Genomic DNA, 142,914 nt, shown 5'->3' on the forward strand with positions numbered 1-142,914 from the left:
TTAGGGTTGTTGATTTAAGGAGAAATATTTAAGGGGAAAACGCATGTCATGTGCCCGGCAAGTGGATGTCAGATGTTGTTATCAGGGGTCAAGTCTACAGGAACATGGAATTGCTCGGTGGTCACGTGCAGCACACCTGGGGTGCTTTGTCAGCAATAGCCACAGGGGGTCATATGACCCTTAGAGAGGATCAAAGGTTGTGCACTGGGACGATGCTGTCACAGCAGAAGGACCTGCTTCTTGCTGACTGGGCCATCCCTGAGTAGGGCCTAGGTACTCTCTACCCGGGAGCCCCATTCTCTTGAATGATGGAGACCTCAAAAACTGGCTGGAACAGGGTAGCCTCTAGACAGGGGCCCTCGTTGGGTGGGGGGAGAGGAGAGCACAGGCCAGGATCCCAAGTATGCAAGCTCCCATGTCTTCCTGGCTTCTGTAGTGCCTGGCACTGCACACAATCCTCTTAACGAGGCCAAATGATGCAAATGATTATTATCCCATTTTTACTGGGGCTCAGAGAGGTGAGGTCACTTCCCCAAGATCACGCAGCCAGCAAATGATGGAGCTTGGGTTTGAACCCAAGTCTGTCTGAACCCCCAACTCCATGCTCCAAGCCATTACCCGTCACAGTCTGGCTAATGAGGAATGTGACTGCCCTTGCTTCCAGTGGGTCAGTCCACAGGGAGCACATGGACCAAATGCCAATGGGAAGTGTCACCCAGAATTCTCCATGGAGCGGCTTTAGACAAGCACAGCGTGCTTAGAAGGCATTAATGCTAAAAAGTAACATTAACTGAGTGTTGTTTCAGGTGCTGTGCAAGGGTCTTATTTAATCTCCTGGCAGCCCTATGAGGTGGTAGGTCCTGTTCTTGGCCCCTTTATAGAGATGAATGAACTGAGGCACAGAATGGCACATCAGTTTGGCCAAAGATCCCCAGGGAATGAGGGTTGGAGTGGGGACAAAGGGCCAAATCTGTTGGCACTACCTTTCTGAGGGCGGCGAGAAATGTTATCATAATTGGGAAAATAGTTTGGAATTGGTGGAGTGTGCCCTCTGGTGGTGGCCACAAGGGGCAGCGTCCACAGTGCTGCGGAACTTAGTTCAAATCCCCGTTTTGACATTTCCTGGTTGTGTGACCTGGGCAAATCACTTCACCTGCTTGTACCTCAGTTTCCCCACCTGTAAAATGCAGGTAGTAATAGTGGAGACTTCTTGGGTAGCTGTGAGGATTCCGTAATAGAAAGTGTTCACAGGTTATGATTGACAATGACAGTTACTAATGCCAAGGGAGTGTCCCTTTCCAGAGATGGGAAGGGAACTAGCGTGACCACTCTTGTCCACCTCACCAAGGGTATGGGGAGTGGTGGCACCCTCAAAGCTTTAGAAAGTTACTTTGGCACCCTCAAAGCTTTAGAAAGTTACTTTGGGGAAAATCAAGGACATCCCATTATCTCAAGCAACTCTCTTCACTGGCCTCCTTCACTGGCCTCCTTTATGTTTTTCCAAGACCACAACCGCCAGGACGTGTCAGAGCAGCCCAGTCGGCCTCTCCCATCATGGCTGTGACCACTTACCACATCTTGGCCCATCTCCCCCAAACCCTGTCTTTCTCATGCCCTTCGCTCCCCAGCTCAGAAACCATCCATGGCTCTCCGAGGCTCCCAGAGCTCACCGTCCACCGTCTACCTTCAACCTACTCTTCCGAACTGCCTCCCACGCTCATCCTCCGTTCACAGCAAGTCCACGAGCACACGCTCTGCAGGTGCCGAGCTCTGAGCCAGGCTCGGGGCAGGGAGAAAGCTGAAGATGGGGCTTGTCATCGGATCCAGCCAAGCCGGTTTACTCCCTGCCCCAGAATCAGCCTTGTAGAGGCTATACCCACTGCTGGGAATGCCCTCCCTTCTCTTTGATTCTAACCCTAACTCTATCCAAAGTTAGAAACGACAGAAACCAGCTGTGGGAAACCAGAGTGTGATGGATCTAACCTACCATTGCTTAAAGATGTAGATGCAGACATTGACATATGAATAGACATAGGGATATAGACATATATAGAGAAACATATGGGTAGACAAATGGATATACTTACAGGCATATAAATAGGCATACACCTATTATGTACATGAGTTCCAATTTCTTCACATCCTCTCCAACTGTTATATTCTTTTTTCTTTTTAAAATTATAGCCATCCTAATTGACGTGAAGTGGTATTTCACTGTGGTTTTGATTTGCATTTCTCTAATGACTAATGATGCTGAGCATCTTTTCATGTACATATTGGCCATTTGTATATCTTCTTTAGAGAAATGTCTATTCAAGTCCCTTGCTCACCTTTTAACTGGGTTTTTGTATTTTTGTGGTTGAGTTGTAGGAGTTCTTTATATATTCTGGATTTTAAACCCTTATTAGATGTATTATTTGCAAATATTTTCTCCCATCATGTGGGTTGTCTTTTTACTCTCTTGATGCTGTCCTTTGAGGCACGAAAGTTTTTAATCTAATGAAGTCCAATTCATCTTTTTCTTTTGTTACCTGTGCTTCTGGGGTCATATTTAAGAAACCATTGAAGTCCCCAACAGGGACTTCCCTGGTGGCGCAGTGGTTAAGAATCCACCTGCCAATGCAGGGGACACGGATTCGAGCCCTGGTCCGGGAAGATTCCACATGCCTCGGAGCAACTAAGCCCGTGTGCCACAACTACTGAGCCTGCTCACCACAACTACTGAAGCCTGTGTGCCTAGAGCCTGTGCTCCACAAGAGAAGCCACTGCGATGAGAAGCATGCGCACCGCAACAAAGAGTAGCCCCACTCGCCGCAACTAGAGAAAGCCCCCACACAGCAACGGAGACCCAATGCAGCCAAATATAAATAAATTAATTAATTAAAAAAAAGAAACCATTGCCAAATCCAAGGTCATGCAAATTTTCCTCTAGGCTTTCTTCTAACAGTTTTATAGTTTTAGCTCTTAAAATTTAGGTCCTTGATCCACTTTAATTTTTGTGTATGGTATAAAGAAGGGGTCCAACTTCATTCTTTCATGTGGATATCTAGTTTTCTCAGCACCATTTGTTGAAGAGAACATTTTTCTTCATTGAACGATCTTGGCACCCTTGTCGAAAGTCAATTGACCGTAAATGTAAGGCTTTATTTCTGGGCTCTCAATTCTGTCCTATTGGTCTATATGTCTATTCTTCTGCAAATACTACTCTGTTTTGATTACAGTCACTTTGTACCAGTTTTGAAATCTAGGTCCCTTGAAACCCCTTATGAATTCCAGGATGAGTTTTCCCATTTCTGTAAAAAAAAAAAAAAAAAAAAAAATACTGTTGGGATTTTGATAGGGATTGCACTGAATCTTTAATCTGTATATCCCTTTGGGTAGTATTGTTATCTTAACAATGTTAAATCTCCCAATTCATGAACAAAACTCCATTTATTTTTTTAGGATCTCCTGATTACCATTTTAATAGGGGATTCTTAAAAGTGGGAATGCCTACAGAACTCAAAGACTTGAATCCCTAATGGTCAAATTTGAGGTCGATGGGAAAGACTTATTTCTCTAATAGACACAGCGAATGATTTCAGAAATACCACAGATTACTTCAGTAGAATCTATCCAGTGTCCCTAGGCTTGGGGGAAGCCGAATTAAAAGACAAAAGTTGTTTCAGAGCCTTTGGTCTGCTTTTCCTTCTCTATTAGTGAGCAGTTAATGAACAGTATGTGGAAATAATAGCTTGCTGAAAGATGCTTTATCGCATAGATCATGACTCAAAATGAACCTCCTGCGATTGCACCACAGTGGCTTTAAGCGCTAACCATTGTCTAGGACTTTCCTGCTTTCTGCACAGGCCAGTTTAATTCTCTCGAAGACCACAAGATGGGAGCAAGAACACGTCTACAAAGAGTTCAGGAGTGGAGGAAAGGATGGGTTGCGCATGGTGGACCTGGGACTGACGACGAGTGGGAAGCTGCCCGAGGCCCATGGGTGGACACGCTCAATGTAAGAATAGCTATGGAATTGTTAGAATACCAACATTTTTCTATATTATACACCTGTAACTTATATAAAATTGTACATCAACTATACCTCAATTAAAAAAAAGAAACAAAGGTTTACGTACAGACAGGTGTGTTGTGGCCATTTTTCAAAAGGCAAAATCTTTTTCGAAAATGTTCAACAAAAGAGAATGACTAAATTACATCCCCATGATGACTTATCCATATGATGGGATACAATGACATCCATATGACGGAATATTATGGTGTTTTCAAAGAACATGAGAAAGGACATGTCATTCTCGTGATGACATGAGAAAGTATCCATGATTCCGTACCAAGTGGCGAAAGCGAGACGCTCTATAATAGAAGCATGATGATTCCATCTTTGTAAATATACATGTATTTGTATGGGTGCATAGAAAAACAGATGGAAGGTTAACCGAGATCCTTCCTGGGTGGTAGGGATCAGGGGTGACCATTAGAAGTGGGTTTCATTTTTTTCAAAATTCTCTAATACACCTGAATTAAATGTATAATCTGAAAAAAATACACACACACACACACACACACACACACACACGAAAACCAGCATTTTCCTTTAATACTGCAGGTGGAGGAAATGAGGGGAAAATTAGGGATAGTAAAGATCTCTCTCCCCCATGTGAAGACACACCAAAAAGGCAGCCACCTGCAAGGCAGGAGGAGAGCCCTCGCCAGCTCTCCCCCAGTTATAGCCTTTTATAATAAGCTGGTAATCTAGTAAGTAAACTGCTCTTCTGGTTCTGGGAGCCATTCTAGATTACTGAGCCTGAGGAGGGGGTCATGGGAACCCCCGATTTATAACTAGTTGGTTAGAAGTACCGGAGGCCTGGACCCTGAAGTGGAGATGGCGGCCGTACTGTGGGACTGAGCCCCTCACCCGTGGCATCTGACATGGACTCCGGGTAGAGAGGGTCAGGATTGAATTGAGTTGTGGGACACACAGCTGGTGTCGGAGAATTGCTCAGTGTGAGAAAATCCCCGCACTCCCAATCTGGCGTCAGAAGTATTGGGAATTCTCGGGGGGGTCCAGCGGTCGGGACTCGGCACTTTTGCTGCCAAGAGCCCGGGTTCGATCCCTGGTCGGGGAACTGGGGTCCTACAAGCCATGCAGCATAGCCAAAATAAAAGAAAGAAGCACTGGGACTGGTTCAGAAATACTGAAGGCCGAAGAAAAAAAGAGTTTTCCCTCTTACGTGTGAGTCGCCTTCCCTGGACACAGGCTGGGCAGGCGTGGAGTGACTGGTCCCGGAGCAGGGGAGGCCGACTCCCCTCTGGGCCCAGGCCCCGAGCTGCTTTGTGCCACCTGCCTGTGAGGCACACATTTAGTGGCTCAAGACCACACAAGTTCATCAGCTCACAGTTCCGTGGTCAGAGGCCCAGCACGCCTGGCTGGTGTCTCTGCTCTGGGCGGCCCAAGGCTGAAATCAAGGCGCTGGCCGGGCTGCGTTCCTTACCTGGAGGCTCTAGGGAGGGTCCGCCTACAGGTCACTCCGCTCGTTGGCTGAGTCCAGGTCCACGTGACTGCAGGACAGAGGTTCCTGTTTCCTTGCAGCTGTCAGCTCCTAGAAGCCTAGAACATTCCCTGAGTCGGCCCTTCGAGCCGGCAACAACGGCTCAGATCCCTCACCTGCCTCTTCTTGAGCTGAATCTCTCTGACTTCAGGTGGGACTGCTTCTCTGCTTTTAAGGGCTCACGGCATTAGATTGGACCCACCTGGACCCACCTGAACCCACCTGAATAACTCAGGATCATCTCCCCATCTCCAGATCCTTAATCACATTTTCAAAGTCCCTTTGCCACGTAAGGTAACATATTCACAGGTTCCAGGGATTAGGATGCAGACATCTTTGGGGGGGTAACTGTTCCGCCTGCCACACCCCCTTCTTGCTTTCCCAGGTCTCTTGTGGTTTGTGGCAGTTTCCCGTCTCGCTGTCAGAGCTCATAGGGGTCACCCACTGGCTATCTTGTTCTCCCATTATTCTGGCATCACCATGGCCAAGTCCTGGGGAAGGATCCCTTTTCCTGACCAGCACCCCCAGCACAACAGCTGAGCCTTCTCCCTTCTCCGGGTGATGACTTCCTGCTCCGGAGGAAGTGTGTGAGAGCAAAAGATCATGGAATTATGGGAATAAAGGGGCAGGTGAAGGGCTTCACTTTGGGAAAAGATCCCTCTTCTAAGACTTGAAGGAAAGGGAAGGAGTTAGTAATTGGGAAAATACAGAATGGTTGACAAATGCCGTGCACATAAACCTGGACGAGAGCAAATGTTTTTAATAACGGAGGTCACACACGGAACGAGACTTCAGCAAGGCGAGGTGAGACTTTACGAAGGACGTGGAGGTCTTGATTTCAAGAGGAGTTGAAGAAGCGAGGGAAGGAGCAGTGGGGGCCGTCAAGGGAAGAATGGGCTACTCTTTCACACAGTGAACCGATTCTTTAAAAGCAACTGCCTGTCAGGGGTGGGGGAGGCCATGGACGTGCGTTAAATTGTTCAGATGAGATTACAGAGAAGGAAGAGGACCAGAGATTAGCTCCTCAGAACCGCCTCCTCAAGGGGCCTGAATGTGGCCAGTCATGGTATAAAGCACATGGTGGGATTTCCGCTCTCCTCTTCTGCCGAACAGAGCGGGCAGAGGGGGCGTCGTGCTTCAGGCAGTGTTTGCGAGGACAAATAAACTTTGTGGGCTGACCCATTGACGACGATAATAACTTTTCCTAGAAAACAGCCCCGTGCCTTAGTCATAAGCCAAATTTCTAATCATACCAGTCATCTGAAAAACATAGATTGTGGCCATCGGGTCAAGCTATTTTGAATAGATTAGATAACTTAATAGTATTATTAGAAAATCAAAGCCCTATCTAGCAGGCCTACAGCAGTGCTTATAAGTCATCTTTCTAAATAAAGCACAATATTTATTACGTACAATGATTTTTGCTATCAATCATGGCTAATACGTTATACCAATAATGATAATATGAAGTGGAGTAATACCGTTCATTCAGGCTTGGGTTTGTAAATTCTGTAGTTTATTAACCATAAAAAAAAAAAAAAAGCAATTGCCTAGTGGTCTCTAGAAGTTTCTTCCAGCATTATTATTCCAGGAATCTACACCTTCTGAATAAGTGCATCTCACTGACAATAGAATGTATCCCTGCTCCCCAACTTCCTGGTGACTGCACTGTCTAGAAAGAAAGAAATATATGTGCGAGAATAATACATATCCAAGCAGCTAGAACCATTGGTTAAAAGAGACAGAAAAAAAAAACCAAAAAGAAAGAAGGAAGTGTATCTGAGAAGGTGACTACTACCAGGGACAGTTTTGGGTACTTGTTGACAGAGAACCTGATGGGGGAACCAAGTATACCTGGTGGCAGGTATCTTGGTTGGCTGACCCAATTCTCACCCCCTTTTTTGGAGCCACTTTTCAGTTACAGGTAGCTGCAACTTGAAATGTAAGAGAGTTTGCTGGATGAGGCTTCTAATAAGATACCTGGGTGGGTATCCTCCCCCTTTCTGTTCCTCCAACCTCACCATGGACCCGCCACCTGGAGGTGCAATAGCCACTCTCAGTGCCACGAAGACTCAAATGAACGACTAAAGAGGGTGGAGCCAGGAAGAGCTGGGGATGAGTGTGCCCCAGGGGACCCTTGGTCTTGTCTGGAGGCATTTTTGGTTGTTGCACTCGGGGTTGGTGCTACTGCATCTGGTGGGTAGAGACTTAACACTACCCAAGACAGCCCCTACCACGAAGAACTATCCAGCCCCCAATAACAAGTGCCACGGTGGAGATGATCTGCTCCTGGGGAAAGTCCAGTGGAGCTGTTGTGCGAGTCCTAGGTTGCCTGCCTTAGGATTTCTTGTTATGGGAAGAAAAAACCCAATCGTTTAGGCTCCTGAGTTGGGCTATCTGTTATTTGTGGCTGAGTGAATCCCAAGTTGCTATAGCAGGGAAGCTCTTTGATTTCAGCCTGTCCCAGGGTAATCTCCAGATGACACTTCCTTTAGATGATTCTCACTGGCACTTTCCACGATTGTATGGGACAACCCGACCCGTCTCTGAAACAGAGAGACAGCAACCATTCAGTAGCTTCTTCTGCTAGAAGATGCCAACACCAACGGTCCCCTCCACCCACGTCGCCAGTAGGATCGGCTGGGTCCAAGATCACAGGCCTAAACGAGAGATTAGAAGCCATTAGAGGCATGCTTTTTAGAACCAGTGGCCTCAGAATTGGGGGCCCATTCTACTCTTTGTAATAAAACAATGTGTCTTTCTAGCTTAGATATCCGTAATTCAAATGTACCAATACAGTTCAAAGTGATTTCCTAGAATTAAATCATATTTGTCAGAAAAGTTTTGAAAGCTGTTCATTATTATACACATGAAGGCATTCTATAAACATCTCTCCACGCTAGGGCAACTGAAATATAATGTATCATTTAATCAACTCTACTGTCAAGTAGGTCACACCCACGGTAGGCAAGCCAGGGTATCTTGTTGTCCTTTTTTTTTTCTCCTCTATTCTTTCTCAATGTTTCTTTCTTTTCTCTCTTCTCTTTTCTTTTGCTTCCACTGTTTTGGTTCCCTGCTGCTGGTGCTGAGTGGATACACTAAGATTCCTTCCTATTCTTGAAGGATAAAGGTTTTGTGGGATGGAGGTTGGAAAGGGGAGATAAAACCTGATCTAATAAACAGCCTGCAGGACACACCAGCACCGAATGACAGCATTATTTCTCAGGAACACACTTCCAACTTCCACACCTTTTAGACCTGCTAATGAATCCATGCTTTTCCTTCTGACCTAGAAAGATGAAAGCAACTCAGGGGCCTGGTACCTTGGTCCTTCCTTCTTTGTTCCTCCTCGATGACATTTCTCCTGCCTCCCTGGGATTTTACCCCTGGAGACTGTGGGCGGTTCTGACGGTCAGCACATTCCCTTCTCAGTTTCACAGGAGGAATAATGGATCAGGACCCCACGGGAGGTGAATTCAGGTCACCAAAATAGCGTTGGAGGGAATCAGGTTAAGAAATGGAGGGGGCTGAGGTTTGGGGCACCCGGTTCTCTGGATCTGGGTCAGGAGGAAGCTCCTCACAATCTCATCATCAAAGTTGTAGTTGACCATCCACAAGACACAGAGATGCTGCTCGTTTGTGATCAACTCCAGGACCGTCCGGAAACCTTCAGCCGTGTCAAAATCCTGCGCCCCGCTCCCCTGCTCCCAGGCGTAGATGGTAAGCAGCTCCAAGGCATATTTGGGGGGCAGAGGCCCCTTTTGCTTCAGTTTGCTTCCACACTGAGGGAAGAGTGGGAACATCAGACAATACTGGCTAAAGCAGGAAGGCGAAATGAGCGTAGCAAGAGCCTTAGAGGGTGCACGTGAAGGACTGCTGGGGCCGGAGTAGGGCACCCAGGTCTCGAGACGCAGCGCTGGGACTGGTCTGGGAAGGGTCAATTTGCAGCTTAAAGGCAGCCCACGCAGGCTTCTTTGTTGTGCTTTGGCTGTATGTACCGTCCTAGAGTTATAACATAGTACCATTTACTAAAGACCCACTGTGTGCTAATTATGGGGCCAGACATTCCACCTACGTCATTCACTCCTGATCCCCCAGCATCCCTACACAGCGGGCAGAGGTCGCTATGCTGAAGTCATGGGGAAGTGAAGTGACTTGCTCAAGGTCACCCTGCAGCCCTGAGCACTCTGAGCACCCTGGGGCTGGGTGTAGATGTGGAAACCACAGGGTTCAGTCTCCTCGGGTTTCAGGAAGCTGGACACAGAAAGGAGACATCTCCTGAAAGAGCTGCTGTCGTGCTGGGTGTCTGCTGTCATGAGAATACTTAGAAACTACCCTGTGGCAAGATGGATGGAAGTGGAGGGAGGCGAACCAGTATAGAAAATGCAGCCCCTGCTGCTGCCTGTCACTTCAACCCGCCTTCCAAGAGGTAGCATCTGTGTCTATTAATTATGGACACCTAGCAGCAGATAAGCCATGCTGGTGACTTGCAGGCATGAAAATCCCAACTTCATCTGCCCTTTGGAGGCACGATAACTTGGATTCCTGCAGAATTCTTTGGGTGTCAGGGAAAAGGAAAATAAACCATGTGTGGCAGCTTTGTTGGGAGGAGATGCTTACATCTGACCCATCTCAGTGGGGTTAGTGATGGGAACTCCACAAAGATACTCAGGGTTAGGCATGGGAAGATTCTGTAATGTGGTCCAGCCCCCAGCATGGGAGACAGTGAGCACAAGTGCTGGTTTCATGGTCACAGGGTACTGATAAAAATAATAACCAGGTGGCCAGGACAAGAGCTGTCATACCCATTTGTACCAGTCAGGCGAATCAAATCCTTCAGTTTGGTGGGCCGGGAGCAAACGAAATTGCGCTGTAGCTCCGTGAAACAGGTAGAAAATTCTCCCCCCAGGGCGTCTGAGGATTTAGGCAAATAGATGAGGTCAGCATAGATCCTGGGGCTGGGTGTAGAGACAGACTTCAGTTCACCTAACATGGGGAAGAAATTTACATTATGCTTTAATCTGTATAGAAAGTAACAGATTTCAAAACACTGTTGACAACTATAATTTAATTCTGGGAAATTATTTTGAACTCTATTAGTGTATGTGAATTACTGATGTCTAAGATATCAGGGGCATCTCCAGAGTAATGAGATATTAAAAATTACATGGTTTATATGAGTATAGGTGGTATTTATTATTAAAGCGTTATCTAGACCTGCACTGTCCAACAGGGTAGCCATCAGCCAAGGTGGCTATTTGCATTCAAACTCATTAAAGGAAAATCAAATGAGAAATTTAGTTCCTTACTCGTACTGGCAACATTTCAAGCTCTCAGTAGATACAGAACACAGGTAGAGGACATTTTCGTTATCCCAGAAAGGCCTTCTAGACAGTGCTGATTTGAAGTTTGCCAACTGTGGCCCCCAGACTAAATCTGGCCGCCTGCTTGTTTCTGTAAATAAAGTTTCATTGGAACACAGTCACGCCCACTTATTAATGTATCGTCTATGGCTGTTTTCAAGCTACAAAGGCAGAGTTGAGCAGTTGTGACAGATACCTTATGGTCCTTAAAGCTGAAAATATTTGCTATCTTGCCTTTCATTTGAAAAGTTAGCTGACCCCCTATCTATATACTGTCATTTCCTCTCTAAAGACCCTAAGAACCATTCAGAGGCAAGGTACCAGAGTCTTCTTGATTTTGATTTGGAAAATGCGGTACGCGGGCCTCTCACTGTTGTGGCCTCTCCCGTTGCGGAGGACAGGCTCTGGACGTGCAGGCTCAGCAGCCATGGCTCACGGGCCCAGCCACTCCGGGGTATGTGGGATCCTCCCAGACCGGGGCACCGAACCCGTGTCCCCTGCATCGGCAGGTGGACTCCCAACCACTGCGCCACCAGGGAAGCCCTTCCTTGGTTTCTTTTAATACACCATTGTGTATCTGTCACTCACGAATTGAATTTCTAAAGGAGTTTTTGCCTAAGATGGAAGGCGAACACCCAGATTTCCTGTCTTTGCCTCAGAATTTCTCCCACAGTCTGTTTTTTCATTTCCTTCCCTACTACTTGAGGCATTTTATCTATAAATGTGTACTGACTTCCTGTGTACCCCATTCTTTGATAGATGTTGTGAATGACACCATGGGAGTGTAAGATGTGGGTTCTGGCCGTCGTAGGGATAAAATAAACGAGAATGAAAATGTATACAGGTGTAAGGTATTGCTGTCATTATGAATGTCACCTGTTGGGGCACTGGACCTGGTCCGATCAGTAAGTCACGTGACTTTCCCTCTTCCCCCCCCCCCCCCAACCTCCCCCCATCACACCAGAATCCCTCTTCCTCTTCCAGAAGCTCAAATCTTAGGAGTCTTACCTAGGGCATTAAATGCAGGCAGCACATCAAAGTCAACACTTTCGTTGAGGACTTTGGATTTCAGAGTTAAGCTCAGCACCCGGGGAGCCTTCCATTTTGAAATCTCAAACTTCACTTCAAAATCCTTCTCCTGCTGACAGGCTTCCAGTTGCTTATGGATTTCCTTGATGATGTTGCATCTCTCGTTTTTCTGGGAGGTGTAGCTTTTCAGCGGGTCCGCGAACACAACAAGGTCGGCATGGGAACTGCTCTTCAGAGCCGTGCCTTTGGCGGTTGACCAGCCCCCCCGCCCCCTAGGGAAGCAAAGGCAGCTGGAGATAAAGCATTTTCTAGAGCCTGAGCCCTCACCCCCATGGGCTGGCGCCCGTTGGGCTAATTAATGAGGTTGCCGGGAGCGGTGCCATGTTCGAGTCTCCAGTTAGGGCTGATTCCGAAGCAGAGTGTTTCATTTTCCAAAGAAATAGAATCATCTGGTTCCAAAGGTGGCTCATCTCATGCCATTTGATGTGTGAATTTGCCCACAAACAATGGATGGGCTAGTTATAAATGACCTGCTTCTCAAGTCAACTTCCTAAAGATTTCTGGTAAAGACTACGTAGCTTTACAGACTCACAGACATGGAGAACAAACTAGTGGTTACAGTGGGGAGAGGGAAGTGGGGAGGGGCACTACAGGGGTGGGGACGTAAGAGGTATAAACTATTAGCAGTAAAATAAACTACAAGGTTATATTGTACAACATGGGGTATATAGCCAATATTTTATAATAGCTATAAATGGAGTATAACCTTTAAAAATTGTGAATCACTATACCGTACACCTGTAACTTATATAATATTGTACAGCAACTATACTTCAATAAACATAAATAAATTTTAAAAAGAGACCATAGTGAGAAAAAAAATCCTCAATAGTGAAAATCTAAAATTTCCCCCCTAGATAAAACAAAATTCGAATGGATCAATACGCAATGAGCAAATTTTAAACACAAGGCACTGTATTAATATCAGCTGAATGTGCTCTGTTAGACACTATATAGATCCCTCTGCATACTTGATCTTATGAAATACAGTCCTCAAGATGTCCATTTACAGTATACTCTGGACAAACAGACAAAAAAGAGTATGTAGCTTTATTTGAATTTCTGTGACCTGAAATAAATCAAACTAAGGCAAGCCTGACGTCATCTCTTCCCTCCTGCAATCTGGGGACCATTGGATGAATATTCATCATTTAGATGCAGGGGTCGGCAAACTTTCCGTAAAGCATTAGCTGATACATATTTTAGGCTTTGTGGGCTACGTGTGTCTCTGCCACATAAGCTTCTACTTCCCGCTCCTCACTTTTCTCCCCCGCATCCTCCTCCTTTTCCCCTTCCTCTTCCTCCTCTCCCTTCTTCTCCTTCTTCTTCTTCAACTATGTAAAAATGTAAAACCGGGGCTTCCCTGGTGGCACAGTGGTTGAGAGTCCGCCTGCCGATGCAGGGGACACGGGTTCGTGCCCTGGTCCGGGAAGATCCCACATGCCGCGGAGCGGCTGGGCCCGTGAGCCATGGCCGCCGAGCCTGCGCGTCCGGAGCCTGTGCTCCGCAACGGGAGAGGCCACAACAGTGAGAGGCCCGCGTACCACAAAAAAAAAAAGTAAAACCACTCTTAGCTCGCTGGCCCTGGCTTGCCAAGCTCTGCACGAGGCAGCTTAGGCAGGCACACAGGTTCATTCTGTCTGTTTTGTGAAGTTCTCCCTGAAGGCACAGCTGCTTAGCTGATGGGCTTCTTTGAGTGTGAGTCGGGGAGAAGCCAGCTTCGCAGGGAGCTCTCTCAATGCCACAACTTGGTGGGATTTGCTCTGAGCATCAACCCTCATGCATGTTTTCCTGGTTTTCCCCAGAAAGCTCATTTGATTTCTGCAAAAGCAATGTTTATTTTACCCATGGGTAGCGAATGCCTGGCTACGTGGCCTAGGAGGCGAGGGGAGGGAGTGGAGCTTCCTGTACACAGATGCTCCATTAATCCCTGGCCCATGCCACTTCATTCATGCAGCTGGTCTCCCGGGCCACAGCCCCCTCCCTGCATCCTCCAGGTGGCACCTCTCCCATCACCTCAGCAGACAACTCTTGCAACCAACTTCAGGAAGATAGAAAGCAACTTCTTATCGGCCAAAGGCTCTCTTCCTATTTTCTTCTTTGATGTGTCATTAACGTTTCTTATTTATTTACTATCATGTTAATGAGAGGCTGGGGAAGGAGAGGACAAAATGAGTGCTTCAACAATGGTTCACTGACCATGAACACAGCCAGTCTTGTTTTCCCTCAAATTAACCTTGTGAGACATTTTACTCATGGCGCATGGGACGTCGGTACTGGTCCCCAGACCCGTCCCAGGGCAGCATGCACACAGATCTGTTTTTTTTGCATCACGGCAAATGTTTTTGCTCACAGGTCAGCACTTTTCTCCCTCCCTTCTTGTGACCCTGGACACACAGTTATCTGGTTGGTGGCCAACAGACGGAGGCAAGTGTGTCAGCGCGTGACCTTGGAGTCTTGGACAAGAATGGCCCCATCTGCTGAATCTCTAGCTCAGTTGATGGGATGAATTGAAACTAGGAAGACTGTCACTTTTTGGTTTAATACACATGGAGCTTAGAATCTGCTGTGGTTTGAATGGTGCCCCCCCCCCAAAAGAGATGTCTGCTGGCAACATGTGTGAATGTGATGTTATCTGGAAAAAGGGTCTTTATAGATGTAATTCAGTTAGGGATCTGCGGGCCCTAAACCCAATGACAAGTGTTCTTAGAAGGGAACAGAAGAAAGACCCAGAGGAGAAGGGGACGGGGAGAGGGAGGCAGAGACTGGAGTGATGCACCACAAGCCAAGCACCGGCGAGCGTTGCCGGCAGCTCTCGGAGGTTAACACAGAATCAGAAGTCTACTGTGATTAGAACTCGGCACTTTCACAGCCGTGGGCCGGGCTCAGTCCCTGGTCGGGGAACTAGGATGCCGCAGGCCACACAATGTGCACCCCCCCCCAAAATCTATTGCGAATGACGTAAGCAGTGCATCAGCACCCTCCACTGAAAACCAGGGTCCTAGTTGCCCATCTCCCCTGCTTCCCTCCCTCACCCTTTGTCCTCACATTTCCAGTGGTCACGAGCATTGCAGAGTTACAGGAACAGCTTAGTCCCCGCCAATAACAAAGAGAAAGGCCATTGCTCACCTTGACAATCTTCTGACACTTTGTAGTTGAATGTCGAAAGCAATTCTCTTTAAGAAACTTACAGACGATGTCAACAGCTTTCTTGATCTGATCTAGGAAAGTCCTGTTGGGCTGGAGAAAGTCCTTGATGAACTTGTCTAGAAGATGGCCTGGGGTCACGTAGAGCGGCGCAGGCTGTGGAAGGAGCCCGCTGTGAGACGCCCCCTGCCAGCCGCCTGTCCCCCAGCCCCCGCTTCCTCCCCTGCCTGCTCTGCTCCCCCAACTCTCCCTCCTGCTCTCAACTCTCCTGCTGGTACCTTTGTCATCCTGAGTTCTTGCATTGACATATCCCAAGAGCATACCTGAGAGTTTCGGGTGGTACCCAAGATCCCCCAGAAACAGGACCTCTCCTAGTTGCTCCTCTTACCCTCTAGAAGGGATCTGGATCCTTCTCCCAACAGGTCTGTGAAGACCTGGCTCCAAATTATTGTCTAGCTTCCACTTTCTGTTCTGGGATCGTCCACACATGGCCAGCACCTCTTGGCTTCTCGTACTGCTCTGTTCCTTCCTTATTTTCCCATTTATTACAGGTATTTTTGACTTCTGATGATCACATTATTCCTTTTTCAAGGTTCTATCAGCCTCTGTTAAACACCCTGTGCCCCGGTGGATTGGTTTCCCTGAACGGCCGTAACAAATCACGTTTCTAGACGTCTGCAGTCAAAGTGTAGGCAGGGCCGTGCTCCCTCCAAGGCTCTAGGGGAAATCCTTCCTGTGTCTTCCAGCTTCTGGCAGTCCACGGCCTTCCCTGGCTTGTGGCTGCATCACTCTGACCCCTGCCTCTCTTGTCACATGGCTTTCTCCCTTCTGTGTCTGTGTCCCTGTGTGTCTCCTTATAAGGGCGCCAGTCATTGGATTCAGGGTCCACGCTGATCCAGGATGACCTCTTAACTGGTAATACCTGCAAAGACCCTACTTCCAAAGAAGGTCACATTCTGAGGATCCGGGTGGACATGAATTTTGCGGGACACTATTCAACCCTCCACACCAGGGGATGCTGTTCCGTCTAAGTGTGTTGAAGAGAAGGGCTGTCCTGGAGTCAGAGGGGCTGTGTGTTCAGTCTGAAGGGACAGTTACCTGTTCTCTAATCCAATGGGACTGTGGTCACTCCTGCTCACTCCCTTGTATCTGTGGTCACTTTTGGAAGGAAACCATATTCTGATGTCTAAATGGGGTCTGACATCTGCATAAAAGTGAAGTTCTCTCCTCTTCAGTAGAAAACATCAGATGGGATGTGCTCCATGGACCACAGGTCATGACACCTCACCTGAGCATCTTTTCTTCCCTGTTCTGCATGCTCTGGTCAGGCCTCAGTCTGCAGAGGCAGCTTACTTCTTGCTAGTGGGAGGGAGAATAGTGATATCCACCCCCCACCCCCGCCCAAAGTCCACGTCCTGCTCTATGACTATGTTACCCTATATGGAAAATGGGACTTTGCAGATATAATCAAATTTGTGTTGATAGATGTGCTTCTCCTTTGGGGGATGGGAGGGGAAAAACCAATGCATCTGGCCCTTCATTAGTTCTCCCATTTGCAGCCTCACTTCTCGCTCTCGCCCCCAACGCCTGCTTCAGTAGAGCTCAGAGGTTGTCCCAGCATCCGCAGGGGTGACTGCCACCCACGTCTCTTGGGCTCTGCTCCATTTCATCTGTCACCACCTTCTCACCTGCTTTCTCTCTTGCAGAAACTAATTGAAATCTCTCATCTGCAGGTGCCCGCCTTTTCTCTTTGTTCAATTTTGCACATTACTATCATTTTAATGGAAGGGGAGGTCCCTAATGGTGTGTTATAGACTGAATTGTGTCCCCCTAAAAGATATGTTGAAGTCCCAACCTCTAGGCCCTATGAATGTGACCTTATATGGAAATAGGGTCTTTGCAAACAGGTAATCAAGTTAAGACGAGGTCATTACTGTGGTCCCTAATCCAGTACGGCTGGTGTCCTTATAAGAAGAGGAGAGAGACACAGAGACAGACATGCCTGGAGGGAGGACATTGTGAAGACACACAAGAGAAGGCCATGTGACAACAGAGGCAGAGATTGGAGTGTTGCTGCCACAAGCCACGGACTGCGAACGGCCACCAGAAGCTGGAAGAGGTGAGGAAGGACTTTTCCCTAGAGCCTTCAGAGGGAGCATGGCCCTGTCAACATCTTGATCTTGGATTCCTAGCCCCCAAAACTGTGAAAGAGTAAATTTCTGTTGCTTTAAGCCACCAGTGCATGGTGCTTTGTCATGGCATCTCTGGGAAACCAACTCACAGTGATCTTGGATAAGACTGCAGTCTGAGTATCGGGAGGACCCTGCCTGCAGCAGGACACGAGCTATATTGAAAGCCCTCTCACCAGAACATTCCAGGACAGTCCAGGTGACTCGTTCAGCCTGAGAGAAGATAACCAGGTTTGAGCTTCTTGTTTTAGCAGCTGCCAGCAGGTGTTATCTTTGCTCACATTACTGGTTGGGTCAGTTGGATCCAAGATTACTGGCCTATGAATTTGATTAAAAAAAATCAGTTGGGAGAAGAAATCATCTTGGGGGCAAAAGGCCTGGACTGGGCATCTGGAAACCTGGATTTTTACCTCCTGCAGTTCCTCCCAATTGCTGACGTGCTCTGTCTGAGATGTCTAGCCTCTCTGGTCCTGGCGTTCTCTGTGTCCAGTGTCCTCTGCTTTACAGGCGTGTTCCATTCATAACCTAGTAAAACGGTCTCCTCTTTCTGCTGACCCCTCCTCTCTTTGCCCCTTCCTTCTGTGAGGGGAAGTGTTTGCTTTGGGACAAAATGTGACAATGGTTTAGAATGTGAAAAGCATCGAAGTGTCCCTCTTTCAGACAGACCTCTCTTTGCCTCCCTACCCACTGCTGCTGGCATTCTTTTGGTGCATGCTTGGCTGGGAAAGACAGGGATGCACCCTCATTCTAAGGGGGTACAGCCTGGCATGTAGATAAAGAGGTGAGGAGAGAAGGCTGTGGGAAGCTTGGTACCTCGGGGATCGGAGGTGGCCCAGCAGGATGTTGCGGACGGTCTTATCTTCAAAGTTGTAGTTGACTGTCCAGTAGACACATAGCTGCTCCTGCTTCCTGATAAGCTCCAGAACAGTCCTGATGCCTCAGTTATGTCAAAGTCTTCTGCTCCACACCCCTGTTCCCAGGCATAGACCGTAAGCAGCTCCAGCGCATACAGGGGCAGCAGGGATGAATCCTTCAGCTTTTCCTGGCACTGTGGAAGGAGAAAAGTGTAGCAGATAATTTGGAACCCAGTTCCGCCCATGCCAGGGGTCTGAAATCAAGAAACTAGAAGTCGGGGCTTCCCTGGTGGTGCAGTGGTTGAGTGTCCGCCTGCCGATGCAGGGGACGCGGGTTCGTGCCCCGGTCCGGGAAGATCCCACATGCCGCGGAGCGGCTGGGCCCGTGAGCCATGGCCGCTGAGCCTGCGCGTCCGGAGCCTGTGCTCCGCAACGGGAGAGGCCACAGCAGTGAGAGGTCCGCGTACCGCAAAAAAAAAAAAAAAAAAGAAACTAGAAGTCTATAGGAAGTCAATGTCCCCTGTCAATGATTGAAATGATATCATGGCTAAAATTCGATGGACCGACAACAAGTGTTGATAAGAACGTGGAGCACCTGAAATTGTCATACACTGCTGACAGGAGTGTGATTTGGTACAACCATTTGGGAAAACTATTTGGGTGTATTTACTAAAGTTATATATATATATATATATATTCCACAAATTTATTCATATATGCATGTGTATATGTATACACATATACATATATATTCATATATGTATATATACACAGATAAGGTATATATAATGTATATATGTAATGTGTGTATATATATAAGGTGTGTGTGTGTGTATATATGTATATATCTATATATATACACACACACACATACATATATAAAGTATACCTTATAGCACAGCAGTCTCACTCCTGCATATTTACCCAAGAGGAATGACTGCTTAAATTCACAAAAAGACATGTAGGGGAATATCCACTGTAACCTAATTCATAATAGCCCCAATTCGGGAATGGCCCACGTGTCCCTCAGCAGTAGAATGCATCCATGTACAGTGTATTAATGCAATGGAATAGTACAAAACAATGAAGAGCCACTACTCCCTGCCACAACACAGACAAATCTCTCAGGCATAATATTGAGCAAAAGACGGCAAACACGAAGTACACGCAGCATGATTCCATTGACATCAAGTTTAAAAACAAGCTAAACTAATTTGTGGTACCAGATGTTAGTATAGTGGTTTGTTTGGGGGGAGCATGGACTGGGAGTGGGCATCCTGCTGGAGCGCAGGAAATGTGCCCTATTTTGATCTGGGTGTTTCCTGAAAGGCTATAAAAACACATTGAGCTGTATTCTTTTTTTTTTTTTCTTTGCCCACATGGCATGTGGGATCTTCGTTCTCCCACCAGGGTTGGAACCAGCACCCCCTGCACTGCGAGGGCAGCATCTTAACCATGGGACCACCAGGAAATCCCTGAGCTGTATTCTTAACATTGTTGTACTTTACCAAACGTGAGTTATCTCAGTAAAAGGGAAACGGATAATAGCAATAGACATGCAATTTGAAGTTTACCTTTTGACACCAGTACTTTACCAAGAGGATCAAATCCTTCAGCTTGCTGGGATGGTTGCTAAAAAACTTCTCCTGGAGTTCAGTGAAGCAGATTGAGAACTCACCGGGGCTGGCTTTCACCATATCCAAGGATCTTTTGAGCTCTCGATAGGTGCAGAGGCTGGGCTTCTCACTTAAGCCTGGTGTGAAACAGAAACAGAACTTTTGGTTTTCATGGAACCTGGCCTGGGTGAGCCCACAAAGAAGGCTGGATGTGGTTTGGTAGCACACGTTCACTGCTTCATCTGTAAGAGGACTGGTGCATTTGCATAAAAGGTGAGGGGTGGCTTGTCCTGCTAGATAATAAAATATAGTTAGGCTAATATTTAGTACAGAAAGTAATTTAAAAATTTCTCAGTAGTTTACTTTTCTCAGAAAGCGACCATTATCGTTTCCGTCTAGGAACGGTTATGTCTGGAATGTGTAGCTCTGCCGCTATCTGGTGGCAGCTTCTCGGTACTACATGTGAGGAAGAGCTGATTTCTCGTTCTCACATCATTCTTTGCGAGATGGAGTGCAGCCAGCAGAGGACGCTCTGGCCTAATCTCCAGCCACCGTGCTCTGAACCAGAGGACAGAACATAGGATTTCCTAGGAATTCTGAGTCACACTGAGTCTGTCTCTTCACCTTGAGTCCAGCCTTCCTTTGAGTCAGGCACGTATACTCAACCCTTATCATCCTAAAGGTCCTGCAAGTTAGCTGTTTCTAGCCTTGATCTTACAGTTGGCAGAAGTGGGTTAGTAGTAAGACCAGGATGAGAATTCAAGTCTGCCTACCTTGCAAACTGGTGCATTTTTCTCTGCACTAGGTCACCTTTCTGTGAATGTAAGTCGTCAGGGTGTGTGTGTGTGTGTGTGTGTGTGTGTGTGTGTGTGTGTCCACCTTGAAGGCACTGGGCCTGGGGCTTAAAAGACCTGGGCTTTTATTCTAGTTCTGTCAGTAACTGGCTGTGTGGCCCTGGACACATTCATTTCGTTCTGCTTCCTCACTTGTTTCTTTCTTTTTTTGTCTGTTTGTTTGTTTTTGCGGTACGTGGGCCTCTCACTGTTGTGACCTCTCCCGTTGCGGAGCACAGGCTCTGGACGTGCAGGCTCAGCGGCCATGGCTCACGGGCCCAGCCACTCCGTGGCATGTGGGAGCTTCCCGGACCGGGGCACGAACCCGCGTCCCCTGCATCGGCAGGCGGACTCTCAACCACTGTGCCACCAGGGAAGCCCCTCACTTGTTTAATGAGGGGTTGAATTTCAGCTCTAGTATTTAAGTTTGTGATAATATATGTACCTATGCTTGAGACTAAGCTGTGACTATGCTTAGTCTCACCCATTCAATCAACCATCCATCCATCCATCCAGTCAACCATCCATCCATCCATCCAAACAGTTGCCCATGGAAGATGTTTGCCTTGATGTTGACCTGATTAGAGGCACATTCCAAATACCTGCTCCAGCTGAACTTTTCCCAGATGTTTGCCCCATCCTCTACCTCTAACCAGCATTTATTCTAGTCTAAATCCTCCAGTGTAGTCCACAGAAGAGCAGCAATATCATGGCACTGGTTAGAAATATAGAATCCTGGACCCCAGTTTCCTGAATCAAAACCTGCATTTTAACAAGTTTCTCAGGTGCTTTGTGTGCGTGTCACAGTTTGAGATGCTCTACTCCAGAGTCTAGAACATTTCCTCCAAAGTCAACTAGGAGATAAGGGAGAAATTCTACAGAAGAGAGTAAGCTCAGGGTAGGAGGAATCTCCTCTTTTGAAAGTCAACGGTCTCTCGGGACTTTCCTGGTGGTCCAGTGGTTAAGACTCCGCACTTCCACTGCGGGGGGTGCAGGTTCCATCCCTGGTAGGGGAACTAAGATCCTGCATGCCACACAGTGAGAAAAGAAAGAAAGGAAAGAAAGAAAGAAAGGAAGGAAGAGAGAGAGAGAAAGAGAGAGAGGGAAAGAGAGGAAGGAGGGAAAGTCTACGGTCCCTCATTTTGGAAAGCACCAGTGGTATTTATTCAGATGCCAGGCTATCTACCACCCCTTTTTCTGGCTTTGCTCTCTTGACAAGCCCCTCCAGACCTGAACCTCCACACACACACACACCCACACACGGGGGGGCTCACCCAGAGCGTTGAAGGCGGGCAGCATCTCGAAAGTGATGCTCTGCTGTTCTGTGGACAGCTGGATGGTGAGCTTGCCACTGATGCTCTGGATCTCCACTTGGCTGCCAGCTTCATCGTGAGCTCACAGCGTTTCAACTGTGCCCAGAGGAGGTCATGTTGGCTTTTTCTCTGATCCTGGAATTGTTCAAGGCCACCGATGAAGATGACGAGGGTGCCATTGGAGTTGCCCCTCAAGACCATTCTCCGGCCATAGGAGCCACTCTGCCAGCAACAGAGAAGTGGATGTGAGACTCTGAACCCTTTGGGGTCACAGGGCACCCCGACAGGCAGAAATATTTCTCACCTCAAGCAAAAGCCTCAGATGTCAACAGAGTCTAAAAGCGGAGTGGCAGATGTTCATTTGTCCACCCAAAGAACTGAATCAGGATACCCATAGCAGCACTTTTTTAAAAAATAAATTTATTTATTGTATTACTTATTTATTATTTTTGGCTGTGTTGGGTCTTTGTTGCTGCGCACGGGGGCTTTCTCCAGTTGCGGCGAACGGGGGCTACTCTTCGTTGTGGTGCACCAGCTTCTCATTGCGGTAGCTTCTCTCATTGTGCAGCACATGCTCTAGGCACGTGGGCTTCAGTAGCTGTGGCACGTGGGCTCAGTAGTTGTGGCTCACGGGCTCTAGAGCGCAGGCTCCGTCGTTGTGGCACACGGGCTTAGTTGCTCCACGGCATGTGGGATCTTCCCGGACCAGGGCTCGAACCCGTGTCCCCTGCATTGGCAGGCGGATTCTCAACCACTGCACCACCAGGGAAGCCCCATAGCAGCACTTTTCCTACGAGCCCCAAACGGGAGGCAACTCGAATGGTCATCAGCAGTAGAATGGACAAATGTGGTGTATTCATACAGGGAACACATGACAGCAATGAAATGATAAACAACAGCTGCACACAACAACATAAATTTCGTCAACAGATGGCTCAAAAAAACCCACACACTAAAGCCACACAGTGCATGATTTCTTTTATACAGGGTGACCAACCTGTCTGGTTTACCCTGGACATGCTCAGTTTTAGCACCAAGAGGCCCATGTCCCAGAAAACCCTTCAGTCCCGGGCAAACTGGGATGGTTGGTCACTCTATACAAAGTTTAAAAATAGGCAAAACTAATCTATGCTATGCTGTCAGAAGTCAGGAGAGTGGTTGCCTGGGGTTGGGGGTAGCGACTGGATGGGGGGTTCAGGGGCTCTTGGGTCGGGGGTGGGAATATTTTATTTCTTGATCTGGGTGTAGGTTACACATGTATGTTGTTTGTGGCAATCCATCAGGCTGTACACTTAGATCAGTGCACTTTTTGTATGTATTATTAATATTTTAATTAGAAAAAAGTTAACAATATTGAGAGGTAGGATGGTATAGTGGTTAAGGGTGCATGCTCCCAAACAGATTATCTGAGCTTAAAATCCCAGGTCAGATGCCAACTATTAAATAACTTCTCCACGCTTCAGTTTCCTCATCTGGGCCAAGGTAGGAGACACCAAGTGTCCAGGTATCTTTGCTGCTAGGGCTAGTGGGTGTGTGTAAGGGCAGAGGCCAGAAAGCACTGTAACTACAGAGAAGTGGGATTCCGGTGCCGGAGAGCATGGGGTTTGTGGTGGGCATCCGTAAGCCCCTCCCCACCCTAGGGTCCTGGCCCCTTCCCAGCACCCTTTCTTCCCCAAAGGTCCAGAATCTTCAGGCTCAACCCTGGGGTTTGTGCCCATAGCACCAAATATTTCTAACTGATGACAGCTCCCCACCCCTTGCTGTTGAGAAGACACAGAGCATCCTTGGGTAGTTTTACTGAAGTCTTGTAGACTCAGTTTACTCCCCTGTAAAATGGGGAGAATAAAAACAATAAAAGTAAAAAAAAAAAAAAAACAATAAAAGTAACCACAGCTAATTTACTGCACTAACTTGGTACCATGCCCTGTGCAAGAACATTATGTGCTTAAGCCTCATAACACTTTGCAATGAGTATTATTTCTCTCCCATTTTACAAATTCAGATACTGAGGCACAGAGAGGTTAAACAACCTGCCCTGGGTCACATAGTAGTAAGGGGTAGAACCGGCTCCCCAACCTGTACTACTAAACTCTACACCATATCCCACCATCTCACACGAGTGTGGGGCTAGACAAGATGGTCTCTTGTGTGCCCAGGGCCCGGCACACGGTAGGTGCTCAGCACCAAGTCGCTCTGCCTTCTGGGTCCCAGAAGCCCTGACCCCAGCCTTCTACTCACTTTGGCCACGCCGGTCACCAGGGGGAACTACTCAGCTTCCTGCAGGACTGCACAGATGGTGTCCACGGTCTGGTCGATCTGTTTCTGACAGTCTTCAAAGGGCCTCAGGTTGTCCTGGGTAAACTCACCCAGTTTCTGGGCAGGCCGTTCGTAGAGATGGGACTCCCAGTTTCCCATTGCTCTGGCTGGCTGCTGAGATGACAGCTAATGGCAGAGCTGGAGGCAGAAGAGAATGAGGAACTCCTATGCCCGGAGACTGAAACCGAAACTCATGTCTGGGGAAAAGGAAACTCACAGAACCTTCCCAGCCGGCTGCCTCAATCCAGGGTTTTGCCCTCCCCCAAGCTGTGATGATCAGCCTTTCAGCTGCTCTCAAGGAATACTGGCGGTTAAAAATGCAGCCTCCAGGGCCTCCCTGGTGGCACAGTGGTTGAGAGTCCGCCTGCCGATGCAGGGGACACGGGTTCGTGTCCCGGTCCGGGAAGATCCCACGTGCCGCGGAGCGGCTGGGCCCATGAGCCATGGCCGTTGAGCCTGCGCGTCCGGAGCCTGTGCTCCACAACGGGAGAGGCCACAGCAGTGAGAGGCCCGCGTACTGCAAAAAAAAAAAAAAAAAAAAATGCAGCCTCTGGAGCCGGACTATGAGGGCTTGATACATGCGACATCTGTGTCCTTGAGCACATTGCCAGTCCTTTTTGTGCCTTGATTTCCCCATCTATAAAATGGGGATAATAATGGTACCTGTCTCACAGGCTTAATGCAAGGATTAAAGACTTGCAAAGTGCTTAGAACAGGACCTGGCACATGGCTGGAGCTGTAAAGTGTTTGTTAAGCAAATAACTTCATAGGGGGCCAACGGTCATCTTTTTTCTTTTTTTTTCCTTTCTTTTTTTGTTTTTCTTGTTTTTTTAATTGAAGTATAGCTGATTTACAATATTGTGTTAGCTTCAGGTATACAGCAAAGTGATTCAGTTATATCTATATATAGTTTTTTTAGATTATTTTCCCAGAGGTCATCTTTTGAGGCTCTTTCCCCTTCTCCCTGTTCCCAATGGCCTGGGAACTCAGAGTTAATGAGAACAGTGAGGAGAAAGAGACCCAGAGAGGGCGTTGACTTGTTCAGGGACACACAGCAAGGCAAGGGCTCAGCCACTCGGGTTTTAGTTCTGCCACCGAGCAAACACAGGTCCCAAGAGGTCTGTGTCTGTGTGCCCAGTTCCTCAGCACACACATGGACACCTGCCAGGTTTCATCGGGCACTTACCCCACCCAGCAAGGAAGGAAAACAGGCCCAGGAGCACACAGGCCAGAGGGGAGACAGACGTGCAACTCTTGTGTCCAGGACCATGAAAATGAAACTCCCAGGCAGCTCCCACTGGCTTCCTCTGTAACACAGAAGGCAAACATCTCCAAGGTGGGACAGAAGCAGACCCCCTTCTCTGTTGTGATGATTAATTTTGTGTCAACTTGGCTAGGACCATGGTACTCAGATATTTGGTCAAACAGTCTTCTAGATCTTTTTTTGAAGGTATTTTTGAGATGAGATCAACATTTAAATCAATAAACTTCAAGGAAAGCAGATTACTCTCTATAATGTGGGCGGGCCTCATCCAATCAGGTGAAGGCATGAATAGAAAAAAGCCTGGGGACTTCCTTGGTGGCACAGTGGTTAAGAATCTGCCTGCCAATGCAGGGGACACAGGTTCGAGCCCTGGTCTGGGAAGATCCCACATGCCGCAGAGCAGCTAAGCCCATGCGCCACAACTACTGAGCCTGCACTCTAGAGCCTGCGTGCTGCAACTACTGAGCCTGTGTGCCTAGAGCCTGTGTTCCGCAACAAGAGAAGCCACCACAATGAGAACCCCGTGCACCACAATGAAGAATAGCCCCTGCTCGCCGCAACTAGAGAAAGCCTGTGAGCAGCAACAAGGACCCAATGCAGCCAAAAATATCAATTAAAAAAAAAAAGAAAAAGGCCTGATCTCCCCCAAGGAAGAAGGAACTCTACCAGCAGGTGCTTCCCTGGGTTTCCAGCCGGCCAGCCTACCCTGCAGAAATTGGACTTGCTGGCCCCTGCAATGGCACAAGCCGATTCCTTAAAACAAATCTTTCTCTAAATCTAGATCTATAAAACCTATAGTTCTGTTAACCTCAAAAGTAAAACAGCCAGTTATTTTACCAGTAAAATGGCTTTATTCAGGAACAGCAAAGAATTTCAATTTGGGACAAGCAGGCTATAGCATAAGCCATAGGCAAGTCCAACAAACAAAGAAGAGGAACATTATTTTATAGAGAAAAAGGAGGAAGTTGGGAGGGGTTGTTTTGAATGAGAGTCCATTGGAGAAAAGCAAGAATTCAGGCTGATGACAGGTGATTGGCTTAGTTGCCGGGGTAGTCGGTTTCCTCCAAGACATGCAATGTACATCTTTCCTGTCCAGGCCTGTCATCGACAGTTTTTTCCTGTTGATGCTTCTTGTTGGGGTCTGTTGATTGACTGTCTTTCCTATGACTGAATTACGGTGGTACTTGAGGTGTGTGAGAGCGCCCCCTTCTGGTCTCCTGACTCCACTTAAAATGAGGTTTCCCTTTATGTGTTCATTTTCACTGTTCAGTTTCTCTGGAGAAAGTTGCTTATCACACCTGCGCATTAAGGGCCCTTCCCTGCCTTTATCTGACTTCTACTGTAACACCTAGAGGTAGGCGGGGTGGGCAGAGGTCATAAGCCTTCTTTTCTAGATAAGAACATAGAGGCTCAGAGAGCTGAAAAAATTTGCCCAAGGTCACACAGCTTGTAAGTTGTCTGACTAGGTTCTAACTACCCGTTTTCCAAAGTCTATGCTTTATTTTTATTTTTAAAATATTTTATTTTGAAATCTTTTGAAACACAAAGAACTCTCTCATATCCTTCATCCTGAAAATCACCACATTTGCTCCTCATTCTCTATGTATCAGTATCATTATTACTGAGCCATTTGAGTGCATGTTGCAGATAACTGGGCAGAAGCCAAGAGATTTCCTGTATACCGCCTCCTCCCCCTCCCCCAGCCACACAGCCTTGCCCACTACCAATATCCCCCAGCAGAGTGGGAGAGTGGGACACTGGTTACAAGTGATGAACCTTCATGGACACATCAGAATCACCCAGTCCCCTTTACTCTTAAATACTTCCATATGTATCCCCTAAGAATATGGGTATCTTGTTACATAAACACAGAATGACAACCCCATTCAGAATTGTACCTTTGATACAACGCTATCATCCCTTATAGCACATACAATGGATATATTCTTATATTCAATTTTTACCAGTTATTCCAATGTTGTTCTTTATAGCAACCCCCCCTCCCCCAAATCTAGGATCATGTTACATTTAGATGTCACGTGTCAGAAATGGGTCTCCTGGGAAGCCACTGGGAAAGGGACGGTGACTTTTTATTGGGGGAATCTCTCAGTGTTCTAATGGTCCATCCTTGAAGTAGTTTGATGGGGCAGATTGAGCGTCCCTCATTTGTGGCCCAGTTAGTTTGGTCCCAGGGACACCATATTTTATGACCAGCTCCTTAATTCTCTGTGGGTCAGGCCATCCTGACTGCCCCTCCACCCTACCACTCACGAAGAGAAGTGTGTCCACGTCACTGGTAAGTGTTGTCTCATGGCCGCTATGATTTCGGGGTTCTACCATCCCCAGTGCTGTTAGGAGGCCTGTGACAGCATCTTCTATGGAGGAGGCCACCCGAGCTTCTTAGTGATGCTGAGTCCTCTCACTGGCGTATTCTTTATGGCCTTGGTAACGTTGTATTCTCTGCTTTTCCACGGGAGATAATTTGGTGGCTTTTCTGGACTTATATAGCACATCCACCCAAGCATATCCACTTCCCTGACCTTTGAATCCCATCTTCCACCATCTCCCATGGGAATATCAGCATTTTGTTCTCACCCGGCAGAGGCTCTCACTTTTTCCATTCTAAGAGCCTGGCTAACAGCAACTCTGCACGGTCTCCTGGGGTCCTTGCCAGGGTGTGAAGTCCTGAATTCCAGGAGGGGACTTCCAAGTCAATAAACTCTTCCGCATCTGACCTGACACTGTAGCCTCTTGATCAAGTGCCCTCGGGGTCACTTCCACACACACCCACCTGACTTTTGCTACTACATGCTGACCGGGTCTTCTGGCTGTTTGGGATATAGGTCCATCCCTCCCTCAGCAGGCCCAGCGCGCCCCCGGCTGGGCTATTTTGGGACTCGACCCTACTCAGTCCTAGTGGGCAGGAGGGGAAGTGGGTGCCGGTCCTGCGGGGTCTTATGGAAGAGAGACCTCTGCAGAGTCTCCTTGCAAGGGGGGAGGTGCTAGCTTTTAACAGAAGGGGTAGATGGGACATTTCTGAACCCCAGGTTCAGAGGAGTCTGGGGATTCAAGATTTTCAGGGGCTTCCACTCTTATGTCCGCAGTCTATGTGTCAGGGTCCCATTCTTTCCCAGGTAGGGTCTTGACCTTGCTTAGCAGGCCCAATTATTTTGAGAGTATATAACTCTTTTACACCAACTAGGATGGTGATAATCAAAATGATCATGAATTACAAAGCGTTGGCAAAGATGTGGAGAGACTGAACCCCCCATTTATTGCTGAAGGGGATGTAAATGGTGCAGCTGCTATGGGCTGCAGCGAGGTGGTTCCTCAAATGGGGGTGCAGGGAGGGACTCCACCCTTATCTCCTTTGGCTAAACATTAGATCTGCCGGTTTTTGTTTTCCCAGAAGGAACTGCCCAGAATGGGGTTTTCTCTCCGGGGAATCAAAAATTTATGGCTCCGGTGCTCCAATTTTCATTCCAGCATTTCCGTCATCCCTTACACAGGTGCTCCTCTGTTTCCAAATCTCATGAATTTGGACTTGAACCAACAGCTCCCAATACTAGTGCCCCAGACTTTTCTATAACCTGGGCCGGCTGGCTTTGCACAAACTACCAGAGCTCAGCTGAGAGAAATACTTATTAAAATTTTTTGTGCAAGAAACATTGCTTTATTGTTTCTTGTGGTCATACAAACAGTACAAACTTATGGCCAAAAATTAATAAAATCTGAAAATTCATAAAAGTATAAAGATTAGCACATCTCGATTGGGTCCAGCTACATTTCAAGTGCTCAATAGTGACTACTGTATTACACAGGGCAGTTCTAAAACTTTTCCTGGATAAATAATCAGAGATGTGGACAAAGGGTGAACCAAAGATGTTTGTCTCGGGATTACCTGTAATTGAAACTTGGAAGGATCCTAGTCTATCCAACAGTAGAATATTCCACAAAATGTCAGCTCCATGAGGCAGGGGTTTTTGTCTGCTTTGCTCATTGCTATGTTCTAGTGCCCAGAACGATGCTTGGCACATAGCAGGTGCTCAATTAATATTTTAGGTTGAATCAATGAATACGCACATACACATACACACACACATATAATATGCAGATATACTTCTTGGCTCTGTGCCTTGCGGTTAATTAACACCCAACAAATGGTATTTGCTACTATTTTTGTTGTTACTGACAATAAATTGGACCACAGCCCTCCCACCAGGTACAGAGAAGAGTGTGAAGACTGGGATTCCTCTCTTTTGTCTGAGTCTCTCCTGCTGCCTCTCAGAGGATATTGTCGGAGAACAGGCTCTGGTGGGGAGGGAGCTGTGGGAAAATGCTATCTGTAAAAGAAGAGAGAGCACAGAATGGCGGGAAGGATGGGGGTCAGGAGACCTGGATTCTGGACCCAGGTCTGACACCAACTCATGGCCCTCTCGGGATTGAGGCCCCCCGCCCCGCCCCTAGAAATGAGAGGTCTGGCCCAGATGGCCCCGGAGACCTTGCCTTTAAGAGATTCTGGCGTTCAGAGGATGGCACATGTCCAGTTCTCTTCCACCTGGGGAGGGGCTCCTCCCTGGAGTGTGGGTCTCGGAGAGGTTCTATAGCTCTGTCTAAAACCATAGTCCTCGCACATCAGGTCACTATGGTCTTGGGGCTGAAAGGGTGAAGCACATGGTCACACTGGAGAGCTGGGCCTCCCACCTTGGCACTGGTTCTCAGTGAACATTTATGGTGGACAGGTGGACACTGTGATGTGCCACCTGGATCCCCTTCGAGGAAGGACACACCCCCTCCTGAGTTGTCCATTCAGTGGCTGATCCATGTTAGGGTATAAAAGACCTGCCACCTCAGCCTTCTGCAGGACAACTCTGAAGGCCGTTGAAGCTCCAGGGCTCCCCAGCTGCACCTCTCCCTGTGCTGGTACCCGCTTAATTCCCCTCCTTTACACAGGTGTTGGATCCAATGGTCCTCCCCTGAAACATCCTGCACATAAACTTCATCCCAGAGTCTGTTTCCTAGGAAACCCATCTATGACATCATCAACCCTCCCCACCCCGGCATGAGAAAGATCTCTACTCTTGGAGTGGGAAGATCAGACCCTCAGCACCTACTTAGCTGGGTGACATGCCCAAGTCCTCAGCTGCTCTGAGTCGCTCATTTGTCACATGATATTGAGGGGGGAGGGGATACAAGGCAGGATGCTTAGCTCAGTGGAATAAACACTGGCGTTGGAGTCTACCGAGTTAGGATCCCAGCTCTACCACTCCCTGGCTGAGTGGCCTTGAGCAGGTGACTTCACCTCTCTGAGCCTCCTTTTCTCATCTGCAAGATGGGAGTAGAAAACATATCTCATGGGGTGTTGTGAGGATTTAATGAAATAATGAAATTTAAGGGGCTTAGAACAGAACCTGAGCCCAAAGCAGGTATTTATTAAGTGGTGGTTGTTATTGTTTATTTTTCTTCTTAGTGGAATGAGCCAACTGGAGCTGTTAAAAAAGTTACTTCCAGACAAGGAGGCATTAATTAAAGAATGAACTCTGGGGGAGGGATGTGAGAAGTCCAGGAGCTCTCTGTATGGGGCCAAAATGATTGTAAAATAGAGAGCACAGCCTGACACTATATGAATGTGAGTGACCTCTAGCAAGAGGCAATTTCTTAGGAAAGAATGGTCTCTATCTACATGCCCCATGCTGTGTGGAGGGGGTGGGGGAAGGACGGCAGGGAAGAAGCAGAAGGTCTCACCGACACATCCCAGGAGCCTACTGGAGACCCGTCCCATTTCTTTAAGCATGGGTAACTCAGCCAGGCTCTAGCCTCTTGTGCCAGCCGCTGCCAGCTAAGTGGGTCTCCACCACCAACGTTTCCTGTAGGGTCAGCCGGGTCCAGAATCACAGGCCTGAAGAGCAATATTTAGAGAGAGAATAGGTGAGAAGCTGGGCTATGTCTGGGGGGTCTAGATGCTTCTGGAAGAGAAAAGTACCAGCCTGGCACAGGCTGGGACTCAGGGCAGCAGGAGGGGTCCAGCAGGGCACTGCTCCCTGGGGTGTGTCCTGGGTGCCCTGCCCTAAGGAGCACAGTGAACAGAGGGAGGAGCCTTGCATTTGGGTTTTCATAGACTTCTGTTTGAATCTTACCTCTGCCCTTTATTAGGGGTGTGACCTTGGGCAGGTCTTTTGACCTCTCTAATCCTCAGTATCCTCATATGTGAAATGGGAAGAATTGAACATCCCTACCTCAAAGGATGTTGTATGAGGATCTAGACAAGCATGTGAAATGCTCAGCACAGTAATTGGGACATAATAAGGGGTCAATACATGGCAGTTACAATAATCATAATTTTTACAATGCTATTAGAGTGTGTTAGTCTTATAGCAAGCTCTTAGTTCCTGGGAGCACTTATTATTGTTGCTGCAGCTGTTGTTATTTTAGTTGAAATTTCAGCTGTTTCACTCATTTTTTGTTAAGCTTTGGACAAGCTCTTTACCTTTCAGAATCTTGGTTTAGTCATCTGTAAAGCAGGTAGCATAGTGCCTGCCTCACAGGGTTGCTTGCACATTGTTTTTAAAATTAGATGGAAAGGCTTCCCTGGTGGCGCAGTGGTGAAGAATCCACCTGCCAATTCAGGGGACATGGGTTCAATCCCTGGTCCGGGAAGATCCCACATGCTGCGGAGCAACTAAGCCCGTGCGCCACAACTACTGAGCCTGCGCTCTAGAGCCTGTTCTCTGCAACAAGAGAAGCCTGTGCACTTCAACGAAGAGTAGCCCTTGCTCGATGCAGCTAGAGAAAGCCTGCATGCAGCAACGAAGACCCAAAGCAGCCAAAAATAAATATATATTTTTAATGCTTAAAAAAAATTAGAGGGTAGTAGTAAAGTGCCCAGCAGAATGATTAGTACCAGAAGATGATCAATAAATGTGGAACTCTCCCACTTCCTACATTTCCAATCTGCCACAGCTGTAATCAGGGGTTCATTTATGTGGGGAGCTAAGCCATTTGGGGATAGAGTACCTGGGTTTTTCAAGTTGCTTTCTCAGGTATTGTCCAATAATAGGGTTTTCAAAGTTGTAATAGTTTTTCCAGTAGATGCAAAGCTTCTGATGCTTCAGGACTAATTCTAAGACGGTCTGAAATCCCTGAGCTGTGTTGAATCTTGTTTCCATGCTTCCTTGCTCCCAAGCATAGACTGTCAGAAGCTCCAGGGCATACTGTGGGGGCAGCGGCTTCCCAAGCTTCTCCTTACACTGAGTAGAGGAAAAACAATCAGAAAAGTGGGTTTCTCTAGCTTTCGTGTAAAGCACATTTCTCATGGACCAAATTCAGCCTGCCACTTGTTTTTGTGTATAAAATTTTCTGAGAGCAAATCCGCACCTATTCATTTATGTGTAGTTTATGGTGGCATTCATGCTACAAAGGCATTGTTGAGTATTTGTGACAGAGACCGTGTGACTTATAAAGTCTAAAGTATTTGCTAACTTGCCCTTTACGCAAAAGTTTACTGACCCCTGGTTAAAGGCTTGCGCTCTGGATTCTGACTGATGTGGGTTTGAATCCTGGCTCCACCATTATCTGATTCTGAGCAGACAATGTAGACTCTTGGAGCCTTATTTTTTCTCATTTGCCAAGTGAATGGTAATAATTGCACCTTCCTCAGAAGGATACTATGAAAATTAACTGAGAGGGAGGACTTGTAGTGTTCCTAAGAGCTTAAAGAAGCAAACTTTTTTTTTTTCCCCTGGAGGAAGATATTTAATCCAAAGTCTCCAACTCTTTCACAGATAACTTTCATGTACAACGACCATCACATAAGTATCCAGGCACACAAAGAAACAAGACACCCAGAGTGATGACTAACAAAAACAAAAAAGAAAATAGTAATAAATCCACAAAACTTTAAATATTGAAGATTTAAACACAGGCTTTAAAATAACTAGGAACATTATGTTCAAACATATAAGCATTTGAAATAGTAGGTACCTAGAAGCCAGAAAAAGTAACATGGCAGACTTAAAAAAGAATGAAATAGAAATGCTAGAACAAAAATGACAAAAATGTAACTAATAGCTCAGTGGCATAGACATAGTTAAAGGAAAAATTAGTGATTGGAAGGTAAATTAGAAGAAACTATTCAGAATAAAGCATGGAGAGAGAAAAAGATGGAAAATGTAGAACAGGGGATAGAGGTTTGGAAGAGAGAACGAGGAGGTCTAACATACATTTTATGGGAGTTCTAAGAGGCAAGAAGAGAAAGGGAGAACGATAATATTTTAGGAGAATGGCTGAGAGTTTCCAAAACTGATGAAGGATATCCACAGATTCAGGAATCCCAGTGAAGGGCCCCATGAACCCCAAGCAGGACCAATAAAAAGGGATCATCATTAAGACACATCAGCTTGAAACCAAACAAAATCAAAGTAAAAGTGAAACATATAAATGCAGCCAGAGAAATAAGATAGATTACCTACAAAGGCACCACAGTGACACTGACAACTGATTTCTCACTAGCAACACTGGAAGATGGAATGATATATCCAATGTACTGAAATGCATATCAATCCAGCAAAAATACCTGACAGCAATGAAGGGAAAATCAAGACATTTGCAGACAAACAAAAACTGACATGTTTACTATCAGAAGACGGTCACCAAAAGAAATCTTAAAGGGCATATTTCAGGAAGAAGAAGAACAATCCCAGATGGAAGGTGAGAGAGGTAGCATAGAATCGATAGTGAAGAAAGCAGTAAACACGCGGGTAGATTCAATGATCATTGGCTCTGTAAAACAATACTAATGCTTTGGGGCACTTGACAATATTGAGAGACTTAAAATATACAACAAAAGTTGGATGTAAGTTAAAGGTGGTGATGATGGGGCTAGAGGAGTTAAAGTATTGTACGATTCCTCTATTATTCTAGAAGAGAGAAGAGAGAAAAAGAAAGAGGGGAAGGAAGGAAGGAAGCGAGGGAGGGAGGGAGGAATTAAAGGAGAAAAAAGGAAATAAAGAGACAATTCTTTGCTGAGTAGGACTGTCTTGCTCATTGTAAAACAACTAGTATTCCTGGCTTCTTTCCACTCATTATCAGCAGCATCTTTATCCCACATCACAAAAATGCCTTTATGAAGCTTCAGTATGTCTTGGGGGGCAGTGTTGCACTTGTCAAGAACCACTTTTGTAAGTTCTAAAACGCTCAAGTGCCATGATCAAAATTCTTGCAGAGCAAATTGAGATGTCTAGCAAATGTTTTTAAAGTAGGAAGTTTATCCTTAATTACTTTCTTTAACTCAATTTATTCATCTAAATATATATAGAATGCTTATTACATGTTAAGTAAACTCTTCAGTCTGAAGACCCAAATGCTGTTTTTGTTTTTGTTCTGCTGTTTATTAGCTGAAAGTGTCTTCTGACACTTAGTTTCTCTTTCTGTAAAAGGGGTTTAATAATAATACCCTTAACCAGGTCGCAGAATCACCATGATGCTTAAATAAGATATGGGACATTTGAAAGTAAACAGAAATGAATATCACATCCACAAAATTTTAAATATGATGAATCTGGCATAAGCTTAGTGCACAATCCATGTTAGCTTTTATGATGTGTTTTCCTGTGGCAGCTCAGAGAAAGGACATTTATTAGGACCGACTATATGCCAGATATCACGGTATGTGATTTACTATTGCTGTGCCATGTTACTCTTTGCAAATGAGAAAACAGGAACCACAGAGATGTTAATTCACTTGTCCAAAGCCAGACACCTAGCAAGTGAACAGAAGTGTGTGTGTGTGTGTGTGTGTGTGTGTGTGTGTGTGTGGTGATGCCGTGGGGACGTAGCACTCATTAATTCATCTAACAATTATTTTTTGAGCTCCTATTACGCACCAGGCACTGTTCTAGGTCCCTGGGATACAGCAGGGATTCAAACATATAAATCCTTCTGCTCCTGTACATTTTTAGTGGGGAAATAGACAATAAACAAACAAATAAGCACATGCAAAGGCCCCGAGGCTGGAGTAGAGTTTCCTTCCTGGAGGATTAATGAAGAGGAAAGCATAGCCTGGGGGTGGTGGTGAGGGGGCAGAGACTGGGGCTCAGAGAGGTCGAGGGCAGATCCTGTGAGCTTCTCAAGATGACCTGGACCAGGGTGAGAGTGACACAGGAGGTGACGATGGATGAATTATAAATATATTTTAATACAGGACCAACATCATTTGCTGACAGGTTGGATGGGGGTGTGTGTGGAGAAGTCAAGGATGACCCTTGGTTTTGTCCAGAGTAACAGGAAGGATGGAGTTGTGATTTCCCTTCCCTCCCGACTCCTCTCCCCTCCCCTCCCCTTCCTTCTTCCCCCTCCCGATGCCTCATCCTTGCTTCCTCCCCACACCTCCCCCTCCTCCTTCCCTCCCTCTATTCCACCCCTCCCTCCTCCTCTTGTCCTCACTCTCTTCCTTCTCTCCCTCCTCCTCCTCCTCCGCTCTCTGTCTGGATGGGACATGCCATACCATTTGGTACCAGTGCTTCACAAGGCGGATGAGGCTCTTCAGTTTGGTTGGACGGTCCCTCAGGAAGGCTCGCTGCAGCTCCGTGAAGCAGGGGGAGAACTCGCCCTCTCTCCCCAGGAACTCGCACTCTTGGATAAGCTGGACGTAGACTTGAGGGTCAGGTCTGTAGCCTTTGGTCAACTGACCTGTTGGGAATTAATCCATAATGTGAAGATGTCAGCTTTTCTCTGAGTTTCTTTCAATCCCTCTGAGGAGACAAGCTCACTGACCATGGGGTGCAGTGGAAAGGTCAGCAGGCCCAGAGCCAGGAGGCCTGAGGGCCATCCCCAGTCCTCGCCACTCCCATCTCCACTGCCGTCACCCCGTCCAAGCCAGCATCATCTCTCACCTGGACACAGCAGAGATGGCAGCAGCCTCCTTCCTGGATCCTCCACAGCCCATTCTCTACCCAGCACCCACAGAGGCCTTTTAAAACCTGATCCTTCCACTTCTTGCTTCCCAGGACATCTGAATAAAATCCAAAGTCCTCGCAGTGGCCCAGGGGGTTTGGTGTGACCTGTCTCCTGCCACCTCTGCCATCTCACCTCTTGCCTTGATCCCTTTGCTACTTACTCCCCTGGTTATTTCACTTCTTCAAATATGCCAAGCTCATTCCTGTCTCAGGGCCTTTGCACTTGCTGTTTCCTCTTCCTGGAGCCCCCAGATCTTCCCAGGTTTGGCTTCCTCTCATCCCTCGGGCCTCGGGTCAGTGGTCACCTCCCTTCTTGCCCTGTCTAAACACTCCCTCTAAGCCCCATCATTCTCTTTTGAATCACCATATTTAGTTTTTGTCTCAACAAGTTATCCTTTCATTTGTGGTATTTAAATTATTATTGTCAGGCTCCAGGAGAGAAGTTCCCTGTCTGTCTCATTTATGGCCATAGAACAGTGCCTTGCACATGGAAGGTACTCAGTGGAAACTGAGCCTCAGAGATGTACTGCTTCTTGTCCCAATGTTCCTGCAGATTGTCTACAGATTCCAACCCTCAGATAAATTTGATATTCCCTTATGCTTTGGATAAAAGATGAAATTAACATACTGTGTTTACACCAGATATACTCTGCCTCATTTTTAGAAAGAGAAGATTCACACACTTTGCCAAGAGTAAAACTAGTAAGCTTGGCAGGTGTTCTATAAAAATATACTGCTCCCAAATTGTACCAATTTGTTGTTAATGTCACTGCAGTGGCTCAGTATGACCCTAAACATTCTTGCCCCAGAAGAGATGCTAGGATCTCCTCCCCACTTGAAGGGATGCCCTGTTTAATAAGACTCTCAAAGTGAGAGAGATTTCTGCTCAGAAACATGAAAAGAGAGCAGAAGAAGCCCTGACATAGGACAAAGGCTGAAACACCTTGTGGCTGAGAGTGCTCACCCAGGGCATCAAAAGCGGGCAGGACATCAAACTCCACGCACTCATGGAGCTGACAGGATCTAAGCACGAAGCTGAGAGCACGGGGACTCTCCCATTGCTGTTTCTCAAACTCCACTTCAAATATTTCCTCCCTTTGACAGGCTTCCAGCTGTCTCCTAATTTCCTTGATGAATTCTCCTCGGCGCTGAAGTTGTTCCTGAAAACTTTTAAGATTGGTGAGGAAGATGACGAGGTCAGCATCTGATCGGCCCCTGAGGGTTGTGCCTTTGCCTGAGGAGCCACCCTGAAAAAGGTGATGACAACGAGAACTGATATTTATCATTGAGAAGAGCCTCCCTAAATAAAATGCTGAGAACAATTACTAACATTTTGAGTACTAGCCACTGTTCTGAAGGCATTACCAGTCTTAACTCTGTGATTTAGCTACTATTATTATCTGTTCCCATTTTCCAGGTGGGGAAACAGATGCTGAGAGAGATTATGTATCAGCCCAATCACACAGCTAGTAGGTGGCAGAGATGCAGTTCAGTCTGTGTTCTTTACTCCCTGTTCTTTACGACCTTATATAATTAATACTGTAAACTGGACCATGGCTTATTTTACTTGATCTGCAAGCCCTGCAAAGTACTGGGAATTATGGATGATGACATTGAGGCACAGAGAGGTTAAGTGACTCGCCCAAGATTTCACAGCAGCAGGTGCTATCTGCTTTCAAAACTTATGCTCTTAACCAGCTCATGAGTCTGCAGGCATGGTGTGTCCCCAGCCTGGTCGATGATTAGCGGATTGTTGATACAGCTGGGCTTCAGTTTGTCTATCTCTGTGGTGGACGCGACACAGGTGGTTTATAAACTGCACCTGGGCATTTGTTAAAAGCTTACAGGTGGAGGCCCTCACCCCAGAAGCTACTTTCACAAGCTGTGGTTATAGTTTTGGCATGGATAAATCAGAAACCACCAGCCCCAGAGACCTCAACCTTTTGCTCTCTCTCTGTCGCTGTGGAAACGCTTGCTCTTCCAGCCCCCTTCTCCCCAGCCAGGCAGTTCTGGACTCACCTTCACGACTTTGGACACTCGCACAGGGTGGGGGGCCCCCCGGAAACACCTCTCCTTCAGGAAGCTGCAGATGGTGTGGATGGCTTCGTTGACCTGCGTGTAGAAATCCTCGTCTGGCAGGAGGTGGTCTTCGATGAACTTGTCTAGATACTTGGCCGGGGTATCACTGAGCTCCATCATGACGCTGGGACAGGAGAGCCAGAGAGGGCAGAGCTGGAGGGGAAAACCTTTTAGCTTCTATCTCTTCTGCTGCCTGGGTCCAGGAGGCTGTTAGTTTCATTTCATTGGAAGGGAGGAGGTGTGCCCTGAGTCTGGGCTGCTGTTGGTTTCGTTTCCTTGTAAGGGAGGAGCTTTGCCCTGAGTCTTTCTCTCTCAGCAAATTAAACATTCCTTTGATTCTGAACCCTGTTCAGTCTCCCAGCTCTTTCCTCCAGTATTCCAGAATTACTCGCTGCCTTTAACAGGCAACCTAGAACATCTGGTCTTTCTTCAGACTGTACTCTGAAAAGGTAATTTTTAAGCCAGGTTAGTACTTCACCCAAGAGTAAAAACACACTTTTGGTTTCCTTTTCCTCTTTTTTCGTTGCTGACAAAATTGTTTTATTGTCTCCTGTGATTTTTGCAGCAGTACATGTATATTGCAAACAGCAATGGTCAGAGAAATCCAAAAGCATAAAGTCCATCCCTGATCCTAAACCTGAAAGACTACAACTACTTTGGTGCAGATCTTTTCAGATGTTTTTCTAGGTTAACACACACATACACACAAACATAATTTCTTTCTCTCTCTCTTTTTTAATGGCATGACTATAATGGTTTTACTTTTTGATTAGTAGACTATTTCTTAAGGCATTTTTAAGTCGATAGAAAAATTGCGAGCTGTCCCTAGCTGTGCAGCTTTGAACACGAGTGTAACTGGGCATGCCTCAATGTCCCAATCTGTAGAGAGGGCAAACTTTTCTCACTCACAGAACTGCTTCTGAGGATAATCTGAAAGAAGAGACACAAAAGGGGATTTGAAAGGTATCAAATGCTGAGCAAAAATAAAGGACAGGGACTTCCCTCGCGGTCCAGTGGTTAAGACTTTGCTTTCCAGTGCAGGGGGTGTGGGTTCGCACCTGGATAAAAAGTTTTGGAAAGATGGAATTATGAAGTTGCCTGAAAAATGGAAGAAGGTAGTGGAACAAAAGGGTGATTACGTTGTTCAATAAAGTTCTTGGTAAAAATGAAAAATGGGTCTTTTATTTTTACTTGAAAACCGAAGGTACTTTTTGGCCCACCCAATGTGATCTCCTCCCCATTTTTTAGGGACATCTTATTTTGGTAAGGCTCTCAAACTGTGCGGGCTCTCAAACTGCTCGGAAATATGAACAGAGAGAGAAAGGGGCCCTGATACAGGACAAAGGCTGAAACCCCATGTGGCTGGGAGGGTGGAAGGCAGGTAGTACATCAAACTGCACCCCACACAACACTATAAAGCAACTACACTCCAATAAAAGTTAATAATAATGAAAAAAATAACTGCACCCCCTGGTGGGGCTAGAGCACCTGACCACGATGCTGAGTGCCCAGGGCGGCTCAGAGAACTCCACCCTCACATCTGTTGCTTCAACCTTAGTCCTTCCCAGTTTCATTTCCTCAGCAGGAAGTTGCCCAGAATGGGGACTCAGCTCTGGGCAGTCAGGAATTTATGACTCGGGTGCTTCAAATTTCATGAGAGCATTTCCGTCACCCCTTACACACTTGCTCCTCTGCTTCTGAACCTCATGAGCCAGCAGCTCCAAACTGCAGCACCCTTGAGCCTTCTGTCACCTGGGTCTGCCAGCTTTGCCCAAACTATCAGAGCTCAGCTGACAAATACTTATCACAAAAGGTTTTGAAACAAAATGCTTTACTGTTTCTTGTGGTCATTCAAGCAGTACAAATTTACAGCAAAACAAAAATCACAGAATTCAGAAAAGTATAAAGCTCACTCGCTCACCATGCTTTAATCAAATATACCCACTGAAAACATTTAGGTCTTCATGAAACCAACCATCACAAAATGAAATGAAAGAAAACCTACTAAGTACAATAACATAAAAACAAGTATCTAGGAATAATATGACAAAACACACTTAAGACCAATGCAGGGAAAAACTATAAAACATAGTTACAGAGTAATTCAAGAAGAGGAAAATTAATGGAAAGAAGCTCCAAGTTTGTGGATTGGGATTCTCAATAGATGTCATCTTCCCTGAACTAATTTATGGAATTCTAATCAAATGCCTCCCCGTACTTTGGGTGAAATTTCACAAACAGAATATAATATTAACATAGAAATAGAGCCAAGAGAAGACATTGGTTTGGATAAAAACAGAGTTTCCTACAAGATATTAAGAATTAACACCAGGCTAGAGTAATTAGTCAAGGTAGTATTAACTCAAGGATGCCAAAGCTGACCAATGGAACTACACAGACTCACACACAGACGGGCTCTGGACATATGTTAGAGGTGGCTTTTACAGAACAGTGGGGAAAGGATGGTCCCTTCAACAAATGCTGCTGGAATGTTTGGTGACTCAAGCAAGTGCCCAAATCTCAGTGTATTATTATGAGAACAAGAATAAGACCCATCTCACAGGGATGCTGGAGGACTCAAAGGAGGAACAGTAATATGGAGAAGCCAAAGACTGTTTCCCAGCTACACACGTGACCAGCGACTCAGGTGGTAAGAACATGCTTGATCTTTTGTGCTTCCTTAAGGGAGTTTTTATTGACTGGACTTTTGTAAATGCAATGTTGCTTTTGGTACCAAGACAGGGTGACAATGTGAGTTGGTAAGCCTATTGTCTAATCCGGTGATTCATTCTGGGGCAGAACACATGTGTAATTTTACATTTTCTAGTAACCACAGTAAAAGAGTACAAAGACAGAGATGAAATTCAATTTGATTTAATGCAGTATTTCTAGAAGTTGTTACTTCAACCTGCCATTAATATCAGGTCACATGAGGGAATCAGGAGGTCACACCGGCACCTTCCAGGTGCTGACTGGAGACCCATCCCAATTCTTACAGCATGAGTATCCCAGCCAGACTCTAACCTCTTGTGCCAGCAGCTGCCAGCTATATGGGTCTTTACCAGCCACATTTCCAGTAGGGTCAGCTGGGTCCAGGATCACAGGTCTGAAAAGCAACAGTTAGAGAGGGGCAGGTGAGTATGTGGGCTGTGTTGCGGGGGTCTAGAGCTCCTGGCAGAGCAAAATACTAACTTGGGCAGACTGGGACTCGGGGCAGCAGGAGGGGCCCAGGAGGGCACTGCTCCCTGGGGTGTGTCCTGAGTGCCCTCCCCTACGGTGGGCATTGAACACAAGGAGAAGGAGGCTTGCATTCGGGCCTTGATAGACCTGGGTTTGAATCTTACCTCTGCTCTTTATTAGTGGTGTGACCTTGGGCAGGTCACCTGAATCTCTAATCCTCAGTATCCTCATCAGTGAAATGGGGAGATTTGAATAACCCTACCTCAAAGCATGCTGTATGAGGATCTAGACAAGCATGTGAAGTGCTCAGAACAGCAACTGGAACATAATAAGGGGTCCATGCGTGTCAGTTTTAATAACCAAAATTTTACTATTCTGTTCGAGTGTGTTGGTCTTACAGCAAGCTCTTACTTCCTGGGAGCAGTCATTATTGTTGCTGTAGCTATTGTTATTTTAGTCAAATTTCAGGTATTTCACTCATTTTCTGTTAAGGTTTGGACAAGCTCTTATTTCTCCAAACCTCAGTCATCTGTAGAATGGTTAGCATAGTGCCTGCCTCACTGGATTGGAGGTTATTATTTAAATTTATTATTTAAACCAGGTGGTAGGAGTAAAGTGCCCAGCACAGTGATTGACAATAGATGATGATCAATAAATATGGATCCCTCTCACTTCCTACATTTCCAAGGTGCCACAGCTGTATTCATGGGTTCATTTATGTGGGGAGCTAAGCCATGTGGGGGATAGAGTACCTGGGTTTTGCAAGTTGCCTTCTCAGGTATTGTCCAATAATAGGGTTTTCAAAGTCATAATACTTTTCCCAGTAGATGCAGAGGTGCTGGTGCTTCAGGACTAATTCCAAAACAGTCTGAAATCCCTGAGCTGTGCTGAATCCTGTTTCCATGCTTCCTTGCTCCCAAGCATAGACTGTCAGAAGCTCCAGGGCATATTGTGGGGGCAGTTTTTTCCCACGTCTCATCTTACACTGAGAAGAGGAAAAAAAATTAGGAAAATGAGTTTGTTCAGCTTTTATGTGAAGAAGAGTTAATGCCTATTCTTCTCAAACTATTCCAGAAAATTGAGGAGTAAGAGATGGTTCCAAACTCATTCTACACCAAAACCAGACAAAGATATTACCAAAAATTATAGGCCTGATGATCATAGATGCAAAAATCCTCCACAAAATATTAGCAAAGCAAATTCAACAATATATTAAAAGATCATACACCATGATCAAGTTGGATATATTCCATGGATTCAAGGATGCTTCTGTATCCACAAATCAATCAACGTGATACATTTGCATTAACATAACGAAGGATAAAAAGCATATGACCATTTCCACAGATACAGAAAAAACATTTGAGAAAATTCAACAGCCATCTGTGATACAAACTCTTAACAAGGTGGGTATGGAGAGAACATAACTCAATATAGGCCCTATATGACCAACCCACAGCTAAACCATACTCAATGGTGAAGGCTAAAAGCTTTTCCTTTAAGATCAGGAACAAGACATATATGCCCACTCTCCCCACATATATTCAACATAGTATTGGAAGTCTGTCCATGGCAATCAGGCATGAAAAAGAAACAAAATGCAGGGACTTCCCTGGTGGCGCAGTGGTTAAGAATCCGCCTGCCAATGCAGGGGACACGGGTTCGAGCCCTGCTCCGGGAAGATCCCACATGCCGCGGAGCGACTAAGCCCACCCCGTGTGCCACAACTACTGAGCCTGTGTGCTGCAACTACTGAAGCCCACGGGCCGAGAGCCTGTGCTCCGCAACAAGAGAAGCCACCGCAATAAGAAGCCCGCGCACTGCAACGAAGAGTAGCCCCCACTCGCTGCAACTAGGGAAAGCCCACGCACAGCAACAAAGACCCAACAGATCCAAAAATAAATAAATAAAATAAATAAACTTTAAAAAAAAATTAAAAAAAGAAACAAAATGCATCCAAATTAAAACAGAAGAAGTTACACTATTGCTATTTGCAGATGACATGATACTATACATAGAAAACCCTAAAGACGCCACCAAAAAACTTTTAGAACTAAAAACTGAATACAGGAATATTGCAGGATACAAAAATAATATACAGAAATCTGTTGCATTTCTATACATGAATAACAAACTATCAGAAAGAGAAATTTAAAAACAATTGCATCAAAAAGAAGAAGAAAACTAGGAATAAATTTAACCATAAATGTGAAAGACCTGTACCCTGATAAGACTTTGATAAGAGAAACTGAAGATGACAAAAATAAAAGGAAAGATATACCATGCTCATGGATTCAAGGAATTAATATTGTTACAATGTGCATACTACCCAAAGCAATCTACATGCACATCACTGTGGTATGTGATTTACTACTGCTGTGCCATGTTACTCCTTGCAAGTGAGAAAACAGGAGGGGCAAGATGTTAATTCATTTGCCCAAATTCGGACAGCTAGGAAGTGAACAGAAGAGTGTGTGTTGGGGGGTGGGGGCGTTAGCACTCATTAATTTGTTGAGTAATTACTTACTGAGAACCTATTATGTGCCAGGCACTGTTCTAGATTCTGGGGATACAGCAGTGAAGAAAATATACAAATCCCTTCTTTTATGTACATTTTTAGTGGGGAGACAGGCAATAAACAAATAAGCTCATGCAAAGGCCCTGAGGCTGGAGTAGAGTTTCCCTCTTGGAGGACTAATGAAGAGCAGAGCATGGCCTGGGGGAGTGGTGAGGGGGCAGAGATGGGGGTTCAGAGAGGTCGAGGGCAGATCCTGTGAGCCTCCCAAGTGACTTGGACCACGGTGGGAGTGACTGAGGTGGTGATGGTTGATGATAATGGGTATATTTTAGATACAGGACCAAGCCATTTACAGACTGGCTGGATGTGTGTGTGTGTGTGTGTGTGTGTGTGCGTGCGTGCGTGCGTGCGTGTGAAAAAGGTAAGAAAGAGCCACGGTTTTGTCCAGAGTAACTGGAAGGGTGGAGTTGTTATTTCCTGATACGGGAAGACCAGGAAGAATGAGACACCTGAGTCCACTGGCACCTGTCCCGGGCCCTACCCTTCTTCTCCCTTTCCTTTCCCCTCCTCCCCACAACCTCTACTCTTCCACCTTCTTCCTCTCACCCTCTCCCTCCTTGTTCCCTGCCTTCTCCCCTCCTTCATGCTCTTTCCCTCTTTTCATCTCTGTCCATCTCCCTCCTTCCTCCCCCATCCTTTCTGATTCCTCTCCTCCTCCCGCTCCTCTTTCTTCTCTTCCCCACTCCTCTCCCCTCCCCTCCCCTTCCTTCTTCCCCCTCCCATGCCTCATCCTTGCTTCCTCCCCACACCTCCCCCTCCTCCTTCCCTCCCTCTATTCCACCCCTCCCTCCTCCTCTTGTCCTCACTCTCTTCCTTCTCTCCCTCCTCCTCCTCCTCCGCTCTCTGTCTGGATGGGACATGCCATACCATTTGGTACCAGTGCTTCACAAGGCGGATGAGGCTCTTCAGTTTGGTTGGACGGTCCCTCAGGAAGGCTCGCTGCAGCTCCGTGAAGCAGGGGGAGAACTCGCCCTCTCTCCCCAGGAACTCGCACTCTTGGATAAGCTGGACGTAGACTTGAGGGTCAGGTCTGTAGCCTTTGGTCAACTGACCTGTTGGGAATTAATCCATAATGTGAAGATGTCAGCTTTTCTCTGAGTTTCTTTCAATCCCTCTGAGGAGACAAGCTCACTGACCATGGGGTGCAGTGGAAAGGTCAGCAGGCCCAGAGCCAGGAGGCCTGAGGGCCATCCCCAGTCCTCGCCACTCCCATCTCCACTGCCGTCACCCCGTCCAAGCCAGCATCATCTCTCACCTGGACACAGCAGAGATGGCAGCAGCCTCCTTCCTGGATCCTCCACAGCCCATTCTCTACCCAGCACCCACAGAGGCCTTTTAAAACCTGATCCTTCCACTTCTTGCTTCCCAGGACATCTGAATAAAATCCAAAGTCCTCGCAGTGGCCCAGGGGGTTTGGTGTGACCTGTCTCCTGCCACCTCTGCCATCTCACCTCTTGCCTTGATCCCTTTGCTACTTACTCCCCTGGTTATTTCACTTCTTCAAATATGCCAAGCTCATTCCTGTCTCAGGGCCTTTGCACTTGCTGTTTCCTCTTCCTGGAGCCCCCAGATCTTCCCAGGTTTGGCTTCCTCTCATCCCTCGGGCCTCGGGTCAGTGGTCGCCTCCCTTCTTGCCCTGTCTAAACACTCCCTCTAAGCCCCATCATTCTCTTTTGAATCACCATATTTAGTTTTTGTCTCAACAAGTTATCCTTTCATTTGTGGTATTTAAATTATTATTGTCAGGCTCCAGGAGAGAAGTTCCCTGTCTGTCTCATTTATGGCCATAGAACAGTGCCTTGCACATGGAAGGTACTCAGCGGAAATTGAGCCTCAGAGATGTACTGCTTCTTGTCCCAATGTTCCTGCAGATTGTCTACAGATTCCAACCCTCAGATAAATGTGATATTCCCTTATGCTTTGGATAAAAGATGAAATTAACATACTGTGTTTACACCAGATATATGCTGCCTCAGTGTTTTGGGATTTATCTATTTTTTTAAATTGAAGTATAGTTGATTTACAATATTGTGTTAGTTTCAGGTGTCCAGCAAAGTGATTCAGTTACAAATATATAAGATATATTATAAGATATTGAATATAGTTCCCTATGCTATTCAGTAAAACCTTGCTGGTGATCTACTTTATATGTAGTAGTGTGCATCTTTTGCTGCCTCATTTATAGAAAGGTAAGATTCACACAATTTGCCATAAGTAGAACTAGTAAGCCTGGCAGGTATTGTATAAGAAATGCCTTGGGCTTCCCTGGTGGCGCAGTGGTTGAGAGTCGGCCTGCCGATGCAAGGGACACGGGTTCGTGTCCCGTTCCGGGAAGATCCCACGTGCCGCGGAGCGGCTGGGCCCGTGAGCCATGGCCGCTGAGCCTGCGCGTCCGGAGCCTGTGCTCCGCAACGGGAGAGGCCACAACAGTGAGAGGCCCGCGTACCGCAAAAAAAAAAAAAAAGTCTTACCCCCAAATTGTACCAATTTGTTGTTTAATGTCACTGTGGTGGCTGAATACGACCCTAGTTATCTTGCTCTGAGAGAGATACTAAGATCTCCTCCTCATGTTGAAGGCATGTTTATGTTTTAATAGACTCTTGAACTGAGGAAGATTTCTGCTCAGAAACATGAAAAAAAAAAAAAAAGAGGAAGAAGCCCTAACATAGGACAAAGGCTGAAACACCTTGTGACTGGGAGTGCTCACACAGGGCATCAAAGGCGGGCAGGACATCGAACTTTACCCCCTGGAGGAGCCGAGGGGACCTGAGCACGAAGCTGAGAGCACGGGGCTTCTTCCTTCACCGTTTCTGGACCTCAGACTCGACTTCAAATGTTTCCTCTCTTTGACAGGCTTCCAGCTGTCTCCTAATTTCCTTGATGAATCCTCTTCGGTGCTGAAGCTGTTCCCGAAAACTTGTGAGACTGGCGACGAAGACGACAAGGTCAGCATCTGATAGGCCCTTGAGGGTCGTGCCTTTGCCTGAGGAGCCACCCTAAAAAAGGTGGTGAGAATGAGAACTGACATTTATCACTGAGAAGAGCCTTCCTAAATAAAATGCTGAGAACAATCACTAACATTCTGAGTGCTAGCCACTGTTCTGAAGGCATTACCAGTCAACTCCTAGAATGCTCACAAAAACTCTATGATTTAGTTACTATTATTATCTGTTCTCATTTTCCAGATGGAGAAACAGATACTGAGAGAGATTATGTATTGGCCCCATCACGCAGCTAGTAGGTGGCAGAGATGCAATTCACACCCTGGTTGCCTTTTTACAGGGTCTGTGTTCTTTACTCCCTGTTCTTTTTGACCTTATATAATTAATACTGTAAACTGGACCATGGCTTATTTTACTTGATCTGCAAGCCCTGCAAAGTACTGGGAATTATGGATGATGACATTGAGGCACAGAGAGGTTAAGTGACTCGCCCAAGATTTCACAGCAGCAGGTGCTATCTGCTTTCAAAACTTATGCTCTTAACCAGCTCATGAGTCTGCAGGCATGGTGTGTCCCCAGCCTGGTCGATGATTAGCGGATTGTTGATACAGCTGGGCTTCAGTTTGTCTATCTCTGTGGTGGACGCGACACAGGTGGTTTATAAACTGCACCTGGGCATTTGTTAAAAGCTTACAGGTGGAGGCCCTCACCCCAGAAGCTACTTTCACAAGCTGTGGTTATAGTTTTGGCATGGATAAATCAGAAACCACCAGCCCCAGAGACCTCAACCTTTTGCTCTCTGTCTCTGTGGGAACACTTGCTCATTCAGCCCCCTTCTCCCCAGCCAGGCAGTTCTGGACTCACCTGCACGACTTTGGACACCCGAAGTTGGGGGTGGGGGGCCCCCCGGAAACACCTCTCCTTCAGGAAGCTGCAGATGGTGTGGATGGCTTCACTGACCTGCGCGCGGAAATCCTCGTCTGGCAGGAGGCGGTCTTCGATGAACTTGTCCAGTTGGTTGGCTCGGGTCTTTCTAAGCTTCTTCATGATGCTCAGGCAGGGGCAGGAGAGCCAGAGGCAGCAGAGTTGGCTGCCAAAACCTGTTAAGCTTCTACCTCTCCTGCTGCCTGGGTCTAGGAGGCTGTTAGTTTCATTTTCTCGAAAGGGTAGAGCTGTGCCCTGAGTCTGGACTGTCACTGGTTTCCTTTCTTTGAAAGGGAGGAGCCATAACCTTGTTTTTTGCCTTTAAGAAATCAAAAACCCCTTGGACCCTGTGTCTCCCAGCTCTTTCCCCTGCTCTCTGAGACTTACTCTGCCTTTATCCAGCCCCCTAGAACATCAGGCCTTTCTTCAGACTGTTCTGAAAATGTTGCTTTTCAACCCAGCTTAGTACCTCACCCAAGAGAAGTCATAAGTAAAAACTTTTGGGGGGGTTTCCTTTGTCTTTTTTTGTTACCTACAAAATTGGTTTATGGTCTCCTATGATCTTTACAGCAGTACCTGCATATTATAAAAAGAAAAATGTCAGAAAAATCAGGGAGCATAAAGACCATCCAGGATCCTAAACTTCGAAGACCACATCTATAAACATTTTGGTGGAGATCTTTCCAGATATTTTTTTCTAGGTTAACGCACACACACATACACAAACTCTAACCATGTGTCTATTTTTTGTAAACGACATTGTCCTATACTTTTCCCCCTTTTGATTAATAGACTTTATTTCCTAAAGAAGTCTTGGGTTTAAAAAATAATTGAAAAAAAAAAAAAAAAAAAAGAAAAGAAAAAAAAAAGAAAAAAAAAAAAAAAAAAAAAATAATTGAAGTACAGAGCTCACTTATGTCCTCTCTCCTTCCACCCATAGTTTCCCGTTATCAAATTTGGTGTGGTACATTTGTTGCAAGATGAATTGATATTGACATGTTATTATTAAATAAAGTTCAAAGTTTACTTTAGGGTTCACACTACCTTGTACATTTTGTGGGTTTGCCAAATCATAATGTGTTGTCTCCACCAATTATGAAATCATTGCAGAATAGTCTCACCTGTTGCTCCACGATCTCTGAGTTTAGATGTTTCTTCTCTTCTAATATATGCATTCAGTGCTAAAAATTTTCCTCTAAGCACTGCTTTCACTGTGTCTCTAAATTTTATTTTATTTTTTCTTTTCCTTGAGTGTAAAATATTTTTTCAATGTCTCTTGAGACTTTTAGACCCATGTGTGTGTTAGAAGTGTGTTATTTAATCTCCAAAGACGTTGGAATTTTCCAGATCTTTCTTTTCTTGATTTCTTGTTTAATTCCATTGTGGTAAAGAGCATACCTTGTATGCTATCTATGCTTTTGAATCTGTTAAGGTGCGTTCTATGGCCCAGATGGTAGTCTATCTCGGTGAATATCCCATGTGAGCTTGAAAAGAATGTGTATTCTGCTGTTGTTGGGTGAAGTAGTCAGTGCCAATTAGCTATCTTTTTGAATCACCCTTGTCTTAACCAGCTCATCAATTAATTGACACTCCCCACTCCTTCTGTATAACATATTGACTTATGCCTAAGGCATGTGGAACCATGAAGGGGATGGGCATTCATCTATGTGACACTCTATACATACAGTTGGAATGTATGTTTATCAAAGATTCTGTTTGCTCCCAAATGCTTTTTGGGCAACTGTACTTGTTAATGAAATATATACTTTTGACAAAATATATGTAAACAAATCCAACATGAGTGCGAAAGCTATCTGTCCTTAGAAAACCAGCACTGAATTCTTTGTAAAGATGTAATAAAGCCTAGTACCATAAAACAGTGCAGAGAATTAGGTATGAGTGAGACAACTCTAGAAGAACTGAGGGCATAATTGGAAAAATCCAGAATTAGGCCCTCATGTCTTTGCAGGTGACTTTACGTTCTTGTTTTCTTTAAAGAAACAGGAACAGGAAATTACAGATGGCTCATTCTTGTGTGTTTTATGCAAAACACATAATGCAGGACTGCAGTCAGGGGATCTGCCCTCAACGAGGTCTAGGTCTTCTTTGAATGACTGGGAAATGAAGGCATTATTTGTGGGCCCGGGGGACCACAAACGATGTCCTGCCTATACAGTTGAAGACCCACAGGAGGAAGGGACTTGCTCAAGCTCACATATCGTCCCCATTTTCCAGATGAGGAAACCGAGACTCAGAGAGGTTAGGTTCCACAGCTAGTAAGTGACAGTCAGGATCGGAATGTTGCACTGAGTGGATTAAGAAGCTGGTGTGCTTTTCTGGTCAGGTGATTTCTACCACACCACGTTGCCTCTTACACTATGTTTGGTTTCAGTGGGGAAAAAAAGAAAATTAGTCAAGTTAGGTGTACTGATATTTATGAAAGCTTTCCTCATGTGTATTCATCTCAGCCTGTTAAGCATGTCCCACGCTGAGGGAAGGAGATCTACCATTTCAGAGGTGGAAATTAGGCTTCTTCTCAGCTGCCCATGACTGACTGGTGGTGGCTGCCAGGGGTAGGCTGCTGTGTTGAGAAGGATGCAGATGCTGCTGGTGGGTTCTGTGGGGAAAATGCCACATTGATTAGTGATCCACCATGAGCACAGGGAAAGAGCGCGGCAAGTAGGGTTTCCTGCCATCCCGAGAGGCCTGTGTGGCCCTGACTGGCACCCCTCTCCACTTAGTGGCAGCTGACTGAATCGTAGGTAAAATGATGGACTTTTAGGGCAGTGGTTTGCAAAGTCACGATGGAGGTGGGAAGCCCAAGCCCTCAACCAGGAAATATTTTCAAATATACCTCTGGTCCCCAGGGTGTAGCAGAATCTGCAGGAAGGGGCGATGGTGGCAGGGAGAGCATAGGTAGTTTGAAAAATATTATCTCCCCAGGTGATTCTAATATGCCAACTTCTGCCCCCAACAGTGAGAACCACCCTTTTGGGAGTGAGAAAAGGAAATTGCCTCAAACTTGGCATGGAAGAGAAATTTCCGTTGGATGGAATTGTCAGCTCCTTCTGAGAAGCAACCAATCTTCCTGATGAGTTGCTTAAGCTCTTTTGATGTAAGCTGAAAATCTCACTTGTAGTGAGTTTAAAAATCCTTCTGGAAAGTTAGTTACTTTCCAGTTAAAAGTTAGCTCACTTTCAGGACTGTTGAGAATCTCACATAAGGGGTCATTTCTGAAAAGGCTCATCGCAGGATGGAAAGTGCTTCAATATAAAAGAGGTGTTTGGTGATCTGCCTTCTTATAATCAGTGCGTTAAGAGCATTGCACAGGGGGTCCAACGATCTAGCTCCTTTCCTGGCACTGCAGCCATGAGATGTTGGATGTGCCCATTCCCTTCTCTGGGCTTTGGGTTATTCATCTGTCAGATAAGTGAGCTGACTGAACCAGGCTCTGGCTCAACTCTGTGGTCTCTTTCAGCCTTGAAATTATCTCATTCCATGACCACTAGGGAGTTTTCCCCAAGGTTCGGTTAGTCGGGAAAAGATGAGGATGCTGCCTTCTTATTGGGTGGACACCAGCAAAAAGCATTCTTCCAGGAGGACGTGAGGTCAGTCAAGTTGGCTGGAGCCCACCTTTCCAAGATGATATCCATCAGAAAGCAAACTTCACGGGGGCAGGGACCGCATCTGCCTTGTTTACTGCTGTATCCCCAGTGGCTGGAACATGGTAGATGCTCATTAACTACTGACTATCCAGGTAACATCATGTGTGTTGGTGGGGAGAAAGAGCTTCCAGAAACCAGAGAGGAAAAACCCAGGCCATCAGTTTTCCTGGATATTCCTACTTTATTTTTGGCTACATCATCACAAAGAAAGGCGATGGGTGGTTCTGCATGCACCAGAGGGCGTGTGTGTGTACGTGTGTAGTGTGTGTGCGTGTGTGTGTGTGTGTGTGTGTGTTCCAGCAGAAAGGTGCTTACATTTATCAGGGAGGGGGCGCGCCTGGACAGAGGCACTGTGAGCTAGCCGCATGCTGAGTCCAGCACCAATGCCAGCGTTAGGCCTGGGAGACACAGCCAGCATGCTTCCTCCTAAGGGCAAACCATGAACAGGAGGCGGGCTGAGAGTGGGCACTCCAAGGGGGCCACTGGAGAGAGAGGGTCAGGAGGGAAGATGGCAGCCAGGAAGCTGCTGGCCATCGTGGAGAAGGCGAAATACCTGGGGTCTAGAAAATGGTTGTTCAAGGCAAGAAATCAATGACTTCCAATAACTTGTCAAGGGAGCTAGGGGTGGAGGGCCCAGAAATGGAAGGTTAAAAGATGTGTGTTTGGAGAAAGTGAGAGTTTTAGTGTCCCTCTGGCTACTTCTATAGATAATGGTGGGGTACTGGAGAGGGGGGGCAATTTTCATGAAGGAAGACTTACTGGAAATTGGGAAAAATCAAACCTTTCTCACAGGGCACTGAAGATGACCTGACCGTGAACCTTATAATGTTTGTCCTCGTTGCCTTTTCCTCCTTTGAAAAAAAAATTTTTTTTCTTAATTTTTAGGAAGAAAGACTGAACAATTCATGATGGAACAAAAGCCTTTGGTGTCAGGATCTGTCACTCTCTAAAGTTTTATGTCCATGGTGGTGTTTTGTTCTCCTGACACAATGAAGAGGGTGCAAGAGATAGAGAGACAGAGAGACCAGAGGCGATTCTGAGTGAGAGACAGGATGCAAGAGAGTCTGAGAGAGAGAGAGAGAGAGAGAGAGAGAGAGAGAGAGAGAGAGAGAGAGAGAGGGAGGGAGAGAGAGAGAGAGTGGGGGGGGTCATTTGTTCATTTAGCTAAGAGCAAAGGAAGGAGAAAGGCTAGGGGCTTTGGAGAGGCCTCCTGGAACCCAGACCTCTGGTTTAAACACGTTCTGCGCCCACTTGGGGAGGCCAGGGGCTGAGAAAGCCCCTCTACGGGGTGTCTACACAGCTTGCAGGATGCTGCCATGCACCCAGGGCAGCGCCAGCAGCAGCCCAAGGCCCGAGGACACCCGGCTCTGCCAAGGGGAGAAGTGGGTGGTTGTAGAAGCTTAGACCTACATGGAAGTTCAGGGATTTGCCAGTTTCTCAGCATTTGCTGGTCAGGCTGGTGAGAGGCGGCGAGGAGGTGAGGCTGTGTTAAGATACACTTTTTTGCTTTTGCTATTTTACCCCCTCAGAGAGGGAGAAAGGAGAAGGGGCGAGAGGTGGGAGTAGAGAGAACAGGTGAGAGGGTGAGGAAGGGAGAGGTGAACGTGGCCTTGGGCTAAGGGAAGGGGAAAGAGGAGAAGGGGAGTGGGTGGGTGGTAGAGAATGGGAGCTCATTTCTGCTAGGAAGCAAATAGGGGACATCCTGAAAGAGGGGGGGCTACCCAGTTCCTTTGGGTATTCTGCGTGGTCATTTCTTGATGCACCTGGAGCCAGGAGGGTGTGTTCCTAGTCACCGGGGAGTTTAAACATGGGGGTCTGTTTTGTGGCAATTGGGGTGTATGATGTGAAGAGGTGGAGGGACTTGAGATGCTCTATTTCTGCCCAAATGCTTATCCTCACAGCCTTGTCTGGCTCTGCTGACAACTGAGGGTATAGGTGGATGTCGACATAGAAAACAAGTTGTGTGTGTGTGTGTGTGTGTGTTATGTGCGTGTGTCCAAGGCCAGGAGGGTCTAGAAACAGTCCTAAATGATGAAGAGCCTCTGTAATTTACCCAGGCTGAGAGGTTGTTAAATTAACAACCTCCTTGTGAAAATCTCCCCATCCCCATCCCTATGGCTCCATCCTGGAGGGATCAGAGAGGGGCTGCATTCAGAGCCCGCATTGCAGTGTTGAGGAGAGGGGAGGTTTTTGGTGGCAATGTCCAAGGTGCGGGGGAGACTTCAAAGGCAGGCTCCAGGAGTGATGGGGTTGGGGGAGGCGTAGAGAAGAGAGACCAGAGTGCAACGGGCAGCTGGGACAGGCTGTGGGGTGACGGGGCATGGGCTGGGGCATGGAGGTGGGGACCTGGGCGCCATCCTAATCGCTTGACACGTGGTTCTCATTCTGTAGCTGGTGCCAGCGTTCTATCTTCTTGTCCTTGTTTTTCAGACACTCGTACCAGTGTTTTAAGCGCTCTCCCTTGGCTGAGATCCCCAGCTGGCAGCCTCCTGGAGGACAAGATGGGAAGATAGGGGCAGGCGGTCAGAGTGGAGGGATGCACGGGAATCTCATTCTGGACCCAAATGTCTAGTTGGGGAAAAACTGCCACCAAGCAGTGACCCACCCCGGCTCCAGCCACTTGGGATCCATTCTCTCTGGAGGTTGTGGTTATGATGTTATTATTACTACTGGCTTTCTCTGCCTACAGACTACCTACTCAAGAACCTGCAATGGCTCCCTACTGTGGCATCAAGTCACAACTTCATTGTCTATTTTTAAAGACCTTCTTTAAGTCACCAATCCACTCACTGAAATTCTCTCTCACTACTTCTGGTACTCATCATCTATTTCCAGAGAGTCAGTTTCATCACCCTGCTCAATCCTGCCTGCACATCTTTGCTCTTGCTGTATCCGTTGTCTGGAATTCCCTCCCTACTCCACCTGTAATGACTGTTCTTCCTCATTATTTGGAGGGGGACTGGGAACAGGAGAACCTTCATTCTGGACTTGCAAATAGATTAAGCAGACTTCCTTTGCACCCTATTTTCTTTTTCTTTTTCTTGTGGTACGCGGGCCTCTCACTGTCGTGGCCTCTCCCCTTGCGGAGCACAGGCTCCGGATGCACAGGCTCAGCGGCCATGGCTCGTGGGCCTAGCCGCTCCACGGCATGTGGGATCTTCCCGGACCTGGGCACGAACCCGTGTCCCCTGCATCGGCAGGCGGACTCTCAACCACTGCGCCACCAGGGAAGCCCTGCACCCTATTTTCTGCAGAGGCCACACGCTCCACTCTTCTGTAATTTAATTATTCTGCTGGAGGTGATTTGTTCAGCAAATAACCAATTGTGATCCAATCTTCCCAGCTTTGTAAGCCAAACTGGACCCAAGTGAGGACCATGGGTCCCGACTTAGCGTTTGGACAATGTAATTACCAAAGTAAAGCAGTGCCCTCAACCCTGTGCATCCCTGGGTAAGGCTCCCCCCTCCTGGGAGGATAGAGGATAGGGTTTTCCCCGGGAGCTGGGAGCACTCACCGATGTAATCATTGGACTTGCCAATGTCGTAGTCCCAGACTGAGATGTCCAGTGACTTCTTCGCCAGGTCACTATGTTTGATGTCGTAGAAAAATTCCTAGATGCAGCAGAGGAAGACATGTGAGTGACAGGGTTCTCTGAGCCTTCGGCATCGGAAGCTAAGAGGCTGAGTCTTAGGGGTTCATGGACCAAGGGGGGGACCTTGTACTGGGTATCTGGAATCAAAGGGGCCTTTACCCCAGGCCTGAAGAACCCCTCTCAACTAACACTCCGTATAATAAAGCCCCCCAGACCCTATAATTCTCTTTTCAATGACACTGCTTGAAGTTGAGAAGACTGGTGGGGTGTTTCTAAGAGGGCTGGTCCTGGGCAAGTTTCCTTAAAGGCAGATAGCCATGAACTCAGTCCTTCCATTCTGATAGCTTCTGAAGTGGTTTTCCTCACTCTCCATTCTTCAGAGATTAAAGGTAGTTGAGGGTTAGGTGCTTATGTTTTCAGATAATCTGATTTTGTCAATAACTCTTCTGCCTAATCACAAAATTCATTCCTGTTCATCTTTAAAACGAACAAGGAAGCAAAAAAAAAACAAAAAAAAAACCCCACAAAAACCCATAACCAAAACTTGTTATCTATCTACCCAAGAATGACCACTGTCAACATTCCCCATGTGTGACCATACTGGTGTCTGTTTTGAAAAATTAATATGAATTTTATACCATATGAAATATTTGAATATTGTATTATAGAAATATAATATGAATATACTGTACTGTGGCTTCCTTTTTCCATTTTATAACATATGGTAAAAACCAACTTTGCATGTTAGCAGGTTTTTTTTCCTACATCACCATTTTATTTTTAATTTTTTTTCTGCATCACCACTTTTATGGCTTTGTCTAACAGCTGTGTGGCTGGACCTAACCTAGTGCTCAACATTTGAGTATTTAGATGCCTGACAAGTCAACAGTGTGAATACAGAGGAATAAGCACATTCAACGGGTATCTAGATAGTGGCTTTAGCAGGACTGGATGCACTGAGGATGGAGGGAGAGGGAGACGGAGACGGAGAGGGAGAGGGCAGTGCCAACTGGGTGGGTGGCAAAGGGGACAACTGCCCCTATTTATTTGCTCAAATATCAGTATTATATACTATTAGAGTTGGTAAAGACATTGGAGATGATTTAATTCATTCTCTCTCCAAATACAGTGTCTTCCCTATGACATTCCAAATCTATAGGCTTTTGTTTTAGGCTTGATTTCCTCCAATGATGAGGAACTCATTCCTTCTTTAGATAATTCAAGCTGATCTATGTAAGAAAGTTTTTTTTTGTGTGTGTGCTTTACAACTTTCTAGCAGGGAATTTGTTCCTCCCTCACATATAGGAACTATCCCAGAGCATGGCAAAAAATGGGGCAGCCTTACCTCATTAAATTCAGGATTCAACGTTTTCTTCTTAATTTGAGTCTTATGTTTGGCTTTCTTTCCCATATCTGGTTTCAGCCAGCTGAGAGGAGACATGAGAGGCTATTATGGATGAAGTTTAATGAATAAGAACAGCCTCTTAATGACCCCAAAGGTCCTCCCAGTGTCAGGAGAATAATGAACAGATCAGAAAGTGAATCAACATTAATAATGACCAATGTGCATCAGAGCATCTACTTGGTGCCAGGCATTACCTAAGCACCTTATGCATATTTAATCCTCGACAAACCCTAGATGGTACAACCACCCATTTACATATAAGGAAACTGAGCGTTCAGAGTGAAGTTGAGACATGTGCCTCTGGTCACACAGCTGGGGACTCAACCCAGCTGTTGCCTCTGGAGTCTGTGCTCTTAGCTAGGACTTTCTCCCAATGGATCATTGAGAACCTGGAAGATGGTGCCTGGGGCTTCACTACTGATTATTTCTTAAGCTGCCCCCAGGTCCTGGGGAGATGATGAGGGTATGGACAAAAGGGAGAAGATGCAAATCTGATTACGATCAGTCTCCTGTTCAAAACTATTCCATGGCTCTCCTTTGACCTCAGGGTGAAGTTCAAAATCCTTAATGTGGCCGTAAGGCTCTGCGTGGTTGGGTCCCTGCTCCTGTCCAGCCTGATCTTGTGCCACGTGCTTCACCCCACACCCCATTCACTCTCCTTTCCGTCCCAGGGCCTTTGCACATACTATTTCTTCTGCCTAGAAGGCTCTTCCCCCAGTGTAGACACAATGCATGACACGTAGTAGGTGCTCAATCAATATTTTCTGGGCGAATAAATAAAATGGGCTAAAAACTCTTATGAGTTAGGACAATTGGATTCTGATGCAAGCTGTCACTAGCTGTGCAACTCTCAACATGAGTGTAACTTCGGCATGCCTCAGCGTCCCAATCTGTAAAGAAGGCAAACTTTTCTTTCTCACTCACAGAACTGCTTTTGAGGATAATCTGAAAGAAGACATACACAAGGGGATTTGAAAGGTACCAGATGCTGAACAAAAATAAAGGGCAATTCTGACTTTAAAAAACTTTATTGGATCTTAAATTGGTTAATGATCTCCTGTTTTCTTTTTTACAATGCCCACCAGGGCAGCTGATTCACTGGTGACCACTGCAACTCTACTTCTTCTGGAGGGTTGGGTAGATGGGAGAAGGGGTGGTGGGGAGAGTTATTTAAGAAAAACAATTTGCATGTGTCTGGGATTCAGTGGAGTACAGGACAGGAGCCCAGGAGCTAATGTTCTCTATTGGACCATGTGGGAAAATTAGAAAATTACACGAAATTACTCCTAGAAATCAAACGCGTTCCAGACATGTGTGTTCTTTTGTTAACTAAAATCCTCTTTCAAAGAAAATCTGGAGCAAAGTCCACTGTGGCCTGATTTGTAGCCATGACCTTAAGGGAAGCATTGATTTCTATTGTCAGAGGCAGTGCGGATGGGGGAAGGAGTGTCTCCCAGGTTGGAGAGATCATTAATAAACACTCTTTGCCATAAGTAAGACAGTGATAGTAATTATTTATAACAATAATGGCAGGTATTTGTTGAGCACCGACTCCATGAAAATGTATCTCTCAGATCTCCAACTGCAGGGGGAGACTGACAAGCTGCTGGGCTCTGAATTCACCACTATGTTTTCATGTGGCCATGCTCCCCACAGGCTACTCTCAGCCAGTACCTGAGCCAGCAGCGACAGTAGGCAGCCCCATTTCTGGGAGATGCGGGGCTCCTCTAATGGGCGACTGCGCTCAAGGATTCCGCACCACAATGGTTGAAACTTAACAGAACTGCACTGCAGTCTAAGACTCTTCCTGCCCAACCATCCCCCCACTACCCCCCAGGAAGCAGACGTGCACCAGGCCTGTTGTCTCTATGGTCCTCCTCCAGCTCTCTCTCAATTTTCCTTCCCAGGCGCTTTCCCCAGCAAACCTCTTAGCATCTCATCTAGTCTTGGTGTCTGCTTCTTGGAGGACAGGACCAAATGACCAATACTACTCTTCCCATTTCATAGATGAGGACATAGAGGCCCAGAGATGTTAAGGCATGAGCCCAAGGTCACACAGCTGGAGAATATTGAAGACTATTGGATCTGGGATTCAAACCCGGGCAGTCTGGATCCAGAGCTCAGGCTCTCAACAACAAACACATAAACACATATTTTACTGCCACAAGCAAGGCAGAATTCTATTCAGAGTAGCTAAATGTTTCTGTACCAGGCGTAATTTTATTCCTTTTATATGGTATCTCATTTGAGCCTTATGGCCACTCTTGGAAATAAGTGGACTTGTTTTTTCCACTTTACCAATGAAGAATCTGAGGCTCAGAGACATCAAATAGCTTGCTGACAGTTACACAGCTGGTAGCTGGCAGAGATGGGAGGTGCATCCCATGTCTGATTCAATGGCGGCTTGGAGAATGTGCCTGAAGGACCTCCAACTACAGGGAACACAAATGACCAAGGCCCCAGCTGCCGTGCTTGGAAATCCATGCCATGTTTGTGCCAAGCCACACTCCCAGCTGACTACCGAACATGGCAGGGATACCTATGGCAGGCCTACTCCTAGGAGACATGGGCCTCATGTGATGGCCAATTTTGGCTTGAGGACTTCCTGATGGCTTTGCTGAACTTGCATCTGGGATGCTTCCACCCATCCCTCCCTCCCTCGTCCCCTCACTTAGGGTCAGACTCCAATGGCCGTCTAACTGCTGTCCCATTTCCCCTGCCTTTCCCCTACTTTCCCTCACATAGGCATTTCTCCTCTGTTTAATCCCCTCTTGGCATCTTCTCAGAGGACCCAGAACACAAAGTCTCTCTTATTCCCCATGACTGAGATAACTGGAATAACCCCAAAGCCTAAGGTCTTTTCTTCGAGCATTTCCAGACTGAATCCAGAAAAAGTCAGGTTGCTTCTTTGGTGGTGGGGCTCTGGACTCTGGAGGGATGTGTTGCTGATTCCCAGGCGCTACAAATGGGATTACTGTAACCTTGCCGACCACCCCTCTCCCACAGGAGGAGAGCCACAAAACTTCTCACATGGGTGGGTGACACACCAGGCTGACTGAGACTCCAGACTCACACTCACCGGTTCTGGGCATCCGTCTCACTGTGTGACCTTGGGCAGGTTCTTTGCCCTCTCTGGGCCTCAATGTACAATGATCTTGGGGAAGCTCTCTGGTTCTCTCTTTGCAAGGATCTAGGACCCCCCTCTGGGGCCCATTTATAGTCCCCAGACATTGACTCACAGCTTGACGAATGGATCTGAGTAGCCATTGGCGTCCATGGCCGCCAGGTGCACGCAGCGTATGATGCCCACAATGAGGCCTCCCTGCTGTGTGCTGTACATGAGGGACACCAGGATCTTGCCGCGTTCCTCTGTGTCACCAATACGCTCCACCTGCTGCAGTAGGAGAAGAGGGTGTGTGGGCCCAGGAGGGAAGGGGTCTGGGCAACGTGGATGGCGACCATTAAAGAGAGAGTCTGTGGAAAGTAGGAGGAGGTGGGCCAGTGCTAGTGCAATCAGCACTACAGACAGAAGACACCCCAGACTCCAGGGAGGAGCAAATGATGAAAGCCAAGGGGCCCAGTTCTAGGCACATGGGGGCCAATGGCTTTACTCTTAGACACGGACTGACCCTGACTCTGATCATAGGCTGAGCTTGACCCTGATTCCAACGTGACTCAGCTCAGACTCCCCCCACCCACCCAGTTTTCTCAAAAGTGCAGTCCTTGGGGCCAAGGGCATGGTTGTGAAGCCCAACTCCAGTCTCTGCCAGACACACAGCTCAGAGAACCTGCCCTACATCCCCATGGAGGGAGCGTGGCATTGCTCTAGTGCAGCAGAACTGCCAGCAGAGCTTCTGCCAACAAGGTCAAGGGTGTCTCTCGGGTATGAGAGGATGGGGCTTCCCCCACCTTGGGGGCTCCAGGTGTGAAAAGCATGCTCCTGGTCTCATGTTCTAATGCCTTGGGCAAGGGCACCTCTCATGGTGAACCAACAGGCAGGTGGTTTGGGGTAAAAGAGTGGGAAAGGGGCCAGGGAGGGAGAGAAAAGGGAGATGCCAGACCCCGACTGTGGCTTCAACACCCACTCAGCGCTCACCTCCTCCTCATAAAGGGCCATGCCTCGGGCTGACCCGGTGGTTCCAGCACGCTTCATCTTGAGGAAGGAGACAGAAAGGAAAAATAACATTGTCAATGGGGCTCATCTCCCTACACAAGAAAAACCAGAAATACCTTCTCCCCTCCACTGGCATCCAGAGCCATGAGGATGGGTTCTCCAAGCTTCTGTGGCCCTCCAGCTTTCCCCCACTCGGCTAAAATGTATATAACGTTAACCATTTGAGAGACCATGTTAATGCACAACAGCCTATTGATGTAGGTTGTATTACTATCCCCATTTTACAGATGATGACACGGAGGGCCACAGTGGCTAAACCACTTGCCACAACCAATAAGTGGCAAAGCAGCCCATACACAAAACAGACAAGATTTTGTCTGCTCTGGATGAAGTGGCACAGGGGCCACCAGGTGCTTCTTCCCCCATGGCTCCTAAGGCCCTTTTGCAGGATTCTAAGGCTCTGGGGAACACAATGTGAAAAGCACTGGTTAAATCCAACCTCTCCACTTTATAAATGAGGAAAACTGAAGTCCAGAGGAGAGGGGTCAGAGCTTATGAGGTCCCTGTCCTTAGTGGGGCATAAGAGGGGAGTTGGTGGTGGGAGGTTTAAGAGCAAAGGAGGTGATCAGCAGGGTTGTGGGGCCAGTGCGGGCCTGTCCTGCCACCTCTGTGCCTCTGAGGCTGGCTGCGTCCATCACAGCGAGATGGCAGACCCAGGAGCTGACCCACTGGACTCACTGAGTGACGGAAGGATGACAAAGCCTGAAGAGCCACCTGTTACCAGGCAAAGACCCAGCGGAAAGGCTTCATTCCTAGGCACATCTAATGATTTATTGGGAGCCTGGCATTCGGTGTAAATTCTTCCTTGCAATTTTCCTTGTTGTGTCTTCCTTTGTCTGTGCTATAAAATATGGTGCAGCACACAGATAGTCCATCCTCAGGCTGGCCATCTGGTGGGAGGATGCTGCAGGAGTCCCCCTCCCACCCTCCACGGCTTCCCAATGGGGCGCTGGCCCACTGCCCAGGGGGAGCAGGCACGCAGGTCATTGCAAGAAAGCTGGGCTCTGGCTGGTGCCTGAGAACACGGTCGCTGACTTGCGGTATGACCTTGGCAACTCGCTCCTCTTTTTGGGCCCCAGGTGGCTCAGATGTAAAAAGGGGTAGGTTGGATTATGTCTAAAAATACAGATTGCTAGGTCTCACCCTATCTTGCTAAGTCAGAATATCCAGGGAGATCCCCCACAGAATCTATTTTGTAAAGCTCTGGTTTTAAAATCTCTAGTTGATTCAGAGGTGTAGTCCAATTGGACAACCTCGATTTGGTTCTTGTTCTTTCTCAAAAGGTGAGTATCACATCTAACAATAACAGTTTTAATGCTTTACATGTACTTTTACATTAATCCTTAAAAGACCCTATGAGGTTGGTACTATATTATCCCATTTTACAGACAAGAAAACTGAGGCACAGATAGGTTAAGTCATTTGACTCAAGTTATACTATAAGTGGCAGAAACTGGGACTCAATCCCAGTCTGGCTCCAGAGCCCATGCTCTTAAGTGCTATGGTATCCTGCCTCCTGTGTATCTCTATGATTCTTTATGACTTCTTGACTGACAGGTGGGTAAGGCAGTATTATTTACTATAATAACAACAGTTAATTTATGAGTGCTTATTAGGTACTAGGTTCTGCCTCCTATGAGGCAGGTGCTGTCGTAACACCCATTTTAGAGACAAGAAAAACTGAGGCCCAGAATAGTTCAGACCCTTGGTGAAGGCCAGGGAGCAGGGAAACGGCAGAGCTGGCTTTGAACCCAGGCAGGCCACTCTGCCACACCACTCTGACCTTCAGAAGTGATGCTAACACAGGGTTGGTAGAAGGCATAGCCAGGATGCAACCCCCATGTTCTGACCTGAAATCTTCACCCTCCCTCCAACAGCTGCCAAAGCCCCTCTCCTGTCTGGCACCCTACAGATCTATCACATCCTTTACAGCCCCAAAAGAAGGCAGCACCCACCTCTCCAACTCTTCTTCCCCATTGAACCCTTGGGGCAAAGGCACTCACCGGGATCACCCGCTCCAGACAGATATTGAAGTTCTTCCTCTGGTTGGGCTTCAATTTTTTGAGCGAGAATCTGGTCTCACCGATAAACTCGTTATGGCCAAATTTGTCCTCATCACAGACAGAGATCCTGCGATTGACATAAAGGATGGAGAAAGAAAGAAGAGCATATATTGAGCTCCTACTATGTACCAAGAGCTCTGATTGATGCTGGCAAGGAACGTGTAATGTGCACAGGAATAATACAACTTCATATTTATTGAGCACTAGGCCAGGTACTTCTAATTTCTTCTTGATCACAGTATAACTTAACAAGCAATAACATACACAAATCTTAAATTTCTAGCTTGTTGGATTTTTGAATTTGCATACACCCATGTAACTACCACTCAGATAGATCAAGATATAGAACACTCCAGCTCCCAGAAGACCCTCATGATCCCTCCTAGTCACTACCTCCCTCAGAGAGAATCACTATCTTGTTCTCTTGGCAAGATGCAGTGTCTTGTTTTTGACTTACATTTAAATAAAATCAGATGTATACCCTTTTACATTTGGTTTCTTTTGTCCAACATTATGTCTGTGAGATTCATCCATGTCTATAGTTATTTGTCCCTTTTTTGGTTGTATAGTATTCTGTTGTGTAAATATGTTGTAATAATTTTGCTAATTATGGGCATTTGGTTTTGAGCCATTTCTGGCTGTTATGAATAAAGCTGCAATGGAACATTCATGTTCATGTCTTTTCTATATGCATAGATACATATTTCTGTTAGGTATCTTCCTAGGAGCAGAACTGCTGAGCCATGGACTACACACAAGTTTAACCTCAGTAGAAACTTCTAAACAGTTTTCCAAAGTGATTCCACCAGTTATGCTCCCACCAGCAGTTTATGCAGGCTCTGGTTGCTCTTCATTCTAACTTCGATTTTGTCGGTCTTTAATTTTAGCCATTCTGAGTGGGCCATAGTATCTCCTTGTAGTATTAATTTATTAGTATTCCATAAGATGTTGTGGAAAAAACCCAAATGAACTTTTTGGCCAACCCAATACATTTCCCTGATGATTAATGAAGTTCAGCCCCCTTTACATCTAGTTTATGGTCATTTCAGCGTCATCTGTTGCAAAGTTAGGCTAGGAACTTAGCTGACTCTTCTCATTTCATTCTTTCTCCCCCCAGACCTCTGAGTTCCCCACTTTGGAGAGGAGACTGGGGCCCAGATATGTTGAATAATTTTTCCCCAGTAAGGGGCAGAACCAGAATTTGAAGCTCCTGATTTCCAGAACACTATATTGTCTTTTGCTATCTACTTTGCACAGCATTGAGTAGACCAGAGGCACAAAAAGGGGCAGGTCATGAGAAAGGTCCCTCAGGAGGCCAAAAGGACCAATCGAGGCATGATAATTCATCCTGACATATACTAAGAGGAAGAAAGGACTTTTCCCCCCATGGGCGACAGACAGGAACTAACAGCACCTTGCTTCTTGGCCATTAACATTTGTTGAACAAGGTTCAAAGTTCTGAAGGGTCAGAACACCCTCCTGCTGAGCCCCACACTGTACACAACTGGAGAAAGAAATTGTCTCCATTCAGCCGGTGGGGGTGTAAACACCACCATCCTTTCTGCAGGACAGTATGTCTCCAAAGACTCACGAATAATCACCATTTTTGACCTAGTAACGCCACTTCTAGGAATTTACCTTGAAGACATAAGTGAAAAAATACGTAACTACAAAGATCTTTACCACAGTTTTGTTTATAGTTGTGAAAAAGCAGAAATAACATAAGTATTCTATAATGGGGGGACTTCTTAAGAAAATTATGAAGTAACCCTAAAAATGTAACAGTACGCATTGAAAATAATGTTGTAATTGCTCATCAGGGAAATGCAAAACCACAATGCGACACCATTACACACCCGCCAGAGTGGCCAAAATGGAAAAGTGTTGATGAGGATGTGAAGCAACTGGAACTCCCAGACATTGCCGGTAGCAGTGTAAATTGGTGCAATCACTATGGAAAACTGGCAGTTTCTAATAAAGCTAAACATATACATACACCATGGCTCAGCCATTACACTCCCAGGTGTATATACAACAGAAATGTATGCAAGAAATAGCTACTAGAATGTTCCCAGCAGCACTATTTGTAATAGCCCCAAACAGAACACCAACCAAATGCCAATTAACGGTAGAATGAATAAATAATATCGTGTTATAGTCACACAATGGAATACTAAATAGCAATGAGAAAGAACAACCTACAAGTACCCACAACAACTCGGATGAGCATCACAAATATACTATTAGCTGAAAGAAGACAGACATAAAGGAATTATGTGGTATGATTTCATTTGTATAAAGTACAGAACTAGACGAAATTAATTTTTCCTGTTAGCAGTTAGGGTAGTGAATCCCCTGGGGGAAAAGGTCCTCACTGGAAGCGGGCACCAGGGGAGGGCTTCTGTAGTCTGGGAATGTTCTGTTCTCTTAACCCAGTGTGTTCACTTGGTGAAAATTCATCAATCTGTACACTTTTTCTGTGTGCACTTTTCTAAATGGATGTTATTACATTGCAATAAAAACGTTTATGTTTCCTTAAAATAATATTGTAGCTGATAGGAATGTACTTGGAACAGCCCATTTGTAAACCAGTTTTTATGCCTTGCCAAATTAAAAAGACCCACACCCCATATTCTGTGATCCAGCAAATATCCCTCCTTAGTTTCTGTCCTAAGGAAATACTCATATGAACACAAGGAAGCATGAAGAATGCTCATCGCAAATTTGTTTGTAATAGAAAAAAGGTAGAAGCTATCTAAATGTCTGTCCACAGGGAACTGGATAAAGTGGTAAACAGTTACATAAAATTTTAAGACATGCCAACAATACCATATATTGTTTATAGATACATAATTAAGTAGCTGAAGCATAGGACACACTTGGAAATGATACCCATAGAATTCAGGATAGTGTTTCGCCCTGGGGAGGAAAGAAGAGAAAGGGGTGGGGGATGAAGTATACAAGAGGAGCTTCAATTTGCATCTGTAGTGCTTTATTCCTTACAAAAAAGAGCTGAAGCAAATACAACAAATATTAAGATTTTTGAAAGACTGAGTATTGGGTTCATGGGTATTTGTTTTTATTATATTCTATATTTTTCCGTATATTCGTAACACTTAATAATAAAACATTAAAAAAATCTGTGATAGACCCATGCTATGGAGTACTCTGAAGTAGTTAAAAATTAGGTAGATCTAAATGTCTTCTCATGGCCACAGCCCCAAGATATATTGTTAAGGAAAAAGACACGTTCCAGATATATTCAACATGATATTTCTTATATTGTAAACGACAGTGTGTGCGTGTATATATATATATATATATATATATATATATACACATATATATATAGTATATGTATGTATATAATGAATATACACACACTCACGGAAGGAGAAAGGCAACCCAGGCTTTCTCCTTCTGTGGGAGGGGACTAACATTTGAAAGCAGCTTTGTTTTCTCAATAATTCTTTACAAGAACAATGTACTCATTTATTACTTATATAATTTAAAATGCATTTTAATACACTGTAGAAGAATATGAAGTGGCGTCAGTATATTGTTAAGGGAAACTGGCTGATTACTTAATAGGATGGTCCATTTTTATAAACACTTTTTTAAAAACACTCAACTTTATTAAAAAAAAAAAACTTTCGCACACACACACACACACACACACACAAACACATACACACAAATATAGACACACGCTAAACCCAAATGTCCAGACACCAAGATGTTAACAGTTTCACTTATCTGTATTTTCAAAAGTGTCTATCAGGAATATATATTGCTTTTTAGAAGAAAAAAAGAAACAAAAAACTACTCTGAGATGTTTTAAAGCGCTGCCCCCAGGAACCACGCATGCCTTAGACTGCCCAGCCTCAGGCCCCTCTCTGCCCACCCTCCCGGCAAGCACCTGAGGGTCTTCCTCTGCATGTCTTCAGCCGTGATGCCATGATAGACCAGAGTCTCATTCCAGATGGGATTTCGGGTGTTCCGCAGGGTTTTGGTACGAAGCTTGTTGGACTAGAACCCAGACAGACATCTGTCTCAGTGGGGAGTCAGCCCTGCAGCTCCATCCCTTGGGCTCATTTGCGACGGGTGGGTGACTTAGGAGCCCACTTCCCTCAGGAGTGTCCAGGGGCTCTGTTGCTCCCAAATGCATGTTCTCAGGGAGTGGGGTCATCCTCTAGGGTGCATCACCAACACTGGCTACTGGGCCAGCCCTCCCTCCAGGCACTGGGCCCCCTCTTTGAACTCTTTATAAAGATTAGAAAGCAAAGATATTTTTCTTTGAGAAAAAGTATTGTTTCTAGGCCAGGGAAGCAGAAATGAGAGTCTCCCATTCCTAGGCAGTGAAGAAATAATTTCTGGGGATATTGGGATGGTCCGCTCTGTTTCCCCAGATAGCATCCTCCATGCCTGAAATTCCTTAGAGAGGACAAAATTTTTCATTTTACTCTAAGAGAGAAGGTTAGAAACGCACCTGGTAGCCTGGTGCGAAATCTAATTCATACTAACATGTAAGTGACTGATTGGATTCTTTGGCAAAGCAGGTTTGGATTTAGGAGTGGGCAAAGAAGTGGCTCAAGGAGAAGCAAACATCGCTGGGGAGTCAGAAGGAGTAGTGGCCAACAAGTTTGACCATGGCCAGGTGGGACTGTCTTTCCTTGATCCAAACAAAAAAAGAGTGAGATAAAGTGTATGTGCCCGTGCGTGTGCGTGTGTGTGTGTGTGTGTGTCCTTTTTTGTCTAATGGGGCATTTGATACTTGCAGAGATTTTTTTTTTTTTTTTTTTTTTTGCGGTATGCAGGCCTCTTACCACTATGGCCTCTCCCGCCGTGGAGCACAGGCTCCGGACGCGCAGGCCCAGCGGCCATGGCTCATGGGCCCAGCCGCTCCGTGGCATATGGGATCTTCCCAGACTGGGGCACGAACCCGTGTCCCCTGCATTGGCAGGCGGACTCCCAACCACTGCGCCACCAGGGAAGCCCTTGCAGAGATTTTTGAAAGGCATTTTTCTAAGATCATGTAACCAAGTATATAGGCAGCCTTGTTTTTAGGACATCCATGTCAAATTAACACAACAAAGCAAAAAATAAAGCCCAAGAAGGCACACGTCCATTTCCAGCCATGTGCTCTGAGTGGGTCAATCCAAAGAAAGGAGAATTAATTCCACTTTCCCTCCCAGAAAGGTGGAAGGGATGGGGGTAAATTTTCTCTTAATAATAGAACCTTTTCTCAAGTTATCTGGAAAGAGTTAGTCATTTCTGTTGAGAGATGTTTGGCTGGGGCAAAAAATGGGTGGGGGAGGTGGACCATGGTCAGCACTGGGGAGCCCTGAAGGTGTTTGAGCAGGTCAAGGGCATAATCAGGGTATCTGCTTCTCACCTGGATCCCAGGTTTCTGAGTTAGAGAAATGAGCAGAGCCCCTGCCTCTTGAAGGAGAATGGCTCTGGCCCATCCCTTACCCCTTGTAAGAACTTTGCCAATCAGGGAAGAGGGGGTTTGGGGAGGGCTATTTTAGGCTCTGAGCTGGGAACCTTGGGTGCTTTCCAGAGCCCATGTGCCCCCCTTGCCAAGAGGCCCAGGCCATATGGTACCTTGCTGGCTCCCGGCAGGAGGTGCAGCTTAACGTAGGGATCGGCCAAGCCATTGGAATCCATGGGCTTCAGTCCCTGTAAGAGAAGAAGGCAGTGGTGTGAGGGCCTGGGGAGGGCTGGGCGCTCAGCTATCACAGGCAATGGGCACAGCTATCACCCCATCCTGTGTGCTTCCTCTTGCAAAGAAAGAGAAGGGAAATGCAGTATCTTGAAATGAGCACTGGAATCCGGCAGACGGGGTTTAAAGCCTGGCCAAGTCACTTACTGGCTGTGTGACCTTAGGCAAGTTTCTTAACCTCTCTGAGCCTCATTTTCCTCACCTGTCAAATGGGATGCTTCATGGGCTGGTGAGATTTAAACGTGATCCCACCGGTAAAGTGCTTGGCACAGTACCTGGCACACAGGAAGTGCTCCAACAAGGCTGGATTGTTATTGCTGGGATGGGAGGACATGTCCCAGAATGGGTGGGAGAGGAGGAAAGGCCAGCGAAAGGAGGCCTGAGTTCTGGCCCTGGCCCTTGCACTCACTTCTGAGACCGCAGTTTCTCCATCCGTATGATGGGGATCACAATCTCTGCCTGGCCCCCCTCACAGAGCTGGCATGGCTAAAATGGCTAAAATGAGCCACTGTGGGGGAGAGCAGTTTGTCCGGGGTAGGAGTTAAGCTGGGCTTGTTAACATGAGCAGTTCCAAAATTCCTGGGGCTCAGATACGCTCTGCCCATCCCCCTAGGCCCTGGCTGAGGCAGGTGTCTTATCTCTGGGCTCCCACACTCTCCTCTCACAGCACTAATCCCCAATCCCATGTATCGTGCCCTGTGATCTCCGGGGACTTCAGTTTCCTCAGCTGTTCAGTGGGGCTGATCACAGACCCTGCTTCATGGGATTCTTGGAGGGTTAAATGAGATCTCACCTGTGAAGGCTGAACTCTGGCCCTGGCACAAGTTCAGTATGAACAACGTTTGCTACTACTAGGTGGGGAGAGGAGGCCACAAAGTGGGGTGCAAGGGGGAAATCTGGCCGGGTAGCCTAGAAGGTAAGAGCATAGGCTTTTGAGCTGGACAACACTGGTTCAGATCCCAGCTCCACCACTTCCTGGCTGTGTGATTTGGGCAAGTCCCTTAATCTCTCTGTGCCTCAATTTCCCCATCTATAAAATGAGAACGATGATGAAACCTTCCTCATAGGTTTGTTGTGAAGATTAAATGGGAAGAAATAATTTGTAGAAAGCCCCAGAGGATATACTATACTCAGGAGATGCTATAGTGGTGGTTTCTTGTCCATTTCTCCATGAGGGCACAGTCTATTCTCGCTCATTTTAATATTCCCCAACATTTAGGGTAGTTCCTGGTACAGAGTAGGTATTTAATAAACATGTCTGGAATGTCTGTTTGGATTGGGAGGTTACAAATTGGCAGACGCTGTGTTTTTCAAATTTGAACTTGAACATCTTTGTTTGGGTCCTGCTCACACCAGTTTAGTTTACCAAAGTTACTACCATTCCCTAATGTCTCACATGTTTTTCTCATCTCTTTACCAGCCCAGCCCCTGAGCCGTTGAGTTTTCTGTACCCCTGTCGCAAGGGGGCTGTAATGGTGTGGCTTTCCCCCATTTCTGGAGCTGGAGATGGTTACATCTGGATTCAAATCCAGCTCTATCCCTTACCAGCTGAGTGGCCTCAGGCTTTAACTTTCTAAGCCTCACAATGGGGCTAATAATAATCTCTTCCTCAGAGGTTCCTATGAAGATGAAATAAGATAATGTAGGGCCTTACCTCACTGTGCTATTGGAGGGCACGTGTAAATGCATCTAAGTGCCTGCTGAAGAAGTGACCTGGGTACGTTGATCTAGAAGTTGTGTTAAGCATTTCATACATTATTGATCATCCAAACTGGGACATTTTGTGAGTGGAAAGGAGAGTTCTTAATTATTTCATCAAGGCAACAGGCATAGCTGGGGACCATCTGTGCAAACTGGGACACCCCGCCACCTTCCACGTAACACTCACCAACATCCTCATGGGAGAGACTCTCTTATTATCCCTGAGGCACAGAGAGGTTAACTTCCCCCAAATCCCACAGCTAGGAGGGGTGGAGCTGGTATTTGAACCCAGGAAGTCTGGTTCCTGAACCTTGCTTGTTATTTTCTATAGACCAGGCTTGGGGCAGGGGGAGATCCTGGTCAACTACTTCCTGGGATTAGCATTGGCATCATCCAGCTTTCTTTGCAGGCTGCAGTAAAGTTGGCTCATTGCCCCTGGAGCCTGTAGCATGGAGATGCTCTTCCAATCTGGTTTGCCTCGCCCCCTCCCCCCGCCCCAGAAGCCCAGATTACTGTCCTTGTATCTGCAACAATAAGTCCTGACTCAGTCTGTAGCTCCAGCTTGACAGCCCCGTCTATAGAAGGAGCTGTTCAGTGGCATGTCAGCTGTCAAGTTAGGCTGTCACTGCTCCCAGGTGACACCTCTGAGATCCCCTCCAGAGGGTGTGGATGGGGCTGGGCAGATCTTGGCTCTGCCCTTGAAGCTTGGTTTCCTCCACTCCCGGGAGGCAGCTGCAGTTAAGTGAAACCCCTCTGGGACCTTCCCCAGAGGAAGTCCTCCCTGCAAAGGAATTGGCCGTGGCTAATTCCTGCTCTTTCCTCATCACTGTCACTGTCACAGATAGACAAGGCAATGACAGGAGACAGACATGGTCACCCATGCCCTCCCCAAGTCCCCTAGAAATGCCAGAACATCCTAAGTGGTCCCCAGCTTGGCCCCCTTACCCACCTTGGCCTTTATGATGGTGCAGTGCAGGGAGCTGTTGTCCTGGTCGTAGAGAAGGCTGAACTCCAGGGCACCCAGGGTGGCTGAAGAAGACAGAGGCAGGTACCAAGAGGACATTAATTCATTCAACAAACATTTCCTGAGCACTTACCGTGTGCCCAGTCTGGGCTAGCCATTGAGCCTACAGAGGAGAGGAAGACTCAGTCCCTCTGGACTCCCCATCCTGGTAGGCCCTCCTCTTCTTTGGAGCCCTCAGCACACCTGTGATCAGTTAATCATTTGTGCAATTGCCTAGTTAATGATTTCCATCTGCTAGGTTGAGAGTCCCATGAGGGCAAGGCTGTGACTGCCCTGTTCACTGCTATGTCCCCGCTGGGCACAATGCAGGGCACACAGTTTGTGCTCACTTACTTGCTGAAGGAATAAATGAGTCTCAGCATTTGCTGTTGCCTCTGTCTGGAATGCTCTCTCTCTAGATCCTCACATGGCTGGTGCCTTCTCATTATCCACATCACAGCTTAAATGTCACCTCCTCAGAGAAACCCTCCCTGATTGCTCCATCTAAAGCAGCCACCCTCATGGCCATTCGCCCTATTTTATTTCCTTCACGGTGCTCTGTCTTTATTTGAAATGAACTCATTGGTATGTTTCTCTCCACTAAAATATTAGTCCCATTAGATCAGCCATCTTGTCTGTTATTTTTTTTTTCTTTTTTTGCCATGGTAACCCTAGCACTTAGAATAGTTTGGGGGCACCTCGTAGGTGCTCAATAAATACTTGTCAAATATAGAGATGAGTGAGGGAGGGAGTTGAATACAGAGACAGGCTTGTTATAAATCACTAGGGACAGCTCCTAACAGGGACATACACCAGCTGGGAGGGACCTTCTAGGCTTGGCAGGTCAGCAAAGAGACACTTAAGGCAGATGGAAGGAGCAGTGGCCACTGCTCCAGGCAGAAGGACCAGGATGTGGAAAGCCAGGAAGGTGGGATAGACATGGTGCATTTCCAGGGCAGAAACAGCCCCCAGCCAGCGAGGTGGGAGTAGGCTCCTCAGACTCCTTTCCCCTGAGCCTGCAGACTCATGACCCCTGCGAGAGACAGGACAGCTGATATTCCCTCCAGGTCTGGCCTCTGGCCTGCTGCAGCAATGAGACTGTCAGTCCCTCCACTCACTGGCCATATGAACTTGGACAAGTCCCTGAACCTCTCCGAGGCTCTGTCTCCTTATTTGTGAAATTGGAATAGGAAAAGCAACTATTCCCAGGCTCACTGGGATCATTAAATTGAGCATGTGCTCGTAACACAATTAGAAAAGTGCCCGGCACAAAATAAGGGCTCAACAACTGTTGACTATTATTACTTCAGATGTGCATGTCATATAATAATAATTCCTCACGTGTGTTTCGCACTATATAATAATGATTTCTGGTTTATGAAGCCCTTTCTCAGCAGGTACCTCAGTTTACGACCCCTCAGCCCTGCATGGGAGGTGGTATTTGCTTTCCCTTTTACAACGAGGGGAGGTGACGCGATGGGCCAAAGCCATCCCGCCGATTACAGCCCTTGGTCCATTTCTTCTGAGTGGGTCCAGTCTCCCCATCTGACCAGGAGCTCTTAGAACGTTCCCCCAACCCCACAGCATGCATCAGGTCCAGACACAACCCATCCATGCTTCCCTGCAGCTCACAAAGGCCACCCCAGCTCTCCCCTGCTGCTCCCAGCCACACCCAGGAGAAGTGCCACTGGTGTGTGTGTGTGTGGCACAGAGCAGGCACTTTATAAATCATTGAATGGATGGATGCAAGAGGAAGTGTCACAAATTTTAAAGTCATGGTTAAAAAATGACTTTTAGAAGACACACACCAAAGAGCCTGGGAAACAGCTGAAATAGATTTCTGTCTATACATACGCCTGGGAGTGGGGCTGCTGAGTCGCGTGATAGTCTGTGGCGCCACCCAATAGAACTTTGTGAATATAGTTGAATCGCACTCTTAAAAAATTATGTAAATGGTTAACGTTGATGTCATGTGTCTTTTACAACAATGAAAAAATAGATGCGCTTATACTTTAGAAAGCTGATGTCATTTTGTGAGTTTAGTAACACGAATTTGTATTTTTATAACTTGGTAAATATGTTTATTAGGTTTGGCATATTGGGGGGCTGGGGATGTCCAGAGCTGTCCCCAGAGCCATTCCTATTTCCCTGGGGGCGACCGCTGAAGTGACTTTTCCAGCCATCCCTCCGTTACGCGTCACCTACTTGCTTCATCTGAATCATAGCTGTTGGCTTCCTCCTCCTCCTCCTCCTCCGCTGGGCGTGGGGGCTGGCGGGCTGGGACCACGGCTGGCTGGGGAGCAGCAGCAGACGCTTGGGAATAGGGACCCAGTGGGTGGCCCGCTTGGTCCTCCCTGGCTCCAACTGCCGAATAGCCCCCAACTCCCCCCGCTCTCTCCTCTCGTGGTGGGGCGGTGGCCCCTGTATAGGCGGGGTCACTCAGAGCCACCTCTGCAGGGGAGATGGGGAGAAGGTGGGAAAGAGGCAGCTGAGTCCCTGTGTCATAACGACAGCAGTGACAAATGCTGCAGCATTACCGCGAGTGACGGGCACCTGCTGTGTACCAGGTGCTTGGCGAGCTTTGTGCCAGAATCACCCACTGCCCTGCAATGGGGGACTGTCACTTCCAGTGGACGGGGGGCCACATCATGCCGTTCACCGGTTCTCAGAATGTTGCCTCTGTCAAAGCCACCCAAGGAAGGCTTGCAAAAATGCAGGTTCCCAGGCTCCATCTAGAATCTGCAGGCCCTGTGGTGGGGCCTTGGAATCTATGTCTTATAACAAGTTCCATGAGCAAAACAGACCTCACTGAGAGCCCTCACTGGTATGGGCTCTGAAGCCAGACAGCCTGGATTTGAATCTCAGCTGGAGCAAGATTACTTATCTCTGGGCCTCAGTTTTCTCACCTGTAAGATGGGAATTTTAAGACCTGAAGGTGCTCAAATAGTATCAGCTATCATTTAAAAAATTTCCTAGTATGTGCACAGCACTTAGCACAGTAGCTGGTGCATTAGAAAGCAATGAATCTGTTGTAGTGATTGGTGCTGCTGCATATATATCATGTGTAATAATCACTGTCACTCGGTGTGGTCTTCATACACTGCAGGCCACGTGCTAAGGTGTTCCATGTATTGGTTTTACTTAATCCTCCCAGCAACTCTGTGAGGTAGGTCCTTGGATTATTCTCCTTTTAGAGATAAGGAAGCTGAGGCTCTGGCAAGTTAAGTGACTTGCCCAGGGTCACACAGCTGGGAAGTAAAGAAGCAGTGATTTGAATGCAGGCAGCTTGTACTCTTAATCACTGTATGTATTGTCATTTTCTATCTATCTAATCTTAGTACAGACTCCCTAGAGTTTTAGAATTAGGGAATTCCCTTAGAGCTCATCAGATAGGTCTCAGGATGCAGAATGGGCCAATGTCTGGCAGCCTCTGCTCTCTCTCTCTCTCTCTCTCAGTCAGTGGAAGAGGTGGTCACCTGCGCAGGCACAGAAAGAGGCGAACACTTGCCTGGTCTCTGATCTGAAAAACGTCCTGCTGGCCCGGGACTGGGTCTGCTGCCTCCTGGGGGTCCTGAGTGGGGCAAAGAGAGAAAGAAGTTTGGAATAGAGAAGGCGGCATCATTTGGGTATTTGCCCTGAGGCCCCCTCGTTTCACAGGTGTGGACACAGGCCCAGGGGCAGCAGGTGATGTGCAGAGGTACCCAGGGTTGCAGGAACAGTCCCATTGGGGGATTCTGGTGTTGGAAAGCCCTGGCTTCAAGCCCAAATCCTTCCATTCTGGGCCTCAGCTTCCTCCTCTGCGAAGTGGGGATGAGCAGGTATTACCTGCTCTTCATGTTTTGTTGGCTGTTATGAGGTCGACAAACAAATGGAGCAAGAATCGCTTGCAAGGTAACGGGCAAGTCCAGGCTTTGAGTCCACCGTTATTACGGGGTCATTACTGGTCCAGAGGATTCTATACAACTACATTTCCGAAGCTTGGGATGTGGGGGAGAGCCACAGGGATGGGGCATGAAATAACATCCAATGACAGAGTGAGAAAGTCATTCTGGGTTCCCATTGCCTTTCCACACTGATCCCGTCATGGGAAAAGTCTCATCTAGGTGCTACTTTAACACTTCTCTAACCTTTGTAAATGTCCCTTTTGAGCAAAAGAGGACAGGCCTCAGGCTCCGAACCTTCAGCAGGCCAGTGTACTGAGAATGTCATTGCACCTGCAATGTATTTTCAGTACATTAATTTTTATAACAGCCCCCCACAATAGGTCGAATGGTGTTCTCCAAAAAAAATGTTCAAGTCCTAACCCCCAGTCCCTGTGAATGTGAATATTTGATCATCTTTGCAGGTGATCAAGTTAAGATGATGTCATTAGGGTGAGCCCTAATCCAATATGACTATGCCCTTATAAAGAGGGGAAATCTGGACACACAGGGACCCATGCATAGAAGGAAGATGATGTGAAGACACATCCACAAGCCAAGGAATGCCCGAGGTCCCCAGAAGCAAGAGGAGAGGCTGGGACAGGAAGGAAGGAACCAACCCTGGCTATACCTTGATTTTGGACTTCTGGCTTCTAGAACTGTGGGACAATACATTTCTGTTATTTTAAGCCACCCAGTTTGTGATATTTGTTATGGCTGCCCTAGCAAACTAATATACTCTCTTTTTCTGGTATGGAATACTGGTTTCCCACTTATGCCATTATTATAGGTTTCTTTTAAAATAACAGATTTTAACTGCACCAATTAGGAATTATTTCCATTGTTTTACACAAGCCATATACGTTCAGATTTTCTCACATTACTAATCTCTTTGCCCACCATTTCTTCCTGAATCTCACGTATCTGTCTGAGAACCGTTGCCTTTTCCTTAAAGTCTGAAGTCCTTAAAATTTCCTTGAGTTTATGATAACTTCTCTCAATTATGTTCTTAAAGGAGGTCAATTTGAAGAAAACATTAAGGAAATAAGAGGGCAGATCATAGGTGCATGTGGTAAAAATTGTGAAATTGGAGTGATGATGTCAGAAGGTGGGAAACAGTGAGGGATGAAGTACTGTCACTTCTTGCATTTAGGTAGATATGATGCTACCCTTCCTCCCACCCCCACCAGCTTCCCAGCCTAGAGTATTATTCATTCTAAAGGTCTTCGAAGAGTTTAGGGTTTGGTGGTGGCTGCAGCTTTGCAGAAAGCCCAGCGGGTTCCGCAAGCAAGGGTGGGAGGTATTGGGGTCACAGCTGAGTGACAGCCTGGGCGGGTGGGTGGGTGGCACGTACCTGGCTGCCCAGGCTGGGGGGGCGCTGGACTCTGTATCAAGGCCGGGGTGGGTCTAGAGGCCTGGACTGAGTTGGCCCGTCTCAAACCTGCAGGGGAAAGGAAAGAGCCTGTCATATCGCGCACACACACACTCACACACAGTCAAAGCAGGAAGAAGCCTGGGACCAGTCAGCCGGCATGAGGCATGGTCCTCTGGGTGTGAACTGGATGCAGCCCCCTGACATTTCCAGCTCTTTCAGACCCTCTTCTCCTCCCCTCCATGTGTTCTCTCTTTCCAATACTCAGATGCCCCTGGGCAACTCACTGCAACAACATGGATGTTGAAAAGCTCAGGTTCTGTGACGCTGCTTCCGACATCTGTGACCTTGCACAAATGACCTATCCTCTTTGGGCCTCAGTCTCCTCATCCATCAAATGGGGATAACAGTACTTACCTCATAGGGTTGTGGTGGAGACACAATAATACAATACGTGTAAAATGCTCACAACAGTGCCTGGCATGTAGTAAACACTCAACATCTGGCAGATGTTGATATTACTTTATAATTATTGAAAGACTGTTCTTATCTTCACATGGACCTAGCTTTGCATCCCAGATTTTTCTTTTATAAGCTGTGTGTCTTTGGGCTGGTCACTTACCCTCTCTGAACTGCAGATGCTTCATGGAGGCAACAACTCTACCCACTTGATTAACATTTTTATAAGAACTTATTTCATCTCTACACCCTTTGAGGTGAGTGCTTTATTAGCTCCATTTTACAAATGGGGAAACTGTGGCACAGAGGGGTTAAGGAGCTCACCTAACGTCTCTTGGCTGGTTAGTAGCCGAGCCAGGGTTTGAACTCAGGCATTTGGTCTCCAGAGTCTACCTGAGACTATTAGATGCTACTGCTTCCTGCAGAGCTGCTGGGGGATCAAATGGGGATGATATACACAGCAGTTCCTGGTACTGAGAAAGTATGACATTCCTAGAAGAATACCCTGTCTTCTCTCACCTCACTGGGCTAGGTCCCACCTTTCCTGAATCTAAATATTTTTCACTGGAGAGATGCTTGAATGATCATGACAGAAAGTGCTTTGCCACCTCTGGCTGGGGCTTACAAATTCTTGTCCCAGGGTCCTGCATTAGCACTTCCGTTTGCTTGTTCATCTGGGTCCTTGTTCATCCATCCATCCACCCACCCATCCACCCATCCACCCATCCATCCATCCATCCATCCACTCACTCACACACTCACTCATTCAACAAGTGTTCATTGAATGCCTACCAAGCGCCAATGAATAAATGAAAAAAGCCACTGTTCTCCCCATTCCTTTTGATTCTCCTCATCCAGGAAGCCTGTCTGGATTTGCCCATCTCTCTCACCTGCTGAGCCCCGGCTGGGGTCACCAGCAGCTCCGCCGTGGCTCTGGTCCCAGCTCTCTGAGTCCCGGCTAGATGAGCTCATTCGTGCCTCGGAGGCCCTGCGCACAGGAGGCCCATAGCTTCCTTGCCCAGGAGCAGAGGCCAGGTCAGGGCCTGAAAGGAAAAGCATGAATTGAAGGGAGAAAAGGCAATGGAGGAATGGGGAAAAGGACTCCTGTCTCAAAAGTAGAAGACAGAGTTGGCAGAACCCACCTGTCTTCTGACCTGGGCCCCTCCTGTCATCAGAGTCACCTGGAGAGAGAGAAAGCTGATGAGGAGTATGTATTGGGTTGGCCAAGATGTTCACTTGGGTTTTTCTGTAACATCCTATGGAAAAACCCAAATGAACTTTTTGGCAAATCCCCAATATTTGATGTTTTCTGGAGAGCTGACACTTAAGGAGCTCACAAAAGGGCCCATCCACCATTCCCAAGAAACTTAAAAAAAAAAATTAAAACTTTCTTTTCCCAACTTCCCCTTTGATATAGAGCCTGTCTACACATTTCACATTATTTCCATTGCAAACAAATTGGGATCATGGGCTACGTACTGTTTCTAGAATGTGCTTTGTTCACTTAATTTGAATTTCCCCAGAACTCACCAAGCATGCTCCAACCTCAAACCCTTCTCACACGGTATTTCCGAAGATTCTATGAGCCCTCTTTATCACCTTGGTCAGGTTTCTCCCCAGATATCATCTCTCAGACAGCCCTTCTCTGGCCATTCTGTCCAACATGAAGCCTCTATCCCCTCTACCTGTTTCATTTTTCTTCCTGGCACTTATCACTACCTGACATTACGTTGTATTTGCATTTGCTGTTTGTTGAGCATCTGTTTCCCCCACTAGAATTTTAATTGCATGAGAACATGGATCTTATCTGTTCCATTCACTGATTCCCTGGGGCATAGAACAGAGCCTGGAACTCACTAGGTGTTCCGTAACTGTTCATTAAGAGAATATTGAAAGCTCATATCATGGGTATAATTCCAAATCTACAATATACATTTACATCATTCAATCTTTTAAAAATATTTATTTATTTATTTTCTTTCTTTTTTTTTTTTTGGCTGCATCAGGTCTTAGTTGCAGTACACGGGATCTTTCGTTGCAGCACGCGGGCTTCTCTCTAGTTGCGACATGTGGGTTCTCTCTCTCTAGTTGTGGTGCGCAGGCTCCAGGGCGCATGGGCTCTGTAGTTTGCGGCACACGGGTTCTCTTGTTGAGGCACATGGGCTCAGTAGTTGTGGTGCACAGGCTTAGTTGCCCCATGGCATGTGGGATCTTCGTTCCCCTACTGGGGATCGAACCTGCGTTCCCTGCATTGGAAGGCGGATTCTTTACCACTGGACCACCAGGGAAGTCCCTACATCATTCAATTTTAAAAGATGCTTAATACACCATGGTGTGGAAATACCATAATCTATTCAACAATTACCCCGTTAATGAACGCTTGGTTTTTTCCAGTATTTTTGCTACCATAAACAATGATGCAATAAATACGATTATACATATGTCTTTTATATGGGTACTTTTCTTGCTGTTAAATATATTCCCAGAGGGGGACTGTTGGATCAAATAGTATATACACTTCAAATTTTAATAACCTCTGCCATATTACTTTTCAAGAGGCTGGAGGTGACTTATAGTCTTACCAACAGTTTATACCATCATTTCTCCACATATTCACCAGCACTAGATGTTATTGCCAATAACTGTTTAGGAGTTGCTATGCAATGCAGGTGATGTTACTTCCTTCCAATGAGGTGAATATTTTCAGAGTCATTTGTTTTGACTAGAGTTTATATAATAAGCTAATTCATACCATTTATGTGTGTGAGTGTGCGTGTCTGTGTATAGGTGATTAACATTATGTACTATTGGCCAACATTTACTAAGTGCTGCACTCTGCAAAGTACTGTACACGTACAGGCGTGCCTTGGAGATACTGTAGGTTCAGTTCCAAACCACTGCCATGAAGCGAATATCACAAAAAAAGTGAGTCACATGAACTTTTTCCCACTGCGTATAAAAGTTATGTTTACCCTGTACTGTAGTCTATTAAGTGTGAAACAGCATTATGCCTTAAAAATGCACATACCTTAATTTAAAATATTTTATTGTGAAAAAAAAGCCAAAACAATTACAATAGTAACATTGAAGATCACCGATCACAGATCACCATAACAAATATAATAATAATGAAAAAGTTTGAAATACTGTGAGAATTACCAAAATGTGACACAGAGAGACAAAGTGAGCAGGAAAAATGGCACCGACAGACTTGCTTGATGCAGGGTTGCCACAAACCTTCAGTTTATAAAAAATTGCAGTGACTATGAAGTGCAATAAAACAAAGTGTAATAAAATGGTATTTTATTGTTGCCTGTAGTATGCTACAGGTATGCCTGTAGCATCTCATTTAATCTTCAAAATAACCCAGTGAGTTATTAATCTCATTTTATAGATGAGGAAAGAGTTTTAGAGAGGTTAGGTCACTCATCCAAGCTCACATGACTTGTAAGTGGCAGAGCTGGAATTCAAACTCAGGTCTTCCTGGGCTCCCATGTTCAAGATCTTGACAGTAAAGCTACGCAGTCTTCTCAGCCTAGAGGGAGTAATGTTTAACCAGGAAGAAAGATGTTCTAGAGGTGGAAACGTGGGGCTTCTCAGGGATGCAGTATAGGTTGACAATTTGATGAGTCTCTGCAAGGAGCAGAAATTGCTGATGGCTTGCCAGGATGAAAGTATTTGTTGAGTGCCTTTTGACTGCCAGACGCTGTAGCGGGCACCTTGAGAAGTTATAGTTGGACACTTCCATTTTTGAGACCTTCAACTATAACCTTCCTTTTAGAAGCACTGACTGCGCTCAACTCTAGAATTGTCATTCAGACCAGATTTTATCACTTAGTTAATTGAAAGTATCGCAAGGGCTTTATCTGGTCAGTCTTAGTGGCCTTAATATATTAAAATGTGTTTTCATTGGGGTCATATTTTTTCTTTTTATTGCTTTGCCTCTCCCTTTTTTACCATCATTTTAATAATTAATAATAATACTTAGATAATAGTGGTAATGTCCAGAGTAGTGGTAATTTTCTTTTACTAATTTCCTTGCTATTCGTCTTTCATTTTTAATCAGGAGCAAAGAAGGCCTTCTCAGCAAGCCCCCTTTCCCCCGCCCCCCAGACTCCAGCGTGTATTTTGACGTTGGGAGTCTTTCTCAGTTCCTAATTTTGATTTCCACCTCTGTTATACCTCTCAATACTCCATCAGGGATGACAACAAAGTCTTTTGGCAGCCTGGCATTGCTGGAGAGTTCCCTGAACTACCTTTTTGATAAAGGTTTGTGATGAGCTGTGAAGGAGACACAGGGGACCTAGACCCAAGCCCAGAGGCTGGCTGTCCACCAACTGGGTAGAAACACAAACATGATGTCAGGGCACCCTTCAGGTAGACCAGTTAGCCAAGACCCGTCCTTGGTTCTGAAAGGAGAAGCTGTATTTTCCTACCTCGAGTTGGAGCCCGGGCAGGGTGTTTGGGCTCAGGGGTGGGCTGCTCAGGAGCAGCGGGCTCACTGGCTGGCTGCTGGGGCTTGGTCTTCTTTATGGGCATAGGCTGTGGGAGGACCTGTTTGGGGAAGCCCTTGAAGAACCATGCTCCAGAGCGCTTCCACACCTGGGGGAGGAGAGGTAGAACATGAAGACACGACAGCCAAGCCCTATTGCTCCTGCCTTCACGAGAGCCAATTTTTCACTTTTCTCCCTGCTCACAGAGCACTGACACAATAGGCAGTGCATTTTCTCACCAGTACACAGCTTTCACAAATCTTATTTGATTCACACAATATCCCTGAACACTCAATAGAGAATAACCAACCTCTTGATGGAAACAGTTGAATATCAGAAAGGTTATGAACAGGTATAAAGTTACACAGCCAGAGAGTGGACTGACACCAAGTCTCCCACCTCTTAAATGTGCTGTGCTCCCTACTACACTGGCTGCTGTAAAGACGATGATCCACATACATCCTCCCCAAGACCTCTGGCCTTCTTCCCTGCCTTGTGGATTAGCGTTCCACCTGGGGCAGTGTGTTGGACATCTTCTGTTGCCCCTTCAGATTGGTTCTACATCTTTTTTCACCCTGCTCTGCGCCCCAGGAAGCTGACCAGTAAGGACTACAGTAACTGGAATTTCTTGATCTCTACCTTCCAGGTGGATCTGGTCAAGGAGAGCATCAGTGGGGGATCGGCAGAAAGAAGATAGTGAGGTCAGGGTACTGAGTCCCTTGGCTCCCTCCTTGCTAGGCAGGCAGTGGCTACATTCCTGCTGGTTGATACCCAGTGTCCAGTCTGGTAACTGCTCCCTCCTCCACTCCTTCAGTCTCAGGAGTGGTATCAGCAACCCTGCTATTGCTGGTGCTGCGAGCTTCACCACGCCTCGCTGATCTTCCTTATCCAAGCCCAGACCCTTGCAAACAGCACCTTTATCAAAGCCTCCTTGATAATCCTGACGGACTGTGCCATCTGTTCTCCCAGGACCCTGACTGATATTGAGGGAAATATGGTCCTTGCAACAGTCTCCAAGGCAGGAATCTGCTGCAGAAGATGAGTGATGAAGAAATTGAGAAAAGGCGAAGGGAGTTAATTGGGACAAAGTGGGTAATAAAAAGCAAGCCTAGGTAAGAGAAAGATTCCATGAGAGAAAAAAACAGAGATAGAGTGAAGACAGTGCAGAGGAAGAAGTGTGAAGGGTGAGAGGCAAAGAGAGAAAGAAGAAAAGGCAGAGGAGATAAGGATGAAAGGGAAAAAAGAGCTCTGAGGAGGAGAGTACAGACGGCCCTCAACTTACAATGGTTTTCTTATGATATTTTTGAATTTACAGTGTTGCAAAATCGATATGCATTCAGTAAAAACCATACTTCAAATTTTTATTTTTATTTTTTATTTTTTGCCACACCATGCAGTATGCAGGATCTTAGTTCCCTGACCAGGGATCGAACCCACTCCCCCTGCAGTGGAAGCTCGGAGTCTTAACCACTGGACTGCCATGGAAGTCCTTTTCGAATTTTGAATTTTGATCTTTTCCCGGGCTAGCAATACTCGATCGGATACTGTCTCGTGATGTTGACCAGGGGCAGGGAGCCACAGCTCCCAGTCAGCCACACGATCACGATGGGAAACAGCTGATACACTGACGATGATTCTGTACCCATGCAGCTATTCTTTTTGTGTGTGTGTGTGGTACGCGGGCCTCTCACTGTTGTGGCCTCTCCCGTTGTGGAGCACAGGCTCCGGACGCGCAGGCTCAGCGGCCATGGCTCACGGGCCCAGCCGCTCCACGGCATGTGGGATCTTCCCGGACCGGGGCACGAACCTGTGTCCCCTGCATCGGCAGGCAGACTCTCAACCACTGCGCCACCAGCGAAGCCCCTCTTTCTTCTTTTTTTTTTTTTTTAACCTTCAGTACAGTATTCAATAAATTATAGGAGATACTCAACACTTATTATAAAATGGGCTTTGCCTTAGATGATTTTGCCCAGCTGTCGGCTAATGTAAATGCCCTGGGCATATTTAAGGTAGGCTAGGCTATGACGTTCACTAGGTTAGGTGTATTAAATGCATTTTCCACTTAACGATGTGTTTATCGGGACGCAACCCCATTGTAAGTTGAGGAAGATCTGTACAGGGAAAGAAAAGAAAATGAGGGAAAGTGTGAGACAAGAAGTGAAGTAGAGGGAAAGAGAAGGTGGCAGTAGGGGAAGACCCAGAAGATGAGAAATGGGGAGTAGGGAATAATGGATGTCAGAGGGCAATGAATAAGAGAGCAGGGAGGGAGAGAAGGAAAAGTCACAGAAGGGAGAGGTGAGAAAAGAAATTCATTCAAATACTGTGTCCTGCCAGTGTTCACAGCTGAGCTGGTTCCTTTTATACCAATCCCTTAAGACATGTGCCTGAACAGGTTCCCCAGCCCCCCAACTGCCACCTTACTCCCCTGGTTATAGCAAGGAAGGGGGAACCGTACAAAGGAGGGAGGATGCTCCAGGAGCTGAATGGGACCAATCCACTCACCTCTCTCTGCTCGATGCAGATTTTGCAGAGCCACACAGGGTGTGGGCGGCTGTTGAAGGTCTCCACCCCACACTTGGTGCAGACATTCTGGGGACAAAACATAGCCCAGTGCACACTCAGATATGCCAGGCTTGGAGCTGCTGGTGATCAGGAGAAGTGGCTGGGAATGGTGGCAATGAAGCCCTATTCTCCCTTGATGGACACAAAGCAATAGAACTCTCCTTTCCTCACGTCCCTTCCATGACCAAGGCCAGTTAGAATAAAGTTCCAATCTGAGTCTTGATTTCTGATAACAAGAACTGGAGTCATTCCCAAGCACGGGATGAAGGGATTCTCCAAGAGTCCCTGTGGGGTTGGAGTTTTCATCATCCATACAAGGGAGATCACTGACATGATTTTTTAATCATGAGAGACTGTATATCCATTTTATTACTTTATTTCTTCTTTCTTTCCCAAATGAATCTGAGACACCCTAGACTATGACTACAGGTTCAACTCCTTATGGAGAAAGATGTTATCTGAGTAAATGCCATGACTATATGATGGAACATTATACTTTTGGCTGAGTTTTCTGGAAGTCAAAACAAATAGGTCACAAAATTCTCACTATCTAGTCAACTACAGAAGGCAAGTTTTTTGGAGTAGATAACCTTTCCCCAATATTCCATTCTAAATGCTAAATGGTACCCCAAGTAGGAGATGCCAAGTGACATTATGGATATCTCCAGCTGGGTCACTCCCCTGAACTCCTTTCCTGGGAATCAGACAGACCCAAGGACAGTTGTATTTCTGTCCTGGAACTGTCAAGTTCAGACAGCTTGAGGAGTGGGTGCAGGGTGGAGAGAGCACAGGGAGACTCCCCTTCAAGAGTGAATGCTTAAGAAGACCAAAGTCTAACTTGGCCTAACTTGGCTAGAGAGGGGCTTTCCAAGTGGCTTGAACTGTGCCCCAGGGTAGAAAATGCTGGGTAGGGCTTCCATGTACACATGTGTCTTCCATGTAGACACAAGCCCAGCATGCTTTTTTTTTTTTGGCCACACTGTGCAGCATGCAGGATCTTAGTTCCCCGACCAGGGATTGAACCCGTGCCCCCTGCAGTGGAAGCGTGGAGTCTTAACCACTGGACCGCCAGGGAATTCCCCCAGCATGCTCTTTAGCCTGACCTATAACTTGCTAAGCCACAACCAGGATACTTGCAGGCTCAACCATAGTTCATGTCCTACTTCAGTCTCCCAAGTTCATCCTGGATGGAGCTGAGCTCCAAGGAGACAGAAGGGTCAGAGTGACTTCTAGGGGAGGAACCAGGATCAGGGTTACCTCGGAATACAGCTGGGCATGGGAGCATCCCAGAAGGAATCATATTCTGGCAACTACCTTTCCCGATCCAAGCTCCATCCCCAAGACCCAAGGCCCCCAAAGGCTGGAGCCCAGGCCTAGCCCCTATGCATGTGATGAGCGGGGAAGCAGGGAAGGGGAGGGCGATGGTACCTTCTTACAGTCCTCACACACTACACAGGCAGAGCCCAGCATCCCCAGCTGTTCTCCACACAGTATGCAGCAGTTCACCCCGTCCCCAGCCACGTTCTTCCTCATGTTCTCCAGATGGTCCACCAGGCGCCTGGAAGCAGAGTCAGGGTTATACGGACCTCACAGGACCAGGGACCACCAGCTTCTCCCTCATTATCTGGCTGATGGTCTTAACCTTCTTTGAGTCATAGACTCTTGAGTATCTGATAATGACTACTGGACCCCTCCCCAGAAAAAGGCACATACATTCTGATATATTTTCAGAACATCACGGAACCCCTCCGACATCCCCAAAGCCCATCTATTCTACCAACTTCAGATTGAGAACCTTATCTAGTCTTTTCTCATGTCACCTCCTCCAGAAACTGTCTTCGGAGGCCCAGATCTGTTTATCTAATTGTCTGTATGACGTCTTCACTTGGGTCTCAAACTTGTGCTTTCAACTGAACTCTTCATCCTGGCTGCTCTTCATCCTCATCCCCAGCAAACCTGCTCCCATTCTCAGGAAACGGCACCACTATCTGCTAACTTGCTTGAACCAGAAACCTAGAGGGTCTTCCTGAACCCCTCCTCCCAGACATTCAATGACCCAACCAAATCCTATCATGTCTAACGCTCTAACACTTCTGGAGTCCACCCATTTCTCTCCGTCTCCACCTCAGCCAAGCCACTGACATCTCTCCCCTGGATGACTAACCCCTTAGTCTCCATGCTTTCATTCATGCCTTCTACAGTCTGTTCTCCCCATCACAGCCTTGGTGATATTCCTAAAACATAAATCTGATCATGGCACTCCCACTTCCCTTTAAAACCTTTAGTTGGTTCTCATTCCATGAGGTTTCCATGACCTTGCGTGGTCTGGCCCCAGATGAAACCCCAAACCTCTTCGCCCTCTTGGTCTTGCTTCAATGTTCTAGCTCAGTGGTTCACTAAGTGTGATGACCAGACCATCAGCATCAGTGTCACCTGGGAACTTGTTAGAAAGGCACATTCTTGGGCCCCACTCCACAACAACCCTAATCAGAGACTCCGGGGGTGGGGCAGCAATCTGTTTAAACAAGCCTTCCAGGGGATTCTGACAAAAGTTTAAGAACCACTGCTCTGGTTACACTGGGCTTCTTTGAGTTCTAGTTCTCCTAATTGCCTCAGCACTTTTGCACATTCTGGTCCTTGTGCCTGGAATGCAGCATTCCCTCATTACACATATTTGTGATCTCCCTCTCTCTCTCACACACACACACACAGACACACACACACTTTTCCTGCCTAGATTCTCCTTATCCTTCATATTCCGGTTAAAATATCACCTCCTCTTAGAAGCCTTCTCCGACCATCCATTTTATTTACTTTTTTGGCAACCCTTCTGCATAGCACTTGTCACATTTGTAAGTAATTGTGGAATTGTCTACATTAAGTAATTAGTTAATTGTGAGTCCATACCTGGCTACCTTCCTAGACTCTGAGCTCCCCTGGGCTGGGGATCTTGTCTGTCCTGTTCCCTGCTGTGTCCTCAGGAACAGAACGGTCCACAGTGAGTGCTCACACATGATGGTCGAACCAATGAATGAATGAACAAATGAATGAATGAAGGAAGGCCACTTCCCAAATTTGTATCCAGCAAAAGCAAGCTGAGTTGAATGTCAAGTGACATACAATAGCAGCTTATACTTACATAGTGTTTATTATGGGCCTGGCATGGTATGAAGTGCTTTGGCACCCAACCCTAAGAGACAGGCACAATTAAGAAGCCATTTTACAACTAAGGCAAGTGAGGCACAAGGAAGCTAAATTACTTGTGCAAGGTCACACAGCTAGGAAGTAACAGAGCTGAAACTGGAAGCCAGGTATCATGTGTATTACACTGGCACTTCTCAAACTTAATGTGCACACAAGTCACACTGGCACCTTGTTAAAACAGATTCTGAAGCATCATGTCTGGGGTGAGGCCTGAGGTGCTACATTCCTAGAAAACTCCCAAGTGATTCCACACGATGCTACTGGCCCAAGGGCACACTCTGAATAGCAAGGCTACACATAATGACTACACCTGTGGGGGCATCCTGCTTCGATCTCAGGTGGGTTGTTTTCGACCCTTCCCACCAGCCTGAAGTCACCTCTTTGCTTTTTCCTCAAACAGAACCTTATTGTTCCTGTTCCAGCCACAGCCAGTGGACCCAGATGGAGCCGGACCCTGCCCACCCCCTCCACGCACTGGCTCTCAGCTGTGGACATCAGCTGTGGGTATCACAGGCTCCAGAAAGTCCCTGGCAGACCTGCTGGCCGCCACCTGATGCTGACTCTCCCCACAGGTCCTCCTCGCTCCTGCCATCCCCTCAAAGCATGCTACTCGCTGTGCTATAAACAGCAGCTTCTCCCTCTGTGTTCCATTCAACAGAGGAGCCCAAAGCAGCCTGTAGGCTCTAGCGCCTGCTGTGACCCAGATTGGACAGAGCTGCTTTGAGAGGCAGGATGTGCAGAACCAAAGGCAGCACGCTCTTCTCTTCCTCCTCCTCCTCTTCCCCTACCCCAACCCTCCCCACATTTTTCCCTAGAAATTGCTTTTATAGGATGATGGGAGGCAGCACAAACCAGGAGCGCCCAGTCCTCAGTCTCAGAACACCAGCAGCCAGTGTCTGCTGAGCAATTTCAATGTGCCAGGCACAGAGATAAGCACCCCACATGGATTTTCTTAATGAATCCTTCCAGCAGCACTATAAGCTAAAGACTATTCTTGTCCCCATTTTCCAAATGAGAAAAGTGAAGCACAGAGAGGTTAAGTGAGGTATCCAAGTCACACAGCGGGGAGGTGGAGAAAGCCTGGGCTCAGACCCAGGCAGTCTGGCTCTCGAGTGCCTGTTGTTCTTCTTCTTTTAAAAAAAATTAATTTTTATTGGAATATAGTTGCTTTACAATGTTGTGTTGGTTTCTGCTGTACAGCAAAATGAATCAGCTATAGTTCCTGTTCTTAATCAGACCTCACTGCCACTACTGCCAAGCAGAGCCATGGGGACCTTCTTGAACAGTCCAACCTCCACCCTGCTCAATTCCCCTGCCTTGCCCACACCAAGGGACCCTCCATCATCGGTAGGAACCAAGTTGCACACGTGCAGTCACCCCAGCTGCTTCTATCTCACCTGCCTCTGACTTCTCAGAGGTCGGGACAAGACACCCAACAGCTGTGCCATCATCTTGTTCCCCTAAAGAATCCTCAACATAGGGTTGAGAAATCTGGATTTTAGCCCTGAATTTTGCCTCTCTGGGCCTCAGTTTCCTCATCTGTAAAAGGGAAGGTGTTGGGCTAAATTGGTGGTTGTCAAATTGTGCTTTATGGCACCCCAGGGGTTCTTTAGAGACCATTTTGGGGCCACCCACTATAGAGGTATGGCGGGAGTGATTCTGAGGAACCAAAAAACCCCATTTCGTCCAGAGCATGTCTGCATTTATCTCTTTCATTTGTTTGAGCTGTTGAATTAGATTTCCTTTGGAAAGTTGATTCCATTGTTTAAAGAAACAGTTTGAAGTCATCTGGAGCAGATGAATTTCAGGTTGCCTTTCAATGCCACAGAATTATGAGACAGTGAGGTAAGCTAACGGAGGCGGGGGATGGAAATTGCACAGTGATAAATATTTTCTTTTTCTCTCTTTTTTTGGCACACACCTTTGTTCTCACCTATTTTCTCCTTCATGGACTGACCTAGCCAGAAAGTGGTTAGATTTTGTTCTTCTCACTCTATCAGTGGGGGTCCCAAGGCACAGAGTCACTTGGGTCACTCAGCCTGGGCTAGAATCTCGTTCTCTGTGTCAGTAAACTACCTTTGCTTTCCTTGGAGTCCCCTCATGGCCTTCTGCCTCAAGTCAAGCTTTGCCCACCCAGCTCAGGAAGAGAGCATGGGATAGATGACCCAATTCTAAACTGCAGTGTACTTTGCTCAGGAAACCTACGAGGCTTACTTGTCTCCTCTTGGAAAATAAGGGTGTGGAGTCACCCACCTCTTGCAAACCCACACTCTAGCATCCCTACCAAGATGCCTGTTCCTTCCACCATTCGATCCTCAACTCCAAAAGCCCCCATTAACACGCATTGTACAGGGAGCGTCTCATTAGCTTCTATCAGTGGCTGCAAATGGCATGGAAAAACAACAGATTGAAGATCATTATTCACATCTCTCAGCGTAGAGACCCTTGTTACTTGTGAATTCAGTCCAGACCAATAAAGAGAGAAGGAAGTGGAGTGGGGATGGGCAGACCTTCCTTCTCTGCTCAAAGATCAGGATGAGCGGGGGGTTCCTGGAGCCCGCCCTTTTGGACATCCTCTCTGCAGCCCCGAATACTAGGGCCTCAACAGGGAGGGCCCCAACAGCCAAGTAGCATAAACTTGGAAATAAAACTTTGCGGGAAGTTAAGTCCAAATTATGTCATGGCAGACCATGAGTCACAGATGGGTCTTTATCCTGGTGATAAAACATTTCAGTTTCTTCACCCCATAAGGAATGTTTGTTGTTACCAGTCTTGGCAGGAGAGACCTATGTGCATTACGAAAGATGCCGGCAACCCTCAACCCATGTTAATGACCCAGAAAGAATTTTTTTAAAATACCAATGCCTGGGGCCCCAGCTCTAAAACTTCTCAGCTATGGATCTGGTTACGCCCGGATACCAGCATTTCAGCATGCAGTCCTGTTGAGAGCCACGGCATGGGGGGATGTTTCCAAAATGTATGGTCCATCTAGATCACCTGGGGAGAGTGTTCAACATTCAGACAATGATTCTATGGGACTGGGGTGTGTCCAGAGTGTGTGCATTTTGAAGTGACTCCCTATACGATCCTGATGCTGGTGAATTCCTGGCCACACTTTGAGAAATGCTTCAGTAAGGAAGGAAGCAGTGGGAGAAATCACATGAGAAAATCCTCTCCTTATTATGTTAAGTGGGGGAAAAAACCCCCAAACCCAGGATGTAGAGTTGTGATCATGATATGAGGTTGGGTTTGGAACATGCTCATCTGAATATCTTCACGGTGTGCACTGGACAAAAAAAAAATTAGAAAGGAAACACACCGACATATTCACAGGGATTATCACCAGGTGGTGGGATTATGAGTAATTTTAATTTCCTTCTATAAAGCTTCTGCTACCCCCTTTCCTAAAGCACCAATTATCTGGACTCCTCATACTTTCTTAACTTTCTACAAGAAACATGCGTTACGTTACATTAGACAATAAAGTGCATTTCTGAAGACAGAGAACATGTAAGCCAAGGGTTAAAAGTCATGGCTTTGAATCCTACCTCTTATCCAGTCAATGACCTTGAAAAGGCTTTGTTCTCTGCGTGCCCTCTTCCCAGACAATAATGTGAGGGGTTAGATGAGACGCACCTCAAGCTTCCTGCCATGGGCAACATTCAGGGATTCTCAGATGCTGAGGCTGAAACATCAAGATCTCCCCTTGTGTTTTGAAACTGAAGGACCTTCAATGACTAAGAGAAGACCTGTCTGCAATGGCAGGATACTTTTGTTTGCCTGTCTAATGTCTCCACATTAAGGGCCCAATTAGGCTGGACATTGTAAGTGGCTGTCACTCTCTAGTTAAGTCTTTACACGTCTGATTAACTTTATGGCTCCTACTTGCACCTCAATCCAGGAAACCCATATATCACCAGGCTGGGTGCTTAAGGGGAGCTGACGGTTACTCAGTGAAGCTGGGTGGGCATCTCCCATTTCCCAGGATGCTCCCAGAGGCACCAGAAAGGTTATATGTCCCCTCTTCTGAGTACCAACAGATGACCTCTGGAGGGGGTGGGAAGTGGATTCCCAAGTTGCTCTGACCTTGCTGTCCCAATAGATGCAGATGGTCTACTCATTCATCTGACAAATATTTATGGAGAACCTACCATGTGACAGCAGACAGTGAGGACCCAAGGGGGAGCAAAACAAAGGAGGTGCCTGCCATCACGGAGCTGGAATTCTAGTGGGGGACTCAGACGTTACTTAAATGATCACATCGATCATCATAACCACACTCGGAGTAAGTGCTCTGAAGGACAAGTATGGGAAGCTATGAGAACTCACAGAGAGGGACATGAACAGTCAGATGGGGCCTCAGAGGAAGTGACTGTTGAGCTGAGACCTGAGGATAAAGAGGAGCTGGCCCAGTAAAGAGGGTGAGGAAAAGCACTGGAAGAAGAGGGAACAGCATGTGCAAGGGACTTGAGAGATGCTTAGCAGGGCTGGTGCGCTGGATGGTAGAAGATGAGGCTGGAGGGTGGGCAGGGGCCACGCCATGCAGGGTCTTGAGTCTAAGAGTGATGGGACAGCATGAAAGGGCTTTAAGTAGAGGAGACTCAACTTCCCCCATTTTGAGACAACATATGGACATAGGAATGGAGTCCTTGGGAGGCTCGGAGCAGTGAGAGTTTCAAATGCCGCAGTGGTTCCAGGTAGAATGAGGCAGGCAGGTCCCTGGACTTTTTGTCTACACATGGGGCTGGACCAGGTCTCTTGAAACTACAAGACTGCCCCAAGTGGGTCTAACTCAGTGGTGGTGAAAGTGTACACTAGCAGGAAGGCCGTGAGAGATGCCATTGCACGCTAGCCAGCTTCAAGGAGTCACTCTGTGTGTTAGCTTCCTAGTGTTGCTGTAACAAATTACAACTTAGTGGCTTACGACAACATATATTATTTACTATCTTAATAGTTCTAGAGATTAGATATCTGACATGGGTTTCACTTAGTCCAGGTGTTGGCAGGCAGGGCTGTGTTCTTTCTGGAAGCTCGAGGGGAAAATCTGTTCCCTTGCCTTTTCTAGTTTCTAGAAGCTGCCCCACATTCCTTGGCTTGTGGCCCCTTCCTCCATCTTCAATCCAGCCGTGTAGCATTTTTCAATCTTGCTGTGACTCTGACCCTCCCGCCTCCCTCCGATAAGGACCCGTGTGATTACATTGGGTAATCCAGGATCATCTCCCCATCTCAAGATTCTTAATCATGCCTGCAGAGTCCCTTTGGCCATGTAAGATAACATATTCACAGGTTCCAGGGATTAGGATGTGAACATCTTTGTGGTGGGGGAGGGCATCATTCTACCCACCACACCCACATTCCCTGCCCCATATGCCATCTAGGTTCTATTTCCACCTGATTCAGGTCCAGATCAGATTTCAGTCCTCCTCTCCAGAGCAAGGGTTGGGCAATTCCTCCCTGCCTTGCTGTGGACGTCAGACAAATCAGGCTTTGGACTCTGTGAGGTTCTAATCACCCTCTCCACGTACAACCCCAGGAAAACATAGACACTCCACACATACACACACACATCCACACCTACACGCACACACACTTTCAGAATTTAGAAATAAGAGGCACTTTTTTTTTTTTTTTTTTTAAATTTTTGGCGGCGCCGCACAGCATGTGGGATCTTAGTTCTCTGACCAGGGATCGATCCTGCGCCCCCTGCATTGGAAGCATGGTGTCTTAACTATTGGACTGCCAGGGAAGTCCCACAAGGCACTTATGATGCAGGTGTTGGGGTGTCCATTCTGGAGTGACCTTGCCTGGGTCCATATTTGCTATTTCCTAGCTCTGTGACCTCAAGAAAGTTACTTAACCTTTCTAAGCCTCTGTTTTTCGTGTGTAAATTAGGGAAAACAAAGTCCTTGTTTCCTAGGATTGTTGCAAAGATAAAATGAGAGTTAAATGGTCATGAAGAACCTAGGGGCAAGATGGGAATAAAGACATAGACCTACTAGAGAATGGACTTGAGGACACGGGAAGGGGGAAGGGTAAACTGGGACAAAGTGAGGGAGTGGCATGGACATACATACACTACTAAATGTAAAATAGATAGCTATTTTACTCTGGGAAGCAGCCGCATAGCACAGGGAGATCAGCTCAGTGGTGCTTTGTGACCACCTAGAGGGGTGGGATAGGGAGGGTGGGAGGGAGACACAAAAGGGAAGAGATATGGGGATATATGTATATGTATAGCTGATTTACTTTGTTATAAAGCAGAAACTAACACACCATTGCAAAGCAATTATACTCCAATAAAGATGTTAAAAAAAATTTTTTTTTAATGGGAGTGTTTGTAAAATGCCCAGAACATGGTAACTACTCAGTCATGATTGCTGCTAATTATTTCTTCTGGAAATCTGTGGCGTTTATATCTCCCTATACTCACAGTTTGTTCCTATATAACGAGGGTGCTAAAATCTGCCCATGAAATCCGTCTTTCTAAAGCTCTTTTTTTTTTTTTTTTTTTTTTCCCCCCGGTACGCGGGCCTCTCACTGTTGTGGCCTCTCCCGTTGCGGAGCACAGGCTCCGGACGCACAGGCCCAGCGGCCATGGCTCACCGGCCCAGCCGCTCCAAGGCATGTGGGATCTTCCTGGACCGGGGCACAAACCCGTGTCCCCCGCATGGGCAGGCGGACTCTCAACCACTGCGCCACCAGGGAAGCCCCGTCTTTCTAAAGCTTTTAAAGGGGCTGCAGTGACTAGAAACTGACAGGACTCGTGTGCCCATCTCTAAATACACACACGGATGGCACATATACCCACACAGGAACAGGTGCATGATCAGCACCCATGTACAGAACACACTTTCACACACACGGCTGTACACACTCTGCTCTTGCAGGGAGCCAAGCCCTAGTTGTCTGCCTTCTGCAGACAAGGATATAAGCCAAATGCAGATCAGACAGTGCTTACTTGTTAAGCCCAGGCTCCCTCAAAAAAGTTCAAACTGGCCTCGGAAACATTCAGGCAACTGCTTTTGAGCTTTCAAACCAGTATTGCCGCAGTGTCTTGATGAATGCCGAAGAGAAGGCTAATGGATGTACAATTGCTCCAGGAAGTGGGCTTAACGTGGTGAGCTGCAGAGCTGAGGACGCCCTACCTGTGAAGGTGTGATGGCTTTATGTGCCAGTTCCTGAATTGGTGAGGGAAGTGGTGAAAAGCTGGCCTTCCATCACTGATGGTATGAAGCCAGAGCAGCTGCCTTTAGGGGCTGTGATTGAGCATGATTACACAATGGTTTGTAAAATGCAGCCAAGTAAGAGAGTGGATGTCATGTTGTCTCTCTGTCTCTCTCTCTATCTCTGTCTGTCTCTCAACTTCTCTCTCTCTCTCTCTCACACACACACACACACACACACACACACACCATTAATTCCAGAATCATGCTGCTTATCCCGTCACCCTAATTGCCAAGTGGATGTTACCATTAAGTTTATTAAACTCGGCATTTTCTGAAGCCTAGATTGGGCCATCAGCTGTGAACAGGGACATGGCTGCTCTGAAGGGGGGTGGTCTGAACTCCAATGCCAGGGTCTGTCAGGAACCTGTCCTTGTTCAGGACTAAGTTGCTCTGTCATGAAGCCACGCGGCTGGCATGCAGGGTGTGTGCAGTTCAGACTCATTAATTCCCACCGTTGTTTATTACCGTCACTACCTGGGGAGCCGTTGATCGTAATCTCTCTCCTTGATGGACTGGTGAATGGGATTCCTGTCTGGACCTCAGCACTTTGGGGAAGTGGGTCACCCTGGGTCAGAGTTGGAGCCAAGAGAGAAAGACAGCTAGAGGGCTCCACTGGGCTAATACAGTCAGTCAGGCAAGGAGCTGGGTCATTTAAACCCAATAATAGCAACAGTTATCAGGAGCTGTGCTAAGCATTCCATGTGCATTGTTTTCCTTAAGTCATACAACCTGTGAGGTCAGTTCTATTATTCACTCCCATTTTACAGATGGGGAAACCGAGGCACACTGACAGGGAGTCACTTACCAAAGGCACACAGCTGGCAAGTGGCAGAGATGGGATCGGAGGCTAGGTCTAGCTACCCAGACGCTGTTACCTGCTTTGGAAGAATGAAGCCTTTGTTTCATTTCACTGCTTATAGTTGGGGCTCTTTCTAACCCCTCCACCTGCCCTTTTCTGTTGTGGAAAGTAGAGTTGAGAGAATGTGCTGCTGAGGCCCACGGGGGACAAGGGTCATTGTGGTGGAGAGGGGTGAACTGTCCTATGGTAGGAAGAAGTATGAGACTGAACCAATCAACCTGAGTGAATATGTGAGACACCCTGTAAATTATTGACTTCCCTGAAACTCTGAAGTCATTTGTCAATTGCCATCCCTACCTGCACCGCCAAAAGGCAATAGGATAATGTGGAAAGACAGATTCAAAGTCTGGTTTGGCCATGTAAAAGCTGTGTGCCCCTGGGCAAGTGTCTTAACCTCCATGAACTTCAATAATCTCGTCTGTGAAGCAAAGACAGTAGTCTGTCTCTCTGAGAGATTAAAGGAAATACAACATATTTGAAAGTTCCTAATACAATGCTTGGCTATAAATGTTTATCTTCCTATAGAACAGCAGAATAGGACTCTAATCCTGGAGCCAGCCAGCCTACGTTTGTAATCCCAGTTGTACTGCTTATTAACTGTGTGACCCTGGGCAAGTTGCTTAACCACTCTGTGCCTCAGTTGTCTCATCTGTAAAATGGGAATGATAATAATGCGGCTTAATGCATAGGGTTGTTGTGAGGGTTACATAGATGAATCTACATAAAGCTTTGAGTACAGTGCCAACACATGGTGCTTTGTAAGGGTGGACTATTATTATTTCTCTAGAAGTTGAGTGTGGTTGCAGGGAAATTCTCATTTGTTTCTTCTTCCTTTCTTGAGCCACGCAACAAAAAGGCTAGAGCAGTGGTTCTCAACAGGGGGTGATTTTGCCCCTCAGGGAGCACGTGGCGATGTCTGGAGACATTTTGGGTTGTCACAGCTTGGTAACAGCCCCGGTTACTACAGGCACCTAGTTGGTGGGAGATGCTGAGATGCTGCTAAAAAATCCTATGGTGCACAGGAAAGCACCCACCACAAAGAATTATCTGTCCCCAAATGTAAACAGTGCCAAGGTTCAGGAACCTTGGGCTAGAGGGACTTGGAGACCACATGGTCCAACTCCCCATTTTATAGATAAGGTCCGGGAAACCCTGAGGTTAAAAACATTCAATGAGAGGCTTAGTCAGTTGGGTTAAGAATTCATCCAATATGTATTCATTTGCTTTCTCTTTTATGCCAGGCACTGGGCTGCTTAAGGAATTAAGAAGACTTCATTTTCATTTTGTGCAAACAGATTCCATAAATTATTAAGGCTGGATGGACATTAGAAGGCATCGACCCAATCCCTGAGAAAACTGAGGTACTACTCAGTGGTTCTCAACATGGGGGGGGTGTTCAGAGTCCCCCCAAACCTGATGAAATCTATGAATATTTCTTCTTAAAAATGGACACAGGGACTTCCCTGGTGGCGCAGTGGTTAGGAATCCACCTGCCAATGCAGGGGACACATGTTCAAGCCCTGGTCTGGGAAGATCCAACATGCCACGGAGCAACTAAGCCCGTGCACCACAACTACTGAGCCTGCGCTCTAGAGCCCGCAAGCCACAACTACTGAGCCCGTGTGCCACAACTACTGAAGCCCGCGTGCCTAGAGCCCGTGCTCCGCAACGAGGGAAGCCACCACAATGAGAACCCTGTGCACTGCAATGAAGAGTAGCCCCCGCTCGCCACTAGAGAAAAGCCCGCATGCAGCAATGAAGACCCAACGCAGCCAAAAGTAAAATAAAAAATAAATAAATTTATTTTTTAAAAAAAAAGCACACAGACACATGGATAACTATGTCATAATATCAGGATGCCCCAGGAGTTCTACCCACAGAATGTCTAGGACTCCAAGTCAAAAAACAAAAAAAAGGGGCGGGGCGGTAGGGGAATCTTCCTTTAGAAAGAGGAGACTATGATCTGGTTTATTGTCAGCTTGTCAAACCACAGGAAAGATGCCTACCTAATTAGATGTAGCAAATTCCAATCATTATTACTCACTTCTCCCCCTGTCCACATTTTGGAAAAATTCTGTGCCAAAACTATAGGGGATGGTGGAACTGGGATAGGGAGGTGATAGCAATCCAACAGATTCTGTCAAGGACAGGTCTCTCTTGTCTCTTTCACTTCCTCCTCCATCACAGTGTCTGGACACCAAGGTTAATGCCAAATCCTAATTACTTCTTTGGGCCCATCTGTTGAGGGATGTTGACCTCAAATGGAAGCCACCAAGCTGCCTGTCCCCTTGCGGGCAGAATATATGAGTAATGCCTTTGAGAGGCTCTGGATAGAAAGAAATATGATAAAGACATGGAGGAACCTACCACTGGGAAACAAAACAAAAACAAAACCCGCACACACAAATTTCCCCAAATGTTTAATTCCATATTTAATATGTTTTAAAAGTCCTGTGGACACCCCCTGGGTGTCCGTTCAATTTACAAAGGCCCTTTGCACTCTCTGGAGTAGCACTCAGCAGCCTTGTTTGTATAGCCTGGCACCTCTGGCCACAGCTGATTGGATGAGGGGCGGCACTCATGGTGACCTGGACCAATCAGAGTTCCTTCCCCGGGAATTTGGAATTAGGACTAAGAAGAAATATAACAACCAGGAAGGTATAGTATGAGATTATATTTTCTAAGATGTGGGATGAGAAGCAGACCTTTCATGAGACTAGGCTGTGTTCCCACCCTTGGATCCCTTGAGATACCTCTGAATCCTTATATTAAATTTCCCTTTTGCCTAATGGGGTAGAGTCTCCAAAGATGACCACCATTAACATCTTCCTTCCCTGGATGCATAAGTCATTCTTCCAGGAGGAGATGGGATCTATTTCTCCTCTCTAACAGATTGCAGTGGAGCGATGCCTTACCAGTTCTAGGCCTAGCTGTTAAGAATCCTGGAGGCTTCCATCCTTGCTCTCTTGGGAGTCAGCTGCCATGTAAAGGAGCTCAGGCCAGACTACTGAATAAGGAAAGATTCCGTGGAGAGAGAGGGGCCATGCAGAGTGCACTGAGGCACAGACAAAGGATTGGAGCTTTCCTGGCCCTTCCAGTCCAACCCAGCCACCCACTGAATGCAGTTGAGTGAGTGACCCCAGGCTATGCCACATGGAGCAAAAATCAACCTAGCAGAGCCCTGTCTAAATTCTTAACCCACAGAATTATGAAAAAGAGTATACTACTGATGCTTGTAGTCAGTAAGTTTCGGGTGGTTTGTTATGCAGTGATAGATAACTGAAACCACCTAGCTGGAACTAATTCCCTTTCTTGCAAGCCAAGTGTCCTCACTAGTATAGAAAATCTACAGCAGTCAGGTCACGCAAAATAAATTCTGAGATCCCACTTAGCCTTGAATAAGGGATGTGGGGCAAAATGAGGCTCTTTAATGAGTTTCCCTTCTGACCATCAGCTTTCCTTCTGGGGGTGCTGAAGGGAGCAGAGCTTGGTTGTGGGCTGAGTTACCACTCAGTGAAGGTTTAGACACCACCTTGGGCAAAAGCAGAGGCTCCAAGGTGAGAACCAACTCTGGTCCACTGCATCATCTGGTGCTCCCTGGGGCAGAAACTCTAGCAAAACTGCCCCAGGGAGGCAGCACCTCCTGGGACACCTTAGGGTGATTCTCCCAGGGGACTCTCCATGGCCTTAGGACCATGGAGACCAGTTCTGGCAGCTTTGGAGGTACAAACAGGTTAATAAGATCACTGGGAAGGAATCACTGGGCCAGCACAGAAGGGATTCTAGCTTGTAGCTCCCCAAATGCCCCCTCCAAACCTGAGCTTTAAAAATTTCCATGTCCTGCAAAGTCTAAGAATTTGAGGCCACACCTTCAGGAAAGATACCTAATAGTTTAGAACATAGTTCTGAGAGCCAGACAGACAGGGACATATATCTTAGCTCTGTGTGACCTTGGACAAGTGACCTAACCTTTCTAAGCCTCAGTTTCCTCACCTGCAAAATAGCACCTACTTGATAGGGTTGAGAGGAGCAGTTAATGAGTTAAATCCATATGAAGTTTTTAGGTTTGATGTTTGGCACATAGTAAGTGCTCAATCACTAAATGGTACCCATTTATAATGATTGTTTACTATGTAAACGATGACTTCACGTGTCTCCCAGATGGCTGTTCGGTAATAGAAAAGAAAACTCAGCATCACAGAGCTGGTGTCTAGACCCAGAAGGGGACACAGCTACATCTGCAGTTTTAACACTTAGAAGAGCCAGAAGGAGCTCATTTGCTCTGAGAGGTGCAGCCAACCACAGGGTACAGGGTCCTCCACCAGACACCCCCAAATACTGTAGAGTCGGATCAGGAAGGATCCTGAGACTCAGACTGACCCGCCTCACTGGACAAGTGGAGAACTGAAGCCCCCAAGGCTCATCAACTGAGCCTCAGGTTCTGGAGGGGGAGCCCTGATGGCGCCCCATTTTCAGCCTCGATCCGTGTCTGATATGTCTCTCTCCTTTCATCTGACTTCACTCTGATCCTCTCCCAGGGAAGTGTGAGTAGAACAGGAATGAGGGCAGGTTCAAGGTCATAAGACACAAATAGCATGGGCTTGCCTCTGGCCATGCTACCAGAAAGGGCTGGCAGCTGGAAGGGAGCAGGGGAAAGGGCCTCAGCCAGAATCTTCTAGGACTATCCTCCCCTTTCCGGCAGAAAACATACCCTCTCAGCAAAGGGACACTCTGTCACCATGGGCTTGGCCCCAGCTTCCCTGGAAGGTTCTGAAATCTCCTTCAGGGGAAGCCAGGGGCTTGCCAAACAGGAGTCTCGGGCATGATTCTAGAACGGAGACCTTGGCCAGTGTAAAATAACACGTTTCCTCAGCAAATTTGTCATTAATGATTGTCACCATTAACTGAGCATGCACTCTGTGCCAGGCACCACAATAATCTTTTGAATGTGAATTAAACATTCCCCGGGACATGTGTGCTAACGTTATCCCCATTTTGCAGCTGAGGAAACTGAGGAGGAGGTAAAGTGCCTTATCTAAGGTCACACAGGGAGTAAGTGGCAGAGCTGGAATTTGAAGCCAGGTCTCTCTGACTCTGGGGTCCCAGGGATTAACCACTGTGCTCTCCCACCATGTCACCAGGTCAGGCAATGTGGCAGGACATGGGGGACAAGGCAGGGAACCCATCAGCCCTGTTCTAGAATGTTCAAGCCAGAATCCGCTCAGTCCACAGAGATCCCCTTAACTTTACACCCAAAGGCAGCCTAGTGGCCACGCTTGCACAATGTAGCCAGCACCTCTGGCCATAGTTAACAAGGATAGAATCTGATATAAACATAAGGCAGCCAATCATAATGTCTTCCCTGGGAATATGGACCCTGGACTACAAAATTCTAAGCTCTCCAGCCTCTTGTTCACAGGAGATGCAGAAGGAAATTGGGGGGCAGCATTGTCTACCATGTTCACTCACTCACTCACCAAATATTTTACTAAACACCTACTGTGTACTAGGACTGGGGATTCTGTGGCAAACAAAACAGGCAAAAATCTCTACACTCAGGAATCTTATAATCTAATGGGGAGAGAGATATAATCAATGTATAAAATTCCAAGTTAGCTAGTGGAAAGTGCTCCACAGGAAAAAGGCTGGAAGTTCTTGCTTCCAAGCAAGAATTTAACATCTATATTCTTCCTTCCTGCAAGGCTGAGGCTCCTTGTTGGTTGAAGTGAACACACACACACACACACACACTCCTACACTCACTTACACACATGCTCACAGACCTCCCGCCTGGACAACTCCTCACTCCTGATGTATCTTTTAAAAAGCAAAATAAAAACTCAACCCTACAAGCAGACCCCTCAAGACCCATCCCTTTAGCAACCTACTGAGGAGCCTGACGGAGGGCCGAGCACAAAGCTGACTCCGCCTGTGCCAGGTTATTTGTCATTTGTCAATGGCACCTCTGATCTCCCCAGCCCACTCTGAATAAAATGATCTGCAAAGGCTCAAATCAAAGGCACCCACTTCCTGTGTGGTCACAGCATCATTTTCCATCCAAGAATCTTGTTAACCTGAGTTGACTGAGTGGCTGGGTAGGGAGATGAAAGGGCACCCCAGTGCCCAAACCAGTTGTAAGCAGTTGGCAAAGGCTGCCCCTTGGAAGAAAGGTCTGGGGAAGGGGTGGCATCTCAGCAGCTCCTCCCATTTCCCATTTGAGGTTCAGCCTTAGAGGATGCCTTGGTGGCCTCCCTGCATCCTAGCAGTGGAAGTTCCCACCCACCCCAAGAGCCGCCCCCCCCATACATACGCTCACTCTCCTCTTCTCCCAGACACTCCTCCCCTCTCACTTCCCCACTCCACCCTTCCCAAGCCCACGCACAGAGCCCTCCCTCTCTCTCTAACCCTGTCCTGGCTCACTGATGCTCTGACACACACACCTTCTTACATCCCATACATGTTTTTTGTTACCTCTGCCCTCCAAACCCCGCTTTTTCCCTTCCTCCTACCATTCATTAAGCATGAAGTACGACCAGGCCTGGTCCAGGAACCATACAAGCATCATTTCACTTACTCCTCACAACAATCCTGTGGGACTATTCCTTTTATTTCTCCCATTCTACAAGTGAGCAAACTGAGGCTCAGAGGGTGAAGCAACATGGCCCAGGATCCACAGCCAGCAAGTGGGGGAGCTGTGATGGAAGCTGGGTCCTTAGAGTCCAGACCCAACCTCTGCTACCCCGCTCTCATGCTGGCCTCCCTTCAGGATGGATTTCTCCAATTCTCTCATATAATTCGTTTCAGATGTGCTCTCTCTTTCACGCACTGTCTCGTTGACATACACTTCCTCCCCCTTACTTCACCCTCGGCTATCGTTCTGGCACCTGCATGGCCAATGTCTCTAGAACATATTCCTATGCAGCTGGAATGGGTATGACACCTGTGCTCACACACACGTCCCCAGCCTTCAGAGACAATCTCCCATCCCCCTCTCAGAAGATCCTCCCTTCTCCATCTTTAATGCACCCCCAGCCCAGAAGCCCCTCCCCAGCCAGCCCCCAGCCCACTCTCTCCCCTGTTCTCTTTTCTGTCTTCCAGCTCTCGCAGCTCATGCACCAAGGATTCCAGTTCTGCCTGAGCGGGTGGCTTGGCACATCACAGGTCACAAACCCCGAGGGCAGCCCTGCCCCACCACAGCGCACCCGCCCTGAGCAGCACAGCCTCCTGGCGTCTCTGGCTCTCAGGCCGGATGCGCGGCGTCAGGCCTCACCCGATGCGCTCCTGCTCCAGCTCTTCCATCTTCTCAGCACGAGCAATCACCTTGTTGATGATCTCCTTCTCCTCATCTGTCAGCTCTTCCTGCTTCCTCCCTCTGTCTGCCTGACCACTGGGGTGAACAGACCATCCCGTCTGGAGCCTGAAAGGCAATATAGGAAGGTGTGAGGCTGCAGACAAAGTCAGCAGTTGCAGAGTGGTGGTTAGGCTCTAGCTCCTGGAGTCTGGTAAACTTCAGTTCAAATCCCTGCTGGGAGACCCTGGGTAAAAGAATCCAATCTCTCAGAGCCTCAGTTTGCTCATCTGTACAACAGGACACACATACCTCCTCCCTCATAAGGTTCTGATGAGTTTATTAAGTGCTTAGCACATGGCAGACACTCTGGAAGTAGCATTTGCAGGAAGTTCATGGAAGCCTGGAGGATAATGGTGTTCTCAGGAAAAGAATCTCAACAGTAGACTTCTACAGCAGGAGCGGAAACAATTCTGGGAGGCTGGTCTGAGGCCCTGGATCCCAGGTTGACGCCAGCCCCTGTCTGGCACAAATACATTTGGTGTAGGCCACAGAGTCCTTAAAAAAAAGTTTAAACTAGTGGTCAACTAGTTTTATAAAAATCTCTTGATTTCACATAAACATCTAGCTCTCCTGCCTCCAAAGCTCCTATAGCATTTTGAGTTCCATCCTGTGCTCTCCTTGATCTTTTTTTTAAAATAAAAAAAGCAAATACTGATGTAGCACCTACTGGATGCCCACATTTTCTCATTTAATCCTCACAACATTTCCACAAGGCAGGACTGTTATTGTCTATTTTCTGGTGAGGAGACATTAGACCACTTGCCCAAGGTCACATGGCTGGAAGTGGCAGAGGTGGAATTCGGACGTGGGCAGCCTGCACACTTAACCTCCACAGTACGGAGAGAACTGAACGCTGCAGAGGATCAGAGGCTGCTGGGTAGAGAGCTAACGCTGTGGTCTATGGCAAAGTATAGACCTTGGACCTTATCTCCTTGGGCGATGCACCCCAGGGCACTGAGGTGCATCGCCCAAGTGGAATGCAGGAAAATTCTTGCATTTTCGCAAAATTCATCGCCCAAGAAATTCTTGTCCCTGTTGGGGCAAAAATCAGTAACTATGAATCCCCTGGAGCCAGCACCCCATTAGCTGCCAGCCTCTATTACTTCCACTGCTCTAATCACGTCAGCAGGCATGAAATTGCCTTTTGACACTCAAAGTTGGAAATTAAAGGCCCCATCTTCCTCCCTGCTCCCGTCTCTTCTTCCATCCTCCCACCTTAGCTGGTTTGTTCAGAAGAGCACAGAAGGAAGAGTTTGAAAGCAATGGAAGCAGATGTCTTGGGGGCAAGTCTTGTTGCGAGAAAGGGAAGGAGGGGGTAGCCTGGGGAAATTCTGGTGGAAACACATCTTGCCTTGGATCAGGGGCCTCTGATCCACGGGATGAACAAACGCTAAACATACTCAAATCCCCCTCCCCAAACCCTCCAATGGCTTCTCACTGATTTAGCATAAAGCCCAGGACTACACAGAGCTTGTGGTTGCAGTGTGGTGAGTGTGCTTAAACGCCACTGAAGTGTGCACTTGAAAACGGTTAATTGCATGTTAAGTGAATTCTACCTTAATAAAAGTAAAACTTAGTTTCTTGCCTACCTGCAAAGTCCTACCCAATCTGTGCTTTACCTGACTCTCCATCCTTTTCGCCCCCTCTCACTACACTCCAGCTGTACTGGCCTCCCTGCTCAATCTTGAACACTGAAACCTTGTTTTTGTTTCAGGGCCTTTGCACTTGCTGTCCCGGCTTCCAGAATGACTTATCTCCCCAGATCTCCCCCTTCTCATCATTCAGGTCTCAGCTCAAATGTCAGCATTTCAGAGAGGTCTTCCTTGAGCTCTCATTGCCCAGGTTCACTTGTATCCATCACTAACTGAAATTATCTTTTAAAATAAGTTTGTTGTTTACCTGTTTGTTGCCTCTCTCCCCCCACCTGAATGTAGGATTCCAGGAGGACAGGGACCCTGTCTGGGTCTGGGTCACTATTATTTCAATGGCATTTAGAATAGTGTCTGAGGGTAAGCACAGAAAGAGTTTTTGAATAAGACACAATACCTTATGGCCAAAAGGGATGATAAATGTCTGATTATAAGTGTGACCCACAGCAAGCCTGAAGCAACAGAAGTCACTTATTCTAGGGGACCAAGGAGTGCGCCCTGAGGGAGTGACATCTACTCTGAGACCCTGAAGAGGATTTACTGTGATGCTGGTGGAGCTTAAATTTGGGACCCTTTGTTAGCACAGGCACCTTCCAAGGCCCTGGGAAGAGCTCTCGTAATGATCATCTGTCCTGAAAATTTTGTAAAAGAGAGATATTTTTGTCTTCTTTATTTTGAAGAGGGCTCTCCTAAATTACATAAGCTGCAGGCTGCAGAAAGGTATGGCTGGCTCCTACTGAGACCTCAGAGATAAACTAGAGTTGGTGAGAGGAAGGCAGAGGAAGAAACTGAGCCTGACAGAGAAATGGTCTTTGCAAAGGCCTGGAGTTGAGAGAGTGGGCAGTGTGCTTGAGGAAGTGAAGGAAGATCAATATCGTAGCCAGCCTACAAGATGCTTGCCAAGGATCTCTGCCCCCTGGTATTCACACCATCCCTGTGCCATCCCCTCCCACACTGAAACCCAGCTGGTCCTGTGTGACCAGCTAAATACAATGGGAGTGACCGTGGGTGACTTCCAAGGCTAGGTCACAAGAGACATTGCAACTTCTGCCTTGGTGTCTTGGGTCATGCAGTCTAGGGGAAGTCAGATGCCATGTCATGAGATGCCACATCCCTGTGGAGAGGCCCATGTGGAGAGGAATTAAGGCCCCTGCCAACAGCCAGCACCTAACGTGCCAGCTGTGTGATCCTCTAGCCCTTGTCGAGCCCTTATATGGCTGCAGCCCCAGCTGACATAAGACTACAACTGTGCCAGACCCACCCAGCCAAGCCACTCTCAAATATCTACCAACAAAAACTGCAAGAAGTAATAAGTAGTTTCTGTTGTTTAAGCCACTACGTTTGATATGATTTGTTCTGCAGCATTAGATAACTGGAAAAATCAGTCCAGCTGGAGGGTAGAGACAGGGTGGCACAAAGCCCCATTGATAGTGTCTGTGTTCATTTTCGACTGCTACATAACACGTTATTACAAACTTAGGGGCTTTACACAACACACATTTATTATCTCACAGTTTCCATGTTGGAAGTCCAGGCATGGCTTAGCTGGGTCCTCTGCTCAGCATCTCACAGGGCTGCAATCAGTCGTCAGCTGGGTTGGGTTCTCATCCTGAGCCTTTCTGGGGAAGAATCAGCTTCCAGGCAAATTTGAGTTATTGGCAGAATTCATTTCCTGGCAGCCATGTGACCTAGGACCCCAGCTTTTTGTTGGCTATTAGGAGGAAGTCACCTCCATGTCTTGGAGGCAGCCTGCAATTCCTAACCAAGCAGACTTCTCCAACTTCATCCTGTGGGCCACTTCCTTCATCAAGTATACAAGGTGACTCTCAAGCTCCGGTCAAATGAGACAGGGTCTTATATAACATGATGTAATCACAAGGGTGATGTTCCATCCTGTTTGTCATATTCTATAGGTTAGAAACACATCCCAGGTCCTGCACGCACTCAAGGCGAGGAGGTTACACAAAGGCATGAGGGCCACTGAGGATTACCTGAAAGCCCATCTGGCACAGCCTCCCTAGGGGTCTTTCAGCCTTGCTTGAATGCTCCCTGTGATGAAGACCTCACTCTCTCATTAGGAGTCTATGCCGTTCTGTTGGAAAGATCTTCCTTACAGTGTGCTAATATCCCTCAGCCTGATGTTTCTTCCCATTAACTGTAAAGGATACATTGGACTCCTGCATAATGAAGACCACCCATCCTTCCCGAAGAGCCTTAGTTACAACCTCATCCAGCCACCTCCCCAGGTCCCTCTGGTTTACCGTGGAAATGGATGCCTCAACTGCCCCTATTCTTCCTTCCTTCATCCCTTCTTTTCTTCCTTCATTCTCTTCTGATCGCCACCTCCATTTATTTCCTGCCTCTACAAAGTAGCTCAGTGACCAAGACAGAGCACAGGTGAGATGCTGGGCCTCAGACCCAGTGGAGACCCTTTCAAGGGCACATTCCCACAGCTCACAATCTGGTCATGGGTATGGTCAGCCATGGGTCAGACCTGAAGCCAATGCCTCTCACCCCACCACACAACTCGCTGGGATCAGAATGCACAGGAAATGCACGGCTGCAGAAAGATAAGCAGGAATGGGGGTCCACAAGAGGCCTGCCTAGGATAATTGTCTCCATCTGCAGATGAGCAGAAGGCCTGCTAGAGGCTGCCGGCACCTCTGCAGATCCCCATCCTCTGCTCAAAAACACGCAGTTGACAAACAGTTCATCTAGTGTTTGAAAATGTCACTGATTGGTCTCAGTGGGGACTCGAAAGCCTCCTGTGGATTTTCATGTTTTAATCCCAAAAGTAAACAGAGGGAAATGAGATGGTTTTTCAAACCAAAGCCTTTGCTCTCAAGGGAGAAAATGGGCTTGTCTGGGCCTCCTCTGGGCTGGAGAACACTGTGAGCATGGGGGCCTTAGGAATGCTCCTGTGACAGGACGGTGGCACCCTTGCCAAGGGCCTCTGGGCACAGGATTCCAGCTCCACGTCCTTAAGACCAGAGTCCAGTGTTGGGACCTCGTTAAAAACCAAAGGTGGAGACCAAAGTGTTGCTTCCTTGGACAAGTTACTCAGAGCATTGTATCCAGTCCAGTAAATACCCAGAGGGCCTACTGTGCACCAACTTGAGCCCTCCTTGACCTGGTGGGGTTTAAGATTGCAATCCTGGACCTGTGGCTTATTAGCAGTGTGTACTAGGGCCCTGAGACACTCTGAATGTCAGTTTCCAGATCTGCTAAGTGGGAATGATTTCCTGTCTGTTTCCTGCAGGGACCTTCAGAGGCTACTCCTGACCCTCAGTAGCTGCATGAGGAGTGACCCCTGGCTTACTGGCTGAGACGGGGCGAAGAGGGCTGGCCCATCTCTGCTCTCGTTCACATACCTAGGACAATGCTTCCTGGAGAATCACTGAAGGGCACCTGCCTCCTGTATCCCCAAACTGTCTAAGCCATGGTTTTCAAGCTATTGTCTGTAGTTCCCTGGAGGGATCTCAAAGGGCTGCAGGTGAGTGGGTCGTAGATGGACAGAGTGGGCAGGGAACCAGGCCCTCCATCCTCATGTCAGCCCAGATGGCAACGCTGGGTTCCCAACACTAGCAAAGCAAGGATGCCAGTTTTAAAAAAAAGAGAGAGAAAATTTTTTTTTAAGAATTTAATATTTGATATTTAATAAAATCATGAGATATAGTTTATTACATTGGTGACCTCAATACTTCACCCTTCTAAGTATCCATGCCCTTTGCCATGTGACTTTGAAATTGATCTCACCAAAAGGTCTGGGTCTTTCTCCCTACCCCTTGAATCCTGCTTGGACTATGGCTTACTTTGGCCAATAAAACACAGGGGAGAGATGTTGTGCCATCTGGGGCTAAGCCTGCAAAAGCCTTGTGTGTTTCTACTTACTCTCTTACTCTCTGTCATCACCATGACAAAAAGCTCAGGACCGCCTGTTGGAGGATGAGAGGCATGTGGATCAGAGCTGAGTCATTCCAGCCACAGCCATCCTAGATCAGACAACCCTTTGATACATGAGAAAGCCCAGCCAAGATCAGCAGAGCCACCAGCTGAGCCCAGGTCCCTGAGAATAAATCATCGTTTTTCTATCCCACTGAGTTTTAAGGTGGTTTGTTACACAGCAAAAGATAACTGACACACTATCTACTGTGGCAACAAAAAAGTGAAGCTTGTTAAACTCCCTACTTTACAGTTTGGTATTATTTTAACTTACAGTTGCACGGTGGTATGTTTAATGCTTTCAGCCATGACAGGTCTTTATCCATCGCCACTCTTTATCTGTCTTATATATTTAGCTTCTGAATAAAACAGTATTCAAAGAAAGAATTTTGCTGCTAATAGAAGTCTAAAGATCACTGCAGTTGACCTGCTCATCTTCCAGATGCTTGACACTCAGAAGAGGGAAGAGAATTGCCAAGAAATTCTCTTGTGCGGGGAGAATATGGTCAGAGGCTCGAGACACCAGCATTCTGGATGTGCTTCATCTGTGACCTGAATGTACTTGTTAAGGTGCATCTAGAGATGGTCAGAAGGAACTCTCCCAACAAACTAGCACCAGTGGCCTCTAACACAAAAGGAAATTAGTCCTGACTGCAGGTGGAAGCCCCTCACAGATGTTTCCCCCTAAAATACTGCAAAGGGCAGATTCCCAGCTCCTTCCTGCCTCCCAACTTGATTCTTCATTTCATGCACACAACAGTCACATAATAAATACCCACTGGATGTCTCTATTAATATATTATAACTCCCAAAAGGAGTGGGATGATGGAAATGCTGTCAGGGCACGAAGGCTCTGAAGCATTAAACAGCGGTGGTGTGCAGAAAATTAATCCTTTTTCTTTCCTTTCTTCTTATCCCCTCCCTTCCCCCAGGATGCTGACAGAAGCAGGTGTCAGCAGGAAGTCTCTTTACAGCTCAGTGAATGAGATTTTAATGAATCCTGAAGGGGAGGGTGTGGAAGGAGGGGCATCCACACCACAAAACACTTTACATAAGCCCTGCTGGTAAAAAGGCCCTTTTTGATGAAATTTACCCCTAACAGACTAAAGAGGGTGCCAAAAGGATGCTGTGGTTCCCCGACTCCCTTCAGAAAGATAAGGGGATCTCGGGCTCCTGGTAATCTTTTAAGCCAGACTGAGTGCCATTCAGCTTTTCTAAAATCCCATGCTCTCTCTCCTATTTGGACTTTGCACATGCTGTTCCCTTACGTGGAACTCCTCTGTCTCTTCTTTATCTTGTACCTCCTTTACATGGTCTCAGCTTACACATTACTTCTTCCAGGAAGCTCTCCCATCATGACCCCAAAGTTTGGTTAGGTGCCCATCATTGTGCTCCCTTGGCCGCTGTGATTCTGCTATTAAAGCTCCTTGCACTATAAAGTGTATTTGTTGGTGACTGACTATTTATTTGTTTGTAAACCCTTCTAGACATCCACTCAGACTTTGGCTAACCTTGTATTCTTGGTGCTTAGCACAGTGCATGATATGTGTTTGTTAATGAAGGAAGGAAGGGAGGGAGGGAGAAAGGGAAGAGGAGAAGAGAGGAGGGAGAGGATGAAGGAGGGAGGGAAGGAGGATGGACACACACCCTACCTTTCAGCTTTCAGCATTCAGGAAGCCTGAAGCACTTGGGACCCTCTGAAGTCTTGAACTTCTCTCTTGTGATGTTCATATTTATAATCGCACAACATCTCAGCATCTCTCCCTAGCATGTCTGAATGATATGCTCACAATATTCGTAAAAAGACCAAAATCTTACCAGCCAACACAGAGACTGTAGAATACACACCATACATATATGCATGCACACACAATGTATGCATGCACACACAATGTATACATACAAGGTATATATATATATAAAATACACACAAGGGTAAAGCAAGGTTGTGATCCACACCTTCCTCTGATTTTGGTGCTTTACGGTTTACAAAGCTTTCCCATGCATCTCATTTGACCGTACCACCTCCCAGTGAAGGTGGAAGGGCAGGGTAACATACCCACATTATGGCCAGGGCTCAAGGAGGTGAAGGGCAGTGCCCCAAGGCCACACTGACATTGAGTCCCAGAGCAGGCCTCAGACCTGGGTGTTCTGAGGCTAGACTCGGCGCTCTGGCTGTGGCTCTGTGAACACTTCCCCATCAAGGGGAAGGTAAAAATGACCTCCCATAGTTTCCCAATGTGTACACACAACCAAAGTCCCATCTGCTTTGCAGCCTGACTGTTCATTTGCTAGACCCAGCATCCAATCTGTCATGCATATTTAGGAAATGAATCCAATTTAAAACAAAAGTTATGAGCAAAGATAGGACCTCTGAGTCAAAGGCATTTCACTGGGAAATCAGGCTGACCTTCCATGATGTGACAGAGACCATGTGTACAGCACATAACTTCCCACAAGCTCTGTTCTACTCATTATCATCTTTGACTAATGATAGTAGTCATTTGAGTTAATATTTTCTTTATCTAAAAACAGTGTTCCCAGGCAAAATGTTGCAGAAACAGAGGCACAGGGAGGTTAATAAGCTTGCTGAATCCCACTAATTGCTAACAAAAATTAAATTGAGGGCTCTCCTAAGGAATATTTTCCAACCTTTTACCAAGATTTTTTTTTGAAATTTCATATTTTTCTTTATCAAGAGGCGTATGTGTTTTTTTTAACAACTTGAATTTGTTTTTAGATATGTAAAACATGCTAGTTCCTTTTTGAACCATCTCTCTTCATCTATCTTTAAAGCCACTTTAATCAGAAAAGAGATAAAATTCAGTCTGTAGAAAAATAAAAGTATTACAAAATACTCACTGTTCTTTATCACTGAAGGAAGGCAAAGAAAGGAGAGAAAGAACAAAATGAATAAAGTTAGGGGAAAAAATCTCTTAACAATATCAACACTGCCTGGATGCCACAACCACACAGTTCTGTTTAAATCACAATGACCTACTTCCATTTGTTATCAGTCATTATTATCTTATTCCAGCGCATCTAAAACAAGGCTGCAGCAATGTAGGGTTGTATGAGCCACAGCCTTGATTAAAATGACCAATCAGTTCAGCTTATTAATTAACCAATCTGATCATTTATGTATTTGAATAATGTTTTTTGGCACTAAAAAGGAATCACTTAATGATAACATTCCTGGTTTCTGTTGTTTCAAACACTGGGGGATAAGGAGCACACTGAGGTAGGCAATGAGCCCTGAACCGTGACTGGATCATCCGAAAGCAGAACTCGCAGTGCCCCAGTTTGGGGAAGCAAGTCCTTCCACTCTAAAAAGGAGACCAGGCTCTTCACTTATTAGACATGCTACCATAGGCAGGTCACATCTCCTCTTTATGCCTCAGTTTCCACCTCTGATCTCTGGCACTCTCAGGCTTGCAGACTTGAAAACTATAGAGAAGTATCAATTATCAGAGACCAGCATTTCTCCGCATGTATCCCCAACATAGACAGCTGAAGCCCTGTCCTACCGATGCAAGAAACAGATACATTCACTTCTTTCAAACACAACCACAACTGTGTTCCAAACACCATCGTTAGATTCAAGGAGGCTGAGAGAAATCACAAAGGCAGTAAAGTGTATCTGGTTAGCCAGCAGTTAATTAAGACTAGATTTCTTAATTTACTGGAGAAAGACATTTGAAGCGTCTGCATTAGCACATCATCACTGCTGCAGACTAGATAGCATGTGTGATGACTAAAATTCACCCATTAGCATTTATTGGAAAATAATTTTAACATCTGAAGAAAACACAGTAGCAATCAAGCCAGCCGGATGCATTCAGAATGCCAAGATGTTTCACAGGAGCCCAGAAGCACTTTAATGAAACTGCATCCAGACTGTTTGAATAATTCTAATTTAATTGTAAGGCAAATTGTTTGGATTCATATTGACTAAAGTAAACTCTTATGTATGGGGTTTTAATTAACTGACATTTCTTAAATAAAATAAATATTTTACCCCATTCACCTTCAGGCAACTGTTTATCTTACAGAGACAATTTTTGGCTGATGGAATATTGTCTGCCAAGTAAGGTTGGCTTCAAGAGGACATCATGGGAAGGGCTTGGAAACTAGAAGTTTCCTTTCAAAAAGGAAACCAACAGAGTTCAATAATGTCTTCAAAACTATAAAACTTGTATAACTAGAGGAGGTTTTAAGTAGAAGTAGTAAATAGACAGGGACTTTTGCTTCAAGAATATGAGTGCACTAAATATTCCAAAAGACCCTAGGATTGTTAGAAAATAAGGGAATTCTCCAACAACCCTCCCTACTTCGAAACAAATAAACAAAACAGACTTCATCAAAATAAAAAAAACTTTTCCTCTTCAAGACTCTGTTGTGAAAAAGAAAATGCAAGTCATAGACCAAGAAAAATATGTGCAAAATATGTCTCCAGCAGGGGACTTTTATCTACAACACATGAAAAAAAGCTTAGAAAATTTAATAACAAGAAGATAAATGACCCAATTTTTAAATGGACAAAGTATTTGAACAGACACTTTAACAAAGAGGTTATACGAATGGCAAAATTACAAAAGAAGACAATCAACATCATTAGTCATTAGGGAAGTGCAAATTAAAATCACAAAACTAATACCACTATGCACACATTAGAATGGTTAAAATGGAAAAGACTAATCATATCAAGTGTTGGTGAGGAGGAAGAGAGATGGAACTCTTGTACACTTCTGGTGGAAAATTAAAGTGGTACAACCAATTTGGAAAACGGGCAGTTTTTTAAAAAGTTAAACATACACCTACTATACATACCACTGAGACATTCTACTCCTAGGTATTTACTCAAGAGAAATGAAAGTATATGTTTATACAAATTTTATTTGTACTAGCCCCAAACTGGAAACAACCCAAATGTTCATCAATAGGTGAACGGATAAACAAATTGTGGTATATCCACACAATGAAATACTATTTAGCAATATAAAGGAATAAACTATTGATATGAAAAACAATATGCATGGATCATGAGATAATTATGCCAAGTGAAAGAAGACATCTCTCAGAAAGGGAGTACATACTGAATGATTCCATTTATAGAAATTCCCCAAAATGCAAACTAATTTATAGTTACAGAAAGAAGATTAGTAATTACTTAGGAATGGGTGGGGAGAGGGAGGGGCAGAAAGGAGAGACTGCAAAGGGGAATGAGTATGCACATATATGTAAAAATGATCAAACTGTACTTTAAATGTGTACTATTGGAGGTAAATCAATTATACCCCTTTATGAGGCAATTTTTTAAAAAAGAAAAAGAAAACCCAGCAAACTGAATCCAGAACAGGGAGCTGTGAGCAGTAAGCCAATGTAAATACCAGCATTATGTTCCAGAGGCTGACTCTGAGCTCCTAACAAGGTGAGGAAGCTGAATCTGAGACCCCCACTTTGAGCCAGGACCCTCTAAGGGAGCTCAGGTCACATCTTGGGTGAGCAGCACACCTGATTCCTGGCAGAAGCAAGTGCAAATCTCTCTGAGGAAAATATTCCCATGGTAGATCCCCAGGATTCTCACAGATTGAGCTAACAATAAAAATTACCAAGCATTTAAAAAATAAGACCTTTGAGTGAAAATCTGCAGGGATGATAAACAATAGACTTAGACTGTAAAGGTCTTCAGGCAGTGGTGTGCTGGTAAATGTTTAACAGTTGAACCTCTGGAGAAAAAGCCCCACTGTGGCTGATTTCGAGTACCTATATGATGTCACTAAATGCAGAACTGGGAGGAAACATGCAGTAGTGTACTATTATATAGTATTTCACCATACAGGTATCATAGGCACAAATAACATGGAGACTAACAAAACATAGTAAAATAATTAAGAAGTGATGGGGCAGAACAGGAATAAAAATGCAAACATAGAGAATGGACTTGAGGACACGGGGAGGGGGAAGGGTAAGCTGGGACGAAATGAGAGAGTGGCATGGACATATATACACTACCAAATGTAAAATAGATAGCTAGTGGGAAGCAGCACAGGGAGATCAGCTCGGTGCTTCGTGACCACCCAGAGGGGTGGATAGGGAGGATGGGAGGGAGACGCAAGAGGGAGGAGATATGGGGATATATGCATAGCTGATTCACTTTGTTATACAGCAGAAACTAACACACCAGTGTAAAGCAATTATACTCCAATAAAGATGTTTAAAAAACTTAGGAAGTGATTAACGTTAAGTATTCACCACCTTTGTGTTTAATATAATTTAATTGTAAAACTATACAACTTAATTTTTAATACTGGCCATGTTTAACAACTGACTTGCAAAATTCCTGAAAATTTAACATCAGCTCTAAGGAACCACCATGGTACAGATCCAGCACACCACTGATTCAGGTATAATAGTTACTGGGAAGAGTATGTGAAGTTATTTTATGTGAAATTTCCCAATTTTTAAATGATCAGGCCAAAAATAAAAAATAAAAAACACATTTCTGCAAGTCAGAGTCAGCTGGTGGCCTGCCAGTTTGCAATCTCTGATCTAGATCTAGTCCAACTTCCTTATTTAATTGATGAGGAAACCAAGGTCCAAAGAAGGGAAAGAGATTCACCCAGAGTAGCTCAGATCTAGAACCAGAACCAAGTCTGATTCTAACCACCAGGTCAGTGCTGTTTCCATTCCACCAAGCCACCTCTCATTTAGGGCATGGAGCTCAGAATTTAATCTTGTTACTCCAACCTTGCAAAGAAGTAAAATCAGTGAAGTTTCCACGACAAACTCCCACTAGGTTCTTTTTCCTCCACCCCAGGGAGAGAAATTTCTTTCCTTGCTATTCCTCTCCTCCTTCAAGCGTAGATCAGGACCTCATTGCCCCAAAGCAAACAACTCCCAGGAACACCCAGCAACTTACTTTGACTGCTGGGGTCGGTCACTGGGACACATCCAACGGCTAGAGCTGTTGCTGAACACGGTGTCAGTCATGGTAGAAGCCCAGTGCTCCTGGAAAACAACAGCCCAGAAAGGACATCATGCAAACAGTCATTCAATCACCCTTTATTTCTCAGCCCCCTGGTCTATGCCAAGCACTCTGGGGGATACAGAGAAGAAATGGAACTTCACCCAGCTTCTCCGCTTTCCAGATGGGGACTTTCAGGCCCCAAGAGGGAAACTGTCACAGCTCCCTTGTGGCAGAAATGGATCAGAGGGAAGAACTTCCTCCCTTTAATCTGTGTTCGTCCCATTCATTGTTGATGCAAGACCACATATCCAGGAGGGAGGGTCGGAGCTCTTAACTCCAATCCAGGGTCTTTCTACTAGAGGAAGTCATCTGACTCATGTACTAGTTAACTTGGACTTGGTCAGGTCAAAAAGAAAACAAACCCATGTCTCAGAGTTTTGAGGTCCCAAATGCCAGAGTCATCCCTGGCTTGCTTTCTTTTTAATACTCTACACCCAAGCCATCAGAAAGTCATGCTGGCTTCACTGTCATAATAGATCCAGAATCTTCCCAATGTTCTGTGCCTAAATTGCTACTATGCTGATCCAAACCACTACTATCCCGGCCTGGCTTACTACAGGAGCCTCTTCACCGGTCTCTCTGCCTCTGCCCTTGGCCCACTTCAGTCCATGCTCTACACAGTGACTAGGGAGATCATCACAAAGTTAAATCACAGCTTGTGAAAACAGCACCATCACGGTTAGAATCTCCCTGCTAAAATGTAAGCCTCTTGCAGAACTCTTTGTTTTGTTCTCTGCTTAATGTCCAATACCCAGCATAGCACCTGGCACATAGAAGGCACTTAATAAATATTTGTTGAATGCGTGAATGAGTCTCCATCAACACTAAGTTTAGCTGAACTCAGCCAAGCTTATGTCCTTTCTGAACTTCCCCTCCTTCCCCCTCCCCTGGGTCTAAGCAAAGAATAAGGGGAAAGAGGGACTTCCCCCGTGGTCCCGTGCTAAAGAATCCACCTTGCAATGCAGGGGACGTGGGTTTGATCCCTGGTCAGGGAACTAAGATCCCACATGCCGTGGGGCAACTAAGCCCATGTGCCACAACTACTGAGCTCACACGTCTCAACTAGAGAACCTGTGTGCCACAAACTACAGAGCCCAGGCACCCTGGAGCCTGAGCACCACAACCAGAGAAGAGAAAACTCGCCGCCACAGCTAGACAGAAGCCCGTGCACCATGATGAAGAGCCCGCGCGGTGCAACAAAAGATCCCGCATGCTGCAACTAAGACCCAACACAGCCAAAAATAATAATAATAATAATAAGATAAATAATAAATAAATCTCTAAAAAGAATAAGGGGAAAGAGACCATGGAGATCACATTTAATTTATTTTTTAAAAAAGCCTTAGAAGGTAGGTTACTGTGTCCAGTGGGTTCTGATTTCCCTGAAGGTCTTGGTACAACACAGTCTTTTTTCCTAGGAAGCTGAATAGATGAGCAGTTGGGAGGTGAACAGGGAGAGGACTCTCTTTCCTATTCTACAGCCAGTACAATTATTAAATCTTCGTGTGGGTGAAGCCGGGGATCGGGGGGCTGATGGTTGGACACAGGGAAGGAAAGGCCCCTTAGAGAAAAGCCATTTCATCTGCTCCTGGGTGGTTAACATAATCTTCCCAGATTAATATGACCATTTCAGTGTTTCCACTTTGAAAACAGAAAGAAAGGAGAGATGACTCCTGTTGTGAAGGAAATCTGCTGAAGAGAACCTTAACGTCTCATTATTGCCTGTGCCAAGAGCTGAATGAGGCTGCCCTGGGCCCCCTGGGAACCCCTGGCCCCTGCTGGTACCGAGAGCTTCAGTTCCCGGTAATGAGTGTCCTCAGCTGCCCTTGGTCTGGACAGCAAACGTTCATTTGATTGCCTCGCCTCCTGCTTTGAGGCAGAGAGGCAGCACTGGCCTTGGAGGATCCCAGGAGGTGGTGGCGGGGGACGGGGGGGAAGCTGGGACAAGGAATACACTGTCCCCTCCCAGGAACTCTGATCTCCAAATTCTGTTGCCCTCAAGGCAGAATGTGGCTTGCCCACCCTCTCCTGCATTCAGCCAGGCATACCAGGAGCTCATTTCCTGTTAAAATTCTGCCTGCAAAGTCCAAACTCACTGGCTGGCCGCCCCATGGAAACCACCCAGCTCTGTCCCTCCAGGCCAGAAGCCACCCTGGACAGCATTGGTTATTTCAGCTTTGCCACCCAGGCCTCTCAGAGTGTAACATCCCAGGATGGGCTCATTGTCCCGGTCAAGCAGCCTGGGCCTGGAGAGGGAAGCCTGAGTAATCAAGGCTATTTGAACAACTGGAGTAACAGCCCAGAGAAAGAAGGTCATGGGTCCACATCTCAGCTGGGGGTGGAGATGCAGGTGGAGGTGAGTGCGTATAGCAGAAATTGTTGATGCCCTTTACAGGTGGTGCTCCCACCCCACCCCCAGCCTCTAGGAGTGTTAGCAACTAGGGGCTTATGATAGCCCCATTTTACAGAGCATTGCCCTCAGCCAAAGAGAGCAGCTGCTTTGTCCAGAGATATCTAAGAAGCTACCCCCACCCCAGGGAGCAGCCCAGGGCCATGACTAACTGACAGGGGGACCCTCTTACACTGTTGATAGGAATATAAATTGGTGCAGCCACTATGGAAAACAGTATGGAGGTTCCTCAAAAAACTAAAAATAGAGTTACCATATGATCCAGCAATTCTACTCCTGGGCATATATCCGGACAAAGCTCTAACTTGAAAAGATACATACACCCAACTGTTCACAGCAGCACCACTTACAACAGCCAAGACATGGAGACAGCCTAAGTGTCCACTGACAGATGAATGGATAAAGGAGATGTGGTACATATACACAATGGAATATCACTCGGCCATAAGAAAGAATGAAATAATGCCATTTGCAGCATCACGGATGGACCTAGAGATTATCATACTAAGCGAATAAGTCAGAAAGAGAAAGACAAATACCATATGATATCACTTATATGTGGAATCTAAAATATGACACAAATGAACATATCTAAGGAACAAAAACAGACTCACAGAGAACAGATTTGTGGTTGCCAAGGGGGAGCGGGGTGGGGGAGGGAAGTATTGGGAGTTTGGGATTAGCAGATGCAAACTATTATATATAGAACTGGATAAACAACAAGGTCCTACTGTATAGCACATGGAACTATATTCAATATCCTGTGATAAGCTATAATGGAAAATAATATGAAAAAATATACATATATGTATAACTGAGTCACTTTACAGCAGAAATTAACACAACATTGCAAATCAACTATACTTCAATAAAATTTTTTTAAAAAACCTGTCTCAGGTTCTGCTTCCAGAGAACTTGACTTCATGTGAAAGTAGAGGGGAGAATCTTAGGAAAGCGGGGCTCTGGTCTCGGAGCTCATTATGTCACCCCAGGCAAGCTGCTTAACCATTTCCAATCTGACAGAGCTGGATCCTAACATATCCCCTGCCTGCCTGCAAATAATACTCCATGAAGTCCAGCCAAGATCTCAAGTTTAAGGGTGAGTTAATAGAAACGGAGGAAGCCCAATGGTGAGCCCCCTGACATTTTCAGATCATCCCATCTTTCTCATTGCCCACTGCAGAGAAAGCATCACCATAATGGACAGGAAGCCAGGGAGGACCAGCAGAGGGAAACCAACCATTGATCCCAGGAGCAGAGGTAGAGGTGTGTGTGTGAGGTAAATGTGTGTTCCAGCCCTAGGACCACAGCAGAACCTTGGGGTCATTGAGATGATGAGTTTAAGCACCTCCACGGTCCCTGATGCACAGTAAGCACTTGTAGAGTGGTAACTCCCTTTTCCTACTTCTCCTAGATCATAGTTTATCCGACAGTAAGGACTAACATTTCTTGGGCATCTACTATGCGCCAAATTCCATAGCTTCATTAAATAATGAAACTTTTATCCTTATAGTCTTACTCCTAGGTAAGTGGTGTTATCCTCATTTTACAGGCAAGAAAGCTGAGACCCAGAGTGGTTAAGCCACCTGCTCAAAATCACACAGCTACCAAGTAGCAGAGCCAGTTCTTGAACTCTGTCTCCAAAGCCCAGGTGCTTACACACCACTGTGTTCACACCTGTAGGACACTCCTCCCTGGACTTCAGATTGTTGGGTTCTGACGAGTGTTTGATGGCCATTGGCTCCTGGCTGCATTCCCACCTCAGCCTCAGCAACGAACAGAGACCTGCCCACCCAGACCCCTGCCTGGAGACTCTGAGAGATCACATGCTTCGGCTCCACCAGAGTCAAAGTCCTGCCTTAAATCTAGTGCTGCAGCTGCAAGTTCAGAAAGCATAAAATAATTGCCTCCCCTGGAAGCCAGAGGCTCAGGTCTTTCCTGGGCACAGGGTCCCCCAAAGCCTGGGTGTGAGCCCCAAGGAACAGTCTGCTTTTAGGAATGAAAGCAACAACAGCAACAATCGCTAGTTCAAATATCAAGGGCTTGGTACCTGCTAAGTGCCTTTCAGGTTTTATCTCATTTAATCCTCACAATAGCCTTAGAAGGTAGATGTTCTTCTTATTCCATTTCACAGATGAGTAACTGAGTCACAGAGAGTTTAAGTGGGCTTCCCAATGACCTGCTTTAGTCAATGAAGCAATCTAAATGCCGAATAACAAGCACTGGCTAGCTGGATGTTGGTGCATCTGTACGGTGGAGGACTGCACAGCTGTAAAGAATAATGAGATTCTTTATGACGGATATGGATTGATCACCAAGATTAACCGTCTAGTGGAAAGGCCAAGATGTAGAACAATATTCCAGAACAACACCATGTGTGTGCACAAGGGCAAGTAGGATATGTGCATGTGATTTTGGGTTTTATCTGCATAAAGTTCTCTGCAAAGAACACACAAGAAATGGACAACATTGTTTGCCTCTATGCAGGGAAACTGGAAGGCTGGGACTGAGATGGGAAGAATTTTCACATGATACCCCTTTGTATTTGCAACCATGTGGATATGTTGGCTTTTCAAAAATAAGTGACTTATTTAAAAGATAAATAATAAAGTGCTTCAATGGCTGTCCATTGCATATAAGATTTAAGACTCTCTCCGTGACCTCAAACAGCTGTCATGACCCTCTGTCTGCTACTCTTGTATATCTTGGACTGCGCTCCAGACACGCTGGCTTTTCCAGCTGCCAGGCTTTTGCCTCTGCTGTTTCTCTGAACTGATAGCATCTTCCTCTCACTCTCTCATGGCTGGTTTCTGCTCACGCTCTGCTGGTCTCTGCTCAAACGTCACCTCCTCCAAGAAGCCTTCCCTGACTATACTCTCTAAGTCACCTCCTCTTACCCCTTACTTACTCTCACTGCATCCTGTTTGTTTCCTTTATAATAGTTATTGTGATTTGCAATTATTATTATTTTTTACTTATTCGCTGTTTGTCTCCCCACCTATTCTGTAAGATCCATGAGAGCAGGGCCCCAGTCTGTATTTGTTCAACAGTTGTAACTCCAGTGCATGCAGGGCTAGCTTCATGGGCCTGCGACCTATACTGGTGCACAGGGCCCCATGCATAGAAGGACCCTAAGCTTAGAAGGACCCTGTACTTAGATAGGCCCACACTTGGCTTAATGCTCTGCTGTCATCATCTTGAAATTCTTTATAATATTTGAACAAGGGGCCCTGCATTTTTCACTTTGCAGCCAGTCCTGAGTGTGGTATACAGTAGATGCTCAATAAATCTTCACACAAGTCACAGAGTTCCATGAGTGCAGTGGGCACTCAATAAATCTGCATGTAAGTGACAGAGCCAGGCCTTATTCCAGATCTGCCTACCTCCACAGCTTGGTACTAATCTTTATGCCACCTGCATCTTAAAATAACACAAAGACCCTGTCCCGAGCCCAGAAAAGCCAGATTCCAGAACCCTGCCTTTCTCCCTCTACATTTTGTTCTACCTACTTCTCCCCTGACTCCCTTTAGCACAGTTTGTTAAGGAACGGTGCCTCCATCCCCCAGAACCTCCAAGGTCTTCTGCTGGTTTTAGGTGAACTGAAAAAACAACCCTGAAAATCCATTTAGCTTCAGAGCCACAGCAGGTGTCTAAGAGTGACACGGTGGGCCTGGGCTGGGCTGGCAGGGGCCATACGCAGTACTTCAGGGCGCTGCAGGGAACCAGTGTGAGCTGCAGCTGTCTGCGTAGAGTTCAATGCCACAGTCAGCCTCCCAGCCCCACAGTGTTGGAATTAAACCAGATGCTTCACAGCAGAGCCTGCAGCCACCAGCTCAGACGGTGCCCTGTCAGTTCCGTCCCTCTGTCTTTTTTCCTGCCCCTTCCCTCTTCTCCTGAGTCCAGCCTACCTCTGCTCAATTAAGAGCCTGGAAAAGAAGATGTGGCACATATATACAATGGAATATTACTCAGCCATAAAAAGAAATGAAATTGAGTTATTTGTAGTGAGGTGGATGGACCTAGAGTCTGTCATACAGAGTGAAGTAAGTCAGAAAGAGAAAAACAAATACTGTATGCTAACACATATATATGGAATCTAAGGGAAAAAAAAAAAAGGTCATGAAGAACCCAGGGGTAAGATGGGAATAAAGACACAGACCTACTAGAGAATGGACTTGAGGATATGGGGAGGGAGAAGGGTAAGCTGGGACAAAGTGAGAGAGTGGCATGGACATATATACACTACCAAACGTAAAATAGATCAGCTCGGTGCTTTGTGACCACCTAGAGGGGTGGGATAGGGAGGGTGGGAGGGAGGGAGACGCAAGAGGGAAGAGATATGGGAACATATGTGTATGTATAACTGATTCACTTTGTTATAAAGCAGAAACTAACACACATTGTAAAGTAATTATACTCCAATAAAGATGTTAAAAAAAAAAAAAAAGAACCTGGAAAAAAATCACCTGGACTGTCTGACGGCGTGAGAAATGCAACTTACACCAAGGGCACCAAACAAGGGTGGAGTGGGGTTGGGGGGCCTCCACGAACAGCATCCAGGCTGAAATTATGTTTTTGTTTGGCCCAAGCAGTATTTTTTAAAAGGAAAATTAAGCCAATATTTTAAAAGCACGGGATTTAATTAATAATACAGTTTACCAGCTTCTCTTGAGAAATGGGAAGAATAAAAAAAAAATTTATAGAACATCTATTACTATGTGCCAGACACTGTTCTAGACACTGGGGATACAGCATTAGAACAAATAAAAAAGGAAAATCATTGTCCTCAGGGAGCTTACCTTCTAGTGGGGAAACAGTAAGTCAAATGTAAAGCATGTTAGCTGGTGATGAGTGCTTTACAGAAAAACAGGGAAGGAGGATCGGTGATTGAGAGGGAAGTTTGATTTTAAGTAGGTGGTCAAGGAATTCCCTGGTGGTCCAGTGGTTAGGACTCGGAGCTCTCGCCACCAGGGGGGCCGGGTTCAATCCCTGGTTGGGGAACTAAGATCCCGTAAGCTGCAAGTCTTGGCAAACACAAAACAAAACAAAACACACAAACAAAAAAGCTGGTCGTGGTCAGATGGGGGCTCACTGAGAAATGATACTTGAGCAAAGACCTGACTGAAGTGCGTTAACGGACTGAGGCCACGTGGATATCTGAGGCAGAGCATTCTAAGTTGGGGGGGAAAGCAAGTGCAAAGACTCCGGGGTGAGTATGTGCTTGGTTAGTTGAAGAAATGACAAGGAGTGCAGAGTGGCTGGAGTAGAGCGAGCAAGGGGGAGGTAAGTGGGAGATGAATCAGCAGTGGGGGTGGTAAGGGACATCAGATCATTAGGACCATTTAAGCTTCTACTCTGAGTGATGTAGGAGCCACAGAAGGGCTTTGAGAAGTGAACTGAATATATTCTATTCTGCCTCAACCATGCATCCAGCTTTGACCACTTGCCAGGCACTAAGGGTTCCTATACACATTTGCCATGGCAAAAACACTTGGTTCAGCAAAGAGAAAGATGGTGGTCTCCTGCCTTGCCTACTACTGATAGAGCTGAGTGCCCCTCCACATGCCTGCAAGCCTTGCCATTCCAGCCCCCTCTCTCAGAGCCTGCCAGCATCCCTTACAGGTCCAGCTACATCCAGAGGGTGCAGGCTGCTGCTAGCTTCTCTTTGCTCCTAGAGCCAGATGAGACATCCCCAGCCTCCGCTGAACCAGGCCAAAGCTAGAATGACAAGGCCTGACTCCTTCCATGCTGAGCTGGCAGGCATCCAAGACAAGGACAGAGACAGGCCTGAGAGATGCTCGAGATGAAGGCACCTCTGTGCTCCTGGCCTTGAAACAGAGCAAATTTACTGTCACCTCCCTATGGGTCTCCCATCACCACATAGCAATAACAGATGGTTCCTGCCATGAGCCTTCAAGAAATCCCATAGGACAGTCCCTATCTTATGGGTTTTTAAGGGAGGCACAGAGCTCATCCCACACTGCTCTGCAACTTTGGCAGTTTACAGAGGCCACGTTTGTCGGGGGGCCCCATCATAAACTAGCCAGGCCCAGACAACGTACAAGCTGACCACAGATGTGAACAAGCCCAGCCAAGATCATCCAAGTCTGGCCTAGACCAGAACTGCCCAGCTGAACTCAACCCAGTCACTGACTTAAACAATCTTGAGATAAATAAATGGCTGATGAGACTTCCCTGGCAGTCCAGTGGTTAAGACTTCACCTTCCAATGCAGGGGGTGCGGGTTTGATCCCTGGTCGGGGAGCTAAGATCCCACATGCCTCGTAGCCAAAAAACCAAAACATAAAACAGAAGCAATGTTGTAACAAATTCAATAAAGACTTTAAAAATGGTCCACATCAAAAAAAAAAAAAGGCTGTTGTTCTAAACCACTGTGGGGTGCTCTGTGGGGTGCTTTGTTTGTTATGCAGCAAAAGCTGGCTGATAGTACAGCCCATTGTTGTAGAACAACTGCTGGCCTTGGACCCAGAGTCCTGGGATCCAACCTTAGCTCCACCATTCATTTCCTGGCACATCACTTAGTCATTCTGGGCCTCAGTTTTTGCATCTGTAAAATGAGGACATAAAAATTCCCATCTTTGTCATGCCGACTTCAAAGGGTTGTTGGGAAGAGCTGAAGGGCTAACACATGTGCAGGGGCCTGGTAATATAAAATGCTTTTTAAGTATTATGCAAGGAGGTCACTGTTAGTGTTTTGTTTTGTTTTGTTTTGTTTTTTTGTGGTATGCGGGCCTCTCACTGTTGTGGCCTCTCCCGTTGCGGAGCACAGGCTCCAGACACGCAGGCTCAGCGGCCATGGCTCACGGGCCCAGCCGCTCCGCGGCATGTGGGATCTTCCTGGACCGGGGCATGAACCAGTGTCCGCTGCTTCAGCAGGAGGACTCTCAACCACTGCGCCACCAGGGAAGCCCCCTGTTAGTGTTATTTGAGGGTGGCGCTGGGGAGGAAAACAAATGTCTAAATTCCAGGTGTTTGTTTAGGCCTGAGTGAGACACTGCAGTGGACACCTGGGGTAGATATTTCTTGTTTTTTGCCTGTCCAGCACTTATCCCTTCTTTTTTTGAGTAACAGCATCACAATTTTCCTTTGGGAAACCATCCCTCTCTCAGTATCAATCTGTGTGACTCAGATGAGGGGGCACCCAAACCTGGTCCCTAGAGGTGGGCCAATGATCCACCTCTGATCAATCAATGTATGATGCCCCATGGGTTCAGGGACAGGCACATGTCCCAATGTGGACCAATGAAGGCATGCCCTAAGATTTTTGCTGGAACTATATGGAAAGAAGCACCCTTTTTCCACTGGGATTGCTAAACTGGTAGAACAGAAGCCTGGAGCTGCTACTGGTCACTTTTGCCACCAAATGGCAAAGGTCTGTGAAGGGATGAAAGTAGAGCTGAGAGATGGAGAGGGACTGATTCCTGATGACAATGCTGGATCCAGTCACACCTGAATCAATCCTGGTCTTTTTGGTACCATATGTTGAACATACGAGCAAATATGTTCCTATTTTTTCTCCTGAAGTCAAATTTGAATTGAATTTCTGCCATTGCAATGCTCCTAAGTTCTATGTGTCTTCATAGACCAGCTACCTTGAAGCAAACAGGAATCTCAAAGGCAACCAGAACTGGCTGAGGTATGGAAAAAAAACACACCTGCCTTCAGCCACCCCCAGAATCCCCGCCTACTTTACCTCAGAGACACTGCCACCGAAGCTGAGGTGGTGCAGGAGGACAAGAAACATTTCTAAAGCATCCTCACCAAGGTCTGCTGAGGCCCTGCACTGACAATTAAAATTCAGTGGAAATAAACAGCACTAATTAAAAGCAAAACTAAGTACTTAATAAGACAAATGAGGTGGCAGTATTAAAAGTTGGGATGAGAGAGCTGGCATTAATTAAAAACAAAGAATAGGGCTTCCCTGGTGGCGCAGTGGTTCAGAGTCCACCTGCCGATGCAGGGGACGCGGGTTCGTGCCCCGGTCCGGGAAGATCCCACATGCCGCGGAGCGGCTGGGCCCATGAGCCATGACTGCTGGGCCTGCGCGTCCGGAACCTGTGCTCCGCAACGGGAGAGGCCACAGCAGTGGGAGGCCGCATACCGCAAAAAAAAAACAAAAAAAAACAAACAAAGAATAATTTCTTCCCTCCTTTAAAAGGACTGTATTGTGAGTGTGAGTGTGAGAGAGAGAGAGAGAGAGTGTGTGTGTGTGTGTGTGTGTGTGTGTGTGTGTGTGTGTGTGTAGAAAAGGTTTAGATTTATTAATGTACAAAATGCCATGGGAGCAGACAGATTATGGGATTGGCTCTGCCTGGGGGTGGGGGTGGGGGTGGGGTGGGTGTTCCCAAAAGGGGGAAAATTGGGGTTGGTCCCTGAAGGATGAGCTGGGGTGTGCAAGACATGAAGGATGGAGGAAAGGATGAGGGAACTGAGTGAGCAAAGGCTCAGAGGCTTCAGTGGATGTGGAATATTTAGGGAATGGAGAAATTCATGAGGATGGAGCCTGGGGTGATTGCAGGGCTGAGAAGAGGGGAAAGCAGGACAGAAAAGAGTGGATGGGTCCCAGCGATGAACCCCTGTTTCTGTGGGTTTCAACAATGATCGTGCATAGTGTCTCCAGCACTCTCCAGCCAGACAACTACTGCTTCCCCATTTAAAGATCCAGAGGCTAAGACAACATATTCTTAGCAGACAGTTCAGCAAGGCAACTTAGGGTATGGATTTGGGGGCCAAGTCCATTCTGCCATTTATGAGCCCAACAAGTGAATTCACCTTCCTGAGCCTCAGTTTCGTCATCTGTAGAGTGGGGACAATAATAGGACCTATCTCAAAAGAGAACTGTGAGGATTAAATGAGATGATATATGTGAAGTCCTTGGTCTGGGGCCAAGTGGGAGCTATTATTAATTTATGTTATTATAAATAATAATCTCAGGTATGTTTTCTTAAAGAGATGGGAACCCGACTTCAGCACTAGAGGAAAATGTTTCAGGATTCTTGAAGCCAGATTAAGTACATGAAGCATGATAATGATGAATGACAGAAATAAAAACAACAACAAAACATATTCTGTTATTATGATAATGACAATATAATTGTACTAAAGCAAGGGTCATTTGATAGTGCTATGGTTGTCATTAGTGCTGATAACTAAATATTTCTGGCTTTCCACCATGTAATAGGACTGCCCTTCCCTCTCCATGGAAAGCTGGGAGTGGTCACATGACCTGTTTGGCCAATAAAAGTTTCCAGGTGGAAACTCTAAAGCTGGTGCCCACTTTAGCACTTCCCCTTTTTCCTGTCTTGACAATAATGGATGAATGAAGATGAAGCCCCATCCCCACTCAATCTGGGTCCCTGTGTGAGGACAAATGCAGAGCAGACACCCCCTGCTAACCCGCCATATCCAGGGAGCATGAGTGAGCAACAAATCTCTGTTGTTTCAGTCCCTGAAACTTTGAGGATTGTTTGTTACCACATCACAACCTAACCCATCCTGTCTGTGCTCATTAGGGGCCAGAAACTGCACTAAGTGTTTCACGTGCAACATCTTGTTGGAGCTTCATAACCATCCTAGAAAATAGGACCTTTTATTACCCAGTCTTACAGATCAGGAAACTGAAGCCCAGAGAGGTAAGGTCATTTTTCCAAGGACACACAGCGAGTAAGTCACAACAGTGCGTGCATTCGAAATGAGTCCACAGTGGAAAACACATGACACACACTGAAGGCAAGGCAGAGCATCTAGAATTGATCTTCCTGGGGAGAATATCTCTTGCTGGACAGGGGTACCCTCAACATTTCCTTCTTCCCCTGGGTTATGAATCCCTCTGAGCCCTGAGTCTACAGACCCAAATACTGAACAAAAAAATGCAAAGGCAGACACTGTTAACAGAACACTCTTCAGGGCTCCCTGCACAGTCCAGCCAATTACCTGATTCCTTGATAAAGTGGAAGCTTGCCTTTGTTGTGTTGCTTATGGAGCTTATCTCTGCTCCAACCACATTGTGGTGAGTAAGGAGAAGAGGAAAAGCTCAGGTTTATTTCTGCACTTAAGCACCCATGCACAGACACACGCGGCTCCAAACAAGAAAATGTGATTAGACAGGTCTGAGTATTAAAACAAGTCATTTAGCTTAATGGCCTCCAGCTGCCACCCAGGGTCAAGTTGCAGTGACACTCATTCTGATTAAAACTCAGTTGGAACTGACTTATCTGCAGCCCTAACTATTCTCATGCCACAGAGACCACAGGTGTCACCCTGATCCCTCCTCTGCCTCAGGGATGAAATACTCAGGGTAGAGAGGGGCATTTACCCCTTAAAAAAACAGCATCCTCTCATCTGAGGAGCATTTTCACAAATCACAGATGGGAGATGTAGCATTCCCAATTTACAGATAAGGAAACTGAGGCCCTGGCTTGCCAGGGTCACTTGGTAGCAGGTGGAATATCCAAAGATATTCCTGGACCTGGGTCTTATATAAATGAGCCTTCGGACCACCCTGCTATCTTTTTTTTTTTTTTAACATCTTTATTGGAGTATAATTGCTTTACAATGGTGTGTTAGTTTCTGCTGTATAACAAAGTGAATCAGCTATACGTATACATATACCCCCATATCCCCTCCCTCTTGCAGGTGGGAGAGAGACACCTGCTATCTTGACTGTTGGTGCAAATAATATAATATTTGGTTAAGCATATGAATTTGCTGGTTTTATATGGCAAATATGGTTTTTAAAAAGTGGCATCATCGTGCCAAACTAATAATAAAAAATAGCTTTGCTGAGTATCTTCCATTCACTGTCCAGATCTATTCACCCTTCCACCCTGCCTGCGTGGACAGCATCAGTGGCTCCCTTACCCTCTGGTTTCTGGTTGGATTTGTCTAATTGGAGGGATTGCAGGTGATTGGAGGGAGGAAAGAGCAAGAGGCTGGGGTGCTTCTTCCCTGGACCCCTCGTGGTGGTCACCACAGGCTGGCTGTGGCCCTACACTAAAGGTGATAACTCTCATCAGGAGGACCTCTTCATATAACCCTTTCTCTTCTGGGTCCATAACTGTTCCTTCTCCTGCCTCTCCAGGCCTGGAGATGGTGATGGCTTCCTTTGATGGATGCTGGGGTGTTTCAGCACCCTGGTTTCCGTTGACCTTGTTGGTTCCTTCACATGACTATAAATAGTCTCTTAATTAAACTCTCTTCATTTACTCCTTTGGGTATGTGATCAATTTCTGAGTGCTTTCTATATACCAGGCACTGTTCTGGGTACTGAATCACCTAATCCTCACAATGATCTAATAAACAATGACTATTCCCTTTTCACAGGTGATACACCTGGAGTACAGAGAGGTTAGGTAGCTTCTCCCAGGTCACACAGCTAGTAAATGATGGGGCCACATTTAGAATCCTGGCAGTGTGGTTCCAGAGCCTGTGCTCTTGACCAACTCACTCTCCTGCCCTGAGGGTCTATACTTAGCAAAGGCAGGGTAGCACAGAAATTAACATCACAAGCCTTCAGGTGCGCAATTTCCATATACCACCTCATTTCATCCTCAACACCAGCCTATGAGGTTATTTCCACTCCTGAGACTCAGAAGGGTGCCTTAATATGCCCAAGGTCCCAGCCAGGAATGGTGGAGCCAACCAGGGTATAAATCCCGGTGTATCTCCCCTTAATACCAACACTCTTGACCACTACTCTGGACAGCCACTCATATAAGCTGCCTGGTCAGACCCAGCACCAAAATGTGAGAGGTACAGTAAGAGAAAGTCTGGCTTAAAGTAAAGAACAGTTCTCTAACCATCAGAGGTATCAAAAGGAGGATATGCTACTTTGAGAAGTAGTGGGTTCCCATTCACTGGAGGTAATCAAGCACGAACAGAAAAACTACTCATTGGGGCTGTTGTAAAAAGGGCAATATGCTTTTCTGAGATGGCCTCTTTCTGCATTTGGAAAGGAATGGTTCAAGCTCACAGACTCTCCTCTCATATGCAGGCAAAGCTCTTCATCTTTGACTTGGTCTGGCTCTCTTATCAAGCAAGCAGAGCCAGTTTCTGGTTATAAGACAGAAAGAATAAGTACTCTGGCCTTAGATGCTCCCTGTCCTGGGAAAATGCATATTTCACTTCATCCTTGGAAGGAGAGGCAATTTAGAGCCCAGGGAAGAGCTTTGTCTTCTCACCTCAACACACACACACACACACACACACACACACACACACACACCTGCTTCAGCCCCATTCCTACCCACCGACACCACACACCTACACTTGCCCATTCCCACTGACAACACGTCCTCATGCCCTCATTCCCACCTACACTCACACTACACATCCACACGCCGTCCGCCACACACTTCACATGCTTCTGCTCACCTCTCCCCCAGCACCATCCCACCCACAACACACCCACATCTACGCCAGTCACTCCCATACCCACTGCACCTACACCCCAAGCACCTTCAGCTCCAAAACACACACACACACGCACACCACCCTCACTTTCACCCATGGTACTAATGTCATGACAGAATCTTCCATCAAGAGCTCAGGCTTTGGAGTCACATACACCTGGATTCAACCCCCAGCTAAACTCAAGCTGGGTGAGCCTGGGCAAAATACTTAACATTTCAGAGCGTCGATTTTCTTGCCTGTAAAATGGGGGCTGTAACAGCACCTACTTCATAGGGTTGTTGAGAGGTTGGAGTGGAAAATACAGCAGCAGAGAGTATCAAGGCTAGTTCTGGTGCAAGGCAAACCCTCACTAGGTGTCACCCAGGGGCTCTTTCAGAACCCCACCCTCCAAAATAACATAGGTTACAGGGTCTCTGGCCAGGAAGGATACTTCTTGCCTCATACAGTCCAGCCATGGCTACTTCCCTGGGATGTGAAGATTCTAAGAAATCTGAGACCACATCAGGAAGTTCCCATGAATAATAAATCTTGAAGACTGGGCTCCATCCCTTCCTCTCTCCTGCCCAGGCCCTCCTGACACCAGGTGGGGGAAAGCAGCGGAAAAATGCATCTTGGTCAGTGCTGGCTGGAGAACATGAATGAACCTCAAAGTTCCTGTTCCTCTCCCTATGTCCCCATGAAAGCAGCCATCAGAACATTAAGTATGGATGGAGCACTCTGCAATTTACAAAGCCCTCGGTCTTCACAATGACCAGGCAGGTGGGCGCTATGTCCCTCATCACTGGAGGCAGGGGAGTGCAGAGGCTGAAAAGTGCTGAGCGGCCAGAGTTCAAATTACAGCTCTGCCTCTTTCTAGCTGTAGGATGTTAGGACAATTACTAAACTTCTCTGTGCCTCAGTTTCCCCGTATGAAAAACTTCATAATAATAGTGATAATAGTATCTACTTCATAGGGCTATTAAAGGATTAAATGAGTTAATACTTGTAAAGTGCTTAGAAGAGTGTCTGGTACATGGTTAGAATTAAATAGAGAGAAGTATGTTACCCTTGTCACATCTCCAGGATATAAAGGCTGAGAATAACAGCTATAATGGTATTTACCATCTACTGTGTGCCAGGCACCACACTAAGTGATTTACATACACTGGCTCATACAACACTTGCAAAGAGACACCACTGAGTCCATTTTACAGATAGAAAAATTGACGTTTATAAAGGTTCACTGGCTTTCCCCAAGACTGAATGAGAACCAGTAAGAAGTAGGGTTTCTTTAAACACAGTCCTGATTGACTTTAAATCACACCCTACCGTCTTCTTCCTCCTCCCCATCCTTCTTCACTGAACCCTTAATAAATATAGAACCTTCATCCTGTTTCAGGCACAGTGCTAAGTGCTTTCCACATGTTGGTACTTAACACAGTATTACCTAACTTAATCCTCAGCTCAATCATTAGCCCCATTTTATACCAAGAAACTGAAGCAGAGAGAGGTTAGGTATTAGCCCAAAGTCACAAACAATGAGCCAGTATTCAAATCCCAGATGTCAGAGATATACATACACCATACATGTATTACACCACACACACATACACCCTACCTTAAGCTACACCAGATAAGCCACTGTCTATTCCCTGATTTAAGACCTTCTCAAGAGACATTATATCAAAACTACATCTGAAGCTGGTCTAGTTTCTCTTCTCACTCTAGTAAAGTAAAATATCTATATTGCACTGGGGCAGACATGGACACACACACCCTCTCAACATCCAACTTTCCGGAATCATTTTTTTAATAGGAACTTGCATGAGCTGGCAAAAGGATATGAAGCCAGCAGCAAAAATGTAAAATACCGGCAATGATTCTATCTGTACTGGGGCAGCACGGTAGCCTGTTGGAATGATGTCCTCAATGAACACGCCTCCACATTGTGTAGTCCCTCCCACATTAACTCTGGGTTTAGCATGTGACTTTCTTTCACCAATGGGAAGTCAATAAATATGACACAAACAGAGGCTTGATAAGTGCTTGCCTATTGGGACTTACCCTCTGGAGTGTTCCTACCACCATGTTAGAAATCCAGTCCACTTACATGGAAGAAAACTAAGGCTCCCAGCTAAGAGCCCAGATAATCAACAGCTAGGTGAGTGAGACCATCTTGTACTATATAGCTATCAAGCCTCCAGATGACTGTAGCCATATGAGTGACCCCAGGCAAGACCTACAGAAGTGCCACCAAACTGATTCTAGCCCAAATTGCAGAATTACAAGTAAATAAATGGTTGTGTGTTAATCCACTAACTTTGGGACTGATCTGTTTTGCAGCAATAGCTAACTGATACTGGTAGTGTGCCTTGTCTTCTGCTTGCCCCTCCACGTCTACTACCCACCCTTTTCTACTCTGTGGAAGGCTGACCTGTATATATTACTTCAATCAACTCCCTTGTCCTCTGGCTTCCATTCTGATTTTTCCCATGGAGAGCACTAGGGGAGACTGGATGGAGGTAGGAGAGTGAGGCCAGGGCTCCCTTTCTGCAGTGTTGTCATGGGCAGTCAAGGGCTGCCTCCCTTGACAAAGGTCACATCTCTGGTCAGAAGGCCCTGGCCTATAACTACATCTCCAGCTCTCACATGATTCTGGTAACTCTATTTATCTCCCCCTTCAGAACTAGGGGTGGTAACAGCTCCCCATTATTGTTAGCCCCAGAGTACTTCACTAACCATGGCTGGTTTTCCTTAATCCTGCTCATGCTTTGTTCCTCTTAAAAACTGTCCTCAAATTACACAGTTTGAATTGCCATCTGTTTCCTGCTGGGACCCTGATTGACACAGGCAGTGTCAACAGCACATATTTTTCATGGAGACAGAAAACAACAGCAGCAACAAACTAGAAGCCCTCATTCCTCAGAAAAGTTGGGGAGATGTCAGCAGAGATTTGGCCAAAGCTATGGTTCAAGACCATAGACAGCGGCACATGTACTTTACTCCCCGTTTTAGTAAATATATGGAAGTGTGTGTGTGTGTGTGTCTGTGTGTGTGTGTGTGTGTGTGTGTAGGGATGAAACCAGTAATTGATGCACTTCCTAAAAGTTGGGATCCACCATCCTCTTATGATGTGACTCACACTTTTCTCCCTGAGGTTCATGCAGCAGAAGCTACCAGGATGGTACGGTGTTGAGAAGCCTTTTTCATCCCCTGAAATGTTCCTGCTCCTCCACTTAACACCTCAAATCCCAGTTCAACCCTCACCGTCTCATAATGCCTTCTACAGTCACCTGAGCCCTCTCTTCTCTGAAATTTTAATGTACTTGGAATTCAGAAACTCAGGGCTTAGCCTCCCATAGTTCACAGAAATCATCATCCACAAGACTGAAAATTCCATGGAGGAATGGAACTTCTCCTGTTATCAACGCTCCAATTTTCTTTTAGTGAACCATCCTTTTCCTATCTTATCCATGGGGTTCTGATGGAGCTGACCTCAACCACCAGCTATGGGGCAGTCACATGACCCTGGTATGGGCAATCAGCATATTCCCCTCTTCTGGTTCAAAGTTGTTTTAGTTACCCAATACAAGACAATTAGACTCAATTCTGCAACTTTTGTTGGAATATCTTAGGACGGAGATTCTCTGTTTTTTTCCTTACTGGGCTGAAGATGGGAAAATACAAACTTGGACTTGGTGAGGTTCGACCAGGTGGAGAAAGCCTGCCTGCTAGTGAGGCTAACCCAAAGGAAAGCAGAATTAAGAGATGGTTAGAACTCAGTCCTAGAGTCATGGGATCCAGTCACACCTCAGCTGTGATTTGGACTCTTTGATTACATTGGCCAGTAGATGTCCCTTTGTATCACTTGAATTAGTTTGAGTTAGGTTTGCCATCAGTATTAAATAAGGTTTTTTTTTTACAGAAACACATAAAACATGGATATGTATGGACTGGTTGATGCAGTGTGACCAGAAGCTTGCAGGAGCCTAACCCTGTATTCCCCCTGGGAGCAATGGTTGAGTATTTGCTAATTCAGTGATCATGGTGCTTCACAGAACATAACTACTACAAATAATGATCATCAACTCTCTCTCTCTCCCCCTATATTATGTATAGATATGTATATATTGATATATACATACACATACATACATATACACAAGTTATTTGTATATATAAAATAAATAATATATACATAATATGTAATGATGTTATATATCATATATACATACATATGTATTATACGTAAATATATATAAAATACTAGGCTAATGAGCAAGCACTCCTACATTCCCACTTTTCCTCTTACAATAAGGACTATTAAGTGGGACAAATGCTTAGTAGTTTGGTCTGCTTTCTATTGTATTTTTCAAGTGTGGTAGAGGCAAAGGGCAGATAATAAGATAATTGATGCAAAGAGGTAATTAGGGAGGAAAACGGCCAAGGAGATACAAAGTACTGTCATTATGGCTTGTTTCCTGGCCAGTTTCTCCCATGCAAAACCAAAGGTGCATTTCAAACCCCATTCCTACACCATCACCTTTCTGGGGCAGAATGAGGTGAAGCAGAAGAATAGAAACCAGCCAGGAGTGAACAAATTGACTTGGGGATTCACTGGGGATGGAAAACTTGCAGGAATCACCTAGTACACAGTCCTTCTGGAGCCTAATCAGATAACAAACCAGGGCTGGGAGCAAATGGGTTGGTAAGTATATTTTCAGTCTCTAGCCTCTGCAGAGCATGCTCAGAGGCATAAGGTTTGCAGTGAGCCAGGGGTAGTTGCAAGTGGTTCCTCTCCAGCCAGGCTGCCAGCTCAGTTTCTGCAATAAAATGGGTCACTGATGAGGGCTGATTTGAGGGAGTAGGATGGTCCTCATCTTTCAAAGCTGAGGACAAGTGAGGATTGAGTCCCCTTGGCCCTGATTTCCAGCTCCTTCTTCAGGAAAGCAAGGAAAACTTGAAGGTGATTTCTCTCTAAAAGAGGAGTTAAAGCTTTGCAGTTATTTCTGAGTTTTTGGTCTGGTTTTTGCATGGCCAAGCTGCAAGGAAAATCAAGAAAGGAAACGACAGTGTCCCCAAGAAGCCTTCATGGGACCTGGGGACAGAGAAACCCTGAGTGAAAAACCAAGCTCTTGTGACTTAGAACTGAAGCCAGCAGGAGGCATTGTGTTAAGGGTCTGGATTTAGAGGCAAGAGGAAAGAAGGTGATGTTCAACTCCCACCACTGTCATTTCATCTGGTGCTTCAGAACCTCTCCTCAATAATCACCTCTCCTAGGAAACCAACCTGTGTTCAGTTTAGGGACTCATTGGATATGAAGTATTTAAATCTAGACACTTCACTAGGGCTGGTCCTGGCTCTATCCCTTGCTAGCCTGGGACCTTGGCCCCTCGCTTTCCTGTCCAGAAAATAGGGCTTATCATTGTACCTTCTACTCAGGACCGATGGAAGAACTGGTTGAAACCAGACACGTAGTGCTCCCAGCATGGTGCTGGCCTACATTAAATGCTCAGTAACTGGCAGCTCTCATTCCAGAGTAATGATAATTCTAATACAAAGTCCTCATTGCCAACCATAGCCTGTAAGGTTTGAACTTATACTCATGTCCTTTTGTTTTTTCTGCCTTCTGCACCTTGTGCTGCCCCTTCCTCTCCCAGGTACAGTAATCTCCATACTGAGGAGCCTCAGTGATCTTTTAGAAAGCTCGGGGGGTGAGCATTCTGTGGCCCTAGATCCCCAAGATGATGAGGGGGGCTGATGGGGCAACAAGAAAGAAGTGGTCAAGAACTGTCAAAAGGCACTGACACAACCCGGGAGACCCTCATCAACTCTCCTATCTGCATAGCACTTTAACACACTGCAAAGATTTCACAATAGCATCCCTCTTAAGCATCACCATTTCCTTGCAAGTCACGTAAGATGGGAGTTTTAGGGCCCACTTTAAAGATGCCAAAAATGAGGGCACATAAGGTTAAGATGACTCACCAAAGGCACATCAGTGGTAAACAGAGGGATTGCCTTAGAACAAAGTGTCACATCCCTGGCTGCACCCTAGAATCATGGTGGGGGACGAGAGGAATTAATAATGCTAATTCCAGAACCCCAACCAAACCAACTAAAGAAGATGCTCATGGTGGGTACCCACATCACACTTTCTGAAAGTCCACCTGGTGATTATAACGTGCAGCTGGGGCTGAGAACCACTAGCTTAGAACCATGTGCCCCGATCCACGCTCTCTCCAGCCTCCCTTTTCTCCAGCCTCCCTTTCCTCCAGCCAGAGCACCTTCAACTTGAATGTACGTCAGAGTCACCTGGAGGGCTCAGGAAAGGAGACCGATGCCCACTTCCCAGCCCCAGAGTTTCTGATTCAGGAAGCCTGGGAAAGAGCCCCAAAAGTTGCATTTCTAAGTTCCAGGTGATGTTATGCTGCTGGTCTAGGGGCCACACACACTCTGGGGACCACCCCTGTGTGCAGTGCTAGAAAAACGGAACCCAGGAGACCAAATTTCCTGGTCCATGGTTTCCCTTCTGCCAACAGCATTCTCTTTGTTCTGGGTCAGAGCATATGTTACCAGAAACCAAGGAAGGCCAGGGGCGAGGCTGAATACTTTGGGGCTTTTTCTTCTCTTATTTCTCTCCTTTTAAAAATAATCCACCACTTAAGAGACTGTCACTGAGCATTTGCTGCTTGTTCTTCCACACACGGCCCAAACCCTTCTCCTGCAATGCAGGTCTTCTTAAATATTGAATAAGTCTGCTGCTCCACCAATTGCCACAGCCAGGGCTGAGGTAATGTCGATGTCGACAAAGGCTTAATACGACTAATCAGGTTACAAAGCTCAGGCTGCTGAGCTGGTTTTATAAAAGACCTTCACTTTCTTCCCCATCACCAAAATCTCTGGTGGCTCAACACCTTCCCTGACTGTCCCCCACCCCTTTCAAGATATGGGGATTGTTTTTTCTTTTACTGCTTTCGCTGTTTAATGAACCATAGGATGAGTTACAGCAGCCTGGGGAGTGGGTCAGGTTTCGAACAAGAGCGAGGAGCATTAGCTTGACACTGTCAGTGCTCATTTATCTAACAAATACTACTTATTGAGCACTTACTGTGTGCCGACACTGTGGGATACAGTGTATTGAGCTTACTGTCATAAATAAAACACTCAAATGCTCCTGCGCTGGTGGAACTGACATTCTGGTGAGGGGAGATAGACAACAAATGAAATAAATAAGTAAAATCATGTGTCACATGGTGCTAAGTGCTAGGGAGAAAAATAAAATAAAGAAGGAAGAAGTAGAATTCTGGAGGGGGGTGCAATTTTAAATAAGATGATCTGAAAAGGCCTCACTGTGAAGGTGATGTTTAAGTAAAGTCCAAGAGGAAGTGAGGTGGTGGGCAGAGAGTGGAAAGGATTTTAAGAGTACCCTCTCTAGAATGTTGAGCTCTGAGAGTTCATCATCATCATCACCACCATCAAAATAAAAACAACTAATGTTTACTGAGCACCTCTCATGCCTGTTCCAAGCAGAGACTATATATATTGACTTGTTAAATTCCCAAGACAACCCCAGGAGGTAGATGTTATTGTCATCCACATTTTCCAGATGAGGAAACTGAGGTACAGGGAGATTTAGTAACTTGCTCAGTCACACAGCAGCAGAGCCGGGATTCAAACCTAGGCAGACTGGCAACTATCCCTACCTCCTCCCTCCACTCTCACCGCCCTCATTTTCAGGAAGGGACCCTACACCATGGTTAATTGCAGAACATAATCTCTCCCTAGTTGGGGTCCCACTGTCCTCCTCCTTTCTAGGGAGTCAGTGCTGTAAAGAGGGTGGGGTGCAGGGGGATTGGCCAGTACATGAAACTCCTTCTGGGTCAGTTTAGAGAATTTCCTCCCCTGATTGTGAATCCTGTGCTGCAACTAGGGAGCCCTTTTCAAAACAGATCAGATCAGGTCATCCTTTTGCTTGTGAAACCGCACTGTTCTTGGGATAAAGACAAGTTGCCATACCATGGCCCTGCAGGTACTATCAACCTCATCTCACACTGTGCTCCCCCCAAGCCTGTGCTCCAGCCATGCTGGCCTTCTTTGATCCTGGAATATCACCACCTCAGAGCCTTGGCACCTGCTGTTCTCACTGCCATGAATGTTCTTTTCTCCTCTTTTTACTTGGTTAACTCCTATTCATCCTTCAGCTCCCAGGTCAAATGTCACTTCCTCAGGGAAGCCCTCCCAGATTACATCAGATTTCTTTGTCACATGCTCTCACAGACCTGTGTTCCTCTCTTTAGAACCCTTGCCTCAGGTTCTAATTATACATCCATTTGTATCATGACTGATTTATGTCTACCTCCTTGAGGGAAGGTACCAACTCTAAATTGTTTTCTACTACATCCCAACAGTGAACACAGTGCCTGACAAATACTACTAATGACCAGATAGAAGATAAGGATCCCCCAACCAAATATCCCTCAGAAAACAGAAATCCACCTTCTATCCAGGTCCTTAAAATATTTTTTTACACTGTCAAGTGTCTCTCATTATCTCTCTCAATTTACTTTTTTGAATAATGGAATAGTTTACGTAAATTTTTTCTAAACTTTTCATCCATCAGGCTCCAAATGGTATCTCTTCCTTTTCCCATTCTTCAACAAAAGGTTTTTGCAGTAGATGACTTTTATTAAAGTTATAAAACTTTCCTTACTTTTCTGCTTTGTTGGGTTTTTTTTTTTTTCTTTTTTTTTCGCGGTACGCGGGCCTCTCACTGCTGTGGGCTCTCCCGTTGCGGAGCACAAGCTCCAGACGCGCAGGCTCAGCAGCCATGGCTCACGGGCCCAGCCGCTCCGCAGCATGTGGGATCCTCCCATACTGGGGCATGAACCCGTGTCCCCTGCATCGGCAGGCAGACTCTCAACCACTGCGCCACCAGCAAAGCCCTGTTGATTATTTTTAAAATATGTGTCGGTGGCAGAAAAAATAGTTTTTATGGATTAATTGATTATTTTATATAATATGTGATTTTAAGTATGTTTGTATAATATGATTGATGAATCAAATACTATAAATGGACATTTGACCATTTCATCTACATCCCTAATAGGTTTTGTTTTCTTTCTTTCAGCTCCTAACAGATTATTTTTTAAAGTCTGGCTAACCATTTTGTGCAAGTTAGGAGGGACTGCTTTTTTTTTTTTTTGCGGTACGCGGGCCTCTCACTGCTGTGGGCTCTCCCGCTGCGGAGCACAGGCTCTGGACGCGCAGGCTCAGCGGCCATGGCTCACGGGCCCAGCCGCTCCGCGGCATGTGCGATCTTCCCGGACGGGCGCACAAACCCGTGTCCCCTGCATCGGCAGGCGGACTCTCAACCTCTGCGCCACCAGGGAAGCCCCAGGAGATTCTTGAATACGGTAAAATTTGATAACCCCTGAAGTTAATGACTAGGCAAAATTAGCTCCCAGACATTTGGATTTCTCAAGTGAGTAAAATTCTCTTCCAAATTTTAGGGGAGCCCTCCCTAGGGTTGTCAACTTTTGTTGTTGTTGTTGTAATTACTTTCCAAGGAAGGGCACTAAAATGTTTTTTTAAAGAAAGAAACTACCATCAACTATTGCCAATGTTTCATTTTTAAAGAACATATTTTAACATTAAATGAGCAGAAAAGACAATGTCAGACTAAAGGAAAATCCGTTCTAGGAAAATTTAGCTGGCAATATTTTGCCTATCTATAAAGGCCTAATTTTCCTTCTTTCATCAAGGCCAGTGGGAACTTTATAACAGGCCAGATCCATGTTTGGAAACCACTAGCATAAGCAAGTGATCTCCAAGAGCCTTCCTGAACTAGGCAGATCCAAAGATCTTAGAACGAGTTTGTATCGGCTACTATGAAATAACAACAATGGTGACGATAGGGTCCTGGGATCTCTGCCCATATGAACCAATTTGATCCTTATGAGAACCCTATAAAATACATGTTGTCGTTAACAGCATCCCCATTTTATAGTTGGAAAAAAACCCTGAGGTACAGGGAGCTTTGGTAACTGGCCAAGTTTGTACAGTTAGAAAGGGATGAAGTGCAGATTTGAACCCAAGGAGTCTTAGCTGTCATTGCGGGGCCCTTACTGCTGGGCTATCCCACAAGCAAGTCAGGTTTTACAAATGCCTGGTACACACACACCCCTGGCTTGAGCCAACCAACTGGTGGTGCTGAAGAACAAAGAGCCCAGAGGTTTGCTCATGGCACATGCAGCGGGGTGAAGGCAGAAGCTGAGGGAGAGGGAGATACCCAACTTCCCCCAAAGCATGAGAAGTAGCCTACAGAACCCTGTATGTTTACCCTGGGGATCCCAGCTCCCCATGGGAATCAGCCACCTGCCGGTAGCCAGGTGTTCTGTGACTTGGAGCACCCACCTGGAAACGCTCACAGCCCCAGCTGCTGGGGCCCCACCAGGAAGGATGCTGAGGGCACAATTTTAACTGTCTGCTTTTTCCAGCATTTTGTCACATTCTGTTGGTTTTAGGCTTTGTCGCTGCCTTTTCCTCTGGGGAGGGGGGGATGGTGCACATTAACCGGGTGGGAAGGGAATCTGCAGACCTCACTGAAAGGCCCCTCCCTCTGAACACCCTGTTGGTCTTGCCTCTTAACCCACTGGCCCCTCTCCACATCCCCAGAATCACAACTGCTGAACCACTGCCAAGAAGGGTCCCATCCCCTGGTGTGGGCCCTGGTTCCTCCCTCTCCCCCATATCTGACCTGACTGAGCTACTGCCGAAGCCCCCCACCCCGGATCTTACCACCGTCTTTCTTCTACCACTTGGCCCAGGCGCCATCGTGGCTCCCCATCACCGGTCTCCTGGCTTCCACCCCACCTCCTGCAGTCCTTTCTCCACTCAGAAACCAAAGTGATCATTACCAAAATTGTAAATTAGGTCATGTCACTCTCCCGATTAAATCCCCCTTCCCAGTGAAATAAAATCCAGACTCCTTGCCTACCCTGGCAGGTCCTGCAGTCCCCAGGGCCCTCTGACCTCATCCCCCTCACTTTCCCCTCATCCCACTACACTTGCCTTCTTGCTATTCCCTCAAGACACCACAGGTGTCTCTGCCTTTGCACTTGCTGTTCCTCCAGCCTGGATCCTTCTGGCTCCTTCTAGAAACTCAGCTCTCAATCCAAATGTTACCATCTGCCCTGGCCATCCTTTTTATAACTAAATTGTAATAACTAAATTCTCTCTCTTCCCCCACCATTTATCACTCTTGATCATGTCATACCATTTCCTTCATAGCACTTAACATGGTCTAAAACCATCTTATTTGTGTGTTTCCTTGTTTATTGCCTTTGTTCCCCACTAGACTGCAAGCTCTAGGAAGGCAGGGAACTCTGTCTCATTCACTGCTGAGTCCCCAGTGCCTAGCACATGGCAGTATACAATAAATATTTGAGAATGAATGAATGATGGAGTAAACAAATGAAAGGGAATGAGTTTGCAGAAAGCAGTGGTTCTCAAAGTGGGGTTCCTGGAGCAGCAGAATCCATATCACCTGGGAGTGATGTGTTAGACATGCAAATTACTGGGCCCCACTCACTGAATCAGAAACTCTGTTTTAACAGCCCTCTAAGGGATTCTGACACAGGCTTAGGTTTGCGAATCTCTGTCATAGAACCACCTACAGTCTCTCACTGGATCCCCTCTTGTGACTAAGGAGTGCATAACTAACTGACTGGGTGGTCAGTCTTGTCGGGGGAAGGAAGTAGGGAAGGAGGAAGGAGTCAGCCCTGTGCCCTTGACTGACAACTGGCCTCTGCGTGCCCAGGTAGTCTTCAGGCCCCAGAGCCATGCAGAGCACACCAAGGCTGGGAAGGGCTTCAGTGACCACTGTGTCCCTCCCCAGAGCAGAAGGGCCGGCAATTTGCCCAGAAAGCCACATCTCTGGCCTTTTGAAAGCTCCACAGAATCCCAAGCATTTGATTTAGCAGTAAGATGACCACCTCGTCCTGGTCTGCCTGAGTCTCTCCCACTTTGAACACAGAAAGTCCTGCCTGCCAAGAATCCCCTCAGTCCCAGGCTAACTGGGACAGCTGGTCATCCTACTTGGAGGCCTGACTTGGGGTCTTGGGACTCACAAATGCATTCCCTTCCCAAGTCACTTTGGTATATCTGCATGGACAAGACTAAAGAAGGGATGGGGAAGGGCAGGGGTTAGGACAGGAAGATAAAAAGATTGGGAGAAAATGCCAGTGGAAGGGAGACAGGAGAGGTCAGATGAGGGGGGGGAAAGGGGAGGAAAGATGAACCACAGGAAGAAAGAAAGGGAATTTTTAAAGGATGGGAAAGATGGGGAAGGGGATGGGTTGGGGGTGTGAAAAGGGGAGAGAGAAAGACAGAGACAGGCTTAGAGACACAGCGCTATGGTGACAGAGGAAAAACTGACAGGTAGAAGGGGAGGGGATGGGGGCAGGCAAAGGCTATGGGGCAGAATGGACCACACAGATGCCTTTTG

At 46.4% G+C, this 142,914-nt stretch overlaps 5 protein-coding genes across 9 annotated transcripts in view; all 5 read right to left on the reverse strand.

Moving 5' to 3' along the window:
- Positions 1 to 4,934, reverse strand: part of SLC8B1 (solute carrier family 8 member B1) — a 42,319-nt gene extending 37,385 nt beyond the window's left edge. The window contains exon 1 of the mRNA XM_089895382.1: positions 4,919 to 4,934. Coding sequence (XP_089751508.1) covers positions 4,919 to 4,934 — 16 coding nt within the window. The remainder of the gene's footprint in view (positions 1 to 4,918) is intronic.
- A 2,112-nt stretch (positions 4,935 to 7,046) lies between these two features.
- OAS2 (2'-5'-oligoadenylate synthetase 2) lies at positions 7,047 to 29,065 on the reverse strand. Its single transcript, XM_089894529.1, is given in 13 exon segments — positions 7,047 to 8,212; positions 9,096 to 9,334; positions 10,358 to 10,371; positions 10,374 to 10,538; positions 11,924 to 12,212; positions 15,140 to 15,307; positions 17,517 to 17,658; positions 18,154 to 18,280; positions 18,283 to 18,388; positions 19,769 to 19,947; positions 21,918 to 22,013; positions 22,016 to 22,178; positions 24,195 to 29,065. Coding segments are annotated over 13 exon segments (2,034 nt in total). The 5' UTR covers positions 24,372 to 29,065; the 3' UTR covers positions 7,047 to 8,043.
- A 121-nt stretch (positions 29,066 to 29,186) lies between these two features.
- On the reverse strand, positions 29,187 to 38,687 carry LOC149747560 (2'-5'-oligoadenylate synthase 1-like). 2 transcript variants are annotated; one of them, XM_089894523.1, is made up of 7 exons: positions 38,508 to 38,687; positions 37,453 to 37,735; positions 36,038 to 36,222; positions 32,551 to 32,783; positions 31,282 to 31,435; positions 30,043 to 30,193; positions 29,187 to 29,879 (listed from the first exon to the last, which is right to left on the reverse strand). In XM_089894523.1, exons 1-6 carry the CDS (start codon positions 38,685 to 38,687, stop codon positions 30,062 to 30,064), a joined length of 1,167 nt encoding a protein of 388 aa, XP_089750649.1. In that variant the 3' UTR covers positions 29,187 to 29,879; positions 30,043 to 30,061. The 2 variants fall into 2 exon arrangements, with proteins under 2 accessions (XP_089750649.1, XP_089750651.1); XM_089894525.1 differs by lacking the exons at positions 29,187 to 29,879; positions 30,043 to 30,193 and adding an exon at positions 30,200 to 31,191 and having other exon boundaries at positions 31,223 to 31,435.
- Positions 38,688 to 39,024: 337 nt separating this feature from the next.
- LOC111171211 (2'-5'-oligoadenylate synthase 1) lies at positions 39,025 to 48,981 on the reverse strand. 3 transcript variants are annotated; one of them, XM_089894526.1, is made up of 5 exons: positions 48,132 to 48,981; positions 47,012 to 47,321; positions 45,193 to 45,377; positions 42,500 to 42,732; positions 39,025 to 41,673 (listed from the first exon to the last, which is right to left on the reverse strand). In XM_089894526.1, the coding sequence occupies exons 1-2, from the start codon at positions 48,312 to 48,314 to the stop codon at positions 47,127 to 47,129; spliced, it is 378 nt and encodes a 125-aa protein (XP_089750652.1). In that variant the 5' UTR covers positions 48,315 to 48,981; the 3' UTR covers positions 39,025 to 41,673; positions 42,500 to 42,732; positions 45,193 to 45,377; positions 47,012 to 47,126. The 3 variants fall into 3 exon arrangements, with proteins under 3 accessions (XP_089750652.1, XP_089750654.1, XP_089750653.1); XM_089894528.1 differs by having other exon boundaries at positions 47,070 to 47,321; positions 48,132 to 48,980; XM_089894527.1 differs by having other exon boundaries at positions 47,033 to 47,321; positions 48,132 to 48,980.
- Positions 48,982 to 53,030: 4,049 nt separating this feature from the next.
- RPH3A (rabphilin 3A) lies at positions 53,031 to 115,737 on the reverse strand. 2 transcript variants are annotated; one of them, XM_022550795.3, is made up of 20 exons: positions 115,479 to 115,737; positions 111,419 to 111,430; positions 102,885 to 103,031; positions 85,754 to 85,883; positions 84,266 to 84,352; positions 81,707 to 81,872; positions 78,413 to 78,451; positions 78,161 to 78,313; positions 76,794 to 76,880; positions 75,028 to 75,090; positions 73,725 to 73,970; positions 71,466 to 71,545; positions 68,698 to 68,772; positions 67,010 to 67,119; positions 63,031 to 63,157; positions 60,950 to 61,006; positions 60,093 to 60,247; positions 56,794 to 56,875; positions 55,371 to 55,467; positions 53,031 to 54,345 (listed from the first exon to the last, which is right to left on the reverse strand). In XM_022550795.3, the coding sequence occupies exons 1-20, from the start codon at positions 115,547 to 115,549 to the stop codon at positions 54,215 to 54,217; spliced, it is 2,115 nt and encodes a 704-aa protein (XP_022406503.2). In that variant the 5' UTR covers positions 115,550 to 115,737; the 3' UTR covers positions 53,031 to 54,214. The 2 variants fall into 2 exon arrangements, with proteins under 2 accessions (XP_022406503.2, XP_089750656.1); XM_089894530.1 differs by lacking the exon at positions 111,419 to 111,430.
- Positions 115,738 to 142,914: the final 27,177 nt, after the last annotated feature.

The sequence above is a fragment of the Delphinapterus leucas genome, chromosome 14, assembly GCF_059928025.1.
Source record: "Delphinapterus leucas isolate spDelLeu-1000000601 "Yukka" chromosome 14, BTC_Dleu_Yukka2, whole genome shotgun sequence".
NCBI lineage: Eukaryota > Metazoa > Chordata > Mammalia > Artiodactyla > Monodontidae > Delphinapterus > Delphinapterus leucas.

Excerpts from the sequence above, each read along its gene's own strand:
- LOC149747560 (XM_089894525.1), bottom strand. The coding sequence starts at position 38,687 with ATGATGGAGCTCAGTGATACCCCGGCCAAGTATCTAGACAAGTTCATC. Across the intron at positions 37,736-38,507 it reads GAGTGTCCAAAGTCGTGAAG|GGTGGCTCCTCAGGCAAAGG; the intron begins GTGAGTCCAGAA and ends CACCTTTTTCAG. Across the intron at positions 31,192-31,222 it reads CCCCTCCACACAGCATGGGG|ATTGCCTCTTGCTAGAGGTC; the intron begins CATGTAGATAGA and ends CTTTCCTAAGAA.
- LOC111171211 (XM_089894526.1), bottom strand. The coding sequence starts at position 48,314 with ATGAAGAAGCTTAGAAAGACCCGAGCCAACCAACTGGACAAGTTCATC. Across the intron at positions 47,322-48,131 it reads GGGTGTCCAAAGTCGTGCAG|GGTGGCTCCTCAGGCAAAGG; the intron begins GTGAGTCCAGAA and ends CACCTTTTTTAG.
- RPH3A (XM_022550795.3), bottom strand. The coding sequence starts at position 115,549 with ATGACTGACACCGTGTTCAGCAACAGCTCTAGCCGTTGGATGTGTCCC. Across the intron at positions 84,353-85,753 it reads TGTGTGAGGACTGTAAGAAG|AATGTCTGCACCAAGTGTGG; the intron begins GTACCATCGCCC and ends TTTTGTCCCCAG. Across the intron at positions 67,120-68,697 it reads TCCTGCCGGGAGCCAGCAAG|TCCAACAAGCTTCGTACCAA; the intron begins GTACCATATGGC and ends TCTGGGTTCTAG.